The following is a 144179-nucleotide window of genomic DNA, read 5'->3' as shown; positions in this document are numbered from 1 at the left end:
CCTGGTACCCCCTCACAGGTTAATCCATCCGTGCCTATAATTGTCCAATCTCTGTCTGTTTTGACAGGTTTTTAAAATGACTGTAATAATCTTTCTGTTGCAGTCTGTTGCTTTAAAAAACATACAATTACTTTTCCATAGTAAAACTTAGGTTATTTGGGAAATTAAAGAAAATCCTCAGCCCATGCGCGACATGTTTTTCTTGTGGTTTTTTTTCACCCTTTTTTTTTCATGGGAAATGTCAACCTCATTAGCAACAAGCCTGTTATCTAATGCAAGGGAACCATGCAGGGAAGAGGTTCAGGTTCTTTTGGTTATGTACATAAATATTCTAGGTATCTACATCTCTGACACTGTTCCCTCCTCAGTGCCACAGATCTGTGATTCCCTTTCCTTCTCAATAAACAGCCGTCAGCTCAGTCCTTTAATTCCTCTCCCGTTATCTCTGTCTGTTCGGCTACTAATAATTAATAATATTGTCAAAACATTGCAGAAAGAATTCAAAGTAGTGGATGTTCAAGGGAACGATGAACCAATTACCAAGATATTTTTTTTTAAGGGAAACAACATTTTATGCTCCAAAACACGTTGAATGCCTTTAATGCACTTTATTGTTGTGAATGTGATGATAGAGCTCGGGGGAATTAATGTACCAGAATGTTTAAAAGTTTTTTTGAAACGCACCAACAACTGTACCGCTGTGTCAGAAAGGGGATGAAGTGTATAATGTGTTCTTGTTTGCTAAGAATCCACAGGTTTAGGATCCAGTGTTTATCTTTAGGTAAAAAGTGTACTTTTTTCTTTTAAATTGTATATATATAGATAATATATATATATATATAATATATATATATATATATAATATATATAAATAATATATATATATATATATATACTATATATATTAAAAAGTAAGCGAAAAGTAAGCGTCACTGTGTCAAAAAAAATGCAAGCGCTTCAAGGAATAACTCCAAACCAATTACTTTGGAAAGCCGGCTAAGCTGGTGGTTCTGTTTGTTTCCGCTTCTCCAGGAGAAAAACAGATGATGCAGTGTCGTTTGAAGTGAAACAAAAGACAACATACGGCAGGAGAGACGACGAAAACAAACACCAGTTAGAGGATTTGTTCACTCTCAAGAAAAAGATGGGAAGGAGGATACATATATATATATATATATAAAAATATTTTATCCTGACTTGTCTACAGGCATGAATAAACATGAAAGACAACAAAGTGAAACCTGCCAATTACTGCTACTATTTGTCATATCTGAATTTTTACATTTTTTACATTTTGTTTAAGCTCGCGTTCAGCAGGCGCAAGAAAACACAATAACCTGAGACACTTGAAAAAAAAAACACTTTGAGGACTACTGTAGCTCTCACTCGCCCACTTTTTTTTTTTATCGCTCCTAATCTCACCCCGTCTATTTCTCGCCAAATCCTCCCTCTGCGTTCCCTCCTTTATTTATTTTCTCTGCCTCTTGCAATGTTCTTTTGATTTTTCTATTTTCTGTAATCTCGCAGAAAGCGCCACAGTCGGACATCACGCTGTGTCACCAGCTGACATCTGACATGGGGCTAGGCAGCATAGTCAATAAAGCCCTCTAATTGAGTGCCACTGGCTGCTGTTTATTGACAAAATAAGACCTGGGAATTAGGTGTGTCTCCGTCGGGTTCTAGCGGCCCCCACTGTCCTCCTCGCCTGTCGACAGCTGTCCACTTCCCATCCATCACGGGCTTGGCTTGGTCTGCTGTCTGTGTCAAAGAAGGATAGTACCTCGTATGGAAAACAACTGCTTTACCTTCCCTCCGCTGTCCAGGTGGGACTGGGTGCATGAGCCAGTGAGAGAGAAAGTGAATATAAAAAAAAGGGAGACAGACCGTAAAAATGGAAATGAGAGTTTTGCTTATTTTATGGTGCGTGTGTCTCCGTGTCTCTGTCTGTGTGTGTGTGTAGCCTCTCTCTCTCTATCTGTATCTCTGTAACGCCCATCACACCAGGCACCAAGCCTTCTCACAGTAAAGTACACTCTTGGTAATTAATTAGTGTTTATGCCTCTGAACACTATCTCTGTCGCCTGGCAAAAGCCGAGATAAGATTCCCGTTGCTAAAGCACTCTCTACCTGCTTAATTAGAGGCCGAGCAGAGCCTCGGGCTGAGATACAAAACAAAATTCCACTATCTGCCATTCAATTGTTTAACATGAAAGACTCTTATCGCCCCCTCCGCCTTCTTTTCCTTTCTCCAAATTAACTTCAATCATTTGATAATGCTTCGGGGCCCTGCTTGTAGGCATTTTGCTGTCAGTTTATCAGAGTAAATATACAGTAAGTCTCAGGATAAGTGCCGCGTCCATTTCTGTAATGACTGTCAGGATGGTGACTGAGCACCAAAACCTCAATGTGTCAGCTGTGCTCCCTTCAGGCTTCTTGTTTCCTCCTCCAGTCTGTCCTCTCTCTCTTTCTTTTCCTGCAAATCTCCAGGACCAGGTGGGAGTGATAAGGGTGAGATGGTAGCAGGACTGGGCTGGTGGACTGGAGACACCACACTAGCAGGCCTCGGTTGACAGTGATGAACGAGCCATCCAGCCTTCTGATAATTCGTCACTCACAGGCAGAGAGAGGTCCATTAATCAAAACAAGTGTGGCTGCGCCGCGTTTTCTAATACCAACCTCTTTTCTCACACCTCCTTCGATCTTTAGCTCATCTGCCTTAAACTGACGTGACTGGCGGCAACGCTGGACACCGACAATATTGCGCGATTGGATTTCGACCCAGAATGTATGCACACGGGGGGGGGGGGGCAGCAGCAGAAAGGAGGCCCATTCAGCCAGTGATTTCTCTGCCTGGCAGTGAAGGTGGACAAGCATGCATGGGCAGCACGGACTCAGACAGTGCAGCCTCAGGCACAGTCCTCTGAGGAATCACTGTCCTGGCAGGCAGCAGGTGGAGAGAGATGGGAGTGCTGGGAGTAGGCAGATTGATTGATCCGTTGCAGCTGTAATGCATCAGGAGTTTCCCGGTGGAGAGAGACTGTGTGCAGAATGTTTGAGCATTTCTGCTCAAATCTGGGTAGCAGGGTACAAATCAGCAGTACCAGGATCTCCAGAGAGGTTCCCATTACCGCCGCTATATATAACAGTAATCTTGTTAAGCTTCCATTCGGTCTGGGCCCTGTCAGGGGGGGGTTTGATTCAGTCAATAAGTGACCCCGTGGACTGTAAATGAGATTCAGCCTGTTCACTCAGGCACACACAAGCACATAAACACACAAAAGGTCTCCACACATCCATGCATACATAAATGCTTACACATACGCATGCTGGCACATGGATGCCGGCCCTGTGGTTTGTTTTGTCTGATTTTTTTTTTTGTATATGTGTGTTGTGAGCAGACCCTGTTTAATGAGAGTGGGGACCTAACCTATGAGCCCTAACACGAGGCCCCTAATGACAACCATTTGGAGCCTTTTCTGTTTACCCCTTCATTTGGAAACCATGCTTAATTAGAAATGGCTGTTTTTGAAGCAGAACAACTCACGCTGTCGTCCTAAAAGGCCCCAAAAGGACTTCAAATATTTTGGTGGTGAACATCTGCTAGGCTTCTGGAAAAAAAAAGGGAATAAAATAAAAGAAGTGATACGCGTGTTGTTGAGGGAGCTGGGAAAACATCAGAGGACATGTGGCTTGATTCTGTTTCGCCTTCTGTTTAGCGGTAATAGCTTCAAATGCGTCGTGTCATTAAATCAAACAGAATATCGGAGGATAAATAGACATGCACGTGTTTTTCCTCTGAGGAACTCCGGCCTGGCCTCAATATGATCCAGTCAAGCGAGAAGTAAAGTGAGGGGCAGCCGATAACGAAATCACATGCCAGCGCAGACATGTTGGCGCATGTTAATGTCGTGCTCAGCAGAAATCCCAGGCTCAGACAGCTGCCTAGCGCCTCATCCCATAGTACCTCAGCGCTCTTGTCCCTTTACCATACAGCATGATTTACCCCCCCCAAGAAAAGCGATGAAAATTTCCCTCTGAACCCCCTCAGAGTGACTCCATCAGTCTGTGCCTGCCTATCTGCAAATGCCAGCTCATTTCTCAAGCAAGGCCCCCCAGTTGGACTCCAAACGCTGCTAACTGCTCATTCTTATGCATCCCCGCTGCCAAACAGCACATCAAGAGGGATGAGGGAAAGAGCCTAAAGTTTTCCTGGACTATATTTTCGGTGCTTGGGGATATCAGAGGAAGCTTTAAGGTGTTTTTTTGGAGGGAGTTATCGGTATGGTTTGGGGGGGCTCTGAAGACCTGATTGAAACAGGAGGAAAGGGGAGGCAAGCTCGGCGCTGTGTGGAATGACGAACGCATAGCCATTGTTTTCCATTTCACTTACTTTGCTCTCAACCTTCCATGTTGAGGTTGTGTCATTGCCACGGCGCTTGTAGATGGAGCTGGCTCCTCTGCATATCCCTTAGTCACAGCTGCTTCCTCCCGCCATCTGTCCAAGTGATGCTGGTGAGTCCCAAAGAGCAAGGCCCTGCCAAGCTCCACACACCCCAACCCATCAGCCATACAATTTAGACATTAATGAGGGGAGGGAAATCAAAGTAGCTCTCGGACTCCTTTGTGTGTTCGATTTTTGCACCTCGCGATCTCGCGAAGATGTCCTGATGGATACCACCCTCGAAAAACTGAGGCTAAAACATTGTTTACTTGCATCTATTGATCCTCGCCGTGAAGTGTTTTACAAGCCTAGTGACTCCCAGAATAGATTACGCGTTCGTTGTGAACATGTAAAACCACTTGTAGTTCTGTTCTCGTGCACCTAAAACGGTAGCCTCACATTTATGTCAAAACCATCAGCACCTGAAAACCAGACTGATGTCACCTTGCATGCAGGCGTAATTAATTCCACAGGTGTGTGTGTGTGTGTGTGTGTCTCAATCTTCCCCGACTGTCAAGACAATTACAATACTATCTTATCTCAGTTTGGTATTGTCACGGCAAATCAGATTTCACAGTGAATTACATGGATTAAACCTGCCACCGTTGACGGGAAAACTAGGTTTTGAGTTTTGCTTTACGCCAGATGTTGTCTGTCTCTCAGTGTGGAGAAAGTCTGGGGAAACAGTAAACAAGCTCTTTTAAACGGTTTCTCTCACCCTATAACAATTTTTCAAGCAGCAGCACAATAATCATATACCGCCGGCCACCCACTCACTGCAAATAACTGTCAATTCGATAAACAAGGCGAGGTTTATTTTTTTTTAGGGGAAGGCAAAGAAAATACGAGGAGTTGTTGACAGTGGGTTGATGTGTCCTGGGAAAAGCGTCGCATTTTAAAAGTGTGTGGTTGGGCTATACACACACACGCATTAACGCACACACACACACACGAGAATGTAAATCAGCTGCTCTCCACTAATCAAGTGCTCCACTCTTCTGCATGTGTTAATAAAGCTGTCATCCTTTTAATTGCAGTTCTCGTTTTAAGTAGCCGGGTAATACGCTCTGCAAAAAAAAAAAAAAAACATTACGCCCCTAGTCTTTAAAACTTTAAAAGCCACATTTGTACAGTTAACTTCTACGATACATTTTCCCCTTATTGAGAACAGCAGCGTACTGTACGGGTCCAGAAAGCTCGTCCTCCTAGTTAGTATGCTAAATAAGCCTTGGCTGACTGAGGCGTTGCATATTCATAACAGGTTTACGTTTGCCACTTCCTGTGAAACCCCATTTTCGCAACAAGAGACTTTCATTAACAGCAATTTTCTGTTGTGCTATTCTGGAACCGTTTGGCCTTTTCGTCCGTCATCTCGGCTTAATTCGTTCTGTCAGAGCTCTGTCGGAGCATTCACACCGTGGCTATGCGCCATCTACAGGGGCTGCTGGTATGTCAAAACAAAAGGAAAAACACACACAAGCGACCTACTTGAACCGAAGGCCGCGGTGTACCCACAAGCCACCGTGTCTGTCGGTTGATTGGCCCAGTTGGCATTGCTTTGAATAGCCTCTATTCACCTTGTAGTACAGTGATAGGAAGCAATGTACCGGTGTGTACACACCTCTACTGGTGTTTCAGTGTGTCAGTTAATAATGTAGGTTGGCAGCAATGCTCTGCCTTGTGAGCCCGGCTGGTAGACTAATGATGTGGCACTGCCTTAATGTCACTTTGCTGCCTGTCCCCATCCACCTTTCCCTTTCTTTATAACTCGCAAACTTCTGCACACACACACACACACACACACACACACACACACACACACACACACGTAGCAATTATCTAAGTTTTAATGAAACAGCAGGACCGGCCACTGGCATAAACACTCTACACTCTTCTTGCTGGTAGGGCCACACAATAGCGTGTGACTTTCTATAATGCTCGCTCCTCACACTTTACATGGTGTTAAGTCGGCTGACTCTCTTAGGGGCTGACCAAATCTCACACACTGATCATGAGACCTTCGCAATTAACACTTTTCCCATCCTCTCATGCCACGTGTCCATTAGCTCCCAGATTTATATTTCTCGCTTTCCTCCTGATGGTCTATAAAACTCACAGCTGCACGGCGTTGCTGCTCCTCTTGTCTTGTCTGCCTGTGTGCTGCCAGTGTCCTATTTTTGTGCTGTGACGTTATCGGTTATAAATCAGTTTTTGACTGGGTCGTAGCTAATTTATTCCCGTATATGCTGAGAGTAATCTAACATCAATCTACCCTCCGTTTCTATCACAGTAAGTTTGGAGATTTGTGGTCATTTTTACAAAGATTTCCCGAAATGTGCGAGGATGTCTCACGCACAGTTGTGTGCTACGCTGTGAAATAACACCTCTGTTCCCGACTGGACTGTTTGGATTATATTTGTGAAACAGGCTTCATTCAGCAGCTCTCCTGGCAGCAGCACAGCATCTCTCTCTCTCTCTGCCCTCTCGCACCATGAGCATGCTGGCAGCAGTGAGTTACCATGGTTACAGACTAGGTGTGACAGTGAGTTACTAAGGTTACAGTCCAGGCGTGACAGTGAGTTGCTATGGTTACAGCTCAGGTGTGAGTGCAAGTTTCGATGATTACCATAGAAACTTTTTACGGTAACTACGGTTACCACTCAAGTGTCGCAGCAAGTTTCTATGGTTACCACTGAGGTGTGGCAGTGAGTTACTACAGTTACCAATCAGATGTGACAGTGAGTTACCATGGTTACAGACTAGGTGTGACAGTGAGTTACTAAGATTACAGCCCAGGCGTGACAGTGAGTTGCTATGGTTACAGCTCAGGTGTGAGTGCAAGTTTCGATGATTACCATAGAAACTTAGCACGGTAACTACAGTTACCACTCAAGTGTCACAGCAAGTTTCTATGGTTACCACTAAGGTGTGGCAGTGAGTTACTATGGTTACCACTGAGGTGTGACAGTGAGTTACCATGGTTACAGACTAGGTGTGACAGTGAGTTACCATGGTTACAGACTAGGTGTGACAATGCATTACTCTGGTTTTAGTATGACAGTACAAAAAGGCCTTATTGTTCCTCAGTGCTGAAATCTTCCATCATAACTCTCAACCTTAATTTACCGTAATTTGCGTGGAAATCATCACCACACGTTGGTATTTATCTTCGCTCTTATTTATCAGACTTCTGCTTAATAACTTAATTTAGCTACAAAGGTGTCAGACGACGAACTGCCTCGGTAGTCTTCAGTGAATATATTAAGTTAATATGTGTGAAAGCACTTCAGACGTAATGAGAACAAACATCACAAATCTAAAAACAAACTAGTTCAGCTAAGAACTCTTTCTCTCTCTTCAGTTTCTAGGCTGACTTTCTAGTTTAATACCAACTAGTTTGTTTGTTTTCGACTTAAAATAATCCCGTAGCATCGGCAGACTTTGAGCAATTTATTGTCTCCTTAATTTACTTTTCACACACAGTGTTACTTCTCTGTAGAATAAAGTAAGAGATCTGATGTTAGCTCATTTGTCCGTCTTCTATCGTGTCTGCGGTTTGTTGATTTGTTGAAGTGTTTTAAGGGCCACAAACAAAATTGTGTTCAGGGCCACCAAAAGCCTCAAGCCAGCCCTGTGGAACAGGAGAAGAAGTGAACAGATGTTCATATCTTCTCTTCAGACTCTATAAAACCTGCAGGCTGCAGGAACCGTGGATGTTCTTATCATCGTTAGGCAAACACTTTAATTAAAATAATTTGCCTCTGTGTGTTTGTTTTCACACCCTAATTTGTGTTTATGCTTCAAAGCATGTGTGGAATTATTAATACATGCCCACTTAACAACAAATAAGTTTCCTACTGCTCTGTCACCTCCTAACATAATTCAGTGTTCAGGTCTAGTAAACTACAGTAGGTGCTGAGTAGCAGTGTCATTTTATGCAGGGAGAACTGTTGAACAGATCCGCCTCAGGTTGGTGAACAGTGTTTCTGTATCTAATCTGCTCAGTGAAACTACTCGGTTGTCACCTAAAAGAAGAGGAGCAGAGTTTGTCATCGCGTGGACTCAGCTGGTAGACACAGCAGGCTTCTACTCCGTCTTTCTCAGGCCCATGTCCAACTTATTCTCTGGAGTTTCCTTCTCACAAGTTGTCCTCTACAAGGCCCATCCTGTCATTCCCCATCTGGAAAGAGCTACCGTAATTGCACAAATCCCGAAACTCGCCATGTTTGGCAGGCAAAACACTGAAACATTTGGCTTATCATATCATTCTGCCAGTCTTCATCTTCCTCTGCTTCTGCACAGCTCTCCTATACGCTGTTCCGGTATCATGACCACTGGCTCCTTCTGTGACACTGCAGGGCCTATGACATCTTTTAATATCCAAGTTTTGTGGATAAGGGGGAGGGGAGAGTAGGGAATGAGGGGGCACAAAGCAGACAGGTCAGAGAGAGAGGATTCATTATTCAGACCCTTCTGCGGCCTGCTCCAGCTACCGCCTTGCACATTCCATCTCAGCCTGTGAAATAGAGCCCCTGCCTGTCCTGCACATCTACTGTGACCCCATTACGCTGCCACATATACAGCCCTCTGATGAGTGCTGCTGCTCCGGCTCTGCCATCATGAAGAGAGAGAGAGAGAAAAAAAAGTCACAATTTACCACCTTATATACACACACACACACACACACATCTACACACCACCCGCACATTCTTATTGGTACACCCACACACCCACACATTTGCACACATACAGTACAAAGCCACCTCCTTACCTTTCTATACTTTGTCCTAGGCCTCATTGTTCATGCTAGATGAGATTCCAGACATAGTTTTTTTTTTTTCTTACAGAAGACGGCGCGGGCAATATGTAACATAGTCCGCACACAACCTAAAAGTTAAAGAGATACAGAGAGAGAGAACAAGACAACGACAAGAAAAATGGGTTTTAGTTGCTCGTGGAGGCATTTACAATACAAGCACGTTGTTTTCCTTCCCTCTCTCTCTCTGTGTCGCGAATCATAACCCTCTCCCGGAGTCCATATTCTCTTACAGCAAAGGCACCCAACTCGCTCACCCGAACTAGTGTATAAGTAGTGAATTGGATGCAGTGTGCATCCTGGACTCTACTTGTAGCCACTAATGTGCCAATACATATTCTAGGTCTGGCTGGCTGTGTCTGAAGCGTCCTGGAGTGAGGACTACTCTAACCTCGCCTTCCCGCTGACTGTGGTTGTGGAAATAAAAATAATAAAAATATGGACCTTAAATATCAATATTATTCCAGTTGTATACTCCAAAAAGAAGATAAAATCTGTGAATATATAGATTCAGATGTTCATATTTATTTGACTTGTAAGCAAGGGACTGACATACTCGTCCCCCACATCACAATAACTCTATATATACTCAATAACTATGGACATTTTTAGAAGTTGGCTCTGGCTAGCTGTTACACATGAAATCCCAATGAGATGTGACAGTCATGGTAGCTACTGTAGCTGTGATAATGTTAATCCAGACTAGATGAAGTGTCCCAGACCACCATACACTCCCTCATTATGAATATTATATTAGTAATGTCAGCATGAAAATCCTCCTGTTTATCATCAAAGTGTCGTATATTCAGTGGCGATGCGGTTGAAGATGTTTGAAGAGAAACTCTGCCGACACTGTCTTAGTTGTATATAACAAATTTATTACAATAAGTTCAGCATCGTAGCAGGTAAAATGTTACTTGGAGAGCCCCTGGCCGAATGATGAGACTCTCTCGAACTATGCGGGGCAAGCCCTCATATACCGTGGAGGTTATACAATACAATACAACACATGCAGTCTACATAAACAATAGTATAAATCAGTGTAAGATAGGGACAGAAAAAAAGAGAAACCCCTCTCCCAGGATTCCCCAACAATTTGCTCTTAACCTTTGACCTGAAATCTCTCCCTTAACCACGTCAAAGAAAACACTGTATGGGACTTAGATACCCTTTCTTACATGACTCTTTTAACATATATTACAACACAATCATCAACACCCCTGACAGCTCTTTGGTTCTTTGGTACCCCTATCCAAATATCCTTAAAGTCAGGATGAACCAAGATAACAGCTAGCAGGCCAAACAATTATCTTAATGTGAAGCATATGTATATCATAGTACTAGCATTAGTATGAAACTATGCATCTATGTGCAGACACCTCAAAAGTACATACTGATTTGTTACATGAAACCCTGAAACTCTGAAACTCTGATGACAAACCAATCAATAAAACATTGATCAGTTGATAAATATTCATGCAATATTCATCAGACTTGCACTACCCTACACCTTATTAAAATCTTCTCCGGCCCATCCGTTTTATTTGTGCAGTTTCATGCAAAAACAACTTCTTGTTAATACTTCCTTATATTCACCTCTGTGCAAGCACGAGATTGTTAAAATCCAGGCAAGGTCGAGTAGCCCATTTGCCACCTTTGTGCGTGGAACAATGTATCCTCTGCTGAACATACCTTGCCTTAACACCAGAGATAATGGGAAAAAGAATAGTTCAAAATTCTACCCATTCGGCAAAGTACTCCACATTAGAATTTGTTTCAGCCTCAGCGTGCAGCAAGCACCGAGCAGATCACGGTGGTTGAATTAGTTGCTCAGGTTAGTTTTGATGTGCATCAAGCTTAGCCTCGAGACATGTCGTCTTCATATACTCATATATACCACATCAGAAAGACATATTTGCATATTTTCTCCCTAAATAGAGGCCTGAAATATCTGTGATAAAAATACCACATCATGTTTGCCTCTACCTACCTTACCTTAGAGTCTTGGTCTTGCAATGTTGAAAACTCTTGCATTTCATAAATACTGTACCTCTGTTCATTATTTATACTTTGAGTTGCCTGTACATTTTTATAATTGCCCGTTTTTCTTTTTTAGGCAGCAATTAAGGGAAGTCGCATGCAGTGCGAACGCATTTAAAAGTTAAATATACATGATTCCTGTCCATATCAGAAGCCGCACACTGATTGGATGTTGGTTTTGACCTTCCCGTGGCTATTTATCTTTAAACGAGAGGAAAGCAGAGGAGAGGAGACGAGTGTTTTTGAAGGGTGAGTGTGCAATGCCATCAAGTGTGTCTCGACTAAAGTCAAGAGGAAAAACCTAAGTAGCTCTCGACAGATTTTATTTTTGACGTGCTGTGTGAAATATATATATATATAAAAAAAAATAGTCCAACATTCAGTTTCATCCTGATTTTAACAGAAAAGAATTTCAAATTACTTTTTGTTTATGGAGCAATAGAAAAAATTTGGTCTGTCCTCATGTCCTTATGATGTAGGATTTGTAGGATGATAAGAGTCTTGGTTGCTACTTGCAGGGCTAGATGGTAGACGTCAGTCCTATAAGGAAAAAGTCCCTGGTATTTTTCTCTAAGATAGGGAATATTTGTAGCATCAAATACTGTTTCATACCTTCAAACCAATTCTGTGGAGCAGTTTATATGTCAGCAGAGGAGGGATAGCAGAGGGACGGCACAAACTTGCAAACTTTTTGTCCATGTAAATATGCTACTGTGATAACCTGGGCCTTAAATGATTTTAAAAAGCATCGCACCAGAAGTCCTAGGTGAATTACATTGACACTTATTTCATGCAACTTTGAAATTATCTATTCAATGTTAAAATGCAAGATGCATATTTTATTACTTTAATTACTTTTACTGCACACACATTTCTCTCCATTTTGGTGGCAACACCCGAGCAACTGTCTCCTTATTGGTTTGGCCCAGACTCCGTAGATGGGTTTTGCTGAATACTAAACAGCACTTTTTGCCTCTCGAGGCTTAATCTATGGAGCTGTCAGGGCGGGGAAGGTAACAGCAACTGGTCTGAAGAGGGAGCAAATTTATGTGACTCTCACAAAGACACACACACACACACACACACACACACTGCATCTGTCCGTTACCACATCATCCGACACACACTACTTTGCCACCTGCATGTTGGCAAGATACACAGGTGGCAGTGAGAGAGGGGGAGGCGGTAATTGCTCTTCCTAGTCCCCTGGTCACAGTTTAAGATAAACTGCAGCCATATTGAGATGGATGACGGCCAGGTATTTGGTGAATCTTAAACGTGAAGTGCAACTACAAACATCTGAACAGATTAGATAGAATACTCCATGATTGTTTCCCCACAGTTGTGATCTTTATGCATCCCAGAGTTTGAATGTGACCCCAAATCCATCATTTCTTCTCTGTCAGCTGTTGTTCCCTTAGGGTTTGTTGTGCGATAGAAGCCAGAAACGGGTCTTGGTACACCTTCATTAGAAATACATGTTATGCACAAAGTAAGCACTGTGAATAAACAGGCAAATTCAGTATTATTCATTCAGAAATGGGTCACATCGTGTTCAGAATTCCTCCTGTTTCTATACCTAGAGAAATTGTTGGCCACCACGTAGGTTTACCAAGAAGATAGTCTTAAAATAAACCTTACTCGTGCATGTTTAACTTAGGGCGAGAGCGATTTCATTCTAGCCTGAAATTTTGCAGTCAGCTTGCTGTTTTCTTTACAGATCTGATGAGATAGTGACCCAGAGGCAATTTTGAGATGAGTTTTTTTTAGTTGAAAGGTAAGGTGAAGAAAGAGAAATGGTGGGTTACTGGGCAATTTAAATGGTAGTAATTGAAACCAGCATTCTGGGAGGTGGCAATAATCCCACACTGAGTATGGCTGAAAGGGCACATTGTGTTTCATACGAGTAGCATGTTAATCAGTGGGAAGAAATTTGAATACACACTAACTTAATTATGAAACCCCAACACGTCAATCCAATGTTGAATGAAAATGCTGTTCGAAATGATTCCAACGTGAATAGCAGGAGGTATGGAAACTGCACATTGTATAGATTACATACTGTGAATTCTTGGTAACTCATCTCCAGCCTACCAACATATAAGGTAGAAAAAAAAAGAAGATAAAAAAAACTACTAAAGTCAAGAAGCATAGAAAAGAACACTGGCAATAAAATATGAAAGAAAAAGCTATTATAAATGTATGTACACTAAAAAAAAAAGGGGGCTGTACAGTTTTGTGCAAGAATGATCAAGGTTTTCACCAGGGAAGTGCAAGATCACAGTATGCAGAATATCTTAAATAATGCAAGATAGTTATCAAAAGGTTACCCAGAAAAAGATGTGCAAAAGTCAAACGGTGTAGAACTCTCGTTAATGTAACGTGTAGAATCTGGGCGCATGAAAATCTGTGTCAGAGGGGTCATCCAGGCCTTGTTGGTGAGGACAATTTCCATTAGGAAGAAACTGTTCTTGTGGCCTGATGTTTTCGTCTCTTGCTGGTAGCAAGTGTCTCAAAAGGTTTGTGTACTGGGTGGCAGGGATCAGTCACAACCTTACCCAAACACCTCAGGGACCTGGAGGTGTACTGGTCCTGAAAGATAGAAGATTGTAGTCTCAACTTCTCAGCAGAGTGATTGACAAGCTATAGTGTGTCCTTGTCCTTGGCAGTGGCAGCAGATCGCCATGGAGGAGTCAAGGATGGACTGTGATGGTAGTGTCGAAGTGCACCATCATTGTCTTTGGAAGGTTCAGGTACCACAAGAACTACATCCTCTGCTGGGTTCAGCTCTTACTCGAGGTCCTGGGGGATGATAGTGCCCAGGAAACAGGAGGACTTGTGTCAACTTGGGAGTCAACAGGGGGATGGGGGCCGGTGAGGCTGAGTTCCATATGTAATCAACAGCATCGCTGTCCTTAGAGTTGTTCTGACTGCACGAGGTCACAAGAACAAATTAGAAGACACTTCCCTGGGGCTATCTTGTGCTGAAGGTCCAAGAGTAGGAGGCATGTTTCCTAAGCTTCACATGCTGCTTTCTGCCAGACAGGGGGTATCTGATCCACCGGCACACTCATCTGGCAGGGCTTGTCCTTTAGGATTTAATGGAGAGACATGTTAATTGCATCATCGACAGACCTGTTGGCTCCGTAGGCAGAGGGCCCAGGAGAGGCTTGGTGATGACTTTGAGATTGGATGGCACTCAAAAGACTGCAGTCTTTGGGTTTCTTGGGGATGGGGATGATGGTGGAGGTTTTGAAGCAGGCTGGTACATGGCATGTCTCCAGTAAGGTGTTAAAGATGTCAGTGAACACCGGTGACAGCTACTCGGCACAGTGCTGTAGAGTGGATAGATAGACGGAGTCGGGTCCAGGTGCTTTTCGGAAGGTTCTGCCTCTTAAAAAGCCTGTTGACATCCCTCTCCTGAACGGAGACGATGAAAGGAAAACTTCCACTGATGACGTCACGGGAACAACATCAGCAGAACAATGGGTACCAACACACCAAAGCAAAAGTGTTTGTACCTGTTCTGAAAGGTTAACACGCAATCAGTTGTACAAATTGGGATGATGTCTCACACTTTTGGGCCGTCTCTCCTTGTGCATTCAGTTGTATGAGCAAAAGTGTTGGAAGTGTTGGAAGTCTTTGAGAGAGAAGTTTAAACCCTGCATACATTTTCACCAAATCATATTCAAAAGTAAGTGCAAACTTGATGTTCTCAGTGGTGGTTTCAATTGTTGTCTAATTGATTTTCATACTCTATGGAAATGGAGGGAAGCCATGGATGGCTGGAACGGTGATTTGTAAAATGCTATAAAAGCAATAAAACTAGCAATAAAAAAATCTATACATAATGTCACGGCTGGTGAGTGTGAAGGCAGCAAGGGAAGGATTCAAATGCAGACAATGTAGGCAGACTGATACAGTTCAGGGATTTTTTTGTAAACACTGGAGTTAACAAGGTAGGGAAGGGTGTGAATCAAGAAGGCAATCAAAACAGGCAAACATACCCAAAGGAAGACCGTGCAGAGGTTCAAACAGGGCAGATTACAAGGCTCAGAATACAAGTGCTAGAAGATGTGTCAACAATCAAATATGGAATGGGCGGGTTAAACACGGCAAAGGGCTGATGGGGGAAACTGGGAACAGGTGAGAGAGTCGGCAGGGAAGGTCAGCAAGGGGGGGAAAAAATGAAAACAAATGATTATTCTCTAACTTCTTGCTGCCACCAGTGATCTGACAGCGTGATGAGGCGCCCCAGCTGTCCTCACTGTGATAAACTGCCCCGGATATGCCCCATCTCGAGCCACAGTGGATGATTGGATTTTCCCCCCCGTTCACACATTGTCACCACAAGATCCAGAGACACACATCAGAAGGCCCTTTTTTTTTTTTTTTTGTAAACCACTGTAAGTATCGGTTTATCAAAGAGAAAGAAATTAAAGACAACAATGTTATTCAAACTGAGCCACATGGATATCCAAACAGTCACAGCTGAAATAAGCATGCAGCAGCTGCTACGGAAAAAAAACTGATATATTCTGCATATGCTGTGTTGTTATGAGTGTGAAAATGATACGTTGTGCCTTGGGGGGGCTTAACCAAAAGCTGAAAGCTGTGGCGAATAATAATTGCCGTAGGTCATTGTATGGTAGAGTTTAGAGCCGATAATGGCGTCACAGAGAGGAGAATAAAACGGGGTCTGCAACCTGCTTAATGCAGAGAGGCACGGCGGTAAGCATTCCTTGTCTGTGAACCCCTCTGCTGTTTGACATGAGCATGGCATAGAGGCATATCGGTTCTCAGTTGAGTGACAGCATACGGCGATCTCATGTTTGCAGAACATGTCTGACTGCATCTGTAAACCCGGTGAGACCCTTCCCCGCGGAAGCTGTGGTGCTTTAGTTATGGGCATAGGAAGAACGTGATTCAGTCAATTAAATCTAAAACTCTCCGAGGTTTCCCCTCCGGAGTTCTTCAGACGGGAGCTTGCCTTGTTGACTGGATCAATTAGGCAAACATACAGTATTTCTTTCTGGAATCCAAAGCTAGGAGCTACATTAACATCTTACGGGACAGCAATATATGCCACATCAATGGCACCTGAGTTATACCTCAGAGGTATGGATAAAACTCCTCATAAAATCAAGTGACTGTTTAATGAGAGTTGTATGGCAAGCTTGCTGCTATAAAAGCTTTTTTTTACTACATTTCTTTTTATATTCATACCACAGTAAAGCATCTCAAAGACATTCATACCTCCCCCTACATTTATTTAGTCTTTTTCCAGCTCAAAAAGAAGAAAATCATAAAATCATGTTTATTAGCTCAACAATTCTTTCGCTTGCATGACAGTAAAAGTCTGCCAGCCCAGCGTGAGGCTGTGTGCTCGACACTGCGAGTCTAGACAGTTCTGAAAGAGCTTCCTCTTTAATGCTAATCACAAGTGTTTGTTCATTGTCTCCCAGTCCCTGAGCTTCACTGCAAGTGACAGCCCATTTGAACAGCATGACTCATCGCCATACCATAATGAGAGCGTCTATGCATGATACTCGCCGGGCTACAGCGCCAGCTCCGGTGCACACGCGGTGCAGAAGACACTCCCAGAGCTCCTGCACCCGTGTCATCCCACCCTGGTGGCTGCTTTTCACCTTTCTTTTTTCTCGGCAGGTGCCCGTCTCATTCCCACTTCAAAAGCCTCGTCCCTGGGCTCCTGCCCAGATCCTCTAGAGAGCTAGAGAAAGAGACAGGCTGAGTTGCGACAGTCCAAAGTGTTAATTAATAGAATCTCCCACGTATCAGTGAGTTGGCAGCCTCCATAATCTTCTGCTGCAAGAAAGAATGGGTGAGTATTACACAGGGAAGGTACCAGGACTCATCTATCCTCATACTGTGGACATCCTTCTGTCTTCACAAGTCATTTGCCTGCACATGAACGCGCAGTTGCTCATTCATTCACCCTTCCCTTCCTCGCTTTTTCTCCATTCCCAGTTGTCGCCCCACACACTTTACCCTTACACTACAGCAGGCCCCCTCCACCATTACCTGATGTGTCGCAGTGACAGCACAACAGCAGCGGTGGTGTGATAAATGCAGGCCCATGCTTTGAATATCATCTATAACGCACGGTAACTGAAGACATCAGTCTTCTTGTTTGGTCGTTTCTTTTCCTCGTGTGCAGAGTCTCTTTCTCTTTCTCCCTCCCATCCTGCTGTTCACCCTGTCCCACGCTTGCTCTTCTGTCATCACTTTGGCGTCCCTAGTCACTTCTTTACAAGTCGTCCAGGCCCCACAGGTGGCAGTCCACACTCCGGAAACACTGTCGCGTTGAAAGCCGATCTAATGAGCCCTTACAATCTCTCTTTTGTCCTCTTGCTTATACATTTTACATGTGCTGTACCATGTTTCTAAATATACTATATGACCACTGGTCACAGTGGGTTTAAATTGCACACATGTACCTGCTGTTTATGCATTCTTTTCCTAGATTATGGTATTTACATCCGCTACATGCATGCATATTGTGAATATGCACCTACTGCGTATAAGTTCTGTATGTAAAATGATGGCAGTTATTAAAAACTGCATAGAGTTTTCCAAGAAACCATTTATGCCTTAAGCTTTAACTCCAATCATCTGAGTGCTTCTTGCCACAGCATAAAGCCCCATTTACCCCTTCCAGCCAATTCCCTGAAAGCATTCAAAATCAATTAATCAGAGTAATGGAATTGTTTTGTTGGTCTGTTTAACTCCTCCCCTCCTAAAGGTCAGCGGTGCCCCTGGGATTGCAGACAATGTGTTATACAGTCAGAACTGCGCAGACAACTTCTTTCTTGTCTTGGCAAGTGATAAAAACTCTCTGAATGGAAGTCACTACAGTATTTTATGTGCTTTCAGTGTCCACCGCACCACAGGAGTGTGCATTCAGCGAAAGGTCTGTAGACTTTCTGTCCAGATGAAACTGTGATAGCGCTCTGGCCTTCATTGTGGACTGGCAGAACAATGGTTCGGTTAGTGAATAAACGTCCACAGACCGGTGAGCTGCAGAGAAGAAAGGAAGTGAAGTGAAGGAGATGGGAAGGATACTACAAGAGCAAAGAGGGAGCCAAACGTAACAGACGGCATCATTTTATTCCTCATCAAGTTTATAGTTAGCTAAGTTAGTGGATGTAAAGCAAATAGCAGGTAGTGATGCCAGGGAGATTTAAATTACACAGCCACCGCAAAGGTTCTTAAAGCCTATTTCATCAAATGATCTACTCAGGCAAACTCATTTGGATCTTTTGTATCTCTTGTGATTACACGCTGAGCTATCCAAACAAGAATGTTTGAGGAGGTTAAAGACATCCGATGACTTTTCTGTTTCAGAATGTTAAAACTGTGTGCACATCAGTGCACAACGCTTCAGACGAGATCAACAGTCTGTATGCAGAACGTCATTTAGCAGTCTTACAACAAAGAGACCGACTGCCAATCAAAAATGAAGCGTCCATTCTGAAATGACTGCACTGCAAACACTAAAATTACAACAGCCGAAGCCGTATCAGCAGCCTACCTGTGACTGCAGGGAGGTCGCAGTGGAAGAAAGTAGCATTTGGTTTGCTGTCACCGCATTATGACCAACGTTGGCCTTGAATTATAGGCACAGCAGATTGCCTGCTTGACCTATACAAGCCTATACAATATTTAACATGACAAGACAATGTCAACACTTGACAAGACTGAGAATTTACACTCATGCCAGAGGCTCTGTGAGGCAAAGAGAAGTGCTGACATTCGATGTTTTGCAGGTATAATCTTCACCATGGCACCATCTGTGAGGCTCATAGACAGATAAAATATGGATGTCATATCCACATGATACTCTTGTGTAGCTCAGAGTCTGGTGGCTCTGGCGTCACCATCTTGGCAGACCTGCCTCATCTCAGCTGATCCAAAAATGTGTTACGACCTGGACTGTGGGTGGTGGAGCTGAGGCAGCCTGAATGAACACCGCCCTTAACGCCACCAACCTGTCTATCAAAAGAACCAAGCTCTTAATATGTGAATGGGTGAGTTATATAAAAATTCACACTCACAGTTGTCATGAACGTAGAAATTAGCTATAGAGACCAAAACTGTTTTTTGTACCAGGCTGTAAACATGTTTATTTCTGCTGTCTAACATGGAGACTTATGGAGACTGACTCCCTTCTGGAGCCAGCTTCAAGTGGACGTTTGAGGAACTGCAATATTTTTTGGAACTTGTGCACTGGCTTCACTTCACAACCACAGGGTGTTGGGAATTTGTCCATAAACCAGCACAATTGACATTTAAAATGCAAACAATATGCACATTTTCACGTTAATCTTGCTCACTTCCGATGATATTTCACTGTGTTTGACTAGACTAGCAAAGTGTTCGACAAAAGACTTTTTCATCCACTGATATTCTGCACAAATATATTTAAATCAAAGACTTGATCTGTTTGCAGCAAGCCTTCTGTCTGGTTCTTTTCTGTTCCTGCTGTCTCTCAGTTCCACTCTGCCTCTCAGACAGGCTCATGATGAACTCTCAAGCTGAATTGATTACAGCACCTGTTTGATTGCTGGCCGTCCATCTGCTCCGCCCTCTAAATTGTAACCCTTCCAAGAAACGGCGGTTGGCTACTCTCACATCCCCGACCCCTTCTGCGCAACTTCCATCAACAGCCTTATTCAATTCCCCTGAAGCACATGAAATCAAATTTTCACACAGTCCTGAGCTTTGCCCCTGTTGATTTTTTAGCGCAGGACAAATTATGCTTGCCTTTCGGAGAATAATCTAAACCCAATTACTTTTTGTGCTTGTGAGTGATTGCGAGAAAAAAAGTAATACAAATAAATATATAAAAGTCACGGTTAATGCTGAAAACACAATTCCTTTTTTATTCTGAAAAATTCAAAATAGTTGTTTGTTTAGTTGCCTTAACACTTTGGAGGAACTCATTTGATGTCTTCTGCTTACTGTTAGTGTCTGCAGTGTGCCCTGCTTTCCACCTATACAGAATGTGTCTCACTGAGTATAAAGAGATAACAAGGTGGGTGGTTTAAGCATAAAGTCAAAGCTGAGGTTTTGTATAACAAATAATGAACACACTCGTTAGAATAATCAGCCATTTGTATTTCCCTGTGCCATCCTGTAGATATTTACAAGTAACCTTAACACCGATTAATCTTTGCTCTCTAAAGCTCTCTTTTATCTTTTCATGTAGTCAGGTTGCCAGTAATTATCATGGTCTTCTCCTTATTCACTCGGACAGATCTTTCAACAACAGAAAGAAAAAGTGACCTCCTGTGAGCTTCTTGCTAGGTAACGGCTTCAATTTGTGTTTCCCCATGTGTAATCTTTACATTGTTTGGTAATGGGCTTTCCCTTTGGTTTCGCCTGCATCATGCAACACAAAGGCCACGGTTTTTGCAAAATGAAAAGGAGCACGGGATGAAAGGGAGATACACATAGCTCGGAGTTAGATTGGCGTGAATCGGAGAGAGAAATGGCAGATCGTCTTACGTGTGTCATATCTAAGTTAGCTAAGTTAGTGGATGTAAAGCAAATAGCAGGTAGTGATGCCAGGGAGATTTAAATTACACAGCCACCGCAAAGGTTCTTAAAGCCTATTTCATCAAATGATCTACTCAGGCAAACTCATTTGGATCTTTTGTATCTCTTGTGATTACACGCTGAGCTATCCAAACAAGAATGTTTGAGGAGGTTAAAGACATCCGATGACTTTTTTTTTTTCTGTTTCAGAATGTTAAAACTGTGTGCACATCAGTGCACAACGCTTCAGACGAGATCAACAGTCTGTATGCAGAACGTCATTTAGCAGTCTTACAACAAAGAGACCGACTGCCAATCAAAAATGTATCGCTCTCTTCAGTTCACAAGTTCGGGCAAGTCCTCTGTAAACTGGAGCTCCGTTAAAAGCATTATTGTGTAGGCTACGACTGGATAATTTTCACCTATTTGGTAAGTAAATATTTTACTCTTTTGTCAACCATGTTCCAGAGGCATAAATGCATTGTTGAGCATTAAAAATAAGTTGTAATTGCGTAGTGGGTTAAGCGGCCGCCCCGTGTGTGGAGGCTATAGTCCTCGCTGCAGCTGGCCCTGGTTCGAATCCCGCATCGGACGGCTAATTTACTGCATGTCACTCCCCCTCTCTCTGCCCCCTGCTTCCTGTCTATCTTCAGCTGTACTCTCATTAAAGGCATAAAAAGATAATCTTTAAAAAATAAATAAATAAATAAATTGTAATTGCACTAAGTAAATCCAAGGGGCTCATTACCATTAGGTAATGTGTTTTTGTTGTTGTTGTTAGTAATTAAATTATCATGTGTCGTTTTAACGTCTATTGTAGAACTCTTTTAGGTCAAGAAAATTAAAGTTAAATTTACCTGAATATGAAAGATGAGTAAAACTAAAGAGAATTAAGCTTTCACAATTCATGAAGTTAAATCTACAAAAAAAGATATCTGAAATCCATTGATTTGAGTTACTGTAATCCAATTTATATAAAAATATAAAGTTAATTTGAGTACTGCAAACTCAACAGAAATTACTTTTTTTCAGGCAACGACTTTGCATATTATTTTAAAAGTAAAGTCAACTTATTATAGTTTACAGTGCAGTGGATAAGCGCATGATGAGTTATATACTGTTTGCTGTATAAATGCAAGTTAAGAATAAATACTAAATATGCTGCAATATGTGACAATTGCAGATATTGTACAGTCTTAGCAAGACGGGTCCATGGTTGTTTCATCCCACTTAGAGACTGTGTGTGTGTGTGGGTGTACATTGGCGATGTTGCATGGTGGGCAGTTGGGGGGATGAATAGGGATGGATTGTTGAGAGAGATGGAAAAAAAAACTGTTTAGGATGGATTATCGCGTGCTTCATGTGCCAGGTGGTCATGTGGGCTCCACCTGGTGTTTTCTGACATTGGATGACAGCCACCCACGCTGCACTACCACAGCAATGGACATCAAAATGAAGAGGAATCTGCATGGGCGATATAGTATGGTATATCCATCATTATTATGTGGGTAGTGTAATGGGAATCTCGTACCTTTGAGAACACGCCAGAACATTATCTGTACAGCCAGAGTGTTCAAGTAACATGAAGTGGCATATTTATGCGTTGGCTCATGATAAGGTGAATGTACCTGTGAAATAGATGATGCCACTCGACTGTTAGATCTCTCAATATTTATATATTTGGATACAACTGTGTAAACTGGGACGCTCTGTGTTTGTCTGCCCTGGCACAGTGGAAGTCACTCACTGCACAACTGTGAGGTCAACGCGGTTGGCTTGTTTATCTCCGGCATCAGTTTCAACAAGCATTTTCCAGTCGAATCATTTAGAGCTTAAAAGGAATACTCCAACATTTTTTTGGAAAATGCTCTTATTTGCTTACTTAACAAGAGTCCTATTGGAAGATTGGGGAGGAGAGCCATGGATTCGCATTTACAGGTCACCCACACTCTTTAAACGTCTTGTTATGGCTGCTGCAACTGATGAGGCATTGAGGATTCTGTTTGGAGTCCAATCTGCAGGATCCAATTCGAGGACCAATCACCTCTCACCATTATAACAAAGAATTATAATGTTAATAATTGAAATAAAATCATGTTTTTCTGAGGTACTACATGGGAACTCACCCTTTTGCTATAGGAAATTTGCTGATTTGCACACACGCAGGGATATTTTTGTTTAGATTTCTTTTCTTCTTCTCAACTTTTGTTTTCCTCACCTCTCTGTGTTGTATTATTAATCCTAATAACTGGTATTATGTAAGTTCATTACCCCTGCATGAGCTGAGTTGTAGTCTGTTTTCTTTTCTAAATGGTGCCATGATTTACTAAATGAATATTCTTCTGCATTGAAGAAAGCTTGAAACTAGCAATTGGGACCATACACACATAACAATCTAAATAATAAAAGAGAGAAGTGGGGTCATTTTCTATAGACCTTTATACAATCTGATTTATTTTTTGCAACCAGTGGAGTTGCTCCCTGCTGGTTATTGGAAACAATGCCTTCCTTATTGGCTTTCTTTTCAAACCCAAAGGGTGATACGGTGTATGGTTTGAAACAAATCCCTAGGAGAGCCAAACATATTTGAGAAATGAGAAAACAATGAAAGAGTTTGAACATTTCAGGTACCTTGCCTCCAAATAAAGTGGTTTAACTGCTGTTTCTTACAGTCTGCCTGGTTGTCTGACAGCTTGTATATTTCATCTTTAAGGAAAATGTTGAGCAAAACTATGGAAAGAAGAAGTAAATTCGAATAAACTAGAATTATCTTCCAAAGCCTCTTTCAGAAGCCAGCTTTTAAATCCCAAAGAGAGGAACTATCATCTGTACTATGCTTTAAATTAAAGAGCAAAAAAAAAGAGGGAATTTATCATTCATACTGTGGTGTAAATTAAAGAGCCAGAGGAGAGAACTATAAGGATGTCTGAACCAAACCCAGTGGTTAATCTTGTTAGCACAGTAGGCTACGATACAGTATGTGAGAACGGGATGTGGGCGAGAGTGTCTCAATGAGAGTGGAGCCTGTGTCATCTGTAACTCCACGCAACAGTAACAGTCAGCCATAGTCCTCTCACTTGCAAACTCCCTGGGGCGAAAAACTCCTAAAAGAGAGAAAATTGGGAGGATAGCTATGACTGAGCTGCATAGCGGCAGCTCCACCTCAAACAGCCCATTCCAAACTCAATTACCACACATCTGCACCCCCGCCGCCAGCCCTGGCAATCCAAGGAAACTCTGGGATGGCTGGCCAAAAAAAAAGGAGGAGGAGAAAAAAAAAGAGCTTTATCTTTGGCTGCTCAAGTAGCAGAACACCTAAGGCTTTGAGTCTGTTGAGCGCTGGGACTGAGACTGCAAATGAGGTCTGTCACATCAGCATTTGCAGCTTTTCATAGCTCTAAAATGTCATAAATCCTGGGAGAATTGGGGAAAAAAAACGCAAGCTTGATTTGAAAGATGCAGTTTAAGGACGGAAACATGAGCGCGGCAAAGACAGCGCCGAATCCTGGCATTTTCTCATCATGCAGGATGAGGAATGAGCAAATCGGTATTGGGCAAAATACTTATTTGTTTTAGAGCCTCGTCTCTCTACGGGCTGCAGAAAAAGCAAACATGCAGCTGTGGCTTTGGCAAGATTTAAAGGTCGAGACACACGCCAGAGATGCCATGTTGCTCTGCAAATTTCCCCCAAGAGGCACTGTGTCCACTCTGTGATGGAGTGTCATTTAGTTCTTTGTGTCATCATTCCTACATTCACAGTCAACAAGTGTTTGGACACAGTGGGGTGTCTTGTCTCCCATGAAAGTTGGAACATTATGATACCAGCCAGAGCTCTGTTTAATTACCTTCTCTCTTTCTGCCCCATTGATTTACATTGTGAGCCCTTTAATTATACAATTCATCACCTTTTAAACATGAAAAACGGTGTAAAATGCACGCTAATTAAACCCTGTCGAAAGGTTTTCTGCAAGGGCCTAGTAAATCAAGCAAATGGGCTGTGTGGACTGTGTGTATTTATGCATGTATGTGTTGTTTTCAGCCTGTTTTTCTTCTCCCATTTCTTTCTTCCATGTGCCTCGCCATCAATTCTACTTAATCCTCAGCAGCAAGCCAATGGAGGCTCGATGTCTTTGAACGCAGGTGCCGTGAATTAATTCTAATGCCTTTTTCGCTTTCCACGGCTTTTGTGCGTTTTGCTTTTGTTCCGTGTCATAATGAGACGAAGCTAATAGGGAGAACACAGCTCATTTTCGTCCAGCATCAATGGGAGATGGAGAAATGACTGGAAAAGTTCTCTGATAATTGAAGCTAATGGACTCGCACCTCTTCAGTTTAGCACCGTAGCCACTTGTGTAGAAGGTGTGTGTTTGTGCCCACAATTATGAACATTCACCGTTGTTATTTGTCTTCTTTCTTCTATGTCTTTGTCATATATTCAAAGAAAACAAGTTTGGGGTGTCATTTTGTCAATAAAACACAATCAAAAGACTAAAACAGCAATGAATCGATGTTACTATCAAGCATTGTGTCTATTAAAGCCTGGTTTCTTGATCTTGTTTCTCCATTCCATTGTTGTCCAAAAACTATTAATCAATTAGCCACACCGGTACAATGGGTGGCAATGAACATGGCTTATTTTGGGTCAATATTAAAAACACCATCCTGCTGATGTAAATTGCAACAAAATGTGTATTAGTCCGCAGCTGAAAGTAGTCCCAAACAACTGCACTATTTACTACAGTGCCCGGTGTTTTGAAGGTTTTACTACATTGATCAGCATTTGTTTAAAATGTACTTGAAATGAAAAGACGTACATCTGGATTAGAAACAAAGGCACAGAAGGCGGAAAGCATTGACAGGCTGATGCATTGTTTACAATCAGAAAAATATGGAAAAACATCTGCTTCATCCTTTTAAACCAATCCCATTGACAACAACCGCCTTCTTTTACCCCTATTAATATATATCTTGTGAAATTTACATCCACAAAATGCATGGTCTGTCGAAGCCCTAATGAAATGCTGTGTCTAATACCCATACCTCAGACAGAGAGAAACACTTTGTCTCTAAAATCCATTCACTGGTGCGAGGATGATGAAGGGTTGAGAGGGAAAGCTCTCCTCCCCAGATGAAAATGATGGCTCTTTCTCCTTCCTGAGGCCTCGCACTGTCAACAGCCGTCACCGATGTTGGCGCGCAGAAATGAAATAGTCACGGAAAAACAGTTCAAAGCTCATAATGACAGCAGCTCGTCCTGTTTTGTTAAAGGCTGACGCACAAAACGGAGAGATGTTTTTCCAGAGCGGCGCAAGCATGGAGACGCAGGGGTCAGTAGGTTCAGCTGACGAACGCGTCTCGAAATGAACAGCGCCTTTTCTCTCTTTATGTAGGAACACGCTGCGCTTACAATGTATGAAGTGTCGCTGAATACATTGTTTAATGTGGGTGAGAGGTCTAAAGTCAGTGATGTGCAACTGTATAGAGAATGCCAATCACAACCATTCCACAAGGACACACTCCTGCATTACCCAGGCTACTGCAGTCTTTAGTTTCCGCTAAGGAAAACAGAGGCCAACGGTACTTTCACATAACCTTGCCTGGTGTATAATCATTTTGGAAAAAGTTCTCCTGTATTGTTATGTTGTGCAGCTCATATCCAAAGGCAAGTCATCAGTGAATTAATTCGAGCAACTGGCGAAATATTTGGTGTCGACGGAGAACTTGGGGCTTTTTAAATGTCACCTTCTCTATATTCTGGGGATGCTGAGGCTTTTTAAATGGCACTGCATTAATGATCTGCGATTAAATGCTCAATATCAAATAGACGCTGCTCCAATTACAGTTTGTTCAGTTTAGCTGTTGTGTGGCCTTCAGTTTCCCTTCATAAAGACACTGCGGCGCACGTTGGCAGCTGTGAAATTCTCCCAAGATGATATGTGCCATTTCTAGTGAACCCCTTTGCTGGAACAAAGGACTTCTTTTGTGTCTTTCCTCTCTTGATCCAACATCAGTGACCAAATTGAAATCCTCTCCTCTGTAGTGACCTGCAAATATCTGGGGACATGAGATAGGAGCGCTCACTGCCTCGAACAATGCCACAGAGTTGGGCTCTGATTCATGCTGAAAACGGATTAATTTCTCCACAAATTAAGTGCTAATTCTTCTCTTATCTTTGCCCCAGACTCTCATTGAGGAAGTCGCCTTTCTCTCTTCCGCACCCTGTTTTTTCTCTCTCTCTCTCTGTGACTTTGTGTGACTAGACTTGGGCTTTGAGCTGTGACCGGCACTACTCTTTGGTAGTCTTTCCCCATGGGTCTGTTATGCAGAGCTCGGAGACATGTCCCATATGTCCTCATTTCCTTCCTTCTGAAAGACGTCTGTGAGCTAATTTGCCCCCGAGCTGCTTAAGTATTTAATGACAGTGACCAATTCAATTAGATGTGTGAAGTGCAGGCCTGTCATACACCCACGAACGGGATGTGACGGAAATGTGGAATTTTATGTGTTGATTTACCACAGAAATGTGAGGGAGTGACCTTTGTTTGGTAAAGATGGCCGCATCATTCTTTCATATTAGGGACAGATGACGCACGGTGGCATTTCTTCTGTTTGTTTATGTCACAGCACAAGAGAACGAGAGACACAAATCAAGTCCCGGCAAGCAAGGGAGCAGCAGTGGCTAATGCTTGGCACTGGAGTATACTGCTATACCTCAGTGCTCTGTTTGATTCTGGACCTTTAGGCTTTTCAACGGCTTCCAGCGAAGAAGCCTTTGTAACGAGGGGGGGGGATACCGTGAATAGCTCCATCATCAGATTAGCAGCACCTAGCTCGTAGACGGGAATGTACCGCCGTGTCTGCCATTTAGCGAACTTTAGAAAGGACACCTAGAAAGGACATGGATTCATTCAAACACACCTCATCATTTATTCATGAAAAGCGAGCAGGGAATTCAAAGCTTTCTTTCTTCTAGTGGTCTTATAGAGAATAATATATTTCTCACTGGGCGATCGTGGTTTATCTTCCTCCCAACGCTTCATTTGACAGCCCTAATGGGCTAACAGGCGAAATTAGAATGTGCTTACAGATATACTTGCATGCATATTCTCACGTGTAGGAGCATTAATATGCACACACACATGCACAGGTTCTAGACAGACTTATGCGCAAGAGATTATAGACTGGATGCTGCATCAGTATTTAATCACGCACACATACAAACACTCAGACACACTCGGAACGGGCTCGTTATGCTCGGCGAATGTTGAAGTTTTTCCGTGCACCATCTTCCAAATTTCTGAAGAAAAATCCTCACATGAGGGGTTATGAGTCCCATCGGGACATGGCTGTTTCTATAAATACCGCGACATGATTCAGGTGAAATGGCCTTTAAAGTCGAAAGTGACTCATGCCTGAGATTGACAGTGGCATTTAACTTCACTTGGCAGCTCCTTACCCCTTTCATACCTTGATTAATAAGCCAAACTTATTATTCGCTCAAACTCCCTTAATATTGAGATAATGTGTCACATCGTTTCCCCCCCCCTTTATTTTAAAGAGTCATTTTTCATAATCGTTGTGATAACCCTCCTTCAAAGGGGTGGCTGGGTGCGTGGAGAGCTAGGGTCGGCGAGGTAGCAGCCAGGGACAGCTGTAGCACTCTATAAATGAGTATGCTAATGCTGACTGACATTTCCTTGAATAGCAGAGAGGGAGAAAACTCTTGCTCCCAATTATCCTAAACGTCAGTGTGAAATAAGTGAGTCCATACCCATTTGAACAAATACATTGAAGGAAAGCATTGAAACAATAACAAAGTATACTTAACTGTGAATTATTGTTTGTATGTTTGTTTGTCGCCCGGCAAAGCGTGCTTGATTCTGCACATTACACTTGACAATGTATCATCGTCTATAAATTTACATATAGACTGATCAGCCATAAAATTCTGACCACTGTCTCATTATCATGGTACCGGTCAGTGGGTGGGATATATTAAGCAGAAAGTAACATTTTGTCCTTAAAGTTGATGTGTTAGAAACAAAAAAAATGGGAAAGGGTAAAGGATTTGTGCAACTCTGACAAGAGCCAAATCGTGATTGCTCCGAGGTAACATTGTTTCTTCCTGCCCTCTTCCACTTGTCATTCCGGTTGAACTATTGTACAACGTTTTGTTCTCCATTTACAAAACAACTTCTTTTTTTTTGCGAACCTCCTTTTGTAAAGAGGACTTTCAAAAGAAGTCCTCTCAACCATCTGACTTTACCAAATCAAGCTTGAGCGAAACATTTTAACATTAAATTTCACATTAAATTTAAAATACAGTGCTGGATTTGTAAGACATGACTACTCGAAAATCTTTGGCATTTCGGCAACATCCTCTCAAAATCACACACTGCTGCTCCTTCTGCCTTTTAACCACAGCATTTTAGAAGTCAATCAAATCTACTTCTGCTCCTTATAATAAAATGACATACATTTACAAAAAGTTACAGCACTAAAAAACCTTTTGGATGTGTTTTTGAGTCCAAAATGCATTAGGCTCTGGGACAGCCGGTCTTCAGGCTTTTTTGTTGCTTGAGTTGGTGAAAAACCTGAACTTCAGTCGTTGGGTAAGTTAACTTTTTTCATCTCCAGCATAGTCTGATGGACGGCTTCATGTGAGAAAGTGTTTGTGTGTTTGAGAAAGGTGTAACAACCTCGTACAGATCTCAACATTTCAATGAGAACCACCGAACCGGCCCTTAATAGGAGCTGTCCACTGGACGTGGTGCTGAACTGCTGACTGGAAGGCAGCAGCAGAGAAATGCTTTTCTTTCACAGACTTTAACCGCACCCTATCAGTCGAAATTGGGCAGCTTTTATTGGACACCGAGCACGTTAAATCAATATTTTTTATATTAACAATGGATCAAATGAAAGCGTCGCTCGTAGAAAGCCACAGAGAATTATCGCCCAGCTCTACAGTCTCTCTCGGCTCTACAGAGTCTATTTTGGATCATTTATTCACTTTCATTACTGATTGATTATTTTCTGTCCCAGGATCATACTGTAGGTCAGTTCAGCACTTTAAAACTATGATAGAGGCCTAGTATTCACATTCACAGTGACTTTTTGGCATATTTACCTAAAGAAAATTACATAAAACCCAATTAATTTTCTGTTGATCAACTAATTGTTTAATTGGCTCATCATTTTAGCTCTCTCTCTCTTTATCTATCTGCTTCATAAAATGTGAAAACTTGTGCGTTCATCTATTTTGTATGATCCTAAATTATATTAATTAGGTGTTTTAGACAATAGGCCGGCCAAATAAGTAATCTGAAGATGTCTATGGAGCCCAGAAACTGATATAACGTAATATAAAGTTCAATCAGATAAGTCAGCAATTTTACTAATGAATGAAATGTAAAACAAAAAAAATAAGCTTTTCCATTAGGCTCCAATCAGATGGCAAAAATAGCAAAACACATTTATTTTCCCCTTACTACCAACCAGTTGATCAAACAGATTACAGCTAAATTATGAATTCAATTATCCCCAGACACAACATTTCTCATTTTCCTCTTCACATTTCACATTGTGTGGCTAGATTAAATGAAAACAGCTAAACACATTGAGCAGCAGCCATTTCAGCTCGTTTACCTCATTTAAAGCTAAACCTTTACGATGAAACGACACCAGCCAAGCCAGCGCCGTTAACGTTAATCACCCATATGCTCTATATATTATGTTATTGCACTCGCGGTAACATAAGGAGTTGCCATTAACTTGAGTAACGTTATCTCCACTTCACCTGTCTGTCCGTGGAGTGGGTGCAGCGCACCGAACGGCAGACAAAGATAGTGACTTCCTAGTGAACACAGTGGAGCATGTAACAACAACTGTGGGAGATATTTTCCCAACAGTTGGTGGAGGGATAAAAAAGTGGACTTACATTATCCAGCCAGCCAGAAATTCGACTGTATCTGCTGAATGTATGAACACGTGATTTCAGCTTGTTCTGCTGCCCCCACATGGCAAAAAAAAAACAAAAAAACAATTACCGTACAGCGTGCTACTCAATCTCAAATGTTTAATTATGTTAATGCATTTTTTGTTTGGAGGCTGTCACCTGTAAACCCGGGCCAGGCCATTTCATCTCTTAACTGAGCCGAGTGAAGCGAGAGAAGTGTTTTGTTTTTGTTTGTCGTTGTTTTTGTTTTTTTTCCTTCTTCTTCTTGACCCCATGATTAAAAAGCTCCACATATGTTATTTCAATCGGGACTGCGGCCTATTCATCCGGTCGACAGAGAGTTGTGCATATTCCATACGAGGCGAGTTATTACTCCTCGTGTCATGCTTTTAGATTAGGGTCAGCAGAATGGATTTCTTCCGCGCAGGTTAGCGAGAGCAACAAGAAACAAGGAAAGAGCGTGAGAGAGCGGCGGGAAAAGAAGAAAGCACACCGACAGCTGTAATTTCTCATAGTCACATATCGGGGGGGAATTCATACATATACATATATTCATACACATGCATTTATGCATATAGCGTATGAATATATGCAATGAGTTCATCACTCACTACATGAAAAACAATTATTGGACCTCTTACTGTTCTGCTCCGTGTGGAATCAATCTACAGATTTCTGTGAAAAGACGGCCGTGTATGCGTGTGTACTAATTATTCCTGCTGTTTCCAACGCATATTCTTTTTCTTCCCGATAAAATAGGAACGGATTGCCTCTTTCTTTCTTTGCTTTTGTTCCTAATCTGTGGAAAGTGCCCATGCACATGAAAATGGCTACACTTGTTGATTCTCTTTAAGACTGCAGTCCAGTGCTATTAGGCTTAGCTTTAAGCACAGTTCATAATGTACATTTGTGTGCATTCATAATGAATAATATAATATTTCTACATTACATAATTTTACAAACATTAATAATACTCATAATAATACATTTTATTTCATAGGTGCCTTTCTGTCACCAAAGGACACCTTACAATAAGCAAAAACAAACAAAAAGAACCATAAAAGTATATCAAATTACAAAAATACAACATTAAAAACAAGATAAAATAGGACAGTGCAATTGAATCAGATGGAAAAGGCGATTTAAAACAATAATGAGGAGTTTTGTGATCATGTCTTAATAAAACACATATGATAACATCACGTAAATAACCCAGTGCCTTTTAAATCATTTCCATCTCTTTCTGGTCGCGTGGTTCACACAATGCAGGTGGTGGTAATTGTTCGCTATAAAATGTCAAAGATGAAACCGACTAACAGCGTGTGTTTTATTTTCTAATTTTCTGCGAATTCTTTTGACCACAACGATCTATTCATTCCATTTTTCAGAACCTTCTTCTTATCAGGGTTGCAAGTTGCCAGTTCAAGGCACAAAGAACCATTCATTCTCACATTTAAAGCCACAATTTTTTTTTATGGTCACCAATTAACCTGCGGGAAGCTGGAGTGGAGTGAAAAGTCCACACAGAGAAGAACCAGTCGGGTTTAAACCAGGAACATTCTCGCTGTGAGGCAACACTTTTGAGTACGACAATCATGAAAATCTGACTTTGTGACAGCTCTAATACCATTCCATGCGGTCAGTAAAGTAGTTGTTTTATGTAGTGGATGTTGAATTGTTTTTTTTTTATCTTTGGGTTTCTGACATACAACTCAAACAATATGTGCAATAATACAATAAAAATGTTTTAATTCCTCACACAGGCTGTGAAGACCTCACATCTTGCCAGCTAGGCAACTCTCCAGCAGACTCTCCGTCTTCATGCCAATTGGTGTCCCTATTCAAATCCCCCGAACCAGACTAAGGCTCATAAGTCTCATGACAATGTGACGCAGAAGGCCAGCGACACAGGAAGTAGGACCATTTTAGCCATGCTGAGAATAATTGTAGAGTCTTATGTTTGAACCCTTCTGGAAGCCGGTGTTCAATCACTGAAAGGTACCCTGAAAGCTCTGCGGATGAATGGTGGGAGAGCTGATTGGTGGTGGTTATGGCTCTGTGTTTATTCAGGGGTTGAACATGTCAATCATGACCATGAGCAGCAGCAAGACCACTGAGTTTTTTTCTTAAGAGGGACCCTGACCAGCAGAATGTAGCCAAGTGCTTCTTAGCAATATGCCGTCAATACCAACCCCCTATCCAGCATTGGTGAACTCAAAGAGCAGTGGCCATTTCTGTCCGTGAAGCGATGTGCTCACTTCAACAGACCGACTGGGACTGATAAACACCAGATTCATAGATTCACTCAGGGGAAAGCAAAGAAGGTGCTTAAACCTTTGTGAAAGTCGACTTCAAAAGGTGGAAAAAAGATGTCAAGACAGTCCAGAAAGCAACAAGGTCAAGACTCCAGCAACACTTGTATATAGGGCAACTGTATTGTTAGACCAATAACAATAAAGTTGCTCTATATACTACAGGACAGTCCTGAAAGACATTTACAGCGCTGGTAGTGAAGACGCCAACTGTAGTGTTGCAGCTACGCTCACCACAACGGACTACTTCAAAGAGAATTCACTCTTTCTTTTGGCTGATAAAACTATTGACGATGATTTGAATTTAACATTACAAGCGATACGTGTCGGGAATACCTTCAAAGTTGAAGATTCGAATCAGCAGTCCGAGACCCTTTAGCCGACTCTCTTCAGTCGAGAATCTTAAGTCGAGCAATAACTTATTTGTTTGTCTGCTTGTTTGAATTTCTCCTGGATATTGGATATGGATTATTCTGCTATATCAGGCAGTCATTTGTTTTCCTATGTTGGTATTAGAGTTTTTCAGCCTTAACTATGAAGGGAGAGGCAAAAGAAAATGTAACAGCTGTAAAACAGAAACAGCAGACACACAGACATCTAGGTAAAGATATGAAACTGAAAAAAAGAACATATGCACATCAGCGTCTAACGAGAGCACCAATGAGTTTGCAGACTGATAACGAGGCAGCTAATCAAGGGTACGTAGCAGTCCTGTAGTCCTTTACCTGCAGGTAGGGTTATCGATCAGCACAGACTTTGCACCTGATTAAACAAGACAAGAGAACGTTAACTCCGGGACGTGATTGGGGAAGCTGCAAGCCTACCGGCTTTTCTCTCTGTCATTGCTCTGCTAATGGATTCACCTGTTAGTCGTGGAGGAAGATCATTATAGGAATTAAGTTTCTTCTTTTTTTTTCTCAGTCACGAGCCTACAAGGATTAGGACCTGTGAGCACAAGCATGAGTGGCAGCGGCACAGGCAGTTGTGAAAATTGAGTTTAATTGTTTCGGAAATTGCCGGAGGAGTGATTCAGTGTTTCACGTGTTTTTGTACTTGTTCCTCTCACGAGGAGTTCATGATTTGTATGTCTCTTAAAAATAAGAGCAGCAGTCGGTGTAGGATTTTTTTTTTTTTTCCAACCTGTGAAGGTTGTTGAGTCTGTGTTTGTCTGTTTTTGTCATCATGACATTGGAAAGCAAATGAAAAAGGACATGTAAATGAAAACTCTCTGAAGCCATTAGGATGCACCTCTCAGTGGGCCAGTTATATTATTTGGAGTCGAGCAGTATCAGCATATGAAAAATATATTACATTTGCCTTGATTGAATTCAAGGCAGCTGAGCTCTGTTTTGTCAAAATTCTCCCATGGTGAATGATTCAGTTAGAGTGCATGCCGACTGGCTGGCTGCTTGCCTGGCTATCAGGGTGCAGTTTTATTCAGGTATGTAAAAGAAAGCTCCGTGGAGCACTCATGCTGAAATTCGTTTTAAAGAGTTTTTTCTCACCAAATGAACTGAATTCTGTATCTTTGATGGAGCAGGAGAAGAGGGGAGATGTCTGAAGCAGAGTGGGATGAGGGGCAGCATGGAGGGGGTTTTAGGGAAAGACAAATGGGAATGAGGAATGGGCCGTCGTGCCCTGTGCTCAGCTAATGGATCATGTGCCTTCCCCTGGAGTGGTCGGACTCGCCTTTTACTGACCGCGGTGCTACTGCACTGTAATTACCTGCAGTGAAGGGATAGCTATTGGGAGATGTGCCAGAAAAATAGCAAATAGAGAGGAAGTGAGTAAAGACTGACAGGATGGAGGACCACTTGTCAAGCCATTCTCACCCGCAGGAGTATCATAACGGTCTAGTTCATCCGGTGTGGGTTTATGAACTTTCAGTGTATTTACATGAAAATGGGAGTTACGTGTCAAGGGCTTCCACTTCTTTTCACACCACCACTCAAATTTCATCAACTTTTTGTAACCTCTCATGACGATTCGACCTGCCACTCCATCCACAAAGTAAAGTTCAGCTGAAATGCGATTGCATCTTTGCAAATATATTTGCTTCAAAACTCTTGATGGAACAGTGACAGCTTCATTTTATCTCCACTAACCAATGGAAACTTCTTCTGCATCTTCTGACTTCTCTCACTATTTTTGCATAATTTGCAAGCCGGGCATAATTTAATAAACTAGGTACATGAAAGAAACAAAGTCAGAACACAACAGGTAGAGTATTAGAGAGTTCAGAGTCCATGAATCCGATTGGATTGCTTCAGTTTCAGAGACATTTTAGGCTGATTGTGAAGTGGTTTGGCTAAATCTGAACATCTGATTTGCGACCGCAGCGTGACGTTGGACTGCAAAAGCTGGATCCAGCTCAACTTCTGCCACACAGGTTGCTGCGTTTTCTGGCGGACACCCCTGCGACCCGTACCCCTGCGACCCAAATTGGACAACCCACCCCACACATTCAAATGAATGGGAAAAACCTACATTTTTCATCACAGCACCAGGTCCTATATAGGTCATGAAGCTACATTTTTTTTTCCCCTTTTTGGCTTTTTTTACATTTGGAAATTTGCGTCCGGGGGGGTTGTATTTTGAAAATCAACCGGATTCTCTATGCCATTTGCGTGTCTGGCTTCCGGCCAGCTCGATCTGCTCCGTGCTGATTGACGCGAGCTGCTCGTGGCATCCGTCAAAAATAGAACAGCCGCATATCGTCAGTGGAGCTGAGCCGCTACTGGGATGCTTCTGAAATGATGAAACAAACATAGAACTGTTGCGATCGGCTGTAACAGGACAATGAGTTTACAGAGTTCATTGAGGTCTTACATCTGTCTGCAAACCATTGCTAAATAGTACTAAATGCACTGTATGTTCAGAATTAAGACTCGTAAGAATCATTTAGTCAGAATTTTCATTTTTTTCTCGCCTGTAGCAGTGAATTAGGCTTTTAATTTACACTAAGAAAAATTACAGCGATGATATTTCCAGCCAGCAGCCCACACGTTTTTCCATGACCTCTAACACAGTCTCTCTCTGGGGGCACATAGCCAGTCATTCTCAGCCTTTGTTCAGAAATGTCTCCCGCCAGCAAGCTGCAATTCTTTAAAAAAAATAAACTTACATCACTATGGCCATCAATAATCTTCCCTGACATTTCTTTTTATTTTTTTAAATTGAAGACTTGGATAACAATGCAGAGAAAAATATAAATGAGCAAAGGAACAGTGAGGAATAAAAATCCAACGGACTCCCCCTCCCAACACTTTGCTTCTGCTCCTCTAACAGAGGCGAAGTGAGATTGCTCTTTGGTATTCACCGAGAAAAGAGAATGCTGGGACAGGCAGGCTCGCCGCGGGCTTAGGGTTAGTGCAATTAAACGGCCGTCTCGTTGGATTATTGTGAAGGTTGCCTGGGCAAAATTAATAGCAGCAAGTCCTTTTGCACTCCTTGATCTCTACCATCTCTTCCCACGCATGGGGTCATAGGTGCCTGAGTGGCCAGAGGAGTGATGTGAAGGGCAGGGCAGAGAGAGAGAGAGGTAATGGACCAATGAACCAGAGGAAGGAGAATGATGAGACGGAGCCACACGTATGAACGTTGGAAAAGAAGAGTAAGCTTCTGTGCTCACTGTTATCTCAGGGTTCCTACTCTGTGACATATTAATAGCAGCTGAAGTCAAAGCGGCGGCTACATGAGCAGCTTTTCTATGCCACGTCTTAGCGGGTTCATTTTCAGTTTGTGGCTAGAGGAGAAAATAGCCACGACCTCTGCTGGGTTATGGTGTTTTTGCTTATTCGTGCATGTGTCAGTTCAACACCTAAGCCTGCAGCTCTTTGCATTTTACACTTTCAGCTTATTGTTTTAGTTTGCTGGGTCTTTGCTGGTCTTATACTAAGACATACAAACAGGCCCAAACCCAACCAGGTGTCTGGGCTACATGCCAAGCTTAAAGTGTTGGATAAATGAAGGAAAATAGCTCTCTATCCAGGGACAGACAAATAGGAAAGATAGAATATGTCAAGTGTTGAAAAGGAAATACAAATACAGAAAATCAGCGTCAGGACGGTTATCATGAATGTTTGATGTAGCAGGATGAATAATTTACACAATGTGTTCTGTTTGTTTAGCTTGTGAAGAAACAAAAATACATAAAACTGTGATATTCAGGATTCTGGTTACTGTAATGGTGAATAGAAGATATAATATGGAAACCTTACAGTTATAACAAGACTCCCGGCTGTTTGTCTTCCACTCGTATCGCTTCAGCACGTACAGGAACTAAAAATCTAGAACTACAGATGATCATTTCTACATTTTTACAAGTTAAAAACACAAAATACATTTTGTATAAGCCCGCTTTAGAAGTACTGGTAGACGAGCTGTTTCCTTCTTACACATCGAGCACTTCCAAAGTGGTACATCAAATATCTAAAAGATATAACACTACTTGAAATTCTTACAGTTCTGAGGAATTTGTCTTGTTCATTTGCAGAATAAATATGTTTAAAGCAGAACAAATGCTCTTGTCTTACAAAAATTTCTCTTTCTTTGTAATCAGAACAACACAAAGAAGCCTATCTTGCATTAGAGATGCTCTTACTAATAAACCTCAAATATGCTCTTCTTGTCAGAGGTGAAATATTGTAGTTTCTCTTTTTCCATTAAAATGCACATTGTGGTCTGTTTTTACGGTGTGCTATTTCACACAGTCTGCTATGTAATGAATTGTAGAGTCATGAAAATGAGTGTCCGTGTTGCACACATTGCTGTTGCTGTTATTATATGCGGATTAATATTTTACAGCTGTTGTCTCCAGCAGGAACTGAACATTGTTAGTGCAGCGTCCGGTGATTCGAAAGTAGCATGTGGAAAAGTTAGTGCAGGTATCATTCAGAGAGCCAAACTAAAAGTAAAGCGACAAACTTGACAAAGATGCAGTATTTAAGTGGAGAGTAGAAACTGATTTACATCTTTATTTTCTCTGCGTTGAAAGTTGAGGGAAGGTGGTCTGGCATGCTGGCAGGGTGCCATGAATTTGACAAAAGAAAACTCACCAACATTGGCATGCCGGTATATTACATGTTTACCTTTTAACTGGCTTTTGAGATCATTGGTAACGGACCAGTAACCATGCCAGGAGTATCTCGATTACTCTCCTCTTTCTATGTAGGGTCAAAATTGATCTTTAGGTCATAAAAGTAACCTTTTAAACATTTGTGGGCTGGAACAGTACTACATTAGGTGGTGCCAGTGACAGACAAGTACCTCTGTAATGGGTTTTTATGGGCAGTAGTATAAACTGGAGATGTATTGTCATTTAAAAACCTGATCGATAACTGAAATGTGGCGCCCAGTAACACAAGTTGTGTTTACTTAACTTGCTGTTATGTTGCATTTGTGTTAAGACGTACGTGACAAATGTTCTGTATATAAGTACGTTTATATTCACATCAGTTTGACATGCACACGTCGGTAGAAATATTGGCGGAGGCCCAACACAGATAGGTTGGCGTTGTTCCTGAAGCTCAAGGATAAATAAAGGACCAAGTTTAGAAGGGGGACTAAATGCTGAGAGACAATGGAGGAGGTCCAGAGAAATGTAAAATGTTTGCAGATGTGGAGCTTACCAAACGTATATATTAAGACTGTATCATTCTATGTTGAGCAAGATTGTTCGCGGCCGCCTTAAAACATCAACTGAAGATCGACTTGTTGTGCGTTGTGTGCATTCGACAGCTTGACTCTTCCAGAAGTTTCAAACAAGACTTCTTTGTCCAAAGAAAAACTGCAGTATGAGTTGTTTCCTAGTTGAGCCCACTAGCAGCTGTAGTAATTTCGCAAATGTGGGAAATGAAGCATGTAGGAAGTAGGTTGGGTTTATTATTGTAAAAATTATATGAACCTGTCAGATCAGAAAATGCTAATTATAGGTATTTAGCTGTTTATTTTGCATAGCTTTTTGCAAACACATACAAGTACAACTCACTTTTTGGTCAGGTTTACAGTAGAACAACAGATTTATTTATTCCCTTTTCATGCAATGTTAATGTTTTATGATCTAGTCTCTGTAAAAGAAGAGCATCTGTGCCTCGACCTTGTGGCTTTGTCTTATTCTTCCTTGTCTTTCTTTTCCTCCAGTGTGCTGTGGTTGTTGCATTATTTGTCAAAAACAACATATACAGGCACATGTGTATACTGCTAGACATGTTCCTCCACTCCTTTTTAAGTAGGAGTGGTGCAGTACAAGAAGTTTTTTTTATATCTTTTTATTGATTTATTTTTAATCTGACTTCCTTGTTTTCTATTTTTATTTTTTTTTATGCAATAATCCATATCACAGTGTGATTTTCCCATCAGGGTTTGGAGATAGCGCGTCACGTTCATTTGATTGTGGCGGGCGTGTCTTTTTGCTCTGACAGATATTGTCTTGAACTCTGTCGGAGTGAATAGATGGAATGAAAGCAGGCCTTTCCCCTAGAGAAAAAGTAAAAAGGTTCAACAAAGGTCAATTCTGTGCATTATTAAATCTCTTTATCTCGGCGTTGTAACATAGTCCATCATTTCGGAGATGTGGGTTGCGCAACCTACTGGATGATTAATTTGCCAATTTTGATGGAAAGCCTGCGGGATGAAACCCGAATCAATTGTTTTATATGTTCTCTCTCTTCACTTTTGATGTCTTCTGAGACTCATTATAGGCTCTGAATTTCCCTTTGCTCTGTTACTACTCTCACAGCCTCACTGAATTTTTTACTAGGCCAGCAGAGCGTCAGATTGTACCGCTTTCTTTAAGACTACCCAGTATGCGTTGGTTTGTATCTTTGGTATACCTATACATAATAAATGGAGTGAGACTCAGAATGACATGTGCTGTGCAATGCAGCAGTGTGGGTAAACATATTCTAGTTTTAGATGTATGGCTTATTTTCATGATGAAATACTGAATATTGATCAAACTTCTTTCTGTTTTTAGTGTCAATGTTGTCAAGAGTCTGACTGCAGATAAACCCATTGGTTTCCTCACAAACCTTGCTGCATTTAACATTTTCATTAACTGCTTGAAGAAAAGCCGTCTTGAGTGGTCTCAAATTTCTCCTCTTTCAGCCCTAGGCTTCTCCAACCTGCATACACGCATGCTCTTCATCTTCATATAGTATAATTACTGTAGGAGTGCTTTTTCAGAGAAGTTCAATCCACTCTGTCGGTGTTTACATTCTCGAAGCTGAAGTGAAAAGCTGTTGAGCAAAAGGGGATTCACTATGAAGGACCATCACCGGAGTAGTGCTGTTGTGCTGTTGGTCCAAGCGTGGCCCCATCAGACATGAGCACTAACACTTCTCTGTTTACTCCTGGAGTTCAGTGTCTAACAGGCCATGAAATTACATTTCCACTCCGTGAGAAGAGGTCATCTCTTCAGTGCTTCACCTGAAGACAGCAAGCCAATACAGAGTCTAATTGTCATTTTAATTAGTGTCTACTGTCTTGTATTGAACAGCTATTTTAGTTCGTACACTTACACATTGATCTGCCCCTGAGTATTTTTTAGGACGTATGTCAATAGACAACACAGGAGCCGTGGTACACAGTATTCCCAAATGTTCTGAAAGATCTCTAAAAGATGAATTCACCTCACCGTGGAGCCTTCTGCACTTTTATTTATCCATATTAGTTATTATACTATACTCCTCCCTCATGATCGTGGTTATAAATGCACTGTTGTTTTATCGATATTGCTTTGGACGTGATGGATGCCTTAATGAAAAAAAGGTTAATTCAACATAGAATTAAGCTCAGCAGCTTTTTTTGGCTTGTGACCCCTCAAATCAAATCGAATTTTGAAAACAGTGTTAGCTCAATTTGCTTCACACAACAGGAGATAATGAGACAGAGAGTACAGTTATGGCACATCTTGTGTCATTGTATTTTATTGGAAACCACTGAAGTGAACTAAGTATAGGTATAATATGTTAAGTTTTTGATGTTTCCCAGTGAGTATTTTGGCTCCAGGGTTTTGAACGTCCTACTATCTTTTTTGGAAGTCTGGCAAGAAGGGCATTACAGTAGTCGAACCTAGTGGAGATGAAGGTATGAACCAGTTTTTCAGCATCAGGCTGAGACAAGACTGATTTAACTTTGGAAATACTTTTTAGGTGGTAAAATGTTGTCCTAGTTATTCTTGTAATGTGACTTATAAAGTCCAAAATAACATTTCTAACTTTCAGTTTCAGTTTGTAGCTCTCTCAAGGATCTCTTGTCTTCGTTTAATTGCAGATAGTTTTAGGTCATCCAGTTTCTAATATTGATATAGTTAAGAAAATAATTCATAGGGCTGGTTATCATGCGGCATATAAAATTGTGTATCATCAGCATATGATCGGTTATGACAGAAACAAGTGGTAGCATATAAAGCTTGAACAGTATTGGGCCTAGAATTGAGCCTTGTGGAACCCCACAACAAATGTTAGTTTACTGATTATTCTTATATAGATTTATTTAGAGAGCTGTTTCGGTACTGTTGTTAGTTATGAAGCCACATGAAAGAACGTTCAGATAGAGGAAGAAAGATTTTGCTGTTTTAAAAATGCTAACATATTTAACATATACATTTTATATTTATCACTCATTTCATTTTCCATTCTTAGTTTAACTGGAATGTATATAAGAGGTTCGAAGTGGTAAAAAAAACAGACATAAGACAAAAGCAAAGTTCAGAGAAAAGAACACAGTTTTGTGTCACAGGAATGTTTTTCCTGCTTTCTTATCCCTTTAATCATCTCATGGCCACCTCACATATATCTTGAGATCCCTTTGTGCGGTCCCGACTCAGACGCTCTGACTGCAGCCCAGCGAGTCTCTCTTTTTCTCTGCCTTTCTCTCCACCTCTAAACAGCTCCACAAAGCATTAGTTAGTCAACCACCTCACGCACGAAGACAAAATCTTAACCCCTCTCCACACTGATAAAGCACACCTCAAGACCATCATAACAATAAACCAGCAAGTAATTGCTTAATAAATCAAACCTGTCAAGCCAGTCGGGTCCTGTCAAGCTCAGGCCAGGTTGCAAACCTGTAGCCTAGCCGAAAAATATTCCACTCATCTTTGAAATGATTTATTGAAGTTCCTACATGAAGCTATAAATTGACAGAAACTTGCTCAGAGATGTGGTTGATCACAGTTGGTACGATTATCTTAAAAATGCTCTAAATGCACAGACTGATGGATGTTAATGACACCCACAAATGCAGCTGATTGCTGTAAACGTACACCCGAATTTGCATGATTTCTCTGCCAATCCTCATTTACCCCAATTTAAAAACAAAACACAGCATGAATCCACAAAAGCACAAAACTTAAAAAACAAATCAAGTTGAAGGTCGATTGAAAGTTTCAGATCTGTTTCTGAAAGTGGTTGGGTCTGGTCAGAAGAGTATAGCGGTGTACCTGTAACTCCTCCCAACAGTGATGTCACTGTGTACTGACACACCCTGGGGTACACTTCTGCATCACTACAGGAAGATGAAAAGTTAATCCTTGAAAGTTGCTCTTTAAAGTAAAGCCAGTTAGGAAACTGCCAGTGCTCTAACATCTCACGCTATTTCCACTAAAAACAGTTTGTTTAGAAGTGTTAAATCGTTTACGTTACTTTGATTTTCTTTAATTAGTGCTGTGACATTTCTTTTTTCAAAATACACTCATTTGTGGTAATTTTGGCCCAGAAACACATTGACATTTCCAGAGTTTCTTGCAGAAAGCAGTGATCAAAAAGGAAGAACAGAATCAGCACTTCTGAAAGGTGAAGACATCTATTTCACATACAGTGAAGACGATCAAGGTGTGAGCGACATGTCTAAATGCAGATCAGTAGTCTGCGGTGTGCAATTTGTGTATTTCTACATGATTCTTTCACAAACATCTGAGGTGAGTTTCTTTCCCATTTGCACAATGAAATCGTGTGTGCTGCGTGTATTCCCAGGACAGCCTTTCCCTGCATATATTAGATTCATTATACATACAGTATATACATGATACACCTTCATACAACCCAGTCATTGTGTGTTTGTGCTAGATACAAATGCTGCTTCTTCACTTTTTGTGAGCCTGAAAGAAATAGCTGATTTCAGCTGAAAATCTTTCATTGGATGGCATCTCCCGCTGATCAAATATTCATTGATCAGTTTCATCCGCTGGATGTGTTATGTACATTTTCCTTTTGTTGCATTCTGTTCACAGCCAAGGTGGTCTTTACTATTCAGATCAATGCACACAGACCTTATGCTGCTTTTAATATTTCCAACCACATCATTCAAACTGCCAAACACTAATGAAATACACATACTGTAATATTCCACACCTGTGCTTCAAGTCCCTCTGCTAGGTCTCACAATCTCCTTTCATATTCAGGTTTGAGGGGAAATGGTGATATTCACCTCTGAAGATTACTGGAGGTCATTTTGAGCAGAGGCGAAATAAGACGGAATAGAAATAAGGAGAGGTGGCTCTTAAAAATTCATACTGTGTTTATCCCTGACGTGATTTTGCCCTATCACAATGGAAGACAGGACAATGCATGGGCGATAAGATCTATTCGGTTTATTTTCATTGTCTCTGAACTCCCCAATCTCCTCTGCGGCACTGCCCGCCCTCAGCCATGACCTTCTTCTCACTTACATCACAACTTTTTTTTGCTCCAGTTGACTTCTTTTCATTTCGTACTTTCTTTTATTGTTAATTATGCAGATTGCACAGCTCGACAATTCCTTTGTTGCCACCTGCAAGGGTGCGAAGAAAACACAGGTAAGAATCCAGAGAGCCTGTGCTTCGGTGTTTGTGAGATTTAAAGTCAACACTGGTGCGCAGTAGCTGGTCATATATTAAAGTTATTAATGCGGGTCACGTAAATTGGGCTTTGTGATATGCTCTTGTTGTCAAATTGCAACAGTAAAAGGAAGGCAATTAAAGCAGGCTCCAAATGTGTTCCCCCTTGAAATCAGCATTGCGTTCAAGATGTCTCGTGGTTTGAAACTTGTCAGGGGACTCCCTTCAGTTTCAGAAAACCACCATCCATTACTTTCTTATTAGTTTTTCTATGCAGAAGCCTTCATTTAAAAGTCCAAACGACATGATAAACCAAGCATTTCACAACTTGGTATTTTAGCAAAATTGCAGTTAAGCCAACTAAACCCCCCACCATTAAAATTACTATTTTTGAACCAAGGAGTAATTAACTCTCGAAAGTGTCTCAGCAGCTTCTTCTCCTCCGTGTATGCTGGATTTGCAAGCAAACCGCCTTTTACGTGGCGTTTGACCTAACACAATTGCAACATCCCTTGACAATGCCCTCTGTCTCCCCAGTGTTGAAATCTGTCTGACCTCTCTGCTTGTGTGGTAGCAGCAGCACGGCTGTCTGTCAGTTTGGTTCTCTTTGTTTATTTATAAGAGCTTTGCCGTAATCAGAGCTATGGATGTGAGACTATAAAACGTGACGTGATGGACCCTCTAACGTGACAAAAGCATTTAACCATTAGGTTTTTTTTTATGAATCAAGCGGCACTAGAGGAAATGTCAGGGAATCACCAGAATCAGCAGGCTTCATCCTCTAAATGTCTGTTGATACAAAAAAAAACAAAAAAACAAATTCAGCTCAATATCTTTTTTTTGTTCCTGCTGACAAAACGAATTTAGTACTTGATGTTTTGTTTTCATTGGTGAGTGGGCCTTCAGCATACTCTTCCACTTCTTAACCTTTACCTCACAGACAGAGATGAACGGCAGTCTGTCTTAGAAAAATCATTTTTGTACTGAAATTGCACTCTCTATAAAAGGTAAAGAAGTAGAACCTTTATTTTGAAGAGCACAGCACAAACGTAATTAATAACGGCAATCTGAAACGAGGAGGTTCTGAAGGCCCACGCACCACTGAAAACAAAACATTGAGTGGTTTCTTAGGAAAGGAAAACTGTCAGAGACCAGACTAGGACACAGGACTCAGGCGCAGAGACGGTGTGAAAAACAGCAGGCTTTATTAAGTGGCAGCAAGGTTCACCTCTTACAAAGTGATTAAACAAAGGGCTATGAAACCTCCTAATGCCATGACAAAAAGCTATGAAACCATGGCTCTAAGGAGAGCAAATAAACCGGCTATGCAAGGTATCAAAATAATAATCGCTCCATTCGGAGGAAGTACAACTCAAACCATCTATGACTAAGAAAACTCTGACTCAAAACAAAAGACATAATCCAATAAAGAAAACGCTAAACTGAAAATCAATCCTGAAACTGGAGGCACACTAGTCTGAGAACGAGAAACAAAAATCACTCCTGAGTAAGGAAAAACAAACTGAACTGAAAATCTAGAACTAGAAATCTCTAAGCTAAACTATGAAAAATACAAAGCAAAATCACTCATAAGAGGAACAATGCTAAGGCGAAAACAGGCTCGAAGACAATTTCTATGGCTGTGGACTTTGGACAAGGGCTGTGGTGGACGCACGAAATGAAAACACACTGGCAACAAGACAAAGGGAGACGCAGACTATATGAACACATGGAGGTAATGGGGAACAGGTGGACACAATCAGGAATCAGGGAAGACAATCAGACCGGTGACACATGAGGAAGGGCAAGTGATCTGAAACAAGAGGAGAGTTACCTTTCAAAATAAAACAGGAAATGACAAGACATGGAGACCAGCTTGAATTCACCGCGGTGTGACAAAAACAAGAAATGTATTTTCATGGGCATCCAGGCTGTAACACAAATTTGTAAAAATGAATTTTCCCCCAAAGAGAAGACCATAACACACATAAACACTGACTGAATTAGTTACAGTAATTATGGATCCTACTGGAGATCTGAAGAGGAGCCACTCTCCTTCCCTCTTTTCATTTTTAAGCACAACCTACAATCTAACACTCCTCTCCTCACAAATTCAGGGGCTTCGTCACATTTTCAGTTAGTTCAGGCTTTCAATTAGCAGTTCCACTAAATACAATGTCTCCATTTCCACATCCCACTTTGTGCACTGACCGTGCATTGAGTGCTGAGTTCTTTTAAGGACCGCGTCTAACAGTGACGGGCTTGTGATCATCAAGGTCCTCATCTATTTTGCTTCCAGTAAAGATAATAAGTGGCTCCTTTCCTTATCACAAAAAAATGTCTTTTTACTTTAGTGTGAGAGGCAATTTTGCCTAATAAGTCTTCTTCTATTGTTATCTCCACATAATTAATCTCCATTAGTCATAAGGAGAGAAAAACCAAGAACGACCAGAACCAGAAAAACTCAAGATCTTCCTACAAGGCAGTAAGCGCGAGGTCATCAGGGGAGTTTGGCTTTTACTACATTCAAATTTTCAGTCAAACCATTTTAAACACAAAACTGCTTTCCAAATGAAAAATGTATGAGTGCTTTGATTTATTTTTTCCAGCACGACTTCAGTACTTTTAAAATTTCAACCAAACTGAAGAGAGAGGACTTGGCGATTGTTAATTATTTGTTCAAGTAAAATAGTTCAGACTGAAAAGTGGGAGAATAAATAATAAAGGCTCAGCAAAGACCGAGTAATGACCTGTTTCTGAGTTCTGAAACTACAGAACATCAATTATCAGGACCTCTTTTCTTCAAAGCTCATTCTTTGGAGCAACCTGGGGTACTTATACCGTTGAGGGTGCATGAAAAGACTGATGAGTAGCTCAATGAACTTGAAAAAACAGAAATTCATTTGGAGACTTCCTCAGTCTGTTGTACCACCTGAATACCATGTGTTGGGCGTGTGTTGCAAGCAGAGAAACCATGATTAAACTGTTTCAAATGGTTGAAAGTGATGGATGAATGGTTGGAATATGAAAGGATACTGGTTTATCTGACAGTGCTGTGGGGTTAATAAAATAAGCTAGAAACCTTTGGACTTAAGGAAACACATCAAACAGGCAATGCAACATTTCCCACACACTGTGAATTCCACCCCCATTTACTTCACAGATATTGTTTTCCATGCCTTTTTTTTTTTTTTTTTGACATTTCGCTCGGCGTACATGTGCAATGATTCGCCTCAGCTGTAGACAAGCGTGATGCCAGGTGTTTACTCCAGCCTGCAATCAACTGTCCGGTTTGACACTGATCTTGTCAACGGGCGCACATATTGCATGCTACATCAAACACACACATACGTGCACGCCCCAAACTCAGACACATGCACACACGCATCACACGGAGCTAGGGCCTACATGGGTTGTTAAGCTTGCAGGCTTGCATCAGTGGGATAGATCTGTTCGGTATTGAGTCTTGTCATTGCTGTCATCTTAATTTTGGGCTTGGCACATCGCAACTCCCCCTCCTACACACACACACACACACACAAACGCCACCACCACCACCAACACCAATAGCTTCCTCTGTGCTGTCTTCATCAGAGTGGAAAATGGATGGGACACCAACCACAGAGTTGTTCCACTTCCATGCGGTTGTGCCTCTCTCTCCCAATCAACACAGAGCAAACTTCTTATGACTCCCTGGCAAAATGTCTGAGAGAGAAAAAAAAAAGAAAAAGACAGTTTTATCTCACTTTTGCAAATGCTCGCCCCTCGTTTCATCAAGCTCTCTCCTGTGAAATATATCCCTCCTACTCAAGCCAAAGCCCACAGGGGCCAAAAGCCAGTGAAGCCTCTTATTGAAATTGCCATCTTATCAGACGAAATATCGCCAAGACATCGCTTCACAAATAGAGTGGTAATAAGTCTTGGTCAAGTGAGGTGCCTTTTTTTATATCAGCCCCCTTAGCGTACAATGACGCAGTTTTTATATTACTGAGATGTTTTTGAAGATAAAATGGCATCGCAGCAGTGGTCGACTCTCCAGGCTGAGGAAGAGCTGTCAGAGAAAAGTGCTCGATTGGAGAGACACGCTACTACAGCCTGTCATAAATTACACCATTATACTGTATATTGGATTGTTTTTTTTTTACTCTCTTCAGCTGAATGGGGTAGAGCACATGCAAGAATATAGCAGGACATTAGCATAGATGGAAAATTAGTGCCCCGCACAAAGTGGAAAACAAGTCAGATTCCTGTCAAGCAATGAATCTAATTTCACAGAAAGGCGAAGAGGCTTGATGTTACACTTTTTTAGCATCATCTTTATTGAATTCCAGTCAGTTCTCGAAAACATCGCCGCTTCAAGCCCTTGACGATGGTGCAGATCAATATCTGAACAGGTCTATACACGTTTTCTACTGTGTACTTTGAAACAGCTGCATTAAGATTTTTTTTGCTTTTCCCTTATCTGTCTGTCTTCTGTCTCTTACCAACATGCTCGCAGTTCAACCCCTCTCAATGCTTCCCGATTCGGGATATGCTCTAATCTCAAACCACTATCTTCAAAAGGCCATATGCCATGCCTCTCTTTTGGGGCTGCCTAAGATTGCCTCCCGGTAAGCACTTTCTGGGGAGCTCTGTGGGGATTGCTCTGTTTGATCTATGCTACCTGGACTACAATGGAGCTGCAGAGGAGGATCCCCTCTCTCTGATCTCTTCCACACGCCGGCAGCATACTCCGTCTCCCTGTGGGCTGGGCTAATGCCTTCTGAGAAATACAACCTATTTCATAGCTGCTGTTCTCCCAGCTATTTCAACTCCTACAGTTCAGTGTCTCTAAACCAATTGGAGCTCTGAGATATCTGTGGCCACAGCTAAAGCTAAAGCAGTGGTTCTCCGAGGTCAGTTCACTGATGATAAGGAGTCCATGCTCATCGGTCTCATTCTTACTTCTCTTCAGCAGATGTAGAAGAAGACGAAGAAGCTCCAGCCTGCAGGAATCATAAGAGAATTGTGTCCTTTTAATAAAGCTTTGGTTTGGGTATGGGTTTGACATCAATCATGACCAATCAATCATTTTTAGGTTTTCTTGAAAAACATCAATGGAGCTCTGACGACATTGTGACAGGAAGAACATACTCAAGCTGTGCCTCTAATAAAGGTTTATCCCAATGGGAACCTGAAGTGTACATACAGTATAGAGCAACCTACTTTTGCTTAAAGGGAGATGACACCAAACCAGGGTAAAACCAAAGCCATGAACCTTCAAGAACATAAGCACTGTGGATATACGTCATTAAAAAGCCGACTCCGAGTCATTTCATGCAGGCCGTGTGCAGTTGACAGACAATATTGATTTCCTTTCATGTTTACGTTTAATGACTTTTAAAAGTCAGTATAATTAATTTAATGAATGGGCCCGAATGGCAGCAGGAGGTCAACACAATGGAGCAGGGACTAAATGGCTCCAGAGCCTGGTTTGTCCAACACATCTGAGGTATTTACACTCTACTATATTTCCATTTCATGCTACTATATACTATCTATTTTCCTTTTGAGATTTCTCATACACTTCCTGTCAAGTGAAAACCAAGTACGAATTTGGTGATTTTGAAGTTCTTCTGATGTGTGTGTGATGTAACTCTTAAGCACATCAGAAGAAAAAAAAATTCGACTTCTAAAACAGTGCTATTTCTCATGAAAAGTTAACTTTCAGACATGCATGGTTCCCATAGCAGTAAAAATGCATCATATATAATAATAATAATAAAACACTGACTGATTTGTTCTGCAGAGTACTTTTACTTTTGGTACATTAGTACATATTGTTGATAATAGTTAAATGCTTTTACTTGAGTGAGGTTCTGTTACGCTTCAGTTCAAAACATGAGCCCAGAGGTATCGTTAATAACAGGCAGGTAAACACAAAATAACGAAAGGCACCCGAGGAGTCCAGGTTAAAAACAAACTAAATCCAACAATCCGAGGAAAATCCCATCAGCAGATATCTGACAACAAAAAATACAGAAGTGAGAAACACAAGGCGCAAGAACACGGGTAGAAACACAAACACTGAACAATGCAGGACTGGGGACTGGACACAGATGACCTGACAAGCGAATGAGGGAAACACATGGAAGCATTAATTAGAGAGAACTAATTAACTACTAAAACACAGGTGACATTAAAAAAATGCAGGAAGTAAAGTTATACAAGACACCCACCTTTTCAACATACAACAGGAAATACTAAACCAGAAACCCAAAACCATGGCAACAGTTTTGAAAGCAGGACTTTTACTTATATAAAGGATCTGAATATGTCTCCTCCATTGGATGCCCCAGTTGTTGCCAGTCTCTCTTCATACTGTCAAATATCCCATTAAATTACAACACAGGGAGTTGGAGAACTGACCGCTGGATGCAACATGATCATTTCTGAGAGTATTTTCTTACACATGAGTTTGAAAATATCTATGCAGCCCTAAACATTACAGGGAAATGAAGGTAAACTAGTGCATGCATGAAATCTTCAGTTTAGATGGACAAAAACAAAACAACAGCAAAACAAAAACGTGCATGTGGAAATATTTTAGAATCAGAATATGAACTATGTATTAAATCCCATTTCATTACCCCCAGCAGTGGAAAGAAAAGCAGAACCCAACCTTCAACCACAGCCTCCACTACCTATTATCCCTGCTTATATTACAAACTTTTCTATATTGAATGTCATTTATTGACAACATAGACATGTAATTCATTAAAATGGACTTGGCCTGTATGTACAGTATGTGAGCACAGTCTGATTTTGCTTTTGAATATAATGAGTGAGTGCAGCCCACTCCACAACATTGACCTTCAACTTCCACTGCGTGTCAATAATATGCATGTTGCATCCGTGGTCTAACGTATATGTTTTATAGTGTTTCAAGCTCTTAACAGCACAACTGCATAGTGTTGCTTGAATTGCTACTGACACTCTTAACACCTCTGCCTTCACAGCGGACATTCGCAATGAATGTAAGAACAGGAGAGGCTGAAAAATGAATATAGAGCCCAAGGTTTTATGCTAATATCATCTTAACCTTAACCTTCCCGGGCCAAAAAATGTGTTCGTGCTTCTTGCATTCATCTGACCTCACTAGCTTCAAATATGAATGTATTTCACATTCTCTTTTTAAAGTAATGAAAAATAATGGTTTCTAAGGCAGACGAGAAAATATCTGGTTGCTTCGGATTTTAGAAGGTGTCACATAATATAGAATATAATGCATGAAAGTAACTCAAACATTCAGAGCAAGCTTTGAGCGTTGTGGTGTAACTGGCGGCAACTTTGTTTCTTAACTGATGAATAAAATAAAACTTCACTCAAACTACATTTCACTCAAGTTTTATTCAAGTCGAACCGCATTACTAATCTGTCTGACTTTATGCAATTTCAGAGACAAAACATAGTGTGTGAAAAGTTCACAAAAGCGTGTTTTTCCAATAAAAAACACACACAACTCTCAAGTGAGTAGAAACAACTCTGATGCGCACACATAGCTTGGACAAACCAATCTTTTTATAAGCAGGAAACTGTTTTGGCAGCTATTTTTTGGCTGTCTGAATGGGCGTATGTACTCAAAATAGCAAGTCTAAGTCAATTGAGACTTCATAGTTTTAGTTTGTCAGTTAGTCATGGAAAAAAAAGGTTGTTAATGGACATTTTATATCCTATTTTTCATTGACAAATACTGGAGCAGGCCTTACAAACGTTGGGTTGAATGCTGGGTTTGATAGGGTTAAGAAACTAACAACATACACAACAGATATCAACCTAATATGGAATTATTAGGAGTGACTGGAATGACTTATAAACAGTCAGACCGGTCAGCAGCGCCACACGTAGTGAAGAGACTGCAGACGCTGATAAATTAGGCTGATTAAGTAATTGACTAAAAGATGTAAAGCCATATGCTTCAACAGCTGAGCCCCTCATCAACATCGAATCAGTTTATACCTTGAAGCCGACCAATAAGTAGTGCCAACTCCTCTAAATGAGGCAGTTAGGATCAATGACGAAGCAACAAAGCTCCCTGACTCTATAATTCGTTCCTTTAATATATATATACGTCCACATTTGAACACAATACCAATCAACTTTTGGACCATAAAATCCAAAAGTCTACAAACTAATCACAACAAACTAATGGTGTGTGTATATCAGCTCTCGGTGCCACATGCTTTGACCCCCATAACTTCTATTACCAAGCAATACATATGTTTACCAGCTCTCCTTCAGCACGGAGCCGCCGCCTTAAAATAATCTTGCTGTTTGATCTATTTTGGAGAATTTTCCCTTACAGGACAAAATGGTAAATGAGGCTCAGAGTCATTTCAAGGGCAAGCATGCTGAGTCAGGCGTGTGTTGTTATTAAAGACCGTATAAGTGTGTATGCAGGGGCGCATGTGTGTGTCTTGTCTTTGTGAGCAATCTGGCTGTGCAATAAATACGCTTTCAAACAGGTTATGAGGTCATACGGAGTGGTTAACTTGATGGTCAGTGTAATAATAAGGCTGTCTCTGCCCACTGCTGTTCTGTCTCTTTTTTTTTTATACATACCCACTCATTTGCAAATGCCCTTTCTGCATAACAATTAAAATCCAATTACCTGCAGATGCGGAGAAATGTCTTTCCTTCTGGAACATACGTTTCACACAGCTATTTCTCCTTTGTCGCGCCTAATGCAATTACAGAGAAGTGTTAATGGGAGGAGAGATTGGAAATGGAGCGGTTTAGGAGGGGAAGTGAAGGGACGGGAAGGCGTGAGTCAGAGGACTGATAATTGATATTGATGTCTGCGGTTAAACGATAATACCACATGCTGGTGCCCAAAGCAGAGACCGGTCAGCCATGTGAAATTGTCATGGAATTTAAACTATCAGGAGTTTTTGGGCATTTCGTTCCTCTAGCTTGTTTTATAATAGTTCTGACAATCATGAATTTGTTTGGGGGAATTTACAAGCAAAGTGCTTGTTTTAGTATTTCATACCGAGGTTCAATGACAACACAGAGGAGCAATCACTGAGATTGAAATAATGAAAAGGAGAAAGAGGCGTACGCTTGAATATCTCATTCTACAGTAAATATGTGATCTCTAGTAACAAAAGGGGGGACAAACTGCGCGGCTGTCAGACACATACTTCAATTTGAATTTATCACCACACGTAGCCGCAGACCTCGAGACACAAAACAGTGGAGTTAAAAAAAAACAATGTGATGTCTGGAAAGCGACATTGCAACAACCGATGAGGCAAGAAAACATGAGCAGTGAGACGATCACACAGGTCGTAAACAAACCAACAGTTTAGCCAGATTATCACTTTTTGGAGAGAGAACCACACCCCAAATGTCCAAATAATCTCTCATTGCAAAGGAAAGCTGTGTGCACGCAGGTACGGTAAACATAAGAAACCAAAATTAAACCACCAATTAAACTCCTTGTTCCAGGTCTCAGCAGTTACTTTGGTTCATGGACTGTCATCAATTCACCAGCCAGTTGCTATTTTTTGTCTTTCTTCCATTTGACTATGGCGAGTTTGTTCGATTGATGAGAGCTGTGAGACGGAAAGTTTTTGTCCCATAAAACCAAAACAATGAGCTGAAAGACGTTAAAACGCCTGGCAAAGCAGAGCGATAATTCTCTGTGGATTTCAGTCTCACATTACAAAGTCATTCGAATATGAATGGTTGCGGCTTTACATGCACGCTTCTTTGTTTGTTACATTAGCATTTGCTAAGTGGATTGACTATTTCAATTTGTTAGATTGTTCCAAACAATTAACCCCAGTCCTTCACCAGCAGCACGTTTGATCAAAACACAAGAGCTACTGAACGCACACCTGAGGACTATAAATGGGGTCCAAGTGACTGACAACATCTGATATGAAGGGCAAGAGCAAATACGTGTCTTGTACATGATGTTTAAATGTGTATATATTGACTTATTGAAGTGGTCCTGGTTTCCAGAGAAGTGAAGCATGAAGCTTTATGTTAGGAGATTACAACAAGAACTGGGCCTCCATATCTCTGCTCAAGCCTAGAGGGGCTCAATGGTTATCTGGCCTTTTCTCATTAACTGGGAGATGAAAGTGGGAGCTCGTCTTCAGTCATGCGTCCCTTAGAGAAAACCTGGGCTGGGACATTAATAAAGGCCTAAAGTCTGAAGGGAATCACTCTGGTCCTATCTCTCACGGCCTGAAAACGAGTCATTTCTCAGAGTGCTATTCACATAAGCCACAGCTTCCACTCCCGTCTTTTCCATTTCCACGAAAAAACCCTGTCTCGTACTAACCCCAAACTCAAACAAGAGCACTGTCTCCTCAAGCCAGAGAGGGGTTAAATCTCCCAAAGCCCTCGAGACTATTATAATGTGTCAGATGTTAACAATGAGGCTGTTACGGCTGGCTGCTCTATGTTTAACATTGTAATATCATATGTGTACACTTGTGCTAAAGCACCAAAGAGACCTCTAATGAGAAAACCCTGATTACAAATGGGTAGATATGCAATATGTGACTGAAATATGTTACTGTTATCAAAATGAAAAGTAAGTTGAGTCCTAAATAGGTCATCCATTCAGTACAGAGTTAAAAGAACTGGAAACGTCTCCTTTGGAAAAATGTCTTCTCATATTGTTCATATCCTTCTCGTTTGTGGGGGGACCATCAATACAGGTTATTTTTACTCACCACTGTGGAAATTCCAGTCACACGGAGTCCAACAGATCAGTGACTACAACAGGCAGTTTAGATGGCTAATGAAAATGAACACTCCACTAATATTCATGTTTATATGCAGCCGTGCGTACTCTGATAAATGTAATGAAAAGGTCAGCGTTATGGTGACTGCACACGTCAAAAAAAAACTTGTTGATATCCAATTGATATATTCATAAAAAGCATAGCGTCAACAGGCAAGAGGCCATGCGTCTTAGCGAGAATATTCAAATGAAATATGCAGCTTATATATCACAAAGTTTTTTTGATTTTTAAGACATGTTCACCATTTTTATGTTCATATTTTCTCTCATGTTTCAACATCAACAGCTCAAACATTGTTCAGGTTTCACATTCCTGGTAAAAATGAGCATGAAATAAGCTGATAAGACTCCTGGTAGGTCCTAATTAAATTGCACTGTTGGCTTAGTCATCACAAACTCATGCAGGAGGGCTTTGTTAAAACTCACAGAACTCGATTTCAGAGTTACAAATTTACGAAACATGTCAGGTATATTTTTAAGGTAATGTGATGCTATCAGGAATATTTCCATCTTATGAAATGTTGTCGCTATAAAAGAAAAAAAAACTATTTGTATTTGGTTTGTCAACATCATAGAGCTTCAATCAAGAGCAGAAACAAGATGATACACTAAATATTTGATATCATCAGACAGTGTCTTTCGCAGTTGCATGTGTACTGCAAAATGTATTCATGGCACAGACATACAGAGATCATTAGCTCTATGAAAAACCCTGTCTTCTCTGACAAACTTATGATGAGGATTTTTAAGTATTCTGAGGATGTTACTTCTCTTTTCTATAGTACATAGTACATTTCCTTCTCCTGTGTGCCCAGGTTCATATGTCTTCCATGCTCAGAGTGCATACCTGGCCATGATACAAGGATATGACAACCTTAAAAGATGGCAGCTGAGTTAAGGTTTGGCACAGGAAACCTTCAGGCCCCTGAAATCTACCGAGATGGATGTCTGGAAATCCTTTACAAAGGCACATCTTATGAATTTTAACAGCTCACCCCTCGAATCCGCCTGGGCAAGACAAAATAGAGAAACACAATGTTCCGCCTTGGAGGTTTGACAGAGATATCAAAAACAGACTTTGCCAATTGCTCTGTGAATTCAACCAATTAGGCCAGAGAGGTTCCTGACAGGATGACTGATCTTAAATGTTGTTTTAAATTAGTCCTATAGTTTGGACCTCCTGGCTGTCAGGGCACATACTTTAGTTTGTCTCAACAATTAGGCATATCCTCGAAGAAAATCACTATTTGAGGTGAAATAATAAATCGACAAATGGAATATAGCAGCTCGGACAAAGAGAACGGATTGTACAAGGAAGACAGAAATGGGAAATTGAGATTTTCCAAGCCAAGGCAGAAGGACAGAAATGGGAAATTGAGATTTTCCAAGCCAAGGCAGAAGGGAAGCATTGAAGTTAAATGGTGATCTGTGTTGGGGAAGGGAAAAACAGCTGCAATATTGCAATATCACCGTGCTTTACCTGATTTTTGTGGACCAACTTTCCGTCCCTCTGTTGAATTTGGTGCCCAGATTGGCTGGTGAACTCCACATCATCAAATAACAAAAAGCAATCTTCAAAAATAATGGAGCTTGGAATGAAAGATGGAAGCCAATAAGCCATGAATAGAAATAGATTTACATCATGATTATAATTTGAAATAGAAACAGGGTCTGTGGTCAATGTAGAGTACAAATATACATTAGAAAAGCATACTCTGTGTACAACTCAATAAGCACTCCTGAATGACGCCAAAATAATGGCTTCCGAGAGTCAGATGATAGTTTCCGCTGTGTGAGGAAAGGTTTTTTGGATTTTTTTATTTTATTTTTATGTATAAAAATATCTACTCCCTTGAAAATGTTCCAAGGCCTTGTTTGTTCTGTTTTATCTGTCCTGGTCGTTGACAAAGAACATATGACTTAATTAAACTTAGTATTTTTTATTCAATCTCTCTCAGAATTCGCCTATTTGATGAGAAGATGCCAACAGAAATGAACACCCATCTTTCTAAATGACAGCGATTTAGCTCATAGGCACAGGATTGTGGGGGAGCTTTCTCACTCGGGCAATTTGATATAATATCTTCATCTAATAACAGTCATTTCTTCATTCGGAGCCCTTTCTGGTTCCTAACTGGGTTTTGAATGACTACCTTGTGAATTACCTGCGAGAGCCGTACCACTAATGGCTTTTTAATCACCTTGAAAATCACTATATCCACCACAAAACCGCTCTCTTTTACTTGTAGAGAAACTTCTCACTTTGCCTTAATGATCCTTCCAAGCAGGGACTGTTATTGTTTTTCTTCTGGTGTGTGTTTCTGTCTCGGGCGAGGATTCTTAATAGCATCTTCCCTTTGCGCGTCTCCAGTTTATTCCCTGGTTCTCCTACATCATCTCTGACAAAGCAACAAGAAGCCACTGGAATTAAAAAAAAGAAAAGGAAAAAAGATGAAGAAACAGAAGGAGACACTGTGATCCCTTTGCTGAATGTAGGGAGAGGTAATCTAAATTGAGTCAAATCCATAAAAAGATGGTATTAGACTTTCATGGTGTAGCATCACTGCAGAGAGTAACTAATAAGGGAATTAATCCTACTGCTACGGCTCAGAGGCCTCCCCTGCCTCGTCCTGCTTTCCTAATCTATCATTTCCTCTCCTTGCAAACAAATACTATGCTCATTCACACATGTCATTGTGGCTATAATGGAGTAAACGCAAAAGCATAAAAATGCCACCAGTTTAGGTGTCAACTCTTGTTAGCGTTAAACTTGTATATCTGAAAAACGCAGCTTGCAGAAATTTGGCATCGTGTGTGAGGGGGGGCCGCTGAAAGCGAATCACATTTTGCTCTGAGTATTTGCCAATTCCTCGCAAACCATTAAAGTGATAGCGTAATGGTTTGGGAAAAGGGCCAGGAGCCTTGAGCCACAGCATCACATGAGCACGCTGAAAACATTTAAACGGTTCAACAGTATCCTTTATTACATTCACAGAAAATAACAGAGGCTGCTTAAGCATCGGCTAAAGGCGGCAGCAAGGGAATCTAAAATGCCCGTTAGACACGTAAACACAGCAGTGCTGGGATTGATCACAGTCCTTTCAATTTTAGAAAGACTGAGAATGAAAAAAATATATATATTAAGTCAAATTTAAGTCAAATGAAACTTTTTTCAGCTGTTAAAAATAAACCAACAGGTTCTTCCTTCAAAAGAAAGCTGCATGTTGATGTTTTGGTACCAATCAAACCAAAAGTCTCTAACTGTATGCACCATTCAGCCCCTAATGATAACTTACCATAAAGACTGGGAGCTTAACTTAGGATTATGAAGGACAACTCATTGTCAGTTTTGACTGGGAGAGAATTTGTATGGAGTGAGGGATGTCACACATAGAGGGCCGCAGGGCCTAACAGCTTTTTGGCCCAGTGTTTGCCCCTTGGGATGATCCATAATTCATGTGGGAGTCATGCACTTGTCACTGTGGCTCTGTATAGTGAGTTCCACAAAGAGGACCAGTGTGGGTGACTGGCAAATGCTATTTAATGCATCTTCCAGCCTCCTCCTCCTCCAACAGGAGCTCAGTTCTTTCACTTGTCTGCATAGTAATGTCAAAACTGGAGGTGTAAGAAAAGGTGACCTTGTTGTGCACAAGCATGTTTAACATATGATTGTTGGGTTGGTGAGTCAACCACAGAAAGACTAAAATATTTAAGGAGAGTTTTGAATTAACTTTACAGAGTTTTAGCTGGGGAACGCCAAAAGTTAGACTATCAGGTATAAAATCACATTTTGACACTATAATACCTTGCAGGCTGGGACTAATTGCACATACAGTACCTGCATATTGTTTCATAACATACAAGACACAGTGACATCTAATAGAAAGACACAAGAAAATAGTCTAACAAATTAGAAAATGTCATGTTCTCAACAGTAAATGAGCATTGCGACCCTCACAAAGGTAGTATTTACTTCAGACCTTGTATATTACACAAGATTTTGCAGGTAGATGTAAACACATGGATAAACATGTATGGTTAAACTGTATTGTCCCTCGTCATTTGAAGGCCGTGGCCTATACAGGTTTGGCCAGTTGAGAACAGCGCTCGGTTGCAAGCAGCAAACTCTCAGCTGTGAGGTGAAGCCAATGCTGAGGTGCCAAAAAAAAACTGCAGTTCCTCAAATGGCCATTTGAGGCTGGCTCCATATTGAGTCAATTTCCATAAGCCCCCATGTTAAAATGCCCAACTTGACGGCAGAAATAAAAATGTTTACAGCCTGGTATAAAAAAAAAAAGTGAACCCTAACCTTAATGGGAGGCGGCATAGACAGGACTGCCAAGACGTCAAGGATGGTTGCACCAGCTCTGTGTACGTTCTTAGGGTGTAAAGTCAACACTAGAAGCTTAGTAACTGTAACTAAACCTGCTTCTAAAATTTGTTGCACCACGATCACTTGGGGTGTAACAACTATTTTGGAAAATAAAAGTCATAACTGAGGGAAGTGGCCAGTCAGTGATTAAAGATCGAGGTTACGAAATGCATTTTCTTTCTGACTGGTATCATCCATTAGCTGTGTAATTATGTAACATTTTATGATTTATACCATTATAATAATAATTATTAATTTACAATAACATTTTTAAGAGTTTGAATTTACTCTTGACTCCTATGATAAGTCAAGTGCTCTATAGAAATGTTTCTATTGTCTATCTGTTTAATTTCTAGCCTAAAACATGAGTCAAGTCCTTCAAATTCAAGCAAAAGAAAGATACATAAAAGGAAATAATATTATAATAATTTATTATTCGTGAAGATTAAACATGCTATTCTTTGGATCAAGGTGAGATCGCTTGCTGTACATCTAAGTTCTTGACATCATCACAGGTTCATGCACGTCAACTCGTCAGATATGCCTCTGTTTTTTAGGATTATGTTTTTTCAAGCTTTATTTTGATAGAGACAGCTGAAGAGTGACAGGAATGTTGGGAGAGAGAGAGCCACAGGTCGGATTGGAGCACAAAGGCTGCGGCGCCTTCGCACATGGGGCGGCTGCTCTACCAACTGAGCTTCAACTCTTGGTAAAACACGGAAGACCTCACAGATACTAAACCGAACTGTAAGGTGAAAAGACAAATCCAAGAAAAACCAAAACACAACCAAGGAAAAACTCTGCAAGCTGGGAGGAGGAAGGGAACCAAGCAATCAGACAATCATGTCATCCTCTGGACATACATCTGCCATACAGCAACAGAAAAACACACACACAAGGAGCCACAAACAGAGTAGGGCAGGGTCATCAAAAACTCATCCCAGCTACCTTGATTGCTTGTTGTATTAAATGTTTTCTGATTGGCGTCGTCTGCTTCATTCATGCTTCACCGGAAATTACTCACTGACCATCTGTGTGGTTACCAGCTGACCTGTAAAGTCCAATCACATGTGCATGCTCAATCAGCTGATATGCTCATGCCAGAGCAGTTTTCCCCTGCAAATACGTGATGTGTTAAACGTTTGTTAGCAAAGATGGACTGAGATTAAATGTTTGTTTGTGAAGATTTTTTTGGTGAAAGTGAAATCTGTTCAGCACAACCCTAGAACTGTCATATTCTCATTTCATTATTTATTTAAAGGTATTTAAATTGATCATTTATTTTTAAGTATTCCCACACATTTCTGAGTAGATTTCCTCCTTTCTGAATTGCTTCAAATAATTGGTAGATTACCTAATTTCCCCACAGAGACCTCTAATAATTCTTTGAAATATTATTCTCTTTCATCTCTCTTGCTAGACTTGCCGTTCTCACACAATACCACTCCTCTCCACGATAAGTTATAGCTATCGCCGTCTCGCACTTTAAGGGGAGTCGCACTGAATTTTAAAATGTGTGCACGATGTTCCAAAAAGCTTCTCACTTGATCTGTAGCTGTACAATTCATATCTGTCACTCACAAAACTAGACACAAGAGTGTGATGCCCTGCTATTCTCATGGTTACTTTCATAATAAACCTCTCTATTTCCTCTAATGCATACTATTGATTATTTATCAATGATGTTTTCAGGAGATAGTGGAGAATTTAGAGGCCACTAAAGGCAAAAACATTGTTTTTACAAGCACTGGTCAATTTTGAGATTTCAGGCTATTTTGCTTCCATAACAGGTTTTCTGTCAGACTATAGTGGCAGCAGTATTTGCTGTATTTTTACTCTGATCCACCTGTTGTGTTCTGGTAACTACACAGACTGTATAAAACATGGACGTAGTATTTGGGATGTGTCTCATAGGTTTCTGAAGATTGTAGCATTGTAACCCCGACAAAATGACTCATTTGACTTTTGGAATTTGATCAAATAACATTTATAAATCATCATTTTAACCTCATTGTTAGCAGAGGGCTAGTCTCTAGTACGCTTGCTCTATCAGTCACACAATGTGGAAGCATATGTTGGAAGATCAAGGTCATTTTATGTCTGGAAATGAAACTTTTTTTGGCATCATGTGCCAGCTGCTTCCTGAATAAATCCCCACCTCCAATGCTGCAGCCAGCTCTATTTCTCCAGAATTAGCAGAAGTTGGCAATTTCAGAAAACTTGACGTACGAATAAATAATTAATCTTAGATAAATAATGTTAATGTAAGTAATGATGTGGGTAAGTTCCATGGTTTGTTTTTCTTATACTTTCTTTTACATACATCAGACTTTCTAGATTTCTTTCTGTCCCTATTCTGAAAGTTATTACTTTGGTTGGCTTTGTTCATATATCATAGCCTGATTCATAGAATGTTTTATTACTAAAAACACTGTGTCTGTTGACCGTAGCTTATGATTTATGGAGAGATAAAAAGAGATTTCCCTCTGTGAAAACTTTCACTCTAATATGTCAACGAAAAAAAACAAGAATTTTGAACTTTGTCCAATGCTTAGATTTTGGTTCTGGAGATGTATGCAAAGTAGCACATTTTTAATTAGATGATGCATCATTTGCATATTGAAATTTCCCAGTTTCAGGAAACAGGAAAACAATAATGATCTTCACGTAATCAATTGGGCGATGTTTTTACACTAAAGCATAGAACAGAAGGGCATCAGTGGTGGCTTTCCTTGACTGTGTTGACCTTACTTCAAGACATTTTATATAATGTACTTTTTGTTTTTTTACAATGAAGGTAAACGCTCTCTATAATGCTCACTTGGTGCTATTAACACGTGGGCGTACACAAGTGTCTGTGGGTCGATCGTCATCTGCGTTGCCATGGAGAAAATAGCTCGATGCTTGGAGGTCAAGACGGGATCAGTAATGGAAAGAAGAAGGCAGTTATCACCCTTTAAAGACATTGCCTTGGCCTGTCAAGTTGACTCTCTAAATGCTTTCTTAACGTATGGAAATGTTTGTGATCACAAGAGCTGAAAATACGTTAATATGAAACTGCAAAGGGTGTCAGAGTGACTGAAGAGGCACATATCTCATTTTTAAGCTGTTCTTCAGGTAGTTTCTTTGCGGCTTTCACCAAGAAAGGAATTTGTTTACATGCCTCCATTGGCAGTCAGTGAATACAGAGTAACAGAATGGATAAATAGATCCATTTTCTTTTTGGGGATCATAAATATCTCATCTAACTATAACGGTATGGTGGCGGAGAGATTGAATAAATATTCAACGATGCGAGAGGAGTAGGTGGAAAGTGAGAGATTTCAATATACCTCCATAAAGCAATAGACTGCAGCAGCAATATTCTCTATGCACAAAATGGCAAGCGCTGGTGAACTGTTTTTGGCATTTGAAAAAAGATTCTCAGTCCCATCTTCCCAGAGTGCCTCGGGGCTATTTTATAGCTTAATCACGGTATTCGGGGAAGGACTTATTTCATTCTATGATACCACCCATCGCCCTCAGAATTCATCTTAATATCTTTTGCTACAGATCATCACCTAATTACCACTGACAAAGAGCAGCTGGAAGGTACATGGTATTAGAGGAAGTAATGACCCAATGGTAATGAGAACAGTGAGTGAGATATAGACATTATGTAGATATGGAATGCACTGATTAACCTAATGGAATCAATGTTATGGCTGCAATCATTTCAAGTATTGAAAAAAAAGCATGCAGCCAATTGCGAAGGAGGAGTGTGCTGTTTAGTTTGACTCACAACATGCTGCACTCTGTCATTTGTGTAAAGTAGACATAATAACTAGCCCAAATTGACTATTCTCTATTTTCAGCACAATTGCTCTTCAGGTACTTGTACATTTGTAAGTCCAGGCCAATCTTCTTTAAGTGCTATGGAAATAGCATGACAGGCACTTCATTGATTCTGAGGTCAGTTTATTCGTCCTGATCGGCCTGTGAAAATAGTTGTATAATATCCTCTGTGGTTCTGAAGGGGGACAGTCGTCAGGACGAATTCTGCAGTCCACCGCGAGTCAGAAGTCAATCTAGTTCTTGTGGTGACACTGTTGAACTTATGGTGGCTAAGACAAGGGTCAGATTCCTCATTGGGGAAGAGTCATGAGAAATAACTGAACTTCAGCTTTGGTCATGCCCACGAAATACTTGATGTTCTTACATATTACAATAGTATTCTCATATAAACTCATTTTGTTCTTTAAGACAAAGACAATAGTGGAGTAGCTTTAGTCTTTTTTTTGTTGTTCCCACTGGATTTTCCTCCACAGTTCCCAAGTCGGTTTTCCAGACTTCCAATCTCAATTCCCCAATACTCAGTTTCTGAAGCGGTGCACATTAGCTTTGGTGTAAGCAGTGGTGCCAACGCCGGAGGAACATCAGGTCAGTTGTCGAGTATTTGTGAGTCACCTAATAATCATCGTATCTTCCTGATTTTTCTTCTATACTGGTCGTCAATAATTTTTACTTTCCCTCCCTTCAAAATGGTTTGGCCCATCTCGCTTCTGTAAGGTCGAAAGTTTAACATCTAGCCACGCCCTCCCTCTTCCAGTAAAGTTTCTAAATGGCTAGTCATCAAAAGTCAGATGAGAAAAGGAGAAACAAAAAAAGACTTGATTCCACCTGCAATGGGGATTAATAGAGACCGAGGTAAGCTATAAGCATCTGGCAAACACAGCCACTAATAGCTTCCAATTTGCTTTGACTTTAAAGTCCAAGTATGAGCTCGTACAAAAGCCTGACACAAAGCGTCCTCTGACAGAAAAAGGAGGTAGTTGCGTCAGAGATGAGGAACGACCCAGCTTGCAGATGAGAGCAGGACGGGAGATCCAAGTATGATGGACAGTCGGCACCCTGGCTTTGAGGCTATGCCACGAACCCTGAAGGCTAAATCAAGCTTTACTGCACACACGTTTAACTAAGCAGACCTGTTTGGCAAAAACACCAATTCACAAACCAATGAAATTAGTCTTCCTAATGACTGAATTTGTAAGGTGATCTAATGGGAAAGAGGTGAGGCACACAGCGTACAGCTGACAGCTCTGCTCGTGCTGAGCAAACAGAAGCCAGGAAATGTTAGCTGGCTGATGCAGGCCTGCTGTCAGCCAAGACTGACACTGTGGGCGCAGAGTGTTGCAGGCAAGGGCAATCTGACTGAGGGCATGTGGGACGATAGACATGCTGGCACTGCAGGCTGGCAGGTGTGCATATATATATATATATATGTGTGTGTGTGTGTGTGTGTGCTGGCTAGAGGGGTAGCGATGAAAACTGATGGTTGTACAGACACCAAATGGCAGGTGGGCAGGTCTTAGACATGGTCCAGAGGACAGTCAGAGAGAACTACTTGTTCATGATGTACTGGGCTCTTCTGTACAGTCAGACCTGAGTCAGAACAAAACTGCCTGAACAAAGTGTTACCAAGAAATACACTGCGAATCAAGGTGTGGATAAGGAACTTCCATAATAGTCTAGTAAGTACAGCCCCTCACTCTAATGAGGAATAATTAACCTGTCTTTAAGAAGCTACAGTGGTGAAATGTTAAACATACTCTGTCTGCTCCAATCACACGAGTACACTGTAAAAAAAACTTTTTCTAATATTACGGCAAACGGATATTATTGCTGTTGATTTCATGTTTATGGTGGTGTTTGATTGCATATTTTACGGTATAAATACACGGGTTAGGGTTATCAAAACAAAGGCTGTTAACATAGAAATACCAAATGAATGCCGTAACAGATTTTGTGATTAAATATGACAGTGTTTTACTGTACGATAAACAGTCTGTCATTTAAAATACCACTCTTTAAAAATGCTGCAAAAAAAAAAGGTTTAGCCATGAAATAGTATTTTTCTGTACACTATAAAAATAACCCTGTTGTTTTTACAGTAAAAAACAGCTATTGGTGCCAGAATATCACTGTATTAAATGTGGTAAAAGGATATTCGTACTATTGATTTTACAGTTAAGGTCGGCATGACTGTGTTTTACTGTAAAACAAAGTTTTTACGGTAAATAACTGTCAGTTGTGGTTGCCAGAATTTTACCATAATAAAATAATTAATAGGGTGGAACTTTTTTATGACAGTAATGGGATATTATTACTTGATTTTAGAATTAAGGTTGACATTTTATTTCATATTTTTTAGTTTTCCAGTCTCCAATATAAAATACTACTTCACTCTGTTTAAATTCCCTTACAAAGCTGTATAAATAAAGCTTTTGCCATGACATACGACTGCGTTTTACTGTATTTAAATGCAACAGTGTTGGTAAAAAGCTAGAACTAGTACCACTTCAGTGTTCTTCTTAGTTTTTAGTGATGAAACGTATAAAAACCGAAGGAATGATGAAACTATCCAAAAGCTATTGAATAACCTCTAAGTGCAAAAAGATCGAGAAATGCATACAAATGTATAATATGAAAAAGAATGTGAGATAAAAGTCAACTTCAGTACTCTTGTTATTTTTCTGATATGTTCATTTATTCCCTTTTTTTTGTCTTCACTCTTCTTCATTAAATAGAGAACACTGCTATTTGCTTTGTTTACACTGAAGTCCTTTTCTTCTATCATTTTTCTCGTCCAAACCACCTCAGACAGAGCGATCAGAACTTTGTTCTTGTGTCTTGTTCAATCATTCAATCTTAAATGATTCTGATCATATTATTGGCATATTGATAAACAGTATTAACACTTTAAAGCCAGTTTGGTAGCCCATGTAGTACTATCAAAAAAGCCTGCTCAAACCCTTGGAGCAACACAACTGGTGATCTTTAACTTACCTATAGTGGCTTTAAGCTTATAAAACACCACGTTGCTTTTTTCTTTTTCTCTTTGACCTTGCTTCCACTGAGCAAATCCTTCATTTCTGTTGTAAGTCTTCTGTCCACCTTCAATATAACAATCATTCCCTCCACCACAAAGTCTCACGGCATAATTCATGAGGATGGGTGCAGTTGGTTGGCCCTGAGGCCCTGCATGAAGAGAAAAGTGGAAGTGGCCTGAGGGGTAACAAGTGGGATTGATGACTGCATGGACTGCATGGAGTAGGTGACACATGAATTATTCTTTAACAGGATGTGCATCAATTGTAGGAAAGATTAATTCTTCTCCAGCAGAAATCCAGCACAGCTTTTTCAGGGTCATTCTTATGACTGCCTTTAACTGTGACTGTGACCTCTTCTGTGCGAGCTCTCAATGCAGCATTCAAATATGCGAAATACACCGAGCAACGCTGTGACCTGTGCTGCCAACTCCTTCCTCCTCCACCTCCTCCGTTTCCTCTTTGTCTATAACCGAGCAGGTCTTGACAAAAGCCACTCTGACGTCTCACAGCGACACGAACCACGCGGTAAACTTTCTCAAAAAATCTATCTGTTGCTTCCCTTGACAAGCCTAAGCACATTCGCATTGAGATTCTGTCACGGTAAACCTTCTGACTCTCTAATAATCTCCCCTCATCTGCAGATGTACTTAAAGTTTGCCTCTGATAAGGCTGCCGGAAAGGGGATCAATACTCGACAAATCAATCTGATCAATAATCAGGGAGATAAGGGAAGGAGTGTGGTATAGAGGATTTTGAAGTACTCTCCTCTTGCATTTCTAATGAGGGGCGTACTTGAACATAACTTCAATGACGAAGGTGTTCATTTTAATTCCACATTCACTTTTAAGCCTTTGTATTTCTTCCCACATTATCACCGTGGGTGGTTTCCTGCAGCGAATAACAACTTTTTGGATACAGTTAATCCTTTTAAATAAAGAAAGGGAAAAAAAAAGCACCCCATCAACAGCTGCTCTGTTTTTCATTTGTTCAAAACCTTCTGCCGACTTCACGACCAAAGTAAATCCAATAACGACGGTTCAATAGAGTATTTCAGGTAATCTTTTGTTGCTTCTCGTCCACAGATCAAATCGTGATTAATAGCAGAACCTGCCGCCGCATTACTCATTAGCTTTAAGGTGCTTCTGCTGTCGCCCGTACAGGCTCGCGGGCAAAAATGATATGTATCATTAACTACAATGTCTGTGGTGGAGCTCTAGAAATTCCATCATCCGTGCTTTACGTGTCTGTTACAGTTAAGAAGGATGTCTGCAGCTAAGATCAGGGATTTTCTCCCTGTAACTATTCCTTTTTAATAAGCCAGCGCATACTTACAAAGTACAATCATCCCTCAGTCCGAGGGTACACATTTTTATTCCAATTACTACCTTTACGCAAAGAGGAGGGATTACACATTTGGGCTACTTTATTAATAACAGGTGTGTCCAAAAAGTTAAAGGACTTTAAATGAGTTTTCAGTGCAGAATGAATTCAAAAACGAACACTGCTGTGTAAATAAATGAACAGTTGCCCTAGGCAGGCTCATTGGATCCATCTTTTTTAGGGGTGAGATAGTAATTTGTAAGCACAAATTCTAAAAAAAAAGGCATATCTGTGAAGATTTTTGAGATACAAGTATATGTTGAAGCCGAAACCAAACTTAGATGCGTTGATAAGTAGAGTTCTGTGGTGTTTTTGGCGATAAAGAAAAACTACGGAAGAAGATTTTGAGGGATACGCCTGATGATCTCAGGGTCTAGTGGTTAATTTAACTCATATAACATGTTATACAATCAAATGTTTGTTTTAATATACACATTTAATAAACATTAAGCCCTGTGATCACTCCCTTTACATAATATAAAGAACTGGCAACAAGCAGACTCCATTCCTTGATACACAGCGTCTCCCATTGTCCCAGAGAGAACCAGCCACAGTTCAACCCTGTATAAGCGATTACTCACTGCCCTCTATTGTCGGGAAACCAGAACTGCAATAGTCAAAAAGGATTTTCAGAACCAGGCTGGGTTTTCTTACAAACAGATCATGTTTGTTGCTGTGCAAGCAAATAGAATAAAGATCACGGCGGTGCAGAAGAGCTTTAGTTAAACTGATCATGGTCATTTGTTGTAATTTGTGGGACTGAGCTGATCCCAGCCATGCACTTTTACTGTAATACCCCCGCCCGCCACAGATAAGATAAGGCCATACAGATAAGAAATAACAGTATACAATATGATGAAAACAGGAGGAATAAAAGAACGCACACACATTTATATAACCCTTAATGTTCTGTCTCAGCTCTGTATGGGTGACAGCTCAAAAGACACACTCAACATTGTTTTATCAGCTTCATACTTCATGACTTTTCCTGATTTTAGTCACTCATAAACATGATTTTGAATCAGAAACTTCTTTCTGTAGCTGCTGTAAAACATTTATGATACGATCTGTGTCCATGATTAGTGTCGACAACACGTTTCATACAGTGCTACCCTTCGAAATCACAAGTAGTTTGTTCTCTACGACATCCAGCTGTGGAAGCATATTTACTTAAGAACTGAACAAATGAGCTACTTTGACTTGAGTATTTCAATTATATACGACATTATACTTGTACTCCATAAACCTCAGAGGGAAATAACAAAACGTTTTGCTTCACTACATTTATCTGACATTACATTTCATACCAGGCGGTTAGCACTGTCACCTCACAGCAAGAAAGTTCCTGGTTCAAATCTGTTCAAGTATGTGAGGGGTGGATGTATCCGCCAGCCAGCTGGGACTTACAGCATGGGTCCTCTCCGACTTCTCTGGCTTCCTCCCACAGTCCAAAGACACTGGTGACTCTAAATTGCCCATAAGTGTGTGTATGTGAACATGAATGGTTGTCTGTCTCTATGTGCGCAGTAAGAATGTCCAGATTTATTGACTTTGAATTGGACTTTTTCTGAAAAATTGAAGGATTATTTCTTCCTTTCAGAGGTTGAGAAAACTAACTAAACTCTCTAAAACCGCTCTTGGATTATAACTGGAAATTTCATGGTACAAAGATGAAAACAGTCCTGTTTCTCTGAGCTCATGAAAAGTTCATGAGAAGAAAGAAACTTTCGCCTTCTCAGAAGCTGACAGTGACGATCTTGTAGAATATGACACATTTCTCCTTTCATAGACCCATCACCGTGCTGATTTTAGATTGCAGAGGCAGTTCTGGGCACAGTTACCAAGGACATCTTTTATGATCCTTAAGCGTGGAGTAAAGATCCGACATCCTTTCACCTAAGCTGACAATAATGATCTTGTAGACCATGATGCATTGCTGTAGATCAAACAAGCACAAACGTAAACATCTACAGCAGTTGCTTCAAAGTAAAGCATGTTGTGTTAGTAGTAAATGTACACTACTACTTCCTCCACTGCATCTAATCTAAGGTGGTGACATCTTATTGACCTTAAACATAAGTAAGATGAAAGGAATATATGTGTTCATGCGTGGCAAATACAAAATATGAAACATCATGTTGATTTTATATTGTATTACGTTTATAGACTCAGTCCTATAACAACAAAACATGTCAGTTCCCTCTTATTACACTCCGCGAACGGTGATCAAGGACATCTTTTATGATCTTTAAGCACAGAGTAAAGATCAAGCATCTTTTTACTGAAGCTATGAAGTTCTCCTCACTTTCTCTCAGCTGTGCCAAAAAGCGGTGTGCCCGATGTCAGCTGGAAAAATAGAGTATAATCTTCTTGGCAGCGAAGACTACAAAGCCATGTTGAGATAAACTGTTTATTTCAGTTCCTGTTATTGTGAGAAAAGACTAAACAAAACAAAACAAAAAACGAAGGGAAGGGAAGGCGGAATAAAAATGATGCAGTTTGGTTTTCTAGTCTGCACTTGTGTTGCAGGATTGCAGAGGTGCACGGGTACACTCGTCTGAAATCCTGAACCATTATCGAAACAAACTTGATTGACACAAGACTGCTGAAAATTTTAAATCCTGAGTGAAACGTGTCCAATAGTACACGCGCTGACTGAGTATCTAGGGGCAGAGACAGCCTGTGGACACGAGCAGACAGGTAGATAGGAGGTTAATTAAAAACGACTGATCTGGTGTTTCCTGTCTGTATGAATTAATGCCATGTCAAGGTGGATCTCCGTGGAAATGGACAAAAGTGTCACTCAAACTCGGCTCGCGCGGCGCTCCTCGTGTAAATTATTGACAAAGATCATCCGTCGTATTTGAAACTTGAATACTAAAGCAGCTGATGGAGCTCATTAATGAACTCCAAGTTCCAAGAAAAAGGTCTATAGCGGATCTGTATTCGATAGTGTAGTGAGTATATCTACAACAAAGTATATGTAATAAATTACAAAGCCAAAAGTAAAGGAGCCACCAAGCAGTATATAGTAGGTTTGGCCCATTATCTTCTCCTCAGCTGTTGTGAAAATATATCAAATTATTTGTGTCAAGTTGTGGGGGATAATAGACGAGAATTTCTACACCGTGAACCATTTATATACTTAAAGGCGTATTATTCTGGCACCCTTTGGATTTATCTGTCTTGACTGTGAAAGATAATTGAACCCATAAGTCAGTGGGTGTACAGTCTCAGAGGCGTCTCAGGCAAATCTTTGAGCTTTTTGAACAACTATAATTTACAGTTTGTCTGCAACTAAAGGAAGCTGCCAAAATACAGCATATACGACTAAAACACACAGTGCAGCAGTCTTTGAGGAGAGAAATTGGGCCTCTGGGCTTTGAACCATTGTGCTATTTAGATAAATATTTAAGATAGATAGATAGATAGATAGATAGATAGATAGATAGATAGATAGATAGATAGATAGATAGATAGATAGATAGATAGATAGATAGATAGATAGACTCTGAACCTATCGACTTCTAAAAAAACATCCAAGTGCATCTGCTCGGGAAAACGTGGATGCCTGCAGCAAACTAATGTTTGTATTGCAAGTCTCTGAACTGCTAAAGTGTCTACTTAGCACATTTAAAAGAGACAAGTAGGTTAGTACCACATGCTCGCAAAGCTGTCATTGAAGCACAAATCAACTAAATGGAAATGGAAACTGCAAAGTAGTCACAGCACTGAAGTACAATGGACTGAGGTGTCCTTTGTTTTGTTTTGTTTCTGCCAACAACAAAAAATCTAATTGATTTAGTTAGATTTCCACCACAGTTATGTTCCTATATTTAAACCATCATGTAGGTCAGTGGTTCCCAACTTGGTGACCCCTTGAAAGAGTTGCAAGATCAGTTTGCATGGTGGTCACTAGGACAAAGATGGCAAGACATGTTTGCTTCCTGCCTTTAATTGTTGCTTCTTTTTTTGCAAAAATAGTTTAACCTCTTCTGGCCTTCAACAGAACTAAAATCTAAAAATCACTAGTGGAGCTGAACACATTTCATTCACAAGGGCTCCTCAGTAGAGAATCCTTCTTTTTGAGGGGTCATAAGGCAAAAAGGTTGGGAACTATTGATGTAAGGAGATGTGAGAGAACAGATAAACAAGTTATGAAATATAAAAAAAATTCTCCAACAAGGTCATTTGTAGCAGAAAATTCCTAGAGGTTTTGCTAGGGGAGTTCATGAGCTCAGTATTTCTAAAATCCTGCTGTGTCCCCTCCGAATCGAGGCTATAATTATAGGGTGTCCAAATTTTAAAACCCTCTGAGGCACACTTGTGATTTTATGCTATAAGAATAAACTCAATTTAACTTAAGTTGAAGTGCAGGACAAGTGGTGGATACACTTGTGCACCCATCGCTGCACACGTTATGAGCGAATGTGCTCTGTTTGTCTTTCAACATACAGCGAGAGAACGTGTGTGAGGATATATGATCAGTATTCACTGAGAGAAAGGAACAGGAAACAGACTACAGCTTATGGCTACTTCATTGTAAGAGTGCAATGAAAAATGTGATGAATTGGAGGGTGACATACAGGAGGTGAGTGATGGTCTTCTCACGTATTAGTCATGCTTTACAGGCATGACTATGGGCATTATGAGAGAATTATGTCCTGTGCGATGCGTGTTATGTTCAAGAAAAGAGCTTATGTGTATCATCGCTGTCCATTTAAGCACCAAATGAATAAATTCATAGTTTGACTGAAGCAAGAAATCATCGACGAGCTGCGGGCGGGGATTAACTGTGCACATGAGAGAGGTAGATGAGAGTATCAGAGCAAAAACAGACAAAAACGTCGGAATAGTCATATAAATACATTACACTTTATGTACCAGAGCGAAAAGCTGTTAATATAATAATATAATAAATTGATGTAGTGACTCTCACAGTGCCCATCTGGGCCAAATAAAATTTTATTTTATTTGACAGCTTTTTTTCTAAATAGACAATACATGATTCTTGAAAAAAAAAGGTTCTTAAATAAAATATCATATTGCATGCTCTGTGTAAAAAACTAACACTGCTGTCACATCAGCACATAAATACAGATATCTATACAGAGTTCTGTATATATTATATCATACTGTATATATTCATATAGCCACGCTGTATATATATGTATGTAGCCCTTCTTCTTTATTTTATTTTAAAAATATTCTCTAAATAGACAAAACAGGTTCATATGTTAAAAAAAACAACAAAAAAATTGTCTACTGGTTTTAAGTTATGCTGATACATTTTTTGAGTTACACTTTACTCAAAAAAAAAAAATGTGTTCATTTGACTTAATCTATATTCTGTCCAGTGCAGTCCAGTCAAAAGTAGATAAAAATATCTAGACAAAAACAACAGAGGGAAAACTTGTTAAAATTTCAATGTGGTTCTTTAAATAGACAAATCGGGTTCGTATGTTTAAAAAAAACAAACAAAAAAACACACTGCTTTTTCAGAATCAGAATCATTCAATCAAATTATTTTTGTTACAATACTCCAGTATACAAACAAACAAAAACACCATATGTAAAAAGTAACCATCTATTAAGAACTATATATAAACTATATAGATTATATATATCTATATATATATATATATATCTATATATATATATATTTGTATTAAAGGTATATAAAAGATCAAATTTACAGTTAAATGATGTGCAACAACTTCAAAAAGTGATTGACTATATGTTGGGTTTACAACAAAACAGAGCATCACATCAACAGAAGGAACAGAGAGACAAATAGAGTTCCGATATTTTACACATGGTTCGTATCCGTATGAATATTTTTGATTTGACTTTGTAATACGCTTTTTTCTCCTCTTGAATTGTCCCTCCGTGTTTCCCGTAGCGCGGTATAAAAGCCTCGCTAACCGGAAGTCCCGCCCCTTTCCATCCCCTCTCCGGCAGACTGAGTGAGTGTCTCCTTCACGCGTAAACAAAACCACACTTTTAATCACCATCCATCCTCTTTAACGCTCACGGCTACAGCCTTTTACTCTTAAATCCTCGTTCATTAGTCTAGCGGCTACGTTAGGATGTGATCATTTGTGTTTCAACACTTTTATTCGCGTTGTTTAAACCGATAAACTGACTCCATCTTTTTTCTCTCTCGCTTCCTTAGCGCTCAGTCCGCTGACACGGCAGCATGGTAAGCACCAAATCTGACTGAAACACGTTAAACAGCTGAAATCTGCTCAGTGGATACTGTTGTATATCGTGTGTGTGGGTGTGTAGTAGCGTGTAATGTGTGTGTGAGGTTGTTTATGAATGGACAGGTGAAGTTACGTTTAGCATTAGCACAATGCTGCTAACACAGGTGGGCCACCCGGCTGCAGTCACAGTCACAGCTGGAGGTAACGACTATAAAAGTACTCGTTACTAACCGTTACTATACTGTAAGTTACTTTGTGGGTCATCCAGTAATCAGATGATCGGTGGTTCGATCCCCGGCTCCTCCAACCTGTGTGAATGACTGGTTAGCTCCACAAAACTGATGAGCAGCTGATTTATTCATTCATATTTATATAATGGGACCATGTGCAGTATTAAACACAAACTATTACATTTGATTTTGATATTTTTCTCCTGCAGTCCCTTCAGCAGACACAATTAAAAGATTACAGCACAATAACAAACAGTTTATAAGGTTTTAGCTTTATGTATTGCATAGTTCAGTTACTGGTTTTATTTATACGTGTGTGTATATAGTGTTAAAATAGGATATCGTATAGGTGTGTAGTGTTAAGGTTTTGTTTTCTTGCATTACCGTTTGGGAGCTGCTGTAACATTTTTTTTCTCTGGGGATTAAAAGTATTTCTAATTCAGTACAAAGCAAAAAACACACAGGACACATAATACAAAGTTACACACAATAGCACATAACCCACAATTTCAGTGGCTACAGAGCTGAGACTTTTTAATTTGGTTTTAAACGTACTGATGGAGCTGCAGCTCTTTATATCGTCAGGTAGGGCTTTCCACTGAGTTGTGGCTTTTACTGGTTGCCCAAATGCAGAGCGACCCAATGGTACGGTACAATCTCGTACAGAGGATGTTTTGGAGCATCTAATAGAGCTTACTGAGCGAGTATACACAAAGTCGCATAGTGGAATGCCATCAGTGTGTGAATGGGTGAATGATATGTTGTGGGTAAGCGGTCAGAAGACATTGACTTAACTTCAGCAGAGGCTGGTCTCCTTCAATGAAGACAACATGCTTTTTTAGCCGTCAGCAAGACGTCCAAACATCTCAGGCTGACGTGCTCGTGATGCATCACAGTCTTGCAAGAATAATGATGGACCTAGTGCTGGGTTTCGCTTTCAAAACAGAAACATCAGTTCCACCGGTCCCCTAACATTACTTTAACTGTTCATGTTTAATCTGTCATTTTTTTTTTTTTTTAATGCTTTGAAATGATAACCATGTCTGCTTTCGTGTTTTTTAAATTGTAGCCTCGCAAGATAGACGAGATCAAAGATTTCCTGCTGACAGCCAGGAGGAAGGATGCCAAGTGTAAGTTAAACTCCTCACCGTCCCACACGTGTGCCGGTTGATGTAACTGTAAATGATTTCTTGAAATAGGCAAACAAGACAACTTGCAGCAGAAGTCTCGTTTCTTAAGCCTTAAAACCGAGTCAAGGAGACATGCAGGAGTGTAGTTTTCTCTCAAACTGGTTGAAATGTGGTATACTAAAAGAAGACTGCCCAATAATGATGAAACGCACACGGTGGATATGCACTTTACAACTTGCAACTGCTAGAAAATCAAACAAGTACATGTGAGCTTTGTTCGAGTAACACAACCCTGACGATGCTTTAAGTTTGTGGGTCTAACTTCCAACAAAGTTTCTTAGTAAAACTTCTAATTTCTTAGTTGTACCTAATATTTAATCCAAGTATTTGCTGGAGTGATGTTGTCTGCAGCAGGTCAGCTCATTTGCCTACAGGCAAGCGTACAAATCAAGATGCATGGCTGTTTTCAACAAATTGAGCTTTTATTTTGAAGAAATTTCTAGTTTCCCTTTGCTTAGTTTGACTTTGAATTCAGAAACTGCTCAAATATTCATGCGTTAATCAGTGTCACTCAATTTTTAGTTTGTGGTAATGATACACATGTTTGCGTTGAATCTGAACAGCCTTGTTTTCTGTCTTTCTCCAGCCGTAAAGATCAAGAAGAACAAGGACAATGTTAAGTTCAAGGTGCGCTGCAGCAGGTACCTGTACACCCTGGTCATCACAGACAAGGAGAAGGCGGAGAAGCTCAAGCAGTCCCTGCCCCCAGGTCAGTGTTAAGAAGAAGTCTGCCTGTGAAGCCGACATGGAAGTCAAGGAAAATACCAGTTAGTGACGTAGTGAGGGTGTTGTATGCAAGTGAATGACGCACGCTTGACTTTGAAGACAGACTGGTCTGTTTTTTTAAGAAGCGTGCATCTTTCTTGTGGACCACTAGCGGGGCTCAGATTCTATGAGGAGGTTGGTCCCCTGAGTTCATACGGTACAGGGATGGCGTGATAGCTTTGTGGTGACCGCAGAGGATGGCACTGTACTGTACGGTGAAGAAATGTGCTAACAATAAAATAATTCAAATTGACGTAAACAAGGCAGGTTTCATGGCGTTCACAAAAACCCACTGCAGATGTTTTACAATGTTAGGAAATGGATTCAGTGTGTTTGAGCCCTGGGAACATGACCAGAAACGAATGAATAAACTGTAGTTGTTTACTATAAAAACTCGGCTAGGGTTGTAGTGTCCACAGCACCAGGGGGTGGATAATATTAGGTCCTGATGGACAAGGACTGCAGACACAGTGCCAAGATGGCTTAAAATATCAGAACAGAGTCTTAAGGCTGATCACTGAAACTCTGTCAGAAATACTGAAATGACTTGTCATTGCAACATGCGTCTTAATATAAAGCACATTGACGAAAGGGAACTGTATTCACCATTTCAAAGCCACCAGCAGAGCTATGGTCCGTTAGGTATGGGAGACCAATGTTGCCGCTGTGCGGCCTTTCATGAGTCACCTTGGCAGTTTGCAGTGACTCAAAGTTGATATCCAAGTCTCTAAATATAGTTTGTCTTTTCTTCGATTATTACTGCTGTTAGTTTTCTACTAAAATGGATTTCTGAATTTAAAGGTCACGTCCTTAGTTTTTAATTTAGATAAGAGATAAAACTAGTGTGGGCTAAAGCGACTTCAAAGCCATTTCCTCCATTTGGAAACCAAGTTTTATTCAAAGATTTTCTTCTTTATAATGAAGCTCACGTCCAGCATCCGTCTTCAGTGGAAATCCGCCACGCTCTGTTGTGTTCAGTTGTCTTTACGTGATTCATTTGTAATTAGTTTGCCAGAAATCATTTCATAATCAGTTGTAGCTGCATGACCCTGTATTTCTTGAAGTGATTTATGCGAGTGAGTATTTTCTAACCTGTTTGTCTCTTTACAGGTCTGGCTGTCAAGGAGCTGAAGTAAATCCGTGATGTACAGATAATTGTAATAAAAATTGGAAAAAACACTCATTGGTCTGTCATTATTGTCACAGCATGCTGCGAACATGATGGATCGAGAAATGGAATCGCATTGTCGCGTATCAATCAGCAATCCTCTGGGTGTAGTGTGGAAGCACCCAGCTTGTTAAAATAAGATGGATTATACGTGTTCTGACATCTTTCAACACAATGTCAGGTTTGAGTTTTAATTAACCTGAAGTGTGTTCAGAGCTCTGCCCTAAGACGCATTAAAATAAACTCTTTAACTTGGTTATGTCTTAATTTTCTGTAGATGTTGGACAGCCTTGAACAGTGCTTCCTGAAAGGCTCCTTGGTGTTACCTCAGTCTATTAAACTATTAAATACACGTGGGTGACCTTCCAAGCAGCAAAAGTCTGAAGGATGCAAATATTCACATCTATGAAAAGGGTTTGAGGTTGTTTACAAGAATTTCTCCGAAGTATTTGTTAGTGTATGCAAAGTTAACTAGATTTATGACTCAAACTCTGTAGGCATCAAATCGATTAAGGACAAAAACTTAAATAATGAACAGAAGACAAACTTGTTTCTCTCCTGGTCCAGCTTCATAGAAATCTGCCATGAAAACATCAATATATGCACATAATCATGTCTCTAATAAGCAGTGCTGTAGTCAAGGCCAGAACTAATCAATGCCGTACCAAGAGGTTTCAAAGTCCAAACAAGAGAAGGGGGGGAAAAAAATCCCTTTTCAGGACTACTTGTTTATAAATGTTGTGATGTTCGAGAGACAGTACATCTTCTGTTTGAAGATGACATGGAAACAGTGAACGGCATGTAACCCTCACCCAGGGAGGGCTGCTGTACTGTGTTTGCGATGTCAAACTTGGATAAAGTGATGCAGTACAGTGTAACCACACTGCAGGATCACATGAGGCAGCACTGTTTACTTGGAGTACAGTCTCTTCGAGCTGAAGTGCATCTTGACATTTCCATTGACTCAACGTTGTAGAGCCTGTCATAGTGTAACAATACAAAACCGACTTTATTGTTCATTGACTTATTTCCCAAGCAGACACGGATTGCTATGTGAACAGCTGTGAGCAAGATGCTTCTGCTGGACTGCCACTGGAAAGAAAGATGTCACTATTATGAGGGAAGAAGTCACTTTAGAAAAGGCGAACGATGATTTTATCAAAGTCGGAGACAAGACAACAGAAAAAAAACGTTCAATGAGTCCAACCTCCAGCCACATTGACATGGGACAGCAGGGTCAACACAGGTGTCACCAATGATAGAAATGATTGGGGGGTCTGAGTCATGCAGTTCCATTCAGGTCGAACAGAGTTAGGCTTCTGCTGTGGTTCATGTTGATCATTCACAGCTACAATAAATGGAACTGGACCTTAATTAGTATGATTGGAAACACCTGTGTTGACTTTGTCGAAGATAAAAGTTTGCTGTCGCTTGTCTCGGACGTCCCCCCGTGAGGTCATGGACCCTGCTTGTAGGTCCAAGCTCAGTGTACTTCTCGCTTTTGGACACTAGATGGCGGTGATGTAGCGTAGCGGTGAAACGACGCTTTAACAACGAAACAAAATAATAATAATAAAGATGTTTATTACCACACATTACATGTTTTTAACAGTCTTAGCTGCAGGTATTTCTAAAACTCAAGAGTTTAGGTTGGTCTGCGCGTTCCCGTGTATCTCCTCGTGTGTCCCCCACCTCCACCGGTGCGCGCTCCCGCCTGTGCCTGTGCCCGTGTGCGCTCGGAGCAGCTGTCTGTCGGATAGGAGCTGTGGGTCCACACACACACATATACAAACACACACACACACACACGGGCGCAGTGTGATTATTTCTTTCTTCTCATGACAAACACAAAAAAAGAAATCTCCGTCGGATTTCCACTTTGCAGCACCGCGGGGACTTTCTCTCGGACGTTTTTTGCGCTCATGTGTGTTTCCACAGACGAGCATGCTTTTATATCATTGTCTTTGTTTGATATGAGACGGGATTAAAGATCTCCGGCAGCGGACCAAACGGCCCCGTTTCTAGTAAAAAAAAAAAAAGAGAGGGCTAATTTAGGCTGGAGCCTAACTTTTTTCTCGGGGCAGGGATGTCTTCGGCTCGGGTGGATTACATTGCGCCCTGGTGGACTTACTGGCTTCACAATTTTCCTCATATCAACCTGAGGTTTCAGCCCATTGACAACAGCTTCCAGCCTGAAGAGGAGAATTACCAGCAGGTCAGTAGAAAAAAGATGGGACACTTCATCAGGCTCATATAGTGAGTTTATAACAATGCTGTGACACATTCCACCTTAAAACAATCCTTTAATGCATGGCTTATAATTTTATTTTTGGCATCACTTAAATGAGCTGTAGGCTTTTCAGTCATTATTATGTTCTGTGCCTGCCTTCAGATTCAGATCACATTTTTGCATAATTCATAACAAAAGTGGCCCATAATATCTGTGAGTGTCTGTAAGTGGTAGCCACCTTTGAATAGCCTGTCACATTTACTCGGAGCTACTGCACATTCAGTCCCATAACTCAATGAGGCGAGTCCAAAATTCTCAGGGTGTTGATGCTATCTGTTCATTCTGAAAGCAAACATTGCTCCTCATTGCACACCATTGAGTCCCATGCTTTATTTGTTGCCAGTAGAGAGAAATCATTCAAACAATTCGGCTTGGTTTTGCTTATTATTATGAGGTGGGACAAATAAGTTGTGTTTGTGTCAGAGGATCAGGAGGCACACATGTGGGTGAATGTTGGCACGGATCACCCATGGGAGTTCAAGTGGTTCCCATCTAACTCCAAAGGCGGTGACAGGACTTTTTTGCACAGTTCTGAAGTGGGCTGGCATCAACTGTTGGATGACTAATGGCCTGCTTGTGAACGCATGTCAAGTTTTATAAATGTTTTATAATTTAGCTGTGTGAATTTTCAAGGTTGCAGCTCTGTCAGCGCACGTAGGTACATGATGCTGAGAATAGATGACATTTAAATTCATCGCTGCAGCGATTTAGCACAGCGGTTTTCAAGGGAAGGAGGCGGAAATGAGTGTTTAAGTGTTTGATTTCAGGAGTGAAGTGAGAGTCAACGGGAGAATTAGTCGAACAAATCACAGAAACATATAACACTTATGTTGTCAGTCAAATGTAAAAGGAATATGGACTAACACATCCCTGGAGGAGAGCAGAGATACCATGCACTGGCATCACACAAAAGAGTACAGTGACAATACTTTCCAACCACACTTTCACTTCCGTCATTGACTGAACAACAATATGGGCGTCACGGTGGAGCTAAGGTGTGGCAGGCAAGCAACAGCTGCTCTGATAAGCAGAAAAACATGATGAATGAATGAAAGACATAAAGGTTCAGCTCATGTTACGTAACCTTTGATGAATAGAAGTTATGTCAACAAAGTTAATGTCAGCTAAGCTAAGACCAAAGCAGCAAGAGTCTGGTGCTTATGAAATCAGTGTTTATTTTTTCGAAGATACCTTCAACCTTCAAAACTTACATAGCACAGGTGAAAAGCACAGGTGTTAATGCTGGCTTCTATTCAGGTGCCCATGACAGTGTGATAGTGAGTCAGCAGGTACAATACCAGGACCTTGAAACAACCCTGAAAACAATGTAATGGAAATGAATTCGTCCATAATGCTGTTTGTACTGTGACATGAACCAATTTCTTTTTGAAAAAGGTCCTTAACTGATCTTTTCTGGCCATTTAGGGGCATCAAACTAAGTAAGTAAAACACAATATTGGCACATTAAAACCTTGGGCCACAATATGAGTCAAAGTGTTAGTTTTAGCTCATTCTTGAGACTTCACAGACTAAGGCTGTATCGGTTTGTACATTCCCGTTGAATTATCACGGTACAGAGGCCAGGGTCCAATCACACATAAACTACACGGTATGTAGTTTGATGCATATTATGGCGAACCAAAGTTCACGAGTTCGGCTCGTAAACTTTTAGTTGTAAGCAGTTTGCAAACATATGTTGAGGAAATTGGTGTCGGAGCTGGAAGACCTCCCTGGGTCCTATAAAATCAGTTGTTTGGGAACCATTTGGTTTCCCAGACAGCTCATGTGTTGGCGTTGCTGACCGTTGTGTCAATGGAAACCCATCAAACATGCTAACTTACATTTGACAACATCACCCACATGAGAAGAAACCTGATTCACTTCTTTTCCCTGAACCATGACTCAGACCCCCCCAAAAAATGACTTCCTTTTTCTTTTTGAGTGTTTTTCACTTAGTCATTAGTGTAATTGGCGTCAACATGCTTTTAGCTGCTATCTCTTCACCAGTGTTAGGTAGTTTGATCCTTTTCTGCTTCACTAGATCAGATGGCGCCCAGCTAAATTGGATTAATGTCGTGGCGGTATCGGGGAAGAGATGGAGAGAGGACAAAGATAGAAGTGAAGACGATGTTTTTTTGCTGCTCATGCTGCTGGTTTACATTCTCCGAAGCACTGTGGAAGTAGATTCCAGGCCACGAGGTGTAGGAGGGGAGGGTGGTGAGTCTCAGCGGGAGAGCAGCACTTCCTCCTGAGAAACAGTCAACCACAGGCAGACACTTAAATCAGGGGTTGGAAAACCCCATCATTGCAACCATCAACGTCTGCGGTTTCTGTTTTTCTATTTCTCACACTGCATTTTCAAATGTGCTCCTGGTCTCTTATGATATGGGTCAAGCCCCTTCATGCTCCCACTTCGTAGAACAATTTTGTGTAAAGCACCAAAGCTAATGACTCAATTCCAAGCTGATGCTGAGGCTATTTAGGCCATTACATTTCCTGTCCTTTGTGGTCTGGCCAGCTTAATTTTGATCACCACCTCCCTATTGTGCATTAGTGGCTGTGATCATTTGCTGCACACGCAATCAAGGGCTGAAAATCTGTGAACACAGGTGACATATTGCCCCTGGGTGTACTCGCGTAGTTGTTAGGTTGTGACTAATACTTGAATTATTGAGTGCTAGTGTTAGCTAATGAAGTGACTCATATTATTTTAATCAGTTTAATATGGTTGCCATATTGTATTTGCCAGTGAGGCAGTAAAACATTTAGACAGCCTATGTTCAAGGTAAATCGCTTGCACACTGCAAAGCGCTCAAACCGTGATATTCACTACGGAATGATTAACAGTCCTGCAACTGATCTGTCTCACAGTAAAGTAACCAAGCTTTATGACTGAACTGTGTAATGTTGTGTCGTTGATAGTATTGAGCGTTGAGCTGTGCTTTTAACCCAGGCCATACGTCTCTTCCGAGGAATTATAATTGGCTAGTTGTAGTGTGGGCAATCCTGGTGAATTCCTTTGTTGGCTCTCGTCCAGCGAATGTGATGGAATGCAAGGGGTTGTGATCTTTCACTGTTCTTTGTCTGTGTGTGTGTGTCTGGTTGTAGGTTTCTCATCCTCTGTTGGATGCTGGTATTGTCAGTAATGGAATGTCTGTCAGCTGAATCACCTGACTGGACCGCTTCTCTAATTTCTATCCTACGGCAATAATAAGAAAGCCATTCTTCTTTATCGTACAATCACACATTTTAGAAAATCTCATCCCGTGCTGCATCGAACTGCTGAGTTGCAGTATGCATGAAAGGAACTACAGTAGGTCAGACAACTTGTTGTCTGCTAAAAGCTTAAAGTGTTTTTTTACCTGCTACACTCGAAGGTGAAGCACGAAGCCTGCCTTTTTATAGCTGCAACACACTTCCAGCCTGATCTCTCTCTAAGAACTCTGGACAGTCTAGACGTTTTTGACAGTCTGTCCTTGAAGGAATTCATGGTGTTGCACTCGTTATACACAGGGAAAGGGTGAAGTGTGAAGTGAGACAGTTTGAACCTTCACTCCTGGTCAATCACTGTGTGAAACGGACATGATTATTCTGTCTTATCAGCCTGTTTGGGTCGGGGGGTTTCAAGCACGCCCAATCAGCGCTTTGTTTTAAGAATACTGAGGCATTTACTGACCACCCCAGCATTGTTGAGGATTGCCTTGGGGATGCACATCCTCCTCAGAGAATCTGCTCAGTCTCACTCAGTCCTCCACAGCCAGATCCGTCTGAAGTGTGAAATGTATTTCTCCCTGCCCCGAGGCCTGGAGGATGGAAAGAGGGCAAAAACTGGAAACTGTAAAAAGCTCTCCCCTAAAAATAGGAGCGAGGCCTAGTTTCTAACATTTGTGTGCCTGCCTCTGTGTGTGTTTGTATGGGTGTGTGTGTTGAGCCAGACATCATGTGTAGGTCAGCAGGTCCTCATCCATCTGACTTCCCTTCCCATTTCCTGCATTGTGACCCAAACAAGTTTGTGCCAAATACTTTGTGTATCCATCACATGGACTGCTGTTCCTCATCCAGCCAAGCCACCGTGATACTATCCAAGCAGCCAGGGTCATAACATTTTATTGCCGATTTTGTGGTAATTGTAAAATTGTAACTGACTGTTATATTAGTAGAACTCCATGCTGAGACAAGAAGTATGTGAAAATGTGCATCGCACTGAACATTAGTTAGTTAGATTAGTCTGGTCAGTACTGTTACTGCTATTGTCAGGGTCAATTACACCCAAACAAAATTGGAAATTAGCCTGTTCCTTTCTTAAATAATTAACTTACAATCCATAATTCTGAGTTTAAGCAATTATGTTGTAGTGTGTTGAAAAACCTCTGTGTTGTGCACAGTTCTTTGAATAGTTCAACATTTTACTTTTTTATTTGCTTTCTTGGCAAGTTAGATGAGAGATTTATCCCACTTTGATAATTGTTAGTTACTTATGAAGCGAAGCTAGATGTTTCCAGTCTTTATGCTAAGCTAGGCTAAGCTTCTCCTGGCTCCAGCTTCATATTTAACAGACAGCTATGTAAGGTTATCAGAAAGTTATCGAGTAAGGTATCAATCTTCTCATCTCGGTGTCAGGAAGAAAGCAAGTAAGCTTCTAGGCCAAACGTCGAACTGCTGTAGTCCTGGAAGAGGTAATTCTTCCTTTTTATGTTCAAGTTGGATCTGCCCATATTTAGTTTAAGGCGTTTTTATTAGGTTAACAAAACCATGATATATTGTAGTTGCCACAGTATCAGAGTCATGTAATTTATACCGATAAGATTGTTTAATGAAAGACACTCGATTTTTATTTCTGTTGGTGGTTTTTGGTGTCATAACTCACTATCTGGAAGTCATATGTGGCCAAGTTTTTATTTTATTCAATATTTTTCGATTATTATCTGTGGTTGACATGGCAATTACTGTAAAGATTGTGGTTGTGTAGTCACTGCACTGAAAATAACATGGTTTGTATTGTGTCCAACATCTTTTTCGTGTTCCGAACTTCAGATGACTTGACAGCAGTAATTGTAAAACTCAAGAACTCAGTAATTGTAGCGTTTAACACAAAAAGAAAACTAGTTAAATGAAGTGTTACATGAATGAGCATGGACATCTCAGTAGATTTCACACTTTACTCCACATAATTACACATGATTAAAGAACATTTGCCTATCCCTCAGCACAGAAAAAGAAAGACCTTTTCTTAATAGCAGTACCTTTTGTCCTTGACAAAACAATATCCACTTTCCACGTCTCACCACTCATCACTATAATGTCCGGCTCGGACAAGATCCTATTGAATGGTTTTATCTTGCTATTACCATGGCCTAGAATGACACGGGATAAACGAACAAGCCGCAGACATGGTATTCAATTACAGGAGCGTACACACACTCTTAACACGCTCGATCGGCATGCTTCAGTGGCTCTTCTTGCAGAGATTCCCTGGGAACTCTGTTCCACCCGACTGCCCACAAACAGTCTCCTCCTCCACGCAGTTTGTTCTGTTGTCTTTGTTTTCCCCGTTTCCCGCCCTCTTGCTTTAAATTTTTTCAGCGTTCATCAGCATTTCTTCACCTTCCCCTCTTTGGTCATTGATGTTGGACCTTTGTATGTTCATCTAAATGGATTTGCCTTTGTGTGAGACGTGCTCATGAGAGAATTTATGTGCAATCGTGTTAATAAAATATGTTTTCCCACTTAGATAATCTCCTTCAAGTAATGCACTTACTTTGATTGTGCTGCAGCAGTTATTATTGCGTCAGTATACAATAATATCTAATTCAAATTAATTTGTTAACTTTGTCATCTTAAATATTTGATTGGGTCTTTGTGGGAGCCCGTCTTCACGCAGTGGCATTACAAGCAGCTAAATTTGACTAATTAGAGCTGATTATGCAATTCAAGGTTGAAGCCGTTGTGTTAGCTGTTAAGTTTGTGTGATAGAAAATGAAAAATTATGCACACGCAAGTGCTGAAAATCCATTATCGCTTTAGCTATCACAACAACTCCGATTGCATTGGAAATTTACCAGCCTTTATTGCCGCCTCCTCAAGAAAATCAATCTTAAATCTGTTGTTTTTGATTTGCACGCTCCTTCAGCCTCACCTCAGCCTCACACTGTTGTGTGTTGTGTGAACGACTGTGTAACCGTATTGTTAAAACAGAGATTCACCTCGGCTCAGCCTCTGTAGCGTTGACGATGTCTTTCATTTCTTCTGCAGCCGTCTACTTAGTCCTCATTTGAGTCATGCATACACATAGAAAGATGTGCTCACAGTGTCCCCTCTGGCTCTCCAGAAGGTCATTAACCTCAATCTGTCTCTGCATTGCTTGAAGCCAGTAATTAGCATCACCTGATTGGCTAGATTGTATGGCCGAGGTCTGCACTAATAAGGCAGTATGTCCGTCCCTCATGCTGATATAACAACGTTTAAACAGGATATGACAGCAGCGGATGACAATCCATGGTGGGGTTTGTGTGGTTTGGTGTTTTTCGTGTTGGTGATGAAGTCTGAATCTTGAGCAGCAGCATCAAATGCATGTACCCACCAGAAGCAGCATGAACTGGGACAAGTGGATTCATTCCCCTCCAGCACAAACAACAATGAAAGTCAGCCCTTCCATGCAAGCTGGGACAGAGGGTGGGTTTCCTTTGTTGTGGGGGGTGTAGCATCAAAAAAGTGACCTCTGACTCCCCTGAGGGAAAGGTTTGGGCTCTGGGTTCACAGAGGGTGTCAAGGAAATAGGGAGATAACACGCTTCACTGCACTCCAAAGATGTCCCGGTGAGCATGGCCTGCACGGAGACAGCTACTCGAAAGAAATCCGTGAAGGTTACACAGAACAACAGAAATAAGCCCGACAAGAAAAATCTTCCAAAATGAGCAACGCCTGACAAAACTCCCAAGACCTTCAGCTCAGCAATAGCAGAGTGTTGAAGGCAACAAAGCAGTGCAGCGTAACAGATTTAAAGGATCCTTTACCCTCCCTCTTCCTCCCCTTTCCTCCTTCTCTCATCCATATAACCCATGGGTCGCTTTGCTGGGTCTTAATGGCATCCCAGCTGCGAACATGGGCAGGCCCAGCCGAGTGCACTCTGCTGGAAAGAGCCTCGCTCCCTGGGGCATTCACCCGAGTGTCACAGCGGGACAGGCAGCAACGTGGAGAAAGACAGCGAGCTGGACTGCTCCATTGATCTGTAGGGGGGGTTGGTTTAACCCTTCATGAGATAAATTGATTATATAAAGTGTATTATATACACTGTGCAGCATGTTAAATGTATCATAGAATGAAATGTCACAGGAATAATTGGTGGCTACCTTAGAACAAGATTTCAAGAGTTATTTTTGCTTTTTAAGTGGCACTCTATGAATTTTGCACATGAAGATCAGGGATTCTGGTAGAAATTTGTTAAGTCTCATAAAATAACTCTCATCATATCCTCTGCGATATCTCAGCTTGAGTTTGGGCCATTAGCAGAAACCCTGTGTTCAAAATGGGGTTGAGGATTTCAGCAAAAAGTCGCCCTTGCATTGCATTATAGGAGTTTTTGGATCCAGTATTTTTTGGAGCTTTACTCAAACTAAAAGTCAGAATAACTCTGCCCGCTACATCTATTTTTGACCATTCTCTCTCGTAAGTTCCTGACTTTACGATTGTGCAACACTAGATCCAAGAAATACCAAAGGGGTCAGAATCGAACCAGTTAAAAGACTAAAACTGTCTCTACTGGTTTCCAACAGCAAGAAGAGACTCCTGCTGCTCACATGGCGTTGACTTTTAAGGTGGAATTTCTTTCTTTGTCCATGTCCTCTTCCTTCTCTTAACTGACCTGACATGTGTTTAACCCCTATCATGTTGAAGGAATGTCACTGTCCATTCAAGGCACACACACACACACACACACATATTGTACATCGGTGCTCACTGCGCCTGGAGACCTCCTCCACCTCCGCACAGCTGTCTGCCACCTGCTGTGGAGCAGCCATGCCTGCGGAAGACACTTCATATCGCTTAGCGTGCATTTAGCAGCACTCCAAGCTTGTGGAATTCCACTGTTACGTTCCTTAGTCCTGCTCGGCAGATGCGCTGTAGCAGATGGAGGTGCTTTCCATCCTCTATGTATTAATTATGGTCACTACTTGTGTATTAAAAATTGATTGTTCATGGGCGCTCAGCATAAGGTATGAACTGTATACCACTTAGACTCTGTTGTGAGTTCTTGACATACAGCACATCCTCTGCTCCAATAAGGCACCTTTTGCTCGTCAGGACGTATATCGAGGTCGGATTTTCTGGTCAAACTCATGAACAGTCTAAAGAATGGACGTTATATCTGTAGCGTCACCCCACAAGTTTCTGAAGAGCCGTATTTGAAGCTCAGTTTAGTCGCTCTGGCTGCTGCCATCTTGGCAGTCCCGCCTCTGCTGCCTTCTGGCTAATCTAAAACTGGGCAAAGGCATGGATCGTTAGTCGACCTGAGGCGGGCTGAATGCCTGGTTGCTCAAACAAGCCACCTGTAATGGCACCCATCTGTCAATCAAAGCAGCCACGCTGTTAATCCTGCATAAATTTAAGCCTTAATATAATTTGAACGGGTGAGTTCTATAAAAATTCACCCTCAGTACAGTTGTCATGAACAATGACACAACTTTAATCTTAATCTGGCCAGTACGTGTTCAGATATTTTACTCTAGACAGACTCTAGAAATCCTTCTTCAACTCTGATTTTATTCTGTTTATGTCTGCTTTGAAGTTGGGCATTTTAATAATGGGGCTTATGGAGATTGATGTGTCCTGCAGCTTCAAGTGGCCTTTCAGTGCAGTTTTTGGTTTCACTTCACAGCCACTCGGATAAAACATGTTATTATTTTGTACACGGACACTGAGTTCTGAGTCTTTCTGATGAAAGTTTTGTGACTGTGAAGCTTTAACTTCACTTTAACTCAATACAATACATATATAATACAACAATTCAAATAATAAGTACTTGTCGCCCTAATTGGTTTACATTGGGTGGACTCAAAAGTTGCTTTGAGTTCCTCTTGCTGAGTTCACTTCGGTGTCAGTCCATTAGTCATCCTTTGAGCACATGGCTCATGTGTCTCATGCACTCATGTATTCATTTTTGTACATGAGATTCTTCGGGTTGTTCCCTATTTGGGGGAAAAATGGCAGCATTATGCAACGGCGAAGCCTCAGGGCAAAGCCATCTACAATAGAGCAGTAATAGGAGAGAAACTGGGCCGTGCCCTGAGTAATGAAGAGTCTGCCATGTGGATGAGGTAGCTGTGTCTTTGTCTTTTCCCCCCTTTACAGACACAGGCACGTGCAAACGCACACTTTGTCATTCAGGCATTCTTTGCCCTCTTTTTTCGTGTCTTTGCTCTTTCATCCACGCCCTGCTGTCTCACTGTTTTCATTACCTACAATATTCCCTCCATCACTCTGTCACCCTCCTCTCTCTCTGTTTTTTTGTTTTAAATCTCATCTTCCCCCTCCAGATCTCAAGGATTGCCTTTCCGCTCAGCTAGATCTTCCTTCCTTTCTTTCCCCGTGTCATTGCCTCCAGCCTCATGCTCACCCCACCCCCTGTCTATAGGGACAATAGAGAGGAAACAAAGCAGAGAAAACAGCAGAGTGGGGCCTCTCGAGTTAGGAATGAGTAAGTAAGGAGAAGGGTGTTAACATATCGAGTCTACTTTTATGGGAAGCTACTCAGACCTAATTTAGGTAGCAGTTAAGTGGTGAGAGCTGCCAATTTGATTTTTTTTTTTTTTTTTTTTACCAAGGAGCGAATGTGTGCACACTCCGGTCGGTAAAAGATAAATGGTGTTTTTAAACTTAATGGAAGGTTGCAGCACTTTGGAAGTGATGGTTACAGGATGAGGTTGTGGTGTGCGTGTCTTTGTACACATCCAGTGTCTGTGTGCGACCTCCCACTGAATGAATGCTACATAATTCAGAAGCCATTATTTTTGCGCCCTAGTGCTGAGAAGAAAGGACAGTGGAGAAAGAGGGCGATGGACGGAAAGAGAGAAAGCGGGGAGTGTTGTTGTCTTGGCTATAGCTGCTTGAAAAGGAAGCCCTTGGAATAAATGTTTAGAAATCATTCTTGGGTCCAGTGCAGTTTTTAAATTATACAGGGTTTTTGAGGAAGTTTAGAGGCACAAACTCACCAATAAAACAGAATATAAACCAAAGTTTATTCCTTTGATGGACCTTGTGAGGTCCCAGAAGTGTCTACCATTTTCCTCGCTGGTCGCCGCCCCCCTTCTTTTCTCCTGCCACATTCCCTCCTTTCTCTGCATTGCCTGGCTGCAAGGAGGAATCACAAGACAGAGGCATGGCAATTTAAGCAGGCCTGTCACATGCTGCTTAATTCAAATGGGCTTGTGGTAATTCGCCCCTTTCACTCGTCCTCCCCTTTCCCCGGTGCAAGGGCACCAAACTAACCTGCGCGTTACCATGGCGATAAGAACGGCTGGGTGGCCCGGCGTTTGTGCCGTTCGGCAGGAGCTTTTTTTTTTTCCCCACCCTGTCTTTCTTTTTTTTTTCTTCTCCTCCTCCTCTGTCGAACAATCTGAAGCCGTCTCCCACCCATCACCCATCCCCCCTTCCCCCCCGAACGTTCAAATTATCCACCTGCGTCCCACATCTCCATCTCATTTACTGTGTTCACCTCAATTACACCCAGTTTACACCAACTCTCAGCGCACGGAGCCCACCCCACCACCACCACCACCACCACCATCATCATCCCCACCCGCCCGCCTTCAGATGAGACGTGGCGCTTCTATCTCTGTCTCTCTTTTGTCTCACCTTGGTGCGCGCCGCCATCCATCTGTCTGAGCTCACACCCCCATTAATGCATTTACAATCCCATCTCTTAAACCCGTGGCGCTAAATTTTCCACTCATTTCCACACCTAGTTTATGGGGCACTGGAGAATATGAGAAAGTTCAAGGGGGTTTAATGGCTGCAGATTGGCCCCCATCCTTCCTTTGACACCCTTTTTTTTCTCCTGTATATGTTTGGCCCTCTTACATGAAAGGCATGTCGCCGTGAAATGGTACAAGATGAGGCACTGCACCCCAACAGATGGAGCAAGAGTAGGACGTCAGATTGATTTTAGGGGGAAGGGAGCAAATGGTAAAAAACAAAGATTCATGGTGCAGAAAGTGGAAAGTGAGTGAGCACACATAACATTTGTTTATATACGCGTCTTTTCCAGTCATATTCTCGCACTTTTATTAGCAAAGTCGACATGAAAGGGACCGTGTCATATGATATAAACAGCTGTTTTAAGGCTTCTGGAGGATTTTTCAATTTGCGATTTTTACCTGCCCTCTTTCATAGCAGTCGTTGACATAATCCTGCCGATCCTTCCATTTCTGATTTTTTTATTTATTTATTTATTTTAATCCCACCACTTGACTTGTGGGACTCATAACATCACAGCATGACGACAGATGGCTCGGCACCAAAAAGATTTCAGACAAACTAAAAAGGACGAGTAAGAGTGGGGGGGAAATAAAAAAAAAAAATCATGGACCGAGCTTGAATAAACCCATCTGCTCACAGATGGATGCAGAATTCATTTGAGGCTGTTAGGGACAGTCTTGTTGCTATTTTTGTCACGGCACTCTATCTCTCGCAGAGGGTGGGATACGGGGCTAAGAGGGAGCTGTAGATGGTTCTGGTGCATATTCATTTGTTGTTTTTTTTGTGCCTTATTACTGCACTAATCACAGTAACTGTTGATGTTAGTTTTAAATTGTTTGTTTGGCGTCAGAGAATAATCTTCCATTATGTTGCTCTGGTAGACATTTGGCAGAAGACAACAGAGAAAGGCTTTTTTTAAACCAAAGCAAATTAGTATTTTTGTGATTTAGCGCCCCCCAGTTTCAAAGTCATAAATATGGACAGTTGTACATGTGTATTTGTTATGATTACATAACCAGCAAGTCGACAACTTTGCTAACGCAGCCAAACACGATGCGAGTGCCACAACATGAGACATAGCAGCCAGCTAACATTACTTACTCATCCAACAGGAAGAAGCCCAGCTCGGCGTCTGTCTTTCAGCTTTCTATTTTACGAAACTCTTGCCAGCAATTAAAAGTCAGTCCCAGATTTACTCTTGTCTGGTGGCTTCTTGCTCAAACACTTCCTCCGTCTGCATCCTCTTCGTTCTTTTCACCTCTGTCATTAAGTCCAGTTACGTTTCCCACTTGCCTAGCTCCTGTTCTGGCATGACACCAGCTCCGCTCACCATCCGCATTCAGGCCTGGGGCCTGAAAACCGCCTGATCATGGTGGTCCAAAACACTTGCAAACACTAACACACTCTTGGTACTTATTGTTTGCAGCAGTTTGTTGTACAGAGAATAATTGATGCCGAGCAGTCGGAGGACAACAGATGGAAAACCATTTTCTTCATAAAATATGATCCAGTTTCAGTAGTGCAGCTTGTAGTTTGCTTACATTATCACAGGGATATTAGCACATATAATAAAATCAAATTAGTTAGTTATATTGAAAAATCTGTTGGTAGAATCACTCCACAACAAACTAACGGTAACATATCAAATGTAATGGCTAGCGTTTTGTGGCTAAGACAGACACGGAGCATCATTTAAATACAATACATTCACACTTCCTTTAACTCTGTTTTGGTCTCCACCAACTCTTCAGGAAAAAATATCACAGCTGTTAGTTGTTTGAGCTTAGTTGCTAACTTTGTCTGTTTGGTTCTGGGCAGTTGTATTGGAGTACAGTCGGTTTATCAGAGCTAAGCAACTTTCATCGGCTGGAAAGTGAGTTGAAGATAGTGGAACAAAACAATTACTAAAAGAGGCTAAAAAGCCCAGAAAACACTAGTTTTCTTTACTCAGAATAATCCATGAAGGAATTGTTTTGTGGGGCATGCAAACACAAAACAACAGGCTAACCAGTGACACATGGATGATGTTAATCTCTGTTTCTTAATTCAACGTAAACTCAATACTTTCGCTGTACTTTTAAGTGTTTTTACATGGATGCTAACTTTTCTTTCCCCACACATTTTAATGGACAACACATTGAGCGTGCTTGTAATTTAATGTGCTACGTAAATAGATGTGATATATCAACAAAATTGCCTTTAACAGGTGAGTTGAACCAACAGGATAATTTCCCCCCAAAAAGTACAGCTACATAAAAAAACCTGCTGGAAAGCATTAGTCATAAGTAATCCTACATTCTAGGTCAAGATGGCTGTTCGTTGCTTGTGGCAAAACACAAGCCCTGATGCTGCTTTTTGTTGTTAACTTGGCTGCATCGTATCATCTCCTCCCCTTCTCTTTCTCTCTTTCTTTCTATCCCTGCAGTCTCTCATATTCCTTGGCTGCGTGGCGGCTGCAGGCCTCGGCCTTAACCTGTTGTGTCTGGCCATCTACCTGAGCTGTTTGTGCTGCTGCCGCAAAGATGAAGAGGAGGAGAGCAAGAAACCCAACTCCTGCTGCGTCACCTGGTCCGCCGTCACTGCCGGCCTCATCACATGGTGAGAGAATCAAGATGAGATGTCATGACTAACTGCTGATTATAGTGCACACACACTCTCTGTCTGTCTCTGTTGATGTCTGAGAGAGAGGGGCGCACATCAACAGGGATGATGTCTGCCACTCTCTCTCTGTAGTTTCACATTTTCTTTATTGGTTATTCAGTATTCCTAACGGGGAGCTGTGAATGGCATGATGTTTTCTCTGCAAAGACTCTCAATATGTTTCTGCACATTCCGTATTCCCAAATGAGAAATACAACTTATTAGCTCAGAGTGCATCAACTCTCTGTAGCCCATACTGTATGCCTGTTTGTCTGATGTCTCTGTTTTCCCATTAGTATTCCCAAGGTCTGTCCAGCAGTCTCTTTTAAAATACCCTAAGCTTCTCTGTAGATACTCCCCAATAGCATAGCCTTCTGTATTTCATTCCTTTTGATGAGATCCATCTTTGATCTGTATCTACTAAAACTCTTTTACCTCTATGATAAAGTGATGTGGATGAAATCTCTCTGACAACCTTGAAAAAGCAGACATAACATGAACGAGAGAGCGAACGTTTTTGATATTCCTACAAGCCGCGTTCTCTTTGAATATCAGTCTGGACATGTGTTTTTTTTTTAAAACAGCTATTTGCGAAGCTGTGGCCCCTGATTTGAAGGGATATTGGCACAATCATCCGAGTTTATACCCTGCTGTTGAACGAAATAGAGTTAGCGTTCTGACTCTCGGGCACCATCCTGATGTGGGTGTATGATGAATATTCTGCTGACAGTGTGCAACTGTGTTACTGCCCGTGACAGCCAACTGGCAGACAAATCTCTTTCTCACCTTGATGCTTTGAACCTCTGGACAGGATGTGCCAACTGAGTCTGCAAAATATAATGCAAAAAAATGACACGTAGGAGGAGAGGTTACTATACCGAGTACGATATGAGAAAAATGCAATAATCCCTCTGTTGAGAATAAGACAGGAACCTGTCATGAGTCATAGGAATATTTTAAAATATTCTAAGGATTATAGACATTTTGTTTGAAGTAAGTACATAAAGGTCACCTTAAGAAACGTGATACAGTTCAGCTCAGACGTTCTAATGGATTTTTAAACTCCTACATTAGTTGTAAATAACATTTCCCCCAGTTTAATGCTTGCCCAAACTAGCAGACTATAAACTTTATCAAGCGTAGCCTATTTATGTTGCTTTTAAAAAATAAAAAAAACTCAATTTACATCGCTGGCTGGATAATGCAACCCCAATAATGGAAAGCAGGTTACTAACGGTGAGTGTAATGACGTTTTTCATTAGTCCCATTAGTGTAGATCTTTACTCACCATCACAAGACAGAAAATAATAATAAAAATAATCATTTACGGTGAACATAAAGTATAATTATCGTGTGTTATGCACGAGGAAGGTCCATTTAGAGCAATCTATTGGCAGAATATTGTGGAAATTTGATAGAATAATCATAAAGTATGTATTTATTGGTGTGTAACCACATGAAAATAAGAAGAAAGAAGAGTCCGCCATGTTGAACCACCGTGTTTATACAGTAGAGCCAACAGATGAACCCAACACGGGCTCTAGAGGGGTCCTTTCATGGCCAACATAGGTTCTTCCATAGCAGATGGTGAGGCGAGGAGGTTACAATTTGCAACCTCACCACTAGATGCCAATAAATCCAACACGTTACATGGTTAAAAAGACTATCTTCGAGGAGGATGTGTTGTTATTTTTAAGATGATATCTGACCCAGCATCAGATTTTAAACTGTTGCACTCGTTGTGATTTGTTTTTGGCTGGAGGCTGCTGGATCTCATCACGTCTGCGGCGAACTGAAAACTTTTCCTGATGTGAGATGACATTATCTTTGGGGTCGCGGTGAAGATTAACAACATCAGTATTATAGCCATTAGCTGGTACACAGACAACCATCAGATCCATCTTTTTATTCTCTTCTGTGTGTCAAGCTTGCAAATCAACCCTCTTAATGCTGCTGACAAACACTAACCGCCACATCCCTCAAACTATAGTGCCAGATACTCACTTAGAGTTACGAAGATCCCAAAGCACAGTCAGCACTTACATCACCAGATAGAGCCTATTAAGTCCGTCAATGGAACGTGCTCTTCCCACAAAATAGCTAATTGAATTTGTAGCCAGAGGACTGGATACTTCTCTCAGCCATGTGACAGTCATGTTTAGAAACCAGCGGGTAATATTAAATTAAGGCACGAGCATCGTACATCTATCTTTTTTTAAGAGGAGGTTCATTGTTAAATGGAAACACACGGCGGTGTCATGATTGTGTATCCTGAAAGCTTGTGTTCTGTACCTCGCATCTTCTTTGCCATGCCTTTGTGGCCCCAGCTACTGAACGCTGTTTAATAAAGTGTAAATGCAAAGGAATATAAATGTTTTTTGTTTTTTTTTATTATGTTATCCAACAGAGTTTTTAAAAGGGTCCATGCCGTTGCTAAAAGCATGATGACGAACATTCTGCATGTCAAATTACTTTTGAATCACTTCTTGGGAAAAACAGCACTAAAGCACTTAGCTTGATGTCTCACACATTTCTTCAGCGGGCTCTCTCTCCTTGCAAAAGTCTTTCTGTTCCTACCGAGTTAACCAGTCTTCATTACGTGATATTTCACTCTTTTATGTGCAGTTTCCTAAAACGTAGAGTGACTCAGTGGCAAAATCGAAAAATTAGAAGAGTGAGAATACAACTGCAAGCAGCCACTGGCAGACGACAGCAAGGACTATGGGAACTGTTTTGTAATTACGTACGGTAAACATTCGAGTCTTTTTGCATTTTGAATGAACAAATTGTTGCCCACGTTGTTGGATGCTCTTGGACGTGCTTTTGGGGTGATTGCCTGAATAGTGGATTTTGAATCAACGTATCTCAGAGAATAAGTCATGCTTGGACTAAAAATGAAAAGCTGGAGAAAAGCAAGGCCTCTGGTTGGAGACCTTAGAGAGATATAGATTATAAATATATTACCTGGATACTACAGTTTTTCATGAATTCCATCCTTTTCCATATATCACCGCTGACCAGGGGCGGACTGGCCGGTACTCTGGCGGCCCTCCACCCGCCACGCAGTCATCGCCCTGCTAATCTACTGTTTCACAGTCCAGCGCAGTAGGTAGCAGCAATGCACCTTTAAGTTGGATGCCAGCTGCCCTGCCCATGCCCGCCGGAGAAGAAGAAGAACAAGTAGTAGCAGCAGCAAAGACATTCAAGACCATAGAAACAATATGGATAACGCTGGTAAATAACGGAAAGAAAAGGGTGGGGCTGAGAAAGAGAGAGTGAAACCGCTAAATGTTGTAAACTAACTGAAATGTTCAGCAGCAGCAGCAACACTGGAGTTCAGTTTAATATTAGCAGCATCAAATTGAGTGAAGGAGTGAGCCAGACAGCTGTGCATCCTCAACATGATAGGGCCACCTGTGATGATGAGGGACACAGAGATGAGACACAGACAGATACAGGGCAAGTAAGTATGGAACATGACAGAGGAAGAAAGACAGTTACTTGTTAGGAAATGTTATTCAGGTTGCTACATTTTTATCTAGAGGGACTGCACCTGCTTGGTCCTCTTCGGTCCTTTCGCCTCTGTCGTTATATCTGTAGAAGCTGCTGAGCACAGTCACATTGTCCGCATGTCTAGCTCCGGTTCTGGCACGACACCCAGCTCTCGCTTTGTATCTGCATTAGCTCACAACCTCCTCTTCACGGTGGTCCAAAACTTCACAATCACTAGAACACTCCCGCTGGTGCTATGAGCTAACAGCAGCTGCAGTTTGCAGCCGTTTACTTTACTGTCCGCAACAGCTGGAGGACATCTGAGGGAAAACCAGAACAACATTTTCTCCATAAAAACTTGATCAAATTTCACTAAATTCAGTGAAATAGTTGGTGGTGTGTGACTAAGCGCCGCCAGCTGTTTATCTCAACATGTGCGGAACAGAAATGGATGAAAACGTGCATTGATCTGCATTTTTAGTGCAAATTGGGTTGAAATTTGCACAAAAAATGGTTGGAAACTTGCACGTGTACTTATTTAGTATTTACTGTGTATACAGTATATTGTATAAATAGCTTTCCTCTTCACATCTGTCTTATTTTCCATGTGGTACGTAACTTATTTCTACCCTTTGAACAAAATCACAGCCATCTGTCTGTTCTTCACTTCTATGAAGCGGCTCAGGCCTTAAAGTGAGAACTTCTGTCATGTTACTGTACAAATGCTACAAAACATATCATGTTTGGTGTTTCATATGTATATATTTTTGTCTCTTAAAGTGCTCAGAAGTAGTCCCATGAGAGTTGACTGGAGTACATTTAAAGATCTTAACGTGGCCCCCGACTTGATAAGTCGTAAGACTTAATATTGTGAGATGAATGAAGTGGGAGGACACATCCTGTGGGAAATCAACTCCACTTCATGTGATTCCCAACTTTGATTATGTCAATCTCGGGGCATATGCCAGAGAGATATCCCAGTGGATTTCATCATAGTGGACTTGGTAGCAGGAAAACTGGCTTCATTTTAATCTCGTCAGTCCAGAACCTTCCTTTGTTTTCACCCTCGCTTTCCTCTTCACTCTTTCTTTTCACTTTTTACTCGTCTCTCTCTGCTCTCCTGTTCGTCCTCCACTCTTCCCGCTGCCTCTGCTTAAAGTCTCGCCGTCCTCGGCTCTAATTATGTTTGACAGTGGCTGGAGCTGATTTGCTGTGATGTCCATCCCAATTAACACTGGTGAAACCAGAGCAGATGTCACTCAGCTGTGGCTGCAGCCCTGCCCATGGTGTAGCACATTAACTGTGTAATCTGTTGTACTGCGACCGATCAAGCTGTTTATGCCGAAGACATCTGGACTGTAATGTAGGTACTGATAGTTTGTTTACTGTGATATAATATTACTAGTTTGGATATTATTATAATATTGCTGGATTCAAATTATATTACTGCTTATCCTCATCGGGGTCACGGTGGAGCTGGGCCCTATCCCAATCACTTCAAATTCATTGTCATGGTTTTGGGTTAATGATCTAGTGTTGCCTGTTTTATTGTGTCTTGTGTTACTTCCCTTCCTGAATTTGTGTTTTGTTGTCTTTCCTTGACCTGGATGGAAAACATCACAAGGGAATATGTGAAGGATAATTCAAAAGTGCATCAAGAACCTGACTGCTTCTTTCTGTGCTCCTTGGTTCCCTCTTTGTTTAGCGTTCTGTCTCTCTCGTCTTGTTCCCAGGTCCTGTAATTGCTTCCCCGGGTCCTTTGTGCTTCTTTCACCTGGACTCTGAAGCCACCTTTTGTTATTTTGACTTCGCCAACCTGTTCCTTCAGTCGTTAAAATTACCTTTTGTGTTCACCATTTTGAATTAAACCGTGACATTTAATTGGTCCCTCAAGGGGCAATTTGGGACAAGCATGTTTTACAAACACACCAAATAATTAACTCACAAAACTACGATAATATCCAACACCACTTGAGCACATTATTATGTAAGTGTATTTGACAGATATAAACCAACAAATGAATGAAAAATATAAAAACTTTTAATGGAAAAACATCAGTATTCTCCACATGTACTGCACTGCTCATGTAAATGATTCATCAGGAGTTATTCTCCTTTCCGGGACACTTGAAATATTTATTTGTGTTTGTTTATTGTGATAGGTGTGCGTTGCCAATCAGAAAGTGGAAATGAGAACAGAGGACACTACAAAGGAAGCGAGATAAGCTGCCTGTTTACTTCATATCAGTGTCCTCCATTGGATCCCGTACAGAAATGCTCTGGCACACACACCAGAGGCTTTTTATTGGATGCTGACAGTACCAGCAGTTACTAACAGACGTGTTTTTACTTTTTTTGGGGTCATCTATGTTTAGCAGCTGACAATTTATAACTAGTTTTTGCATCTCTGGGCTTAAATTGCCTATTTCAGAAGATTTCTAGCTCTGAAAACGGAGACGCATGCATGGGAAATTTAGAAATGTGTTATTTGTGTTTTATATTTTAGGCCTCCTGCATATTAAGAGGATTTTTTTTTTTCGGGATGGACTTGCATGGCTGAGAGTTCAGGAGAGTAGAGTAAGATATGAAATTCTATATTTGTTATCACAGGGGAGTTATTGCTCAAATATTCAAACGCGTCTGAGTCTTTTAATAGTGGCTAAAGGCGTTTTTATGCTGCAGGCTGAAGCTTTTGGTTCCTTTTCTGAATGTCTTTTATACGCTTTGTCATTTATCAACGTGACAGTTTGGATTTTTTTTTTTTTGCTCAGTGCATGCCAACTCAAATCTGTGATATTCTTCAAATCTGTAGATATTACAAAGAGCAGCAGAGCAAGGGGGGTATAAAAAGAGAGAGATTTCCTCTTTTCTTTGCACTTTTGCCCCTCTGTCCTCCCAGTTTCCTTAATATTAATTAGATTCAACCCTTAAAATATTTGCACGGTTCAAAGAAATCCATATTTCTCCGGGCTACTTTTATCCAATTCTTTTTTTTATTTTATTTTTTATGTTGCTGTGGTATTAGTCTGGATGAAAGGAGAGCAACTCTCGGGGTATATTTTCTTTGTAGGTGATGTTTATTAGAAAAAAACAAACACACAAAACAAATGAAATGCACCAGCGTATGAATCATCATCTGTGGATTATTATTTTTGCAAGAAGCAAAGCAAATCTCCTTTGATTTGTTTTCTGCTTTGTTTCTTTTGTCTCGCTCTGTTTGTCACCCCGTCTTGCCCTCTGCTTTTGCCTCTTAGCGTTCGTTGTAAACTGTCTGTATGTGTTGGTCTGTATCTGTCACTTCCTGTTGCTCTCCAAGCTTTTTTTCCCCCGTTTACTTCTCCACTACTTCCCTTTTGCCGCGAGGGTCATGTTAAAACCTACAGAGTGGGTGGTTTACCTGCAGGGGGGGGGGCAGCTAATGAGACTCCGTCCTTGTTGTACTAATTAGGAAAACGGCCCCTGTTGTTCGACGTCGACCGCCACCAGCTAAAACAATCCTGCCAGACTTCAGCGCTTCCAGGTGAACGCTGCAGGAGGCGTCACCGACAGTGGATTTATAGGCTCGCTTTCAGCTTGACGCCTATCCGGAGCATCGGGGAGGAGTCGAAGGTTAAAGATGCTGCTCTAGGTCTCAATTAGTCCGACTCCTGCCTACGTTTCCTTTGGTACTAACCTGACTTGCCTTCATGTGGAGCGCATTAGCACACGGTGGCGGTTTGTAGCGGTGATTTCCAATGATGGGTGCACCAGGAGGTACTAGAGCAGTTGCTTTGGGGATGCTTGGAAAGGTTGTGGAGTAGAAATCATAAAAAACAAAACATTTATTAATACTGAGTTAGCTTTAATAACTGAACACGAAAACTAGTCAGCAAGCAAGCCAGGAAATTGTAACATTTATCTTAATGGATAAATAGTTTAAATCGCTAAAATCAATGGATAAACTATTAGAAAGGGCTCACGGAAGGATTCGCGATACAGACTCAGATGGTTCAAAAAGTTTTACTAGATGAGCTAGAGTACAGGCGAAAGTACAAATCCGTAACATTGTGGTCAAAAATCAGGCTAAAGGTCGAAGATCAGGTAATCAAAAACAAGAATACAAGACAAAGAAACACTGGGATGCTGGACAAGTCAAGACGAACTGGCGACAAACAAAGGGAGCACAGAGACTAAACACAATCAGGCACAGGTGCAACACATGAGGGAGGCAGGTAATCAGGGATGACTCACAGGGTAAATGGACTGTACTTACAGAGCGCCTTCCACTCAAAGCCAAGGTGCCAACTGCTCATCAGTTTCAGGAGCTAAGCATTCATACACCGATTCGGGAGCAATTTGGGGAAATCGGGAGCAATTTGGGGATCAAGGACGCTTTGACATGCAGCCTGAAGGGGGAGCCGGGGATCGGGCCACCGATCATCTGATTGGTGGACGACCCGCTCTGACTCTGAGCCACAGCCGCCCTTCGGAGAAGGGAAGGCGGAGACCTAAAAGACAAGACAGAAGGGTGACTGAAAACATGATTTGTTCAAGACATGACATAAACAGTTGAAATGGATACTTTAAAGTACAGGATGAACAAAATAATCAACTTAAGTTGTGAAGTACCTCAAAGTAATAGCTAAATGAAACTAAAAATAAGGATAAATAGTATCTGTAAATTGTAAATTGTTGGCTAAGTAACAGGTTCATCCATTAACAGTGAAAGTATTAAGTTGATAACTGGTTAAAATGGTTAGTTAAAGCTAATGAACACATGGTTGCAGTAGGTGGTGATATAGCTAGAAGTGGATGTGGCTATTAGAAGATCAGAGGAAGCTGTATTGATGTTTTATGGTTTATTAGATTAGCGGAGAGGCACTCAGACATAAAAACCTCGTAGAATTAATGAGGTCATAAAATATTGATCAAGCTAAATCAAAGTCAAATACACTGTATCTGCTCTACTCTTGGGAACACTGCTCCTCCCTGTTTTATATGAACTGACAGCGATTATCAGATGATAGTGAGTGAGTTGCGTGTCGGTCTGAGCCGGTGTAGCGACATTCCCGAGACTACTGTTGAATCGTGTTATGTCATATGTATGAGCGTCATCCAAAGGGACAAAGCTGGGGCGAATAACAACCGAAGATGCTTGCTTACATCATCAAACCAGCTTAATATTAATGGGTGATCTTGGATCAACATGTTAGACAGCGCCCGTCACCAAAATGCCAAATGAGGCGACGCTTTTTTGGAACGATGACGTTCATCCGTCTAGTTGAGTTTCAGACACGTTGAGGATCTCAGCCAAGCAGCACTGAAACTGTCCTGGAGGCTTATGGATGCCCCCAAAAAATGCATTTTTCCTTTAATTTGTCAGCCGAATCAACACTTGCAAACATTAAACACTTCATGAAAAATAGGATTTACTGCAGAGCTGTTTTGAATTGGATTGACCCGGAGGTGGTGGCACTTGATAAATCGGTGACTCGGTGTATTAATAGTTTCCCCAGAGAGAGGCGCTAAGCCATGTCATCCCCTGAGCGTTACAGATCCTGACTGCGTCTCGATTTTGTGATCAATCTGGTGTGATATGTGTCTGTGTGACGCTTTAACCAACGGCCTTACTCATTATAGCAACGTTATGCTGTGTCATTTAGAGACTTGTTTCCCCTTAAACAATGTTAACAAGGGTAATACTTCCCTCTGAAGTCGGCATAGGTTGTGTTTATTTCAGGTGAGGAAGCCAGCCTGTGCTATGATAGTGTAGCAGGAAATCCTGGTGTTTCGCTGCACTGGGATCTTTGTTCATTTGTTTACCGGTGTGACCCGTGACCTTCAGTTATTTACATCTTCTAGAGCAGGGGTCTCCATACTACGGCCCGCGGGCCACATCCGGCCCGCCTAAACAATTGGAGTGGCCCACTTAACGATCCCAAACAATCCCTCTAAACATGGCCTATTTTTCAAAATTGCATTTTCCTATTATAAAATATTCACACTTAATGATTAAGCTTGGCATTCTAATTAAAATCCACATTATTTACGAACTATTTACAGTACTAGCTAATTTTCATCCCCTCACACAATGGTATATTCCGACGTGACTTTGCTCGTGATCAACTTCCACGCAGTCGGTGCGCCGCGACCAGGTCTGGGTCGGCTTGGAAATGCTCGGGGGTGAAGGTGCCTCACGGCTCTGGCTGCGAGCTTTACAGCGCCCTCCTGCCCGGACCTCGCCGCTTCCCGGGGCCGTGGACTTAGTGCTCGCTGCACCCTCTCCGCGACTGTCGAATCGCAATTTATCGCAAACTTTCACTTCCTCCCGCAACAAAATCGCAACAAAAATGTAAAAAGCACCGCAACTTTCACCGCAATTTTTTTGAAAACCCCATGCAACATCAGGCATTTTAGGCTGCAACTAGGCCGCGAAATCCTGGTGGGACTGATATCATTTCCGGTTATAGATCACAGAAAGGCACATTGATGTGGCCCGCACCGAAAAAAGTTTGGGGACCCCTGCTCTAGAGTCTCTAATCTAACATGGAAATCATATTTTGTCCATTGCCTTTAGAGAACGTTGTGTTTCTACATCTAAACTCCTTGTGGTGTTCATGTAGAGAACGATTTTGTAGCTGCGTCTCATCGTCAAAACTCATCATATGGCAGTACAATGCCACAGCAATTAAGGGGGGAAAGAAAAGAACCTCAGAGAGACGACTCGTGAGTTTGTGCGTTTATGCTCCAGCTGAACAAATGAAATCCTTGGATGACTGAATATGCAAAAGTAGGTTTTTAAATCATGCACACACACATTCCAAAAGCACTGTATTGTATAATTTCTGAGAGCGTTGTTTACATAAAATGAAACCCAAACAGTTTGGTGCAGCTTCAGCGCTCTATAGATAAAGTATATTTGTTTTGCCTCGCTGAGACGAAATGCTCAGTTCTGCGGTTTGCATAAACAGGTCCGTCAAAAAAAAAAAAAAGGTTTTGCTGCACTCATTATGTATTTCTTAAAACAAAAAAGTAACAGTCTTGTGTTGGACATGTTGGTTGAATGCACGGCACGAAAACATTTCATGGAAGAACGCTGAATGGGTCTAATTTTATCCCTCCCACAACCTTAATTGTCTGTGAAGTCTCCAAGATGCTCCCCCAAGACTCTGCCTCTCCAACCCGCTGTCATTCACTCGCTTTGGATGACTATGTTTACTGCCGCAATTATCTACTGAATGGACCGAATAATATTTCTATCTCCTTGTGGAAACTGTCCCGAAATACCTTGTTACCTCTGTTTTTTCCCCGCCCCTGTTTATCCAGAAGTCAGGGTCGATGGAAAACCTGATGATACTGCTTTATGATAATGCTGAAAAATAAGGCGTAAAATATTCAGAAAATGTTAGTGTGGGTGCTGTTTTGTGTTGTGCCACACTCCTTGTAGGTTGTATATCTCTGCTGCAGAATGCCACACTGTTTTAAGGTTTCTAGTAAGGCCTTCGAAGCTGAACGACTTTGAATTCAGTGATTGAAAAGGACAACAACGCCGTGGACGGATGGGATTTACAAGCTGAGCAGTGGTTGACGTCGTGCCCTGCTCGTCTCATTAATTTAACAAAGGCTTTACCTGTCCCTCCATGCCTCTTCTTCTCTCTGCAGCGTCGCAGTGGGTGTGGGTTTCTATGGCAACAGCGAGACCAACGACGGCGTGTACCAGTTGACCTACTCCCTGTACAACGCCAATCACACGCTGGGCGGTGTGGACAGTCTGGTAGGTAAAACACAGACCTCTTCACGTTACAACGCCTCTTACACACAAATACACATGTAGACTATAATGTATAATCGTTTGTGGATTAGAGACCCATCTATGCTGATCAGAAATTATATTTGCTCCCATTTTTCATGCGTTAAAATAAGAGACTGTGCACACTGCACCTTTGCCAAGATAATCCGTCCAACTGGCAGGTGGTTCGTATCAAGTTACTGATTAAACAGCATGATTACGTCAAAAGTTGTTCTTTGGACTGGTCACAATAAAAGGCTGCTCTAAAATGTGCAGTCATATCTTGATAAAATAGATAGACTTTATTAAATCCACACTGGGGAAATTCACTTCACAGCAGCTCACAATACACAAGGTGGATAAGAAAAATACTCAGAGCCCGGTTCCGACTCCAGTTGAAAGTTGAAAGCCGTCCAGAGTTCCCAGCGAGTCTGAAGTGAGTTCATTCGGCCACGTCTCTGTGAGGCTCCGTACTCCTTATCAGGGAGAACTCTTCCCGATGATAACAGATGGAACAAGCGGTTTGTACCTTTGTTTTCCACCCCACAGCGCTTAGATCCAGCGATGCATCCCAATTTTCTTCTCCTCACTTCAGCATGGATCCCCAGTCTTTCCACACAGAGCACTAACATCTGTAAACAAGACAGCCATGGCTTTTTTTTAAATGCATCACCTGATGACATGGGGGAACAGGTCCTTCCGACATGGGGTTGCACGACATGAGTTGATGATGGATGTTTGCCACAGCAGGATCAGGATCTCGTTATGTTACGTCTGCCCATACTGTATCCCCAACGAGGAGCAAAGCGCTCGCTCACATGACCCCTTATACACTACAGTCGTCCCTCGCTATAACGCGGTTCACTTTTCGTGGACTCGCAGATTTTTTTTGTGTAATTTTGCATGCTTTTTTTTACAGCGTACTGTACAGTATGAACGATTGGCTAAGGGAGTACTGTACAAAATGCGTTGTATGTTCTGCACTCGGAAAAATACACCTGCACCAAGGAGGAAAAAGCCGTTACAGCGGAGCGGCACCAGGACAAAGAGGAAGTGTGAAATACGGTTTCATTTACTAATACAGTATTGTATCTTATTTTTGTTAAATCTGCAAAAGTTTGAACTTTGAGAGTGTTTAAATGAGAGAGAAATGTGAGAAAATGTTAATGCCTGTCTGAGAAAAGTGTATAAAAGTGTGTGGTAAGGGGTTTTACGGCCTTAACACATGTAGAATAATTGTAAAACTGCGGATTTCGTTTATTGCGGGTTATTTTTAGAACGTATCCTCCGCGATAAACGAGGGACCACTGTATCTTGTAAACCGGGATTCATCTGTGCAGAGAACACTTCACTGAAGTGACACCATCGAAGTCAGATACCGCCTTCAGGTCAAGTCCCCGGTGAGCTTCCCTGAGCTCCTCTAAGCCCGAGGGCTTTCTGACAGCTTGTGCTAGAGATTTTTTGGCTTTAAAAAAACAAAAAAAACAACTGTCGCAGGTGAAGAAGCTGAATGTTGAGGTCATGGTTAACACACACTCTGCAGGATGTGAAGATGGTTGGATGTACTGCCAATTTTTCTGAAACAATGTTGGAGACAGCTCATAGCGCAAATGAACATTCGATTTTACGGGAAGCTGCTCTGGTTTCTGCAGTCAGCATGCCAATTATAACGCTCCGCTCAAAGCCTGTGTTATAAAACTGGACATTTTAGAGCACTCAGGCCTTTTATTCTGAAAATCTGAGAAAAATAAACCTTTTTGTGTGCATAGATCTTTTTCAACTCGTGAAAAAATGGGCGCAAAAACAAACATGTTGCATCTATATTTTTGCATCTGGAAAACAAACAGCTCTGAGTGAAGGCTTCAGAAAGGCTGGTTTGTGATGTAGCCACACACAAACACACACTCAAGAGAAGGAGGAAAGCCCAGAGGATTCAATTTAGTATGCCTTTAAATGTTTTTATGGTCTTTTTATGGCTTTTTACCACTACACACAAATTGACAGCTTCACCACACAAAACCTCCGTCTCCCTCCCAGACAGACAACTCACACAAACACATACACATTCTCACCATCGTCCCCGCTTCTTCACCGCCATCTCCCAGCCGCCGTGGCCTCAGCAGAAAACAAAGAACCGTCTTGTCTTCCCCGTGCTCACTTTAGCTCAGCATGTTTTCTATTTTTATCTGCCTCACTTCCCATCTTAGAGACGCTCATCACGCCGACCTGCTGTTGCAAATTTCACACTAATGACAAGGCATTTTTCCCCCCTGTTTAGTCAAGTCTGATGTTTTCTCCCTCTGGAAAAATGCTGTTCTTCAAAAAAAAAAAGTTAAAGTAAATCTATTAGTGAAACTACTCAACGCTCGACTGTGTCTGCACTCTTGAGGCTTGACACGTAGGTCAATGTTAATTTGACACTCAACTTGGACTCCCAAAGAGAATGAATTAATACAGCGAGATGTTCTGTAAGAAGGAGCTCATTCCAAGAGCTGTCAGACTCAAACACTTTTTTCTATATGTTTGTTATTTATGAGTAATTTCTTATTAACCTCGTATAAATGGATGCTTGCCTTCAAGGACTTGATTTAAAACTGCTGTGAACTCACTTGACACCAATCATTTAGATACATTATATATGTGAGAAATGGTTGCAGCAAGCAACGTTAGACGGCACACACACCGGTCCTTAAATAGCGATTCCTTTTCAAAAAACAGCTCCGTCACAGCAACATTTAACGTTAAAGTTACATATTATGCATTTGGAAAGGAATGGAGAGAAAAGATGGACAGATACAACAATCACTGGCTTTTCATGTCAATAACACATGATTTTTACCTCCTTGCTGCACATTAGCAGCCACTGGGTGATAAAGGTTATCAGTATTGCTCGTCTTTCATCCTCCACCACATTAATTCTTATTTTTGGGGGGTTTTCTAAAGAAACTTTGACACTCAGCTAGACAACGAGGTCATGCACATGAGGTAAAACTACTACTACTAAAACTACTAGACAATAGCTAATTAAAATGAACACTCAACACCAACTGGATGGGGGGGCTACATGTGGTTAAGTGTGGATTACTTGCAGTGGATCGTTCTCAGTGTTAATCTGTGAAAATGATCGACACTTCTAGACATGTGACTGGTGTAGATTGACTTAAGACTTGGCTTGAAACTCGTCTGTAGATTGACCTTGAGACTTGTGTACTTGACTTAAGGCTCATGAGATTTGGAAAGATTATACTCCAAACTTGTACAGATGGATTTGAGAGTCGACTTGATTTGAGACTTCTAAAGATTAACTCGAAACTTCATTTTAAAACTGCGGCGAACAGCACTGCCGACTGTAGGCCAACATATTTAGACATTAACATAGTGTGTGTGTGTGTGTGTGTTGTCGCCTTGGTGGAGTCCAACCAGAAGTGATGGTGTCGGCCCAGGCGCAGACCCTGAGTGATTTGCTGTCGTGGAATAGGGATTAAGTCTCCATCTGTGTTAATGGAGATTAATGTGGTGGTTTGCGAGCCACTTAGTTTGGTGACTCGACGCGGCCTCAGTGATAAACACTTTGTTGGGAGTGTATAGAGCCCACAGAATACTCACTGCAGCACTGTGTTAGGACTTCTTACGCCGATGATGAACGAGAACGACCTCGGATTTGAATGGAGAGTGGTTACTTAGCTGTCTGGCACTGATTGATGCACCTTATAAATAATTTAACTGGAAACTTGCAAGAACTCTGTGATTACTGATGATGGAAGGTCAGTAGAGCCGCCGCAGATTGTCAGTTGGGATTAGTTCTTACATGACGTGCATTAACCAGCTAAAATAAACCATACATGTTGGCCTTTTCGATTTGTCGGGCTTGTATTACTGGAATACAAACATCTGTTGTTATTCTTGTAGAGCACTTAGCCACATTCATTTCTCAAAGAGCAAAGAAATCAAACGTACTGCTCATCTGAGAGCTTCTTCCCTCCGGGATATGTGAACTTAAACATAATTAGACATGGTGGCTTTTATTTTAGCATCTTATACGTATGTGTGTGTGTGTTTGTGTGCATGGGTGAGTTCATTGCACGCAGCTATAGACTGTTAAGGAGTCTAGTGCTCGAGTTGGACAAAGAGCCCAGTGTGCCACGCACAGTTCCCAGTCTCCCCCCACCTAATCAACCATGAGCCCGGGAGACAAAGCCATTTGACGGTGAAGAACAAGGAGCAATGCTAGCCTGTCTGATTGGCAGAGTCGGGATTGAAATCGGTATTGAAATCATTGACAATGAACTGCCTCACTGCCGCTTGGCCCACACAAATGCCTTTTAGCCCAGCTCCGAGAGAGTTTAGAAGTGAGTTTCTGCTTCTAAAGACTCGGTATATAAGAGAGAGGAAAGGAAGGAAGTTAGACTCATTATCAGTGGACGCTTTTTTCTCTCGGCTACCTTGATTATCTACGGTCTGGAATATATGCTTATGATGTATTTATGAACACACACACACCGTCTTTCATTGTGACATTGTGAATTCAACAAAACACGTGCATGCAAGAGCAGTTTGCAGACCTTTCGTTTCAAAGAGATTTGAAATAAAAAAAACGTGAACAGGGCTGCAAAATCTGGAAACTGGCCAATCTAGATGCTTTATCTCTGCTGTAATGGGACTGATGTGACATTTGAAGTACGTAGCCACACTAATAATAACTCCATTGTTTGGAGATGGGTGTTGTGTGAGAGTTTCGGCAGCCAGCGGTCGGACCCTATGGACTGGGTCGATGTCTGGGTCAGTCACTGAGTACATTTGGCCGGAGCTCAGGCACGGTTTGGAACTTGGCCCGCTACATAATTACAAACATGCATATTTCCGCAGCATTCCCATAATGAGATTTCGTAATCATACAAAATAATAAGGTATTCATAAGAGAACAGGAATTACAAACACCGAACTGAATGTTTCTTGTCCTTTGGGGAGAGGTTGAAAGATAATTAATTTGAGCGGACTAAAGGGGTGCTAAATGTTCCCAGTGCTCGTAGGATTTAGCATGATATTTAACCTGCTTTGCTCTTGTGTGGGATGAAATATGCACCAAATTGCGGACGAAACATCCGCTCAGACAGTCCCACCAGGTCCAGATGGAGTTCAGACCTTCTTGCTGTGAGGCAACAGCGCTTTACCACCGAGCCACCATGCTGTGTGTGTCTGTGCACATGCACGTTCACAGCCTGACCCTGGTTTTTGTCCAACAGACAGACAGATCAGTGCATTGTAGGCAGCAAAGCTGGATTTACGGTCACTGCAAGGGGTTAACTGGAGTCCCGCTGTAGTTACCTACAGCACGGGTTTTTTGATTTATAGTTCAGCGTCATATTTCTCACATTAACATCACCACCACAACATTAGCTGCATGTATTATACATTATTAGGCCATATCATGCTTTATTTATATTCCCCACAGTTACTGTATTTACATTCTCTCATTTACTTGGGACTCGTGGGATACGGTGGGCAATGGTGGGAAGGTCTGCTTTGTTATTATGACTTAATATAGCGCTATTTCCTGCAGTTGGCACATTTATGTCGTTTCCTTCATTGTGACAAAGAACACCCACAGTAAGCAGAAGGTTTTCTTGAAAATGCTAGAGGCGCGTTACTAAAAAAGAGAAGATAATCAGTCTCAACCTGCGGAGACAACACAGGCAGACCGGCTGACCAGTTCTTGTTGTCTCAAGGTGATATCTCAGTAGCTGCAGTAGCCTAGTTGGATTTTAGGAAGGATACATGTTAAGTAGGACATCACTTATGGGATAACCACAAAGCCAATGCACAACCCTTAACACAGAATAGTGAATGAAGCATAATGCTGGTATTGTACCAAACAGTTGTGTTGAAGAACCAACGGTTTGCCAATGAGCTTTGGGTAGTACCCAAGACTTCACGGGGTATTGGTGCTCTTGTGTATGGAGTGTCTTAGCAAACCTAAAGTTGCTCAACCTTTACACTGAAAGGAACCAGTTTAGGTGGTTGAGACATCTGTTTGGGATGTCTCCTCCCTGTAGAGTCTAGTTTCTAGGCAGGTCCAACTTGGAGGAGACCCCAGGCCAAACCCAGAATATGCTGAAGAGATTATGGCCTGCCATTAGATTCCTCTGTACATAAAATAAAAAACTGACAGGAGCAGGTGATGGTGTTAGTAAGTCATTTTAGAGATGGATGCAGGATCCCCCAGAAAGTTTGAGGTACGGACCTCAACTTGCAAAATCTGCTGCCACTACAAACCAGACCAGGTTAAGTGGTGGAAGATTTATAGAAAATCAATGGACATCATCATCTCTACTCTACCCCACAATTTGTTGTAGTGAGCAATCTGGTGATTTGTTACATTCCAGGAGAAGACACTCATTTGCTCGGTTGTCTGGGAAATAAAAGTCCTCATTATGCAGCTGGGTGCAAACGCAAAGACCTCTTTGACATCTGGATGTGTGTTTTAGTATGTGTGCTGGCAGTTGTGATCCAGTTGAGATATCACTAATGGACACTTTTGCTGACTCCCGTACTCTCACATGGTTAGACGTTGGGCCAGAGGTCATCTCTGTAGCCAAACCACTTTCCGCTTCACCTCTGTGTGAACTCTTGCTCTCATAAGAAATCAACTAGACATTCATAGAGTTGTTGGAGCTGCTCTTGTTTGGTTGTGTATTACAGTATTTAGAGCAAACCATTTTTAGCGTGACAAGACCACATTCTTCCTTCAGGTCAACGTTCTTCTCTGTGTGTGCCATTGGGTTTTTCAAAAGTCTTAATTTAGTGCTTGCATCAACAAACCCACAAACACCTTTGCAGGACTTCCTCTTAAAAGCTATGCGGTCATCACAATAAAATAAGGTAGGAAAATAAGGTAGGGAAGAGGTAGAAAAGAATATTTTTTTAAAGAGAGCTGAGCTACCCAGCGGCAAGGATGGTCTCTATCTTTTAGATGACCGAGCTACTGAGGCACTTCAGATCCATGTTCCATTTCATGCTCTAACTCCCACATTCAATTTTAATTGAAAAAAAAAAAGTCTGCACTATCAAGCTGAGACAGTGAGTTAGAGCAGGGAGGGGAAAAAAAGGTTTAATCCTAAATCTTAACCTTTGAACACTCATTGGTCGACATTTATCAAGAGATTTACGGGAACGAGTACGGAATAATAAGTCGAATTGATTCTCGGGTGTTTGCTCGACAGCTAAATTCAGCACACAAAAAACGTTTCGTAGACCGTAGAAGTCAGTGGCAGCTGTGTGAAAGCTCTCTGGGATGTTTGTGTGTCTCCCAGAGTCACCTCTGATGCATCACTTCCTCAGAGGTCGCGCACAAGCTCCAGCAGGCTTGAAGATAGAGATACGATTCTAGTGAAGGAAGTGCGATTTATATTCTGCGGAGCCTGAAAGGCGGTATTGTGATGTCTAACAAAGAGGCTATTTCAATTCCTTATCTTGATATATAGACTCCACAGATGAAAATTAAAGGGTCTGATATTAATTATTCTGTAATATTAACGGTAATGCAAATTGTTTCCCATGTATAATTGAAGTACGTATGTATTTGAAGTGACACAGCATATGTGAATTGGAGCGGGTTGCCAATGAGGCAAAGAAAACCCCAACAAAATAAATACACACACGTTAAAACCTTTACTTAATGCCAACAGATCTGTGTTTTCTCCCATTTCCTCAAGCTAGAATCTGTATTTGATATTTGACAGCACATTGTCACTTATTCCGCCCACGGCTACTTGTCATCTGTCACAGTTGTGTCATTTATCATGACATTTTATGTTTTTGTTTTTTTTGTTGTTGTCCTTTGCCGTTCACCCTCCGGTCTGTAGAAATAAATATCCCGCAGAAAATGAGCTTTGCGTCACACGCAGTCTGCTGCAAATTGTTAGTTTAGGAAGATGTAAGGCAAAGAGAGAGTGTGCCCTCAAAAAACATCAGGCTGTGATAAAGTCCGTAAAGACGGGGACTGGGAATCGTATCCTCTTGATCGGCGCAGATCACTTACACGGTGAGGATCAGACCAAGGCGGAGGACAGATTAGCTGGATTTGCTGTCTCCCCAGGCGTTTTAGATAAGATTCTCACACAGGCGGTAAGGATCAGATACAAGCCTTCATTTCTCATCTGCGATTTCATCTGCTCAGTCTGAGGAGGAAGCGGGTTTCGATGAGTGATCTGATAACAAACTACAGAGCACCACAGGCCTGTGACTATGATCTGCAGTGTCTGCTTCAGTGTGGTTCTTTGTTGTTTAGACATATTAAAGCAGCTTTGTGTGATTTCAGAGTTTCAGTCTCTGAATTCTCGTCCAATAATTAGAATTTAAGGCCTCGAAATGTCTTTTGACAAGTCTTTCATTGCAAATTTAAGGCCTCGAAATGTCTTTTGACAAGTCTTTCATTGCAGTTATGAAGTTGCACTGACTTGCAGTCCACATTTATAATGTGTTTTGAGGAAAAAAACTACAACAACAACTACAAAATGAATCCCACCAAGGACCCAAACTGTGCAACCCATTCTGAATTTGTTGGAGCACACCCAACTAGTGTGTTGCGATCAAGCAGCAAACTCTGTTGCTAAGGAATTTACAAAAACTGCAGTTCCTCAATTGTCCACTAGAGGCTGGCTCTAGAAGTGAGTCAGTCTCCATAAGTCCCCATGTTAGACAGCAGAAATAAACATGTTTACAGCCTGGTACAAAAAACAGTTTTGGTCTCTGTAGCTAATTTCCCCGTTCATGACAACTGTACTGAGGGTGAATTTATATACAACTCACCTGTTCACATTATATTAAGGCTTAAAGTTATGCATAAATAAGAGTGTGGCTGCTTTGATTGACAGATTGGTGCCATTACAGGTGGCTTGTTTGAGCAAACAGACTTCATTCAAGTCCGCCTCAGGTCTACTGACGGAGGCGGTGGAGGCACTGCCAAGATTGTGATGGGCAGAGCCTCCACCCTCAGGCTCCTCAGAAACCTGTGGGTGAAGTCACAGAGACTACATCCATATTTTTACACTGTTTAAGTTGTGATGTGGTTTGTGGACTAATGCCACTAGGGTTGCCAAAGGGGAATCATCAAATTCATAATTTTTTCCCCCCATTAACTTCAACTGTACCCCGTGTTTAGTGCAACTCACTGGACTTAGCTCAAGGCGCAACCGTGCCGGGCTTGCAGACTCTCTCGCACTTGTTTGCCGCACGTTGAATGCAAACCCAACTAATTACTTCCACCCAACCTCTCCTCAGCCTCTGCTTCGGCAAACCCCCCTGTCCCCGACACCAAACACAGCAACAATATGAGTTTTCTCTCCTGTGAATGCCAAGTACCCGGAGCTGAATGAAAGCATTTATTGCCCTTTTTTAATTATCAAATAGCAGGATGTCTCCGTGAATGCCATTTCCCCGTAAACAAACCTCTCCCTTCAAGCAAAGCGGAGAGTAATTAAACCAAAGGAAATGTGTAGCACCTGTGCAGGAGATGCTCACTCCCTCACATAAGGTACAAATCTAAAAGCATGTATTAGCTTTGTTTGTTGTTTGCCTCAGGGGATGAAACTTCCCCCTCCGGGAATGGATTAGTTACTCAATAATTATATAGCTAGTAAGCAAACTATCTGTTTTATTAGTGAGGTATCAGCAAATCGTAGTATTTCACCTCTGGGCTGTCTAGTTTTTGGCTGTTTTCCAAGCCGAACTGTTGACTCAAAATGGACCTCTTCACCGACACCCACACACTCGGTGTTCCAGCTCTCCCACACACTGTCCCCCCTCTCTGCCTCCTTTCACTGCTGATTGGCAGCACAGACCAGCCTCATGTTTAGGCTAAACTCAATCTTTGGCCACCTTTGGTAATCCTTTCCCAGGCTGAAAAGTTGACCAAATGTACCCACACATGAGCAGTGTGTGCTGTTCTGTGCTGTATATATATATAAATATATATTTCCTGGCAGCCTTACAAAACTTACTTACTGTTTTCAGAATGATACTCAGTCATACTTGTCAATGCAGACCGTATTATATATGGTTCAGTTGATTTCAGTGTCTTGAGCTAAATCAAAACGTGCTCATGGTGACAGTTCTAAGATGTTGATGATTTTAAGCATATTTACCTTCTTAGTTTAGCATCTTACATTTGCTAATTAGCAGTAAACACAGTACAAGTACAGCTGGATTTAATGTGGAAGTCATCAGTCTTGCAAATATTTGGACATAAACCACAGTATTGTTAGTTAGGGGCTTAAAGGCCAGGTTTAGACCAAATTCAGCATTCAGAAAACAGATTATTTTCATTTATTTGAACAGGGGGTACTGCATTTTGGCTGCAGAGGTACGGGCCACAGGTGGTGGCAAGAATAATCCAGTGATATGTGAAACCTGATTTCATGCTGTGGCTGCAGACCGGTCAAACTCAACATTCAGCTTGAAATATTGCCAAAACTGAGGCTACCCAGGTGAAGATCATGGACTAAACTCTGATACTCTACCTGTTGTGTTCCGGCTTTGTGTATTTTATGCACCAGCTTCTACGTCTGTCTATGCTGCAAAACAACAACAAGTTATCTTTGGTTTGTGCGCGATGGTTTAAGAGAGCAGTGAGAGAGCAGTAGTTCAGCAGCGTAGACAATGAATGAGACTGAGGGAGAGCAGATACAGAGAAAGCCAGTGAATCAGTGAAATATGAAGATATTTTCTAATTGTTTCATAGCAGCACAAAAATAAAGACGCCCTCAGCAGCCCACACACTGCCACAAAACCGCCTGACACCTGAACACAGCCTTACAGAGATGATTACAGCTCATCCTGAGGGACATTTCAGTAAGAATCACAAATGTCAACATCGCAGTGGCACTGGGTGAAAAGTCAGCAGCATTCATCCTCTATACAGCATGAATGTCTGTACAAATGCATTGGAACCCTTCCAATAGTTGTTTAGATGAGTCTGGACCTGAGTGATGAACCAACCGTCCGACCAGCAAACTGACATTTCCATCCCTGGAGTCACTCTGCTTGCAGATCAGGCTCATTTTCTGCTTCATTTAACACAGTTGGTGCTCGTGGAAAGCCACACATGCAGGAGAGTACATCTTATTGTGCGCACACACACACACAAACTCAGTATCCTCTAAAGCTGTTCATTTCATGCTATATGTTTTACCAAACTGGTACTCTGACTTTCGTCCTCGGCGCCGTTGACCCACTCTCAACCCCCTTCCTGTCCTTTTTGTGTCCTCCAGGTGACTGGCACCATGGGCAGCATGAGAAGCGGCCTGCACCAGCACCTCGCAAGGTTGGACGAGATCTTTGCCACGCGGGGCGACTACGTGCAGACCCTGCAGTTCATGCAGCAGATGGCCGACAACGTGATCAAACAGCTGATTGGTTTGCCCGACTGGGCGGAGGCTAAAATGGACCTGGCATCCATCGCTGATCAAACGGCAAACGTCGAGTACTACAGGTGAGGGACAGAAAGATCCACACCGTGCCCAGCACAGTGCTGGTGACGCTACAGATGTGCAAGTTTCTCATGGAAGCAGAGCTGAGAAGACAAAATTTAGGAAAATGTTGAATGTTGTTTACCATTGCCATGAATATTTCCAAGCGTCCAGCCCACACACGCATCTCTAAATGCAAATCAGAAGAGAGCTGTTTTATAATTCCCATGACGGTGCCTGTTTATTTGGGAGAAAACGTCTAAAGCACGAGATAAGATGAATCTTTTGTGGTCATATATAAACACGACAGAGACGCAGGACACACTTAAATCGAGTTCATAATATCACGTGTCTTTCGTGGCTACAACCCGCTGAGCGGTTTGTCAGCCGAACATGCAGTCCAATAGATAATTCATGTGTAGGTAGTTACATTTTTTGCACATTATGACCTAAATATATCACATGATATTTAGTGGATGGGATGAAGCAATGTGGCTGCATGCATGTGGACGCGGGTTTAAAAATAGAAGACGCATATGAAATCATTAGCAACCATTACGTCAACGCAGGCACTGCCTATGATGGAAGACAGCAGGCTAACGTTACGTTTACATCTTTCATCGTCAGGCCTCGTCTCATTACCGTTAAGCTCGTTAAGGCCCGTTAAGGTTATTTTTGTGTGTGTGTGTGTGTGTGTGTGTGTGTGTGTGTGTGTGTGTGTGCAGTGGCAGACAGGCTGGTGTGTTTGTATTGATCTGTAACTGACTCCTCTGCTCTGCCAATAACTCAATACCCCACATTGCTGTGCGCTAATAGAGCAGGCAGGCCGAGAGCAGACAGCCAGACATCGTGAGCCGTTAATGGACTCATTATCACTTGTCACCCCACAACAAATAGTTTGTGTACAGCTTCTGTGTGTGTGTGTGTGTGTCTGTTTACACATTTTGATTCTCATTTATCGAATTCTAAGTGTTGCTGTGTTAGAAGTTGGCCGTCTGTCTTCAGTCTCCTCATCCTGGATTATTTTGTTTACTCTTCGAGCTCGCTCACATTTGTTTATCACGTTACGGGCGCTGATATGAACCAACATTCACTCCAGGGAATATCCCACATTCCTTTCAATAGGAAGACAATAGACTCTTTTATTCCGATTCATTCTTTAGTTTATTTGATTTTCTCTCCGTACATGCATATGTTTTGAATATATTTTTGACCTGCAATGCTAAAGTACACCTTTGATCCTTTAACACATTTTTCAATACATTTGATATGTCTTACGGTTCCTAAATGTAGATTTGATACCAAATATTACAGAGTATTTGCTCAGGCACATATTAATTAGTTTGTTTTCAGACCATATAATCATCTATCATTTATCTTTGTTCATAATTTTATCTGGTTTTACATTTTACTCTATTATTTTGTTACTGTCTCTTGTGTGTTTTTGTCATTTTGTGAAGAAAAGTGCTTTGCAAAGTTGTGATTTATACTCTCAATCCAATTAAATGTGTCACATAGAGTGAGAAATGACATCTGGAGGCAGATTAGAAACACTCAACAAGATTAAGTATCTGTTTGATTGATAATACCCAGAGATTATTGATTGGGCAGATGCAAGCTGCACATAAACAATCCTATTTAAAAGCCAGGACTTTGGTCTTTAGTATATTTTTCTCCTTAATATTCACCATGGATGGTATAAAACATTGATGGATTACCTGTGACGGCGCTCACAGGTTTCTGAAGAGTCGTTGTGAAGCTCAGAGTGCGGTGGCTTTGGCCGTCACCAACTGTGATGTCCTAAAAATGTCTAAAGCTTTCCATCAAATTGGCCACACTCTTAATTCTGCATAACTTTACGCCTTAATATAATCTGAACAGGTGAGTTCTATAAAAAATCTGACTCAGTACAGTTGTCATCAATGGGGAAATTAGCTACAGAGACCAAAACTGTTTTCGTACCAGGCTGTAAACATGTTTATTTCTGCTGTGAAGTTGGACATTTGAACATAGAGCCTTATGGAGACACTTCTGGAGCCAGCCTCAAGTGGACGTTTGAGGAACTGCAGGCTTCACTTCACAGCCATGGAGGTTGCCTTTTGGTATCACCACTAAACAAGAGAAATTCATTTGGTCAAACTGGTCCTTCGTCTCAATAAAGGGATGCTGTGATTAAATGACATCCCTACTTTGTGATTTATGCTACTCAGACAGGTGAAATTTAACATAAAAGATTTTAAAAAGATTTGTTATGGGTGGAAAATTGCCAAAACAGTAAAAAAGTAAAGGTCAAGGCACTTTTTCATGGAATGACAACACTGTAGGAACACCAGAACAGAGGAGGAGAGTCAAACAGCAGAGGCATAGCTGACTGCATGACATTAAATGGCGTTAAAAAAACAGTATAATTGAAATTATTAAAAGCAAACAAACAAAGATTTCATTTTTGGACCCCCCTCCCATTAAAAGCAGCCAGAGGGAGATTTGAATAAATTGTCATTACAATTATCAGCCTTTAAAACTGGAACTCCCACATTTGGAACAGCTTTCTGCTATCTGACACAATTTCTTGAGGACATGTACTTACTCTATTATAAATAAACGTAACCCCACCATCCCTTGTATGTGTCTCTGCGCTGTGTTCAGTTTGACTCTAATTGGATTAAGATAACACGGGCAAACACGGTGACACTGTCACCCGAGAGCCTCCATGTGTTGATGTCCCCAGCCTCTTCTTCGACTGTACCCTGCCGAGAGGAGGGGAAGAAATAGTAAGGGAGGTGATGGTGGTGGTGGTGGTGTTTGAGAGAGAGAAAAGGGGGCTGAAAAAGAAAGAGACAGAGGTGAGAGAGATTAAAGAGAGCGACAATGAGGAGGAGGAAAAAAGAAAGAGCACGGAGATGTGCAAAGGATGCCGTGGAGTGATGGAGACACGGATGGATGGGAAGTAAACGAAATAATTAAAAAGACTGATCACGAGTGATGGGTGCAGCAGGTATGATGGAAAAAGAGAAGAAGATTTTTGTTACAATACTCCAGGAATTCAAGGTTATGTTAAACAAGTAATCATCAATTAAGAACAAAATATAAATATATATAAAAGGTATATCAAAAATGCCAAATTTACAGTTAAATAAAGTGCTACAAATGCAAAAGTAATTGTCCGTGTTTGTGTCAGATTACAGAAGGGGGTGTAGGAATGATTTCCTGTGTCGCTCTGTGGTGCATTTAACAGAGAGGAGTCTGCTGCTGAAGGAGCGTGGAGGGTGGAGGCTATGAAACATTGTCCAATATGGACTGAAGCCTGGACAGCATCCTCCTCTCTGCCACGGTCGTCAGAGTAAAAAAAAAGAAAGAGATCGATAGATACAACGCGACAAGGTTCGACCATATGGATCTGAGTCCATTCAGAATTAACCATCTGGACAGGCTCTCCGTGTCCGGTCACAGATTGACCACTGCTCACGGATAACAGATGGATACACAGAGGAGGCCAAAACTGGACAGGAGTGTCTCCACCTCAGCTATTGCATGCGTCTGTTGAGGGGAAAATAAGTGGGACACCCCTACTTTAAAGGTCCAGTGTGTCAGATTTACAGAATATGACAAAAGTGGAATATAATACGTTTTCTTTCAGGTATAATCACCTGGAAATAAGAAGCGTTATGACTTCATTTCCTTTTATATTTACAGACATTGCAGGTCCTCTTCCACAGACTTCCTCAAACTTTATTTATAAAGCACATTTAAAAACAACTTGACCAAAGTGCTGTGCAGATTAATAATAGACGATATAAAACATATAATGCCATAATTACAAAAGGTTAAGATAAATGCTAAGATACTTAAGTTTGGTTAAAAGCCAGGGACGATTTAAAAACCTCAAATGATCCGGCAGGTCGGATGTGCCAGGGCAAGTTATTCCAGGGGCCGCCGCCACAAAGGCTTGGTCACCTTTGGTTTTTAGTTTTATTTTAGGGGCGACCAGTAGTAGCTGACTGGAGGATCTCAGTGTTCTGGCGGGGGTGTGGATACGAAGAATCTCAGGTCAAATAGTGGAGGGGGGCTAAGCCATTAGACAAACCAAACACTAGCTCAGCCTAGAAGAGGGTGAGGCAAAGGGGATGCAATCAGCAACTACACCACTAAGTGCCACAAGTTAAAATGCTTGAATTCCTTAAAATTCTGTTTTTTTCCTGCACAGATTTGATACCATTGTACCCAGTACAGTAATTTACATATTTACCATTAAGTATTGTTGAAACAACGGTTCTGTGATTTCAGTGTTAGTAGGAAATGCTCCAGTCCTTTACGTTTTAAGTTTTGTGTATGCAGTTGAAAAGACAACAAGCTTCAGCATGTTGAGAAATCCCTGACTGGACAGACCTGCTGTGCTTTGTTACTGTTGCTATGCTATGATTACATAAATGCTGTTTATAGGTGCAGCTAAGCGATCAATTAACTGGAGTACAGTTGAATGAGGGCAAACATTACACTAATAAAAAAAGACCCAGGGTACATGCAACTGGAAATTCCCTTCCCGCACAAAACAACACTTCTCACTTTGCCAAAACAGGCGTCCACCAGCGGCGGTTTAATTTTCTGCCTCCTGTCTGTCTCTGCAGGTGGCTCACCTACCTGCTGCTCCTCATCGTGGACCTGATCATCTGCCTGCTGGCATGTCTGGGGCTGGCCAAGCAGTCTCGCTGGCTGCTCACCACGTGAGTCAACTAAGAAATGTTATTTTTTTTGTTTTGTTTTAAATGAAAAAGAGGCAATCTGTTCCATTTAATGCTTTTTAATGTGTGATTTTGCATATCACACACACAACATGAAGGAAGAGGCAGGGGCTGGATGCATGAGAGAAGGGGCGGATTTGGGAGATTACATGACTAAGTAAATCAAAGCTAACATGGAAACATTCCTCTTTGTTTTTGTCACATTAGTGCCACCACAGCAGCAGCTGCTACAGTCCAGATGTTGGAACTGAAGGTGCACATTGTGTTTCTCACAAATCAAACATTAGATTATTCCCTGTAAAGTTCTTGTGGCTAAAAGCAGACCAAACTTAATTTAATCTTGCAGTTAATGTCAGGTGGATTTACTTTACCTCATGTAAGAAGACCAACTGCTTGTTTCTACCACCACCGCTGCTGCAAGTTACAACTCAAGTTAATCCACATTTTGTTATCCTGGTGAAGATGAGAGCAACGTGACCCATGCTGTGCTTTACATGAATCTTTTATACCAAACAGGAACAACTGGTAGGATCTGCCAAAGCAGAGCTGGAGGCTGGAGTTGCCACGCTTCCAAACGAACGAGGCATCTTAAGTATTAGATCACGTCCTTGTACAAACACAGCCCTGATAGTCCCGTCGTACCTTTTAGTATTGCCAGCAGTGGGTTGAACTCGCCTCCGAGCGATGCCGTCTCAATAGCTTTGCTCTACAAAATCGGATCGGAGAGCTCGCGGAGAGAGAGATGAGAGCGAAAGCCATTCGATGTTATCAACAATATAACTTCCTGATGATTGTTATTCCAGTTTAACACTCGACCTGCTTTTAAATGCCTCCAGACACGAGGTGTATTCGATAACAAGGCACAAAAAAAACACACACCGTGTATTCCGGATACACTCTTGCATGTCATTAATTATTCATCTTTGTATTTTTAGGCCTCTTTTCGGATGAATATTTTATCGACTTGACCTTTCATGAGTGACAAGGAAACAAAATAAATAAAGATTGGCTCTTTTTACGAGGAGGCGGAGAGGTGAAAGAAAGTTTTCGTGACAGAATCGTGGCATGAAAAACACTCCCGCACTTCATAAAATATGTTACACTGAAAGATATTACAGGTGGCATAAACACTGTACTGTGCTTTCATTTAATCTCCTTACAGTATCTATAGCTTAAGTGTATCCATCAACGCTGGAATATGATTTTATTTTTTATTTTTCTCCCTGCTGTAAAGGAGCTTTCACTGGGCATGAAATCCACCCGGGCCTCCATTCATCTAGCCGAGCGTTACTCTGTCTCTCTCAATCAGTCAGTTCAGGGTGTGAGCCGCACTAAACTTGCCCTACTAACCACAAACCCACCACCACCACCACCACCCCCACAGCCCTCACTTCATCCTCCCACCCCTCAGCACACACAAGATGAGTCAGTGTCAAGAGCCCTCCCAAGGCATGCTCTCTTCCAGCAGTGTGGAAGTGGTTGGAGGCCTTTGAGAGCAGATTATATACACCGAGGGGTCTACGGGCTTTTGCTGGTGCTTGACTCGGTTTTAGCATGACACCCAGTAACAGATAAAGACAAGAAAATACACCCACGTGTGAAAGAAGGGGAGATATCCGTGCACCTCACTGTCAGCTGTTTTTATTTCCTTTCAGTCTTTGTATGTTGCTGCTGAATTTTTTTCACCTCCGCAAAAAACAAAACACATTTTCCATCCAGGTTCAGCGTGGCAGAAATCTCAGAAACTGACATCCAGCACATAACGCAGCATCTATCGGGTGAATTAACCCTTTAAACGCGACGACGTAAACACAGCATGAGCCTGTTTCCAGGCTCGGTGTTAAGGATTATAAGAATAAATAAAATATAAGAGAGAGGAAACTCCCCCTGCAGGACAGGAATGATTAGAGCTGTCACGAGCGAGGGGAATTGGAATTGTCGTTTAAACAAACAATGCAAATGAGTGGGATGCGCTGAAATTATAATGAAAGAAAACACAGCACTGAAGGAGAGTGAAGGAATATATTTACTGCCCTGGAGCAAGTTGTAATCAAAGCTCTGTGTGTAAAACCAGAGCTGTTCAGGTAAGCTCAAATGTCCAAAAGTACCAAGTGAATAACACTCTATAATGACTGCTTAGTTCAGCAACTAGTTTTCCACCTGTGTAGTTTGCTGAGCTCGCTGATCAATTATCCACTTCCCTCAGTAAAAGTATTGTAATTTATGCAGGAAGGTGCTTTTAGTTTGAAAGCAGATAAATAAAGCTAATTAACATAAAAATCAAGAGACTTCTAGGGTGTTTTTAATCAACATAATGAGGAAATGCTTTTAATGAACGCATCTGCCAACAACAACCTGACAACAAATGTAATTAGTCTTTCTACATAACGTGCCGTGATTAACATATGTCATACATAACGTAATGGTTGTGCTGTTGCAGTCTAGCTTGAATATTGAAAAGTCAACAGTGACCTGTAAGCGTAAGACATGACGTGTTTCTTTTAACATACACGCAAATTATAAACTAAATAAAACCCAGGTTATTGAGAGATGTTGCTCCTTTCATAGCGTAAATATGTGTTTGATTTATCCGTTACCACTGAGGAGATACCAGAAGAATGATCATGTGACATTAAACATGGTTCATTTTTATTTTGTTCAAGGTAAAACATGATTAAACTTTGCATTACAATGAAGTCTTTCTGCAAAGAAGCAATTCAATTCAGAATTGGCCCGTCTGACCTAGACCAATGTATTTGTGGTGTGCCACAGGGAAGTGTTCTCGAGCCTTTGAAGTTCCCTGTGTAAACAGCAGAGCGTACTATGTGCAGTTATGTATGGAGGTGACGTAATTCACTGAGTCAGCAGGAGAGGAAGGGCAACGGTTCTGCGAATCCAGATCACGGCAGGATGTGACTCAAGATGAGAAAAACTTCAGCTGTTCAAAGTTTGAAAAGTTGAGGCGAGATACAGGTCTACCACGCGATGTATGTTCTGCACACAATCCATTAATGACTGAGCTGTTAAGAAACGAGCCAAACGCTCATTAATTCACTAAAGTCCATGTGTGTTATCTTGATCTCCATACAAGTCAAAGTCCCAATCTGTGAGAAACTTAAGAAATATAAACACAATTTAATGATGCGTGTTCTGTTTTTTTATTTTTTATTATTCCCAATGGCTTCCAAGATGCTAAAATTAGAACTTGAAAGAACGATGTTATTATTTTGACAGGCTAATTGGCATTGGCGGTATGTTCCTATGCTTCCTTTGAGGGTCACATCACTCGTATTTCACTTGGTTTTAATTGACACATCCAGTATAATAATGGTTTATTAAATGATGTATGGAGCCGTCATATCTTTTGTATAAATATGACAGCAGTTCACAGCCGAAAGATTTCTTTCCCTTTCTCTGTTAAGCAGAAAATCTTCCTCTGCTGATTTAATTCAGAGTGACTTGGCCTCCTCCATCCTTGGTGGGCATTTGCCCTGCTCACTGGCCTATGCGACTTTTTCACTTGATGTGCTTTGCATCAGGTTTACACCCGATTTCCCTTCCTTATTCTGTGTAGCTCAGTGAACATCCTTTGCCCAGCAGAGCACAAAACCGAGTACAGTCTCGCCTGGCTTGGATGTGACACGCCGGCACACCGAGGACGGGCTTTTCTACCGTTTGCCCCCGGTGTGATAGTTAAAGAAGCTTGTGCAGTCCAGGATCACAAACTCTACAAGCAACTCACTGTCAAATCGGCATGGCCTGGCAGGCACACGGGACTCTGGTTCCCAAGCTTTTTGGCTCATGACCTTTGAAAACAAAGCACCGTGTGATTGTGCCCCTCATCGCTGAGCTTCAGTGTGGACATAAGCTGTGACCAGTTCAACCGGAGAGGGATTTTTCTCGCTTAGTTTGTTTTATTTGAAAGGTTTTTTTGGAAGCCTAATGAGGTGAAAGTATTGAATATTTCACATAAAAAGAAGAAAAGTTGGAATAATAAACAGAATTTTGTTTCATCTGTACCGCTTTGATCATCCTGCAAGCCTTTCCCACTACCATAGACATCGCATGTGCGCACATACAGTACATACGCAAACAAACAAGTAGTCGACGCACAAAATTATAATTGTAAAAGCAATGCGCAGAAACATTCAGGGCACTTGTGTTTGGTTCTCAGAAGAGCGATTTCCCATGTAACCACATACAAATACATGCAGACATTACTGTGGTAGACCACACTGAACCAGTAAGACAGTAGAGCGACTTTTGCTCTCCATATTTTAAATCAAGATAAGGCCTTGTTCTCTCGCCTATCTGTTTCCTCGCCGAGTGTCAGTTCTTGTGTGGGCCTCTGTATCTGAGAAGGAAGGAGACAGACTACACGAGTGAAAAACTGATAAAAAAAGGGGGAGGCAGAAGGCAGAGAAGAGATATGGCAGAGAGAGAGAGGGGTGAGGGAATAGAGAGAGTAAACAACTTGGAAGAAAGAGATAAAGGAAGAATGAGTGCGGACAAGTGGTGGCTTGCGAGTTAAATGTTTGGGAGCTTAGTATCTCTTCAGCACATTGTGAATTAGAAAGCTGCAGAGCGTTGAAAGATGGATGGGACCTGGACATGCATACCCAAATTATATTCAAACTAGGGAAAGGAAACACGATTGTCACGTCAGCGGGAGCTTATTTTGCCAATTGAGAGCTGATCTAGGACCAGTGTTCCGATATTTCATTGTACATGCACAGACATCTCTCTCTCCGTTCATTATCACGTGCCTCTGATGTCATTTTCTGATCCTATGAGATCATCAGGGAGGGAGCCCAGTGTAAAACAAAAACCACATTCTTTGTAGTCCTCATGGGTGCAGGGAGCAGCCCCATCCACCCAGGGGGCTGTAATTGAATGTAGGCCAGTAGAGCGGATATGCTCTGATGCTCGGTTCCTCGGTTCATAAAGCCGCAGTGCTGCAGCTGTATGTTGCAAGGCTGCAGAATCAACTCCCACAGAAATAACATGACCTCTGACTTTTTCTGTTAATGACAGGCCAATGAGATCACCACTTCTGGTCCTTGGGGCTCACGCTGTTTCCTTTCAATAGCAGAGGCTGTTATGAAAATAACACTGAAAATAACTGTGTAGGATGCTGACATGAAATTCCACTTTTTTTTCCCCTTTACTTTTGAGCTCATCTGCGCATTTGTAATCCGTATATATTATAGATCTTGTTGTGCTTCTTACAGCATGATATATATGTTTGGAAATACATGTTTTTATATTAAAATCGGATCACGTGGCTGCAGTTTTCCTCTATCCTCTGGAGTTTTATAGCTTCTTTTGACATGTTATCTTGACATGTAATTTTCCTATTACCGCTCTCGTCGTTGCCCTTTTTGGCAGCACCAGGCAGCTTTTTTCAATAAAAAGGTTCAATAAAACAACTATTTGCTACACACTCTGCACCAAGAATGGCTACAAGAACAATATTTTTGTGTTGGTGGAGAGCAAAATAGAGCTATAAGAGAGTAAATGTTGGAATAAGTAAATAAATATCTGTAAATACACGTGTTTGCAAACAAAAACTTAAAATGATGATGCCACCTAGTGGCCAAAAAACAGATGAATGCAGGTTTAAATCACAAACCCGAGGCGCACACTCTGAAATAGTTACTGAAAGGAACTCGCTGCAAAGTGGGTCATGTAAATCATTAATCTTTGTGTTTCAGCACAGAACAGATGTCTTTACTTCACCTCCTCTCGGTTGCTGAGGCTTCACTTCATTTAATTCAATGATTTTTTTGTACCGAGCTGCACTCTGACATTGCTGTTGCTTTGTGTCCCCCCCCCCTCCCTGTAGGATGATGGTGTTTGGAGTGCTGACGCTGGTCTTGAGCTGGACTTCCCTGGGAGCTGACCTTGCCACCGCTGTGGTGAGCTGCTTTGTTTTCTCGCCCCCTTTCGCTCGCTGGCTTATCCCAATATAAACTAGTATAAACTGGTCTGCAATCAATTCTTGTCATGCCTGACAGTGGTGATAAATTGCCATAACTAAGCGTGCACTGCACTCGAAATCTTTCTGTGTGTGAGGCTAAGGGAGAAGACATGATTATACACCGCTGCACGTGTGCTTATGTGCATGTACCTGCATTTGTGTGTGAATGCATCTAAGAAAATCTGCAGCGTGTCAGTTCGGTCCGATGGGAAACAAGTGTCAGATCACATCACGGGAACATAAGATGCAGCTGCAAGTCCTCTCATCCAACTTATTACACATATAAGCTGCAAATCGAAGATCTTTCTAGCATCTACTGAGAGCAATTTTTATTCTCAGTGAAATGTATCATAGCATAGAAACATTACAGCCACGCCGTGTCATCTAAAAAATGAACATTCTCACTGCCCAATCTCAAATTCCTCTGATCTCTGGTTCGTCTTTCTGTCACCTCAGACGCTTCTGATCTCTGCTGTCAAGCAGTGCACCACCGAAAATAGATCAACAAAAGGACAAAATCTAAAATCCAGACCTTGTCAGCATCATTATACGAGACTGAATAGCTTCATCCAAAGTCAAGGATTATGACGAATCCAGGAATCCAATTGCGTTAAAAGCCCGTCGCGCCGAATGGGTGTATAATTTCAGTGTTTAACTTTATTATGATCCCACACACAAAAATGACCTCGAGGTTACGAATTTAGAGCGATACGCGACGAGAGAGAGAGAGAGAGAGAGATACATTTGAAAGGATGAATATCAAATGAGTGAGCGCCGCCGCCTGACTCACCTGCCTCGGGCGCTCGTGCTATTTTTCTCAGGTTTGTTGTCGGATGTCGTGTTTTGACTGGAGGCTGCGGAGGATTGCCGAACATGTGTGAATTTAAGTTGGAGATAATGAGCGCGGGGTAGAAAGCAGCAGGGGGTGCGATCAGTTACAAGGCATGAGTCTCTGGTTTCATCTTCTGTTTTTCATCTACCATTTTAATACCTCCTCTGCGGGTACGAGCTCTCTGTGGTCTACATTTGTTGGATTGATGGTGGAGTCCAAGATCCTGCAAGCATAGAAAGGTCAATACAGAACTGTTCAATAAACATGATGATTTACAATTCAGTTAGTCTGCCACACTGGGTTACAGCATGTTGTGTGCAGGTGGAAAAGATCCTGCTACTGGAAAAGAAATGGGGCTACCAAAGAGTTCTCTCTCTGGGGAATATTCATTAACGTTCGGTAAAAATTAGAGAGTTTGGCCCTTTAACGCTTAATTAAAGCATCCATGGAGACTGAGTCTGTAGCCAGCCTCAAGTGGACGTTTGAGGAACTGCAGGCTTTACTTCACAGCCATGGAAGTTGCTGCTTGGGGAGGTTGGGGAAAAGAAAATCCATTCTTTCTGGTTTTATCAACTGTTGTGTCAAGGGAAAATCTAGACCTTGGTTGACCTAAAAAAATGGTCGGACTGTCATTCAAATCATTGGATCCGAACCAGATTTCAGCACATTCTGACCAGTAAGTTATTTCACTCCGGGCCAAAGTTATTTAAAATCCTCCTTTGGTTCTCCATTTGATGAATGACCTGGCTTTATAGCAATCGTTTCACAGAAATCACCCCCACATTGAGTGACTCTCAGTGTGTGTGTGTTACAAAATCGTGGCATTTACATTGGCCCGTTATTTAACCTGTCTGTCACGCGGTGTTGGGCTGAGACCCTGACCCTTACTGGACTGTATGGTTGTCATCCGTTCGGCCTTTTTCTCAGCTTGAGAGCAAACATCGGCCCCGGCTTAACGAGGCCAGATAATTGCTCGGGCTATGGATACAAAAGGCTGTGCATGAGACATTTGCATGTCTGCGTGTTTCTTTTAATATGTAGGGATTGTTTGCACTCAGGGAAGAAGCTGGGGCAACACACACTTCATGTGTACTCTGTGACTCAGTACAGTCTGCACTGCTCTGAATAATAAACCCATTTCTAGCCATTACACACAATACTCTTATCGGGCTGTCAATTCTTTGGTCGTTCAATCATATGTGAATGTTGAGGGGAAAAAAACAGAGCCTGAGGAGACGTCTCCAGAATTGTCTTTTTTGTCCCCACCAATATTTTAAGACCCAAAATCCATAAATGTCATGTTTTGAATTATTTTGATAGATTTTGCTTCAAGCTCAAATTTTTCAGCAATGGTTTAAACTCTCGCTTGACGTGACGTGTAATATAAACACCAGTCATCCATTTTCCCTTTTTCCTTTCTGTTATTTCTGCGGTCTTTCACCGGCTGCAGACTGCAGCAAACGCTTGACAAGATCATCCGTCCATTGCTAAAATAAATCGACATTTACACCTGTGGGCAACTTTCCAGAAAAGAAAAAAGAAAACTGGCTTTAATGGTTTTGGACTGTTGAGGGAAACTGGAGCACCATTCGGGGACTTGTGTGTAAGCCACTTATCCGTCACATAGCCCAGATGTGCTGCTGCCACCTGAAAACGTTTGGACTGAAACGCTTTCGAACGAACTGACCGACTGAGGCCTGAACTCGTTTGCCTCGTCCCACTTTAAATGAGAACACGTTTGTTGCTTATGCTCTAATGATGTGAGACATCCAGAGGAACAACAAACCAGTACATGGACGGTGTATTTGTTTGTCTTTCTCAGGATCTTTGTGCCTGGCTACAATCTGTCAGACGCTCGACTGGCTGCAGATGTTTGTGTGTCTGAATGGGAATCTTCATTGTGTGTGTAGACTACAGTTACATTAGCACCTTGGTTCATAATAAATGAATGCATAACGACTGCACTCCATCGCAGGGGCTCTTAATTACAGACAGCAGGTAATCAGAGCTCTGCATTCACAGAGAATCATCATTTCCCTTCCAGGACAAACTTTCTCGTGTATTTGCAAAGCTCCTCTGCGTCCTTCAATTTCTAACAAACCAGCCAAAGAGAACTCGGCTCGCTTTATCTCATCTGTGCCCCGAGGCTCATTAGCGCATCCCCAAGAGGAGGTTAAGCTGCACGGAGTGTGTTTGTCCTGAGCCCGGGGGAGACATTTAGCATTCAGACAGCGCAGGTCAAAGAAGACCACCGCTCCTCACTTTTTTGTTATTTCGCCAATGCAGGTGTCTTGTTAGCTCCGTGTGGTGGAGACGAATTGTTCTCGGGGTGACAGGGACTGAAAAGTATTCGTGTCTAGACGTGTTAAAGAGGATTATAAGAGCTTTTTATTGTTCCTTTAGTGTCAAAAAGTGACAAAGGTGATAGTCGTCATTATTATTCAGCCTTGTCAGAAAGACTTGTTAATGTGTTAATGAACTATTAATGACAGGTACTTAGCATCTGACACTAATTTATTCCTTCTCTGAATGCTTCTGTATGAATTTCTATGTTTTTTTCCTCATTTCGAGAACTATTCGTTCTTCGCTCTTTGTTTTCCCGCCCGCCGCTCTCACACATCTCTTGTTTTATTTCAGGGCACGAGTGACTTCTGCGTGTCCCCCGACAAGTACCTCCTGAGCCAGACAAAGGGTATAATTGGTACTGGTGAGTTTCACTGTGAATAATATGAATAATGTTGCATTAATAGAGTTGTAATTATGAGAGCGTAAAGCTGTGGCCGTGACACTAATTGACATAAAAAATGATGTTTGGAAATATATTTAATTGGTTGCTTTGTTTTTTCCCCGCAGATATTGTTCATTACTACCTTTACTGTAACCAGACTCTCTCCAACCCTTTCCAGCAGGTAGGAAAAATAAGCCGAACCCCTACTGACTGTTGCCTGATGTGACCTTGCAGTGGTGATTTGCAGGTCATAAGATGTCTACGTGTAAAGCAGGATTTAAATTTAGTCCAATAATTCAACATTTCTTCCTGCAATTTGGAGGGAGTTAACATCCTACAACCAAAACACAGTGGACATTTTACTGGTGATTGCAGTACACGGCACGTTTAGACTTAAATTTGATAGATTTAAGGCCAACAAAATATGTAAACAAAGGACTAAGACTGAGCCTATACAATACCGTACTATGGGGATTATACAATTGCTTTTGTATTTAGCGAAATAAATCAAACTGTTAAATACAGTGTTTAATAAAGAGCGAAAAACATCCATGAATCGAGGAAATCAGAAATACTTATAAAACTGATATAGCAGCATCTACACTAACTACTCTGTTTGGCAAATACGTGGATCACCCGTAGACTTAACCCAAAAATTTTGGCTCCGGCTTCATCGTGGTCCATATTTACACATGTAGAAGCATGTTTAAAAGAACATACACCGTGAAAATGGACAAATCTGAGCAGGTAAACAAAGTCTGGCGGGCTAAACTCTCGCTTCAGTGCAGGACGGACCAAATACGTGACGCTCACGCAACGTGCCACGGATGGGCCCGGTGGATTTTCGGTGTAAGGCGGACCGAATGACGCCTGGGTGCTCAAACAAGCCACCTGTAACGGCACCTAACTGCCAATCAGTGCGACTATGCTGTTAATTCTGCATAACTTTAAGCCTTAATATAATTTAATTGGGTGAGTTAAATAGAAATTCACCCTCAGTACAGTTGTCATAAACGGGGAAATTAGCTACAGAGACCAAAACTGTTTTTTGTACCAGGCTGTAAACATGTTTATTTCTGCTGTGAAGTTGGACATTTGAACATGGGAGCTTATGGAGATGAACCCCTTCTGTAGCCAGCCTCAAGTGGACGTTAGAGGAACTGCAGTTTTTGGTACTACTACAGCCACAGAGGTTGCCGCTTGGTCATACCGAGCTTTAAATCATTCATTGCCTGAACCGTTGTGGCAAGATGAAATAAAGTTCAGCTACCTCATAAAAAAGGATCTTTTTCTTTTCTCTAAATAAATTATTCTTATTCCCTGCAACCCCTACGCTGATGTTTGACTATACTTACATGTGGAGCAGGTCCACTCTACCTATTGAAATAATGTCATTTAAATGCTGTTTCAAACTTTAAACATAATTAAACTTCTGTCCACTTTTAAACTATTCGTCAAGGCATCTTTTGACCTGTAATTCACTGAGTCGGTGCTTGATGGAGAGTCGATTTTCTCTGCTCCTCAAGCCTTGCCTTAACCTAACTAACTTCACCTCACAACTGTTCCTCAAGGCTGCGGTCATTATTTTTTTTTCTTTCTCTTGCTCTTTGTGTTTCTTCATTCTCTGCCAAACAAGACACAGGTATCAAAATTACAGACCAGATTAAGTATTCCTCTCTCCTGAGGTTACTCTGAGGTTACTCTTCAGAGAGTAGGGATTGTGGGTCACATCACTGACTTCACTTCTGACATCAGTCAGCGGTGAAGTCAATTTCTGCAAGCTCTGGCCCAGCGCAGCTCAGATCTTATTATCTGGCTCTCGTAGACATGCCCTGAGGATAACAAGAGCACAGCAGCAGAGGGCAGACAACCGTCACCCTGCCTGGTAAACAAAGTCAGCACTCTTTTCTCTGCCACACAAGATACCCAACAGGTGCAAAGTTCACAAGAGAGCTGCCAGATACAGGAATTCACACTGACTGGCAAACATACAAGCTCTGGCTCTCCTTCTCTAATGTCTCTCGTGAATTCTCAGCCTGAAACACAGCAGCGCCCCGTGGTACTACCCTCCGTGCCCTTGTATTTCATCGCTCTGGGCATCACTCCTGTGTCAACTCCTGCTTCTTTCCACAGCTCTTTTTCTATTCTTATCATCTCTTCTCTTTTTCTTACCCTCTCCATCTCCATCCACTTACCATGTCCTACTTTATTTGGCTCAGAACGAGCTCAGCCAGGCTAAAATAAAATAAAAAAAAGCCAAATCTGATCAGGCCATTTGGATTGTGCAGCAGGAGAGCAGTTTGACCACGGACAGTCATGCAGATCCGGAAAAAAAAAAGAAAAGTCAGATCAAAGGAAAGCAATTACATTTAGGGATGGTAATTGACCGTATCCTGTTTCAATTTAACATTGGTGCCTCGGGCCGGGGGCTGAGGGGGATAACAGACTACTCTTGTTAGGCTGGCTGACTGTGAAGATATAATTTTACTTTGGAGATGTGGCAGATGAACTCATTTATGGCTGTGCTTGCATGTGAATTAAAAAAGAGGCATGGGGCGGAAGGTCTTGCAGGTAGGATGTGATTATCATGTTGTGCTGAATGTGGAGGTTTACTTTGCCCCCTGTTGGTGGGATCATACACCTACATGATCACAATAAAAGAATACAGACTGTTGGTTAACTGACTTGCAAAGCCGTGACGTGGTCATATATTTAACCAAGATTAGTTAAGACTGAAATCTGTCTTATAATATAACATAGATTTAAAAATAAAAACTAATCAAGGCAGTGCCGACAAACTCCAGCTAGTGAATAAGCGTTTGCCTAAGCCTGAGCTGACCTACGAGTCTTCATGTAATTAAAAAATCAATCCTGATGCTCAAACATCTTAATAACCGAGGGTTTATTTAGAAAATCCCTCAGATAAAGACCTGCGTAGGTGTTATGTTATGATACTGCCAACATGACTGACTCTGTTTGACCTGAATGGAGCTGAACCTTAATTAGCATCACTGGTAACACCTGTGTTTACCTACTGTTTCATGTCAAAATGGCAAAATGACTTTCTGGGGGCCGGCGTGGAAGAGGAAGACACGGAGGACTACTTTTATATCTGTCGCACGTATCGGATAAACCCCTTTTTTCCCTCAAATTAAATGTGAATCGTTCATTATTGCCACCGCCACATAAGATTTTTACGATTCCGATTCCATTATCGATTCTGCTTAACGATTCGATTCTTTGTCGATTCGATTCTTTATCGGTTCGATTCTTTATCGATTCGATTCTTTATCAATTCTCATTTGGGAAAAAAGGAGAACAAGCAGTTTGATCAGCATCAGCTTTGTTTAGCTAGAAGTATCACGACCTTACAAAACCAACAGCGAGGTCCAAAGTGGCCCACAGCCTAGTAACGATGTGTAACTGTGGCAAGAAGCACATGGCGCTAACATGGTAGGCAGTGTGTTATTTACTTTCTGTAGTAACCACAGTGGTGTTCATAGCCTGGCTGCTGCCGCTGCTGCTAGGTTGAGATTCATCTCCAGTCCGAAGCGTGTCAAAAACACGACATTCATGTAAAAATATTGCATGTTGTGTGTGCAAATGTTTCTGCATGTTCGTCGTGTTCCCTCCCGACGCTGTTATCTCCACTTTGCAATGATTGCAAGTCGAGCTGTTGCCGTCTGTTTTGGTAAAACGCAGCCAAACTTTGGAGCGTTTGAACCGAGTGGGTGCCATTGTTTACTACTGATTGCACTGCACGTGCCAAACTTGTGCAAGTTACGTGGCGTAATTAGTCGTGCTTGCTGGAATCGAGAAGAGAATCGTTAGATAAACTGCCAAACGATTACATGGAATTGAAACACACAGAACCGGTTCTCAACAAGAACCACATCTATCCACGTTCATTTTCACTTTTCATTTACATGGGCTTGGTTAGCATCAGGGCTTGTGTTTGCTTCTGTGTTCCTTTGTACATGTTAACTTTGTGACAAATGTCTGTTTTTATTAGATTTCTTTCTCATTAGCATTCAAGACTAAGTCTGGCCCACTCTGTAATTTGTCTCATTTGAAATAATCCAACAAACGTAATCTATTATGAAGGCTGTTATGCTTTCTTCCACATTTGCAGAAGGACACGGAGTCTGCATATTCGTTTAGAAACAAACAGCCTCGAGGCACTTTACTTTTCGTCGCTGTATGGTGGCTCTTTCATCATGTGCGGCGGCTCTGAAAACACTTTCTTTGTTTGCAGCCTCTAACCATCTTCCAGAGGTCCCTGACCACCATGCAGATCCAGATCCAGGGTCTGCTGCAGTTCGCTGTGCCTCTGTTCCCTACAGCTGAGGTACACATGCACACAAACGCCAAGACTTGCACGCTGTAGTCTAAAGCTATTTTAGGAGCAGCATTAGAAGGATTTTACTACTATTTTCCAGTGATACTATGTGTTGACCTCTCCGCAGAGAGACCTACTGGGGATCCAGCATGTGCTGAACTCATCAGAGGCCAGTCTGCACCAGCTGACCGCCCTGTTGGACTGCAGGGGGCTCAACAAGGTTCGTTCACTGCATCCTTAATTGGCATCACAGCAGCACAACTAGGTCAACGGGGAGAGTAAGTGGCCGCGCAGGATTTCAGCATCAAACTGAAAGTGAAACGAGAAGGAGAAGCAGAACGAGGCACAACAGAAAGAATTTGAAATTTAACCAGATCCACTTTCCCCGGATTGTGTTAACTCGTACAGCGACTGCAGTGCAGTTAATGCGATTCATGTCGAGCATCCCACTGAAATGTGCACGACACGAGTGAAGTATATGTCTTCCCGGAGACGACGCGCTCCGGCGCTCTGAGTGCTTTTTTCATTCATCCAAATGTGACAGTTAAAGAGTCTGCGAGCAGACGGTTTGTGTGTCTGCCTGTTTTTTTATTACTGTGTTTGACCTCTTTAGGACTACCTGGATGCGATGGTGGGGGTGTGCTACGACGGGGTGGAGGGCGTGCTCTACCTCTGCCTCTTCTCCACCTTGGCAGCCTGTGCCTTCACTGTCATGCTGTGCGCCATTCCCAGGGCATGGAGACAAATTGCCTGCAGGTCAGTACGTTCTCTGCCTGCCTGCCTGAGCGTCCTCATTTCCTCACCTCTTTGCAGCTTCACGCACTGTATGAACCAGCCAGTGCATGTGTTGTACATGTTAATATACGAGTGCAAATTTATTTGTGCGAGTTCAAGGTGGCAGCTAATTAATCTGTGTTTACTGTGTGCTTTTAAACATCAGCGTTCATCCATCCAACAGACCATACGACTGATTCTGCATGTTTTAACCCTTTCAAATACATTTATTTATATTACCGACGTATACTATACTTTCAGATGGATTTCCTGTCCTTCAGGCTTTCATTGTTTTTGACCTATTTCAGTAAACAATGAAAAATAACACCCAGAGAGTGCAGACTAGCTTTAAGAAAGGTAATCCATCACAATGAATTCATTTATCGCCTTTTATTTCTCACGTACATCATCATGCACAGTATGCAGGTGTAAAGCAGGGGCTGTTTTGGAAAAAGCTTCTCACCCAGTTTCATTGCCGTGTCCATGTGTGTTTTCTGGGGTTTGATTTCCTGACAGTAGAGCCTTGTGAGTCCTCATCAGAGGCTGGCTGCTGAATCTCAGAGGTCTGAGCTTCCTAGAAAGCAGCGCTAAGGAGGAGTCCCTGCTCACAGATGGATTACCATGCAGTGAATCTGTCAACAACTAAAAAAAAAAAGGGTGGTGAAGTGCCGGCCCATGGTGGATCACGTGTCTGTTCAGCAGTCCTAACATAACAGAAAACATATGACGTCTTTCTGTCTGTCAGCATCGATGTTAAACCCCGTACAAGGACGAAAACATTCAAAGTCTAATTTAAGTTTAAATCAGGGCATGGCAAACGTCAAGAAATTATTGATACTCCAGCACGAAGAAAGTTAATATTAATGGAGTCGCTCCTTTTATTATTATTCTGTTCTACTTCTTCTCCTGGGATCATCATGCTCTAAATTTTGGAATTTCAGGAGACGTAAATCAGAATCAGAAATACTTTATTAATCCCCGTGGGGAAATTGTGTTCGTTACAGCAGCTCCCAAACGGTAAGTTAGACAGTAAGTAATAGCAAGAAAAAACATTTGAACACTTCAGAGGTTGGATAGTAAAATCCCAAGAAAAACTTTAACACTGTACACTTATAAGATATCCTTTTTAACACTATATACACAAACCAGTAACAGTAAAATAAAAGCAAAGTAACAGTGAACTATACAGTATGTAAATCTAAAACGTTATGAAGAATTTAGTCTTTGAGAGACAGTATGCATGCGTGGAAGATTTCACTTATGTATTGCACAAGCAATACTACATGTATAAAGTGGAAGTGTAAATAGATTCAGTGAGTTAAGCTGAAGGCTGCAAGTTGAGCCCTGTGTTTTTTTAGTGCACAATTGTTGACTTTATGGCTAATTGGCACCATTTAAATATTTAAAATATAAATCTATATATATATAATATAATAAGAAGAATTAGCTGTTAGCAGTTCCGGTTTGCGATGTACCTGCTGATGTACAGAAAAGTATCGCTGGATTACTTTGATAGTGACGTACATCCAAAAACCACTGACAGTATAAAGACTGGAGAGCGTATGCATTATGTCAGCTGTGTGGTAGCACTGGCCGTGGATCATCGGTGGACCTGAGGCGGGTTAAATGACGTCTGGCTGTGGAGACTTGTTCTGTAGCCAGCCTCGAATGGCCATTTGAGAAACTGCAGTTTTTGGTACTTCTTGTAGAAACCTGATGATTTCAAAGCAGATTCATGGATATTGAGATAATATTGTGTAATAGTCACACTGAATCTGAAGTTATATATACTCAGAGTAGTTTAAATATCTCAGTTGTCTCATGAGCTGTGTGCCGCTGTGGGCCAAACCACAATAACAAACGTCCTGTTGTCCCTTTCGCTTCACGTTTTAAAAAGCTCTGGTCTAAGCCAATCATCCGTCTCCTCTTGATGTTTCTCCAGGGAGCGAGATTACGACGACATCGACGAGGAGGACCCGTTCAACCCGCGGGCGAGGAGGATAGGCTCCCAGAACCCCAACCTCACCAACATGCACAGCTTCTGCAGCTACAGCAGCAGCATGGGCAGCCAGAGCAGCCTACACCCGCCCGCCCCGGCTGTCTCCAACGCCCCCATGTCAGAGTACATGTGAGTGAGCGGAAGACATCAGCAAGAGAAGTCTCAGAATTTCACGTCATATTCACAATCCTCCTTTCGCTTCTTTCGCTCTTTTCTCAGGAACCAGACAGCTCTGTTCGGGGGAAATCCACGGTACGAGAACGTGCCTCTGATCGGACGAGGCTCTCCACCCCCTTCGGTGCGTTGGGTCCCAGAGGCCAAGACCTTCCTATGATGTCACTTCCCTCTGTGCTAACAAACAGATTTAGCCTTTGAAGCACAGGAAATAGTTTTATTATAACAACCCTGATTCCAAAAAGGTTGAGACGCAAAAGACGCAAGGACTTCCAAATCCTTTTTGACGTTTGCTCAATTGTATATGGTACAAGGACAATATACTATTCAAACCAGTGCACTTTATTATGTAAAAATACAACCAATCTGAAGTTAATGCCTGAAGCATATTCAAAAAAACTCGGGACACGGCCGTGTTTACCACTGGGTTACATCATATTTTCTTTCAGCGAGCGTTTGGGAAACTAGGAGAGAGTTACTGTTGGAAGTTTTGCAAGTGAAATTCTTTCCCATTCTTGCTTGATATATGATTTCAGTCGCCCGGTGTGTCTCTGTTGTCGTATTTCGTGCCTCGTAATGCACCACACATTTTCAACCCGGAGACAGGTCTGGACTGCAGACAGGCCAAGGTTTACTTAAGTATTCCAGAGCCCATTTCGTAATGTGCTATAGCCTGAAGGGACGAAGGGTCAGACTCTGTTATGTGCAGAGATTTCTTTTCAGATTTTTGTGAATCTTTTAATGATGAAATCTCTAAATTTCATGCAACCGTGCACCGAGAAACATTATTTTATTTACCTAAATCATCGCATTTTTAATTACATTACACACAGCGTCTCAACTTTTTTTGGAATCAGGTCATAAATTTTCACCTTTTATATCACCCAGATGTTTTTTCTTAAAAGTATTTAAGATACTCTCACACACCGTGCCTTCCTCCGCCCTCCGTAATACAGGAGGCTGATGTTACTGTACAGTAACCAAAGCAAGGAGAGGAGAAGTAATGTAGTTAATATTTAATGGTGGACTGAACATCATTTAGCTTCTCTCAGGCCAAATTCCCACGTGGGGAGTGACACAGGCCTTAAAGTCGCTCACTGTTGACACTAGAGGTTTTTTATTCCTCGTTGAATCCGCTCCCCGCTGGGCCACTTGTCTCCTGTTACTGTACATCGCGGGAGATAAAAATAGAAACATTTTAGATTAAATTTTCATTAGGGCACAGCCTCCCGATGATATGCTGCACAATGTGTGTTATGAAACGCAGAATTTTAAAGGCGTTCTGCGGGTGTTTCATCGATTTCAGATCGGTGTTTTGTAACCATATTTTTAAAGGGTCGTTCAGAGAGACAATGCTGTGATCAATATATTTTATTTCTGCATATTATTTCACTGTCCTAGGTTTCACTTCCACATAAATGTGATTTGATAAGTACAGTTTGTAGATGAAGAAGAAAGCTTTTGTTTATGTCGTCCTTCTCATTAACCTTCAGTCTCACGTTAAAAATTGTGATGTACTTTGCCTTATGACTTCTTTCCTAATTAATACCAGCAAGTGATGTTTAATTCAATTCTCCCTCATGACTACACCTGTACAGCACCATGCAGTAGTCTGCGGCTAACAGCTTCTTTTATATATTTTTTGTTTGTTCGTTTGTCACGTGTATGTTTGTTTGTTTGTATCTTTCATTTCTATATTTCCTCCTTCTTCTTCTTTTTTTTTTTAATCAACTTTTGGAGATATACTCTCAGCAGTATAGAAACCGAGTAAGTCTTTTCAACTCTTCCTCAGGATTAACTCCTCCTCCTCCTCACTTTACCTTTGTTGCATCTCCGTCTTTCCTGCCTCACATCACTTCGTTTGGTTTCCTGTGCAGTTCTTCCCTGTTTGGCATGGCTTCTTTAACTCACAACTTGTCCTCATTCCAGACAGTCTGTATTGGGGTTAGTGAGGGTTTGTCTGCCCCTGGTGTTCACAGGGTGGTACTGTCGTTTACATCCCTGGATTCTCTCACAGTTATCCTCCCTGTGCATGCAGTATTACTCCAGTCATTCATTTCTATAGTACTGCTACAAGGTGTTAATTACCCGATGTAGCGCTATAGAATTTATTTTACCAGAGGACTGACAGATTTAGAGTTCTTCTTAATGTCTAACTTCAAGTAATGGATTGATTTGTTTGCCCTGAGCCGATTTTGTAAGCGAGTTAAAGGAATACTCTGCAGAAAATCTGTCTTTTGAGCATAAAACTCTGCGCCCATAGGCTTGAAGGTGGTTCTTAAAAGTCTGTGGCTTGCTTCTTTGCGGCAATTACAATGAATTCCAATGCCGACCCAAAAAAATCACGTGAAAATGTATCAAGACACGCCTGCGGCACCATCCACCTCGCTTGTAACGACAGAAAAAGATACTCAGAAAGCAGGGTATTCAGTTGGAACGAGTCCACAGAGTTATAACCAGACAGGCGAGAGTACAAAGGGTCAGGCAGGAATACTGACGAAAATGGGTAGAAAGCACGCAGTGTGGTGCCAGGTGTGAAGGGCAGTTATAAATAAATAAAAAGTAGGCTGATGAGGGACTGTGTGTGCGGGTGGGTGTGGAGGTCAGGGGATGAAAACGGGTTGGTAACAACTTCTGGATCACAGCATCTGAAACCAAATGTCCCAAGTAGATTATCATAAAGATTGGAAACAGGGGGAAACAGTTAGAGCGAGTCTCTGCTGGTTGCCTGGTTGGTGCATTTACTCTAAGTGCTGTACTTAAGTACTAATTTGAGATACTTGAACCCGACTTACCTTACTTAGTTACCACAGAACGACTACCTGCTAACCATCTCGAGGGTCCAGCTTTCATGTTGAAGCACTAGTTTGTAATAGTGATGTCGATGCAAGCTGTACCGAGCCGTCAATTAAAAAAAGGTCGCTAAGAGGCTAAAGCAGGCTCTTAATGTGACCCATTCAATCCAAAAAAATCTAGGTATGAGTCAGATGCATCCTATAGTGTTTGATAAAAGAAGAACAAACAACTTAACTTGGCGTAATGTAACGAAACTAAACTAGACGAGACAATAGAAACTCTTTGTAGTCTAACTCGCCCTCTTTATCAGAATCCTGCCACCCCCGATGTGCCAATTACTGGAAATGATAGTGACCCAGAGAACATGTGCACAAGCTGTATATATATATATATATATTTTGACACCTATAATACCAGCCCTTACTTATGTCTCGAGTCTCAAAACCATCACTCTGGATCAGTAAAATCTAAAAATGTGTGCAGAGTGCAAGGAGCAAAGTCAGTTTGGACTCTCTTCACGTTTTTTCTCCTCCTAGTGCGAAGTTGCGTTTGATGTTGGACCATTTTTGCCATCCTGTAGTTGTAGGAAGATATTTCTTTATCCATCTTTTCCAGAAGAAATCTGACATAAACTGAACTTCAAGTCGCGTATTTAGTGATTTATTTGTGCAACATTCTCCGGGTCGTCCTCTGCCGAGCTTCAATCTTTAAAGAACCACCTTCAAATCCCACACACGGACTATTCCTTTAAACTCCTGTGACATTCTCTTTCTTTTTTTACCTGATGAATAGGCTCAGTCCATACCTGTGAAAACATCAGAATCAAGCTTGTAATATTCTCCCTGTGTGTGTTTACCTTTTTTTCCTCCGCAGTACTCCCCCAGCATGAGGGCCACCTATCTGTCCATGACCGAGGAACAGAGAAGACAGTTTGGGAACGACTTCCAAGCATAGACTTCTTTATCTGTCCAGAGGAGGGAACCAACATCACACACACACACACACAAAGAATGTGTGTAGTCACAGCATCACAGAGGACAGTGTGTAACACCTCGTTAGTCCAGGACTGCAGTCTCAGTACTGTTCTCTGCGTGTGTCGTACTCTCATAAATGATTAATCACACTTTTCTGTCATTTGTGGGGAGGGAGGGGGGAAACTTGCTAAATATTTCTGACGCGTGTTGTCGAACTTAACCTGCTCTTAATACATTGTGTTGAAGAAAGGTGTGTTGGAACAGATGATTAAAGCAATTTTGCAGATTCATTTCTCCCTAGCAATGTGTTCACAATAAAATAATTGTCTCTCCTGCTCAACGAGATTTATTTCCCTCCCCAAAATTCAAAGAGGAAAGATGTGAACATGACAGCTGATGTAAACATGCTATATTATCGTGCTTCATGCTTGATATTTGTGAAGCACAAACCCAGCACTGGCAGCACACAGACTGGAGGTATCCGTTATTTATATTCACACAGAGACATGCGTACAGCTGAAGCTTTATGTTTCTAAATCTCCTACCTTGAGACACACGGCTTCTGTGTATATATACGTTGTACAATAACAGACTGTTCTCTCATTCTGAGTGTGGTTTATTTTTGTTTAAAGACAATGTGCCATTTTTTTTTATATATATATATATATTTTCTAGTTTTTGCGTGGCGACGTCACATAGGATCACGGTTTGTTTTTTGTACTTTCTAAAAGGGCCATTGACACATGTCCTCTGCCTAATCTAATCCAGCTAATACAAAAATAAATAAAAAATAAATACAGTTTCTGGGGGGAAGCTGTGCTGCTCTAACCACGATTAATGAGAATATTCAGGTAATTATTTTCATCAATTCAACCCATCCAAACAGTACATGTATGTATCGACTAACTTTTTTTTTTGTAGGGATTTTAATACACACACCTTTTGTTTAATAATTATTTTCTTAAGTGTCTTTTTTTTTCTTTTCTTTCAGCATGTTACATTGTACAGGCACCGAGAGTTGTGCTTAATTTTCTTGTGTGTGACCTTAAACTTCAGGGTCTAATCGTGAGTTGAATAAATAAATCAGTTTTGAGTACAACTTCACGTGTCTTCACTTTATTGTTGCGTTGAAATAAAAAAATAAATATCACCATCAACACCAAAGAGCACTTAACGCCCCCTGAAGTCTTAAAAGATGTTTTAAAGACACGAACCCCAAACATAAAAAATCTCACTCACATCATAATTAATGTAGTGCAGTCGTTTAAAAAACGACTTATCAGAGCTGATCAGCTGCAAAGTGAAAAATAAATGGACGTGCCTGCATTAAGAGTGGGTTTTATATTATTGCTGATTCATTTTGTCTGTGCTGATATAACCCCATAAGAGGTTCAATCAAGCATCCACCATGATTATGATTCAAAACGATGATCAGCCTTCTTATTTTACTGTCTGTACACTGTATTATATCACACATCCTCCTGGATTATCACCAGCTAACATCCCTGTCTGCATCTAAATGTTTACTCCAAACACCGAGCCAACCACCGTGTGTTAATTAATCTTGTAAAACTTGATAGCTGTTGTTAAGTATCCGCTAAATGATCAATATTAATGTGTTTGTTCCACACGGATGTTGATTTGTTCTGCAAGGCTGGGACCATAGATTATGTTTGTTATTGATTAATCTGTTATTACTTCCTTAACAATTGATTGATCATGTCGTCTATTCCATTTGTGGAAGGTCAGGTGGTAATATATAAGGATGCTGGGTAGGAAGGGAAATAGATAGAGAAGACAGAGATAGGAGACAGCATAGCATTAAGTTTGTAAATGAGGAAACAGCCTGGCTCTGTCTATCCACCTGCTGGTACCTCTCTGAAGTTAACTAATAAGTTATGTCTGGTTTGTTTGATCTGTACAATGAATTATAACTACAAAATGTGGTTTGATGGGGAGTTATGTGCTGTCTCTTGAGTGTCCTGGTTGCCTGGCAGTGGTGGAAAGTACATTTACTGAAGTCCGGCACTAATTTGAGTGGAAATGAATCCCCAAAGTGCCTGTTTATCTTTTATAATGACATTATTTATCCGCCTGTCCGACTTAATACTTCTTCAAAAATGAATCATGTCATCTGGTGATGGGGAAAGTAGCTGTGCGAGTTAAAAAAACATATATTTACGAGCATGATTATTAATATATAATATATGAATAATAATTAGTATATTCATAGATTCTAAACCATAAAAAAAACATATATTTGCAAGCATGATTTCTGAAATCACAGCTAGCTGGTGCCAATCGTGGTCCAATATGCAGCCCACACACACAAGTGTGATGTGGAGATTTGAAGCCTCACATACACTGAGCATGACACATTTTGTGTACAGCAGTTTATTAAGTGGTAATAATTTGTATATTCATAGATTCTAAACCATAAAAAACATATCATATATGAAATACTGATCAAAACAGAGTTTTTTTGTTGTTGTTGTTGTTTTTTCTGGAGTGTATCTTTGATCTAACATTTACTATCGTCACAGTTCATGCACAACACTTCAATCAGTCATCAGTGACAAAATGGCTTTTGAGCTTCGAGCACATAGAAGATGTCTGTGATCACAAATAAAATCAGAGAATTACATTTAAAAATACTACATAAGATATACCCATCTAAAGCATATATATCAACATTCCTTGACATCGATAACAAACCGAACCTGAAAATGTAACTCATTTATTTTATGGTTGCCCGTATAGTAGCACATTTTGGGAAGAACTTGAGAACTTTATACTGTGTAAAACAAAACATAAAATCAGCATTGAGGGAAAAAACATTATGTATTTTGAATACAAAGAAAATAAACTATGTATTATTGTCAACCTTTATATTTTATTAGGGAAATTTCACATCCATAAATGTAAATTTCAAGATTCATCACCATCATTTAAGCTATTTTTAATTGAAGTTGATTATTCAACTCAATTCAATTATGATTATTTTAAGTCTCTTAATAGTTAATTACTATCTATCTTTAATGAATATTAATGCAGATATTTTCAACCAATAACCTGTCACAACACTTATAACTAGAACTTTATTTATATGTAAGATTACAAAGTCTGTCACATCTAAGTTTTATTTTTGCTTTTCTGTTTGCATGCTTTTCCCTTTAGATCCTTATTATACTATCATGTAACTATGCTGGTGCTATGTTACTATTGTACAATGTGAACTAGTATGACTGAATTCTTTATTTCTTTGTTTGTTCTTTGGGGGAAAATATGTCTGT

At 41.3% G+C, this 144179-nt stretch overlaps 2 protein-coding genes and 1 long non-coding RNA gene across 5 annotated transcripts; 2 read left to right on the top strand and 1 right to left on the bottom strand.

The window, feature by feature from the left end:
• Window positions 1-73249: 73249 nt before the first annotated feature.
• Window positions 73250-76933, top strand: rpl38 (ribosomal protein L38). The gene is made up of 5 exons (XM_019270130.2): window positions 73250-73329; window positions 73539-73565; window positions 74869-74929; window positions 75576-75698; window positions 76865-76933. Exons 2-5 carry the CDS (start codon window positions 73563-73565, stop codon window positions 76888-76890), a joined length of 213 nt encoding a protein of 70 aa, XP_019125675.1. The 5' UTR covers window positions 73250-73329; window positions 73539-73562; the 3' UTR covers window positions 76891-76933.
• A 1692-nt stretch (window positions 76934-78625) lies between these two features.
• ttyh2 (tweety family member 2) lies at window positions 78626-141554 on the top strand. 2 transcript variants are annotated; one of them, XM_019270185.2, is made up of 15 exons: window positions 78626-79137; window positions 92612-92784; window positions 103960-104071; window positions 115354-115574; window positions 120177-120272; window positions 126136-126208; window positions 129740-129809; window positions 129956-130011; window positions 134086-134178; window positions 134297-134389; window positions 134783-134925; window positions 136886-137071; window positions 137162-137240; window positions 138857-138883; window positions 140786-141554. In XM_019270185.2, exons 1-15 carry the CDS (start codon window positions 79009-79011, stop codon window positions 140864-140866), a joined length of 1632 nt encoding a protein of 543 aa, XP_019125730.1. In that variant the 5' UTR covers window positions 78626-79008; the 3' UTR covers window positions 140867-141554. The 2 variants fall into 2 exon arrangements, with proteins under 2 accessions (XP_019125730.1, XP_019125732.1); XM_019270187.2 differs by lacking the exon at window positions 138857-138883 and having other exon boundaries at window positions 78628-79137.
• On the bottom strand, window positions 97897-106338 carry LOC113747857 (uncharacterized). Of its 2 annotated transcripts, none has more exons than XR_003463951.1 (3): window positions 106149-106338; window positions 103928-104068; window positions 97897-100805 (listed from the first exon to the last, which is right to left on the bottom strand). It is a non-coding gene; the product is annotated as an uncharacterized LOC113747857 (long non-coding RNA). The 2 variants fall into 2 exon arrangements; XR_003463950.1 differs by having other exon boundaries at window positions 106159-106338.
• Window positions 141555-144179: the final 2625 nt, after the last annotated feature.

The sequence above is a fragment of the Larimichthys crocea genome, chromosome XVI (genome assembly GCF_000972845.2).
Source record: "Larimichthys crocea isolate SSNF chromosome XVI, L_crocea_2.0, whole genome shotgun sequence".
NCBI lineage: Eukaryota > Metazoa > Chordata > Actinopteri > Sciaenidae > Larimichthys > Larimichthys crocea.
Note: the sequence above shows the minus strand (reverse complement) of the source record. Positions and strands in the feature narration are given on the sequence as shown.

Excerpts from the sequence above, each read along its gene's own strand:
- rpl38 (XM_019270130.2), top strand. Across the intron at positions 74,930-75,575 it reads CAGGAGGAAGGATGCCAAGT|CCGTAAAGATCAAGAAGAAC; the intron begins GTAAGTTAAACT and ends GTCTTTCTCCAG. Across the intron at positions 75,699-76,864 it reads CAAGCAGTCCCTGCCCCCAG|GTCTGGCTGTCAAGGAGCTG; the intron begins GTCAGTGTTAAG and ends GTCTCTTTACAG.
- ttyh2 (XM_019270185.2), top strand. The coding sequence starts at position 79,009 with ATGTCTTCGGCTCGGGTGGATTACATTGCGCCCTGGTGGACTTACTGG. Across the intron at positions 134,926-136,885 it reads TGGAGACAAATTGCCTGCAG|GGAGCGAGATTACGACGACA; the intron begins GTCAGTACGTTC and ends ATGTTTCTCCAG. Across the intron at positions 137,072-137,161 it reads GCCCCCATGTCAGAGTACAT|GAACCAGACAGCTCTGTTCG; the intron begins GTGAGTGAGCGG and ends CTCTTTTCTCAG.